Here is a 144,179-nt window from a genome sequence, read left to right as displayed (position 1 = left end):
TAGCTCTCTACTGTAGACCTGGCATAGAAATTGACTTTGCCACAGCGTACTTAGAGAACGTACAATCAATTTTAGCCGGACACAAGATAATTATTGGGGCAGACGTAAACTGCAGATCGCCACTGTGGCATAGCCGCACCCCTGACCACAGAGGAATGGCTAATGGACAGAAGTTGGAAGACTTTCTAACGAACTCGATATTCACTGTTATTAACCAACCCTTCTGTCTCCCAACATTCTGCAACACGCTTTGGGAAGCAACCATAGACGTCACTATGGTAACAAAAAATATAGAAAATTATATCACAGACTGGACAGTCCAAAGTGATTGGTCAACATCTGACCATGGGACAATTACATACTCCATAAAAAGAAACCTACAAAGAACACCGATAATAAGGCAGATGCAGAGCAGATTCAATGTTCACAAAGCTAACTGGGACATATTTAAAGAGAATCTCCGTAACCAGGAGCAACTCTACATGGAAATGCATGGAAATCTGGCTCCTGAGATGGAAAATCCCGAAACACTGCAAAGAAAAGTGACCGAAATGATTACCACGGCAGCTGAAGTAGCCATGAAAAGAAGAGTACCCAAAACCAGAGCAACACCATGGTGGACACCAGAGCTCCAAAGACTGAGAAAGATAGTACAAGTGAAACGAAAAGAATTCCAAAGGGCAAGAAGAACGTGGCCGGCAGCGGAAGTTGAGGAATTGAGAAATCGATATCGTCAACTCAGAAACCAGTATACAGACAAAATCAAAAAGAGCAAAAGGGAAAGTTGGCATAACTCTGTCCAAACAACAGGAAATACGTATCCCTGGGGGGTGGTATACAAAATCACAATCAGCAGGCTGCCCAGAGGTGAAGTGAAAACGGCAACCAAAACCCCGCAAGGCACTATGACCACAACCTGGAAAGACTCAGTAACAAATATTCTTGCAACAATCATACAGGAACCGCCAACAGAGATGACATTGGAGCAGACAGAAATATGCCAAACAAACGCGCAATATGCAAACACCCAAAGAGAACCACCATTCACTCTTGAAGAGATACAAGAGGCTACAAGCAGAACAAAAAACAAGCGATGTCCAGGTTCAGATCTAATCGAACCAGAAATGATTAAAAAGACAGCAGAATATGTTCCCCAACTCCTTCTGCGACTCTATAACTGCTGCTTGGCACAAGGTCACTTCCCAACTCAATGGAAAACAGCTATACTAAAATTGATATCAAAAAGTCCAACAAAACCACTGGAGTTACCAACATCGTATAGACCGATAGACCTGTTATCCGCAGTTAGCAAGATTTACGAAAGGCTATTGTACAAGAGAATCGAACACTACTACACAGAAGCAAACCTCAGCAGTCCAAAACAATATGGCTTTAAACAGGGTTCTTCAACCACAGATGCAATTCTGGATCTTCTCAACAAAGCCACACAATGCACCAAGTATTTTTTAGTGATTGCAGTGGACTTTGCTGGGGCGTTCGACACCCTCTGGTGGCCGAGCGTCCTGGCAAGGCTCCGTGCTGCATCTTTGCCACAAAATCTTTATGACAGCCTAAAATCCTATCTCACGAACAGGGAAGTGCAGATCCTCACACCTTATGCTAGCCTCACCCGTCTTGTCCGCAGGGGCTGCCCCCCAGGGATCGGTCCTGGGGCCACTCCTGTGGAACATTGTTCTAGATGACTTTCTCTGCAAGGACCTGGGCGATGTGGTGGCACAGGCCTTTGCTGATGATTTGGTCTTATCCACAGCAGCGGACTCACGAGCAAATCTGGAAAAGCAAGCAAACAAAGCACTGCAAACCCTACAGGAGTGGGCCAAAATAAACAATCTAAAAATAGCACCGGAAAAGACGAGCTCCGTTCTTCTTAGAGGAAAGCTTAAATTAAACCGGCCGCCACAAATCAAAATAGAAGGTACCACTGTCAGACTAACCAACCAGATAAAGTATCTAGGGATAATTATAGATAGCAATCTCTCATTTAAACCCCATCTAAATTACCTCAGGAAGAAAATACGCAAATATACAGGACTCATAATAAAAATAACGCGAAAGGACTGGGGACTAAACAAGAGGACCCTCTCCTTATATTATAAAGCCTTATTTATACCAGCAATTATCTACGGCTCACCTATATGGATGACGAAGACTAACACAGTAACAAATAGGAAAATATTAGAAACAATACAAAGGAACATACTACTCACCATCACTAGGGCAAGCAATACAACTAGTACGACAGCGCTTCAGGTCATTGCTGGTGCACTGCCCTTTGACTTAGAGGTAGTACGAACTGGATTAATGTATTATTACAAAAAGGCAATACCAATCACAACTAACGGCTTAACCCTCAATGTTACCAATGATTGGAAGCAGGAGCAAAAAAGAATTGATACACACTCACATTTGGCAGACAAGGTGGAATGAAACCACCAAAGGAGCAATAACCCACAAATTTCTTCCCCTTGTAACAAAAATATACCCAAAAGCACCAGCATGGATATACCCGGGCCTCAACACTACCTACTTATTAACAGGCCACGGCCCGTTCAGAGATAAACTAAACACAATGGGCATAATAGAAGACAGGAACTGTCCATGTGGAGAATCAGAGACTTGGAGTCACGTCATGCATGACTGCGACCACTATGAAGATATAAGAGCAAGACTTATTGTAAGAATTCAGTATAACCCAATTCACCAAGAGTCTCGACTATTGGACACTCAGGAAGAGTACACAGCACTAACTAACTTTGCAATACAATTATTCACAAGAAGGAAAACAATTATTTCAATGCAACCTGATCCTCGGGAGGACAATAACACCCAATAGATATATCAAAAACCAAATGTCATGGACGAAGTAAAAATAAAGGAGAGACACAGAAGAGTCAAAGCAAGAGCAAAAGAATAAAATCTCAGCATGAAGAAATAGACACGCCATTTGAAACTCAAGAGACCTGCGCAGGGCTACTCCTCCTGGGAGAGACCAAAGCAAGAATCCTGCGGCCAACAATCTCTGACTTGATACAAGCGCGCCACAACGAAGTTCCTGAAAATGATGAAAAATGGAATGACATCAGAACTAGAGTGCCATCTGGCTATCAAATCTCGCACCTGCGAGATTTCTTTAAAACCCTAATCCCTGGTGGGGGGAGAGACACACGCTCCCTTCCCCCTCGCCAACCCTATTTCCCTCTGGTGAGGCATGGGCATGCCCACTGAAAAACGGGGGGTCACCTTCCCTATCGACCCCTCTGCTTCCTATTTAACCCCCCAGCCTTTGGTCTCCCCACCCACATCTGTCATCTCACACAGCGATTAGCCCTACATCAAAATTCTAAGCACACCAAAATTCTTGGCCGACCCAATTAGGCTTTATCAAGACCTTCAGCGTAAAACCCCAAACAGTGCTCCTAAAGCAAAACCCCAAATACGCAATAAAACATCCTCGCGACTATTTATTTTTCTAATTTATATTTTATTTATTTTGGTCCTAGCCACTGAAATCCCAGGAAAGTAGGTGGCAGGACCTGCCAGAGTACTGTTTCAATCACTGGTAACACCCGGCTGGCCTCCTCGTGGCTGGTATTGGTAACGTCGGGCCCCACTAGGGGCCCGGCGGCTAACAGGCCGGATGAACAGTGGGCACAACATACTACATAGTACATATCCCACACACTTTTAAATCTCTGGCTTGACCGATACAGAGAACATACGCGGAGATGGGAGAAATCCCAGGAACCGTTAGACCGTCAACATACCTAATACCTAATGGGTTCCTATGCGATTCACATTCCTTTAAATGTTACCTACCTCCCCTAAACATTTGTACCAATATTTTTGAAACACCCTGTATATATATGATCAAACGAATCCAAAATTTAAATAGAATTATAAAAATTATATATTAAAATAAATAAGAAAAATAATAGGAAAACCTTTTAGTTTATTTGGTCATGTACAAATTTGTAATGTTGAATTATGTGAAATTTCACATAATTCGGAAACGGGTGCCATCGAGGGGGAGCCGCTAAATTTCTTTTAATTGGCTTAATTTCTAAATTATTTTAGGAACGTTGCTTCAACACTACCCTTTCCTTATTTACCCCCATATTTTTCTGTTATTGTTATTTTATTTGATTCAGTTCATTTTCACTCTACTGGTCAGCCATGCTACTGGCAAATCATATTTTAATTAAGCTTATTATACGCAGCATGTAGTGGACTGTGCTTTTCTGCTGCCTCTGATGTTAGCTTTTCCTATTATTTTTCTTATTTATTTTAATATATAATTTTTATTTCTGTATTTCATTTTTGGATTAATTTGATCATATTTAAATGGGGGTAGCGTGACGAAGTGCTAACGCTGCGTTCGTACCGTCATCTATAGCCTAATTTGTCTCTATTATAATTTTAGTTCAACTATTGTTTTGTTAGTGGTGTGGTTTTGCCATGCGAGTACTAGGCTTTCTGTTTTATTGTTTTCTGCTGCATAAGCACCACCGCTATGCAAATCTATTGCATTGGCAGTTTGATCTTAGTATCATTCAGTCTTTGCATGATTTGTTTAGCGTTCGAAATGCAGTGATTCTCTGACTATTATTGGGCTCGGACGCTACATATCTCTACAAAGCCATTTTGATACACATCATCACATATGCCTCTGGCGTATGGTATCACAAGGCTACTACCACAATCAACCGACGTATCATCGACTCCAGCCAAAGATCGATTCTACTATTTATTTCTGGCACCTGCAACACGGTGAGCACCCACGCTTTACAGGTCCTAACCGGAGTTCTCCTTGACCTGGAGATTGTGGGCAAAGGATTACTTTACAACCTGGCAAAGGGAACCTCAAGGACTTTTCTCAGATATACAATTGACCCAGCAAATAACCGCACCGCTGAAAAGAAGAGGCTCTACGCTCACTTGCTGCAGGTGTGGCAAGAGAGATGGACAAACTCCCATACAGGGGTTATAACCAGAAAGTTTATACCTGACGTCGGCAGGGTCTACCCTAAGTTCCCAACGTGGTTCTCACCCAACTCCATGCGGCATACCTTCTCACCGGACATGGCCCCATCAATGCTAAACTTTTCCTTTAGGGAACTGAAGAGAACCCTATCTGTGTTTGCGGCGGTCTGGAGAGCTGGCAACATGTAATGTATGATTTCCAGCTTTATAACGACCCAGCAATATCCTAGTAACAAAGATCCCATATTTTTCTAGAGGACGGGAGCACAACATACTGGACACAAAACAAGAGTACCTGGCTTTCTCCTGCTACGCCCAAGAGCTCTTCGCAAGAAGACGAGTGCTCGCTGCAATGGAGCACAACTGAACCCTACACATGACAACCGGGAATAACAACTGAACCTACTTAATAAATGACAAGAACTGACTTGACTAAACTGAACGGGACCTGGGCCCATGAGTGATGTCCCAAATGGGAACACCACTGAAGACCAACTGCAATTTTGCTGCTGGCCATCGTGGTCATATATTTTTCCATTCCCCCCCGCAGGGGAAGGGGACGGTATTTCCTGTTCACCTCACCTCCTTGCCACTCCTCTCTTCGTCTGGTGGGGCCTGGGCCTGCCCCACTGATTATCTGGGGGTCGCCTTCTCTATCGTCCCATATTTCTATCTTTTCCCCCAGCCTTCTGTCTCCCCCACTCTACCTAATACACTAGTGTATACCCCACATAACTTAAAGTTTAATAACGACTAAATTTAATTGCGTTCACACTAAACTCATTTGGCCTTTCTACTCAATTTTCTTAACCCCCACCGAGCGAGAATTTTTATTTTATTTTATATATATATATATATATATATATATGTATATTTATTATTATAATTGTTTAGGTCCTTGCCACTGAAATCTCTCGAAATTAGGTGGCAGGACCTGCCAAAGCAAATATCTAAATATTAGTGTACCTGGTCTGCCTCCACGAGGCATAATGTGGACAACGATGGGCCCCAGCAGGGATCTAGTGGCTAAATAGCCAGAATAACAACGATTCACAACATTACACATCTCAAGATCCATACACTTTTAAATCTCTGGCCTTTACAGTGAACTATTACACCCACAGTGAAAGCAACGCGAAGATGGAGGAAACCCCTGGTGCCGTTAGACACGAACACACTATACACTATCATAGTGAAGGGCTGTTCCGTAGCCTCTGGCTGATAAGCTTGATTACTGTCGATGATCTGCTGTTGCTCCAGCGACATCGATGAAACTTCAGTAGAGTAAATGGAAACAAGAATATTGTTTATTGAATCAGACCAGGTAAAGTTTGAAGAGCCATTCGGTTTGGGCGGTACTAAGATCCTCACCTCTAGGCAGCCTAGAGGTGACGATCTTATGGTGACGATGCGGAACACGATGCCCCATGGGTCTTCATTGCCAATAGTGGAGATCAGGGTATGCCATGACCCCTTCTTACACTTACGAATTTCCTTGGTGTACATGTTTCTAACCATCCGATATGCCTCCCGGGCAGCTTCAACCTCATGTGAGGGAAGATGGGCACTCACACGTTGGTAACTTTTCCTGGCTTGTTGTGCTCTCTTTCTTAAGTCCTGAAGGTTTGTATTCCACCAGGGACCAGCTAAGTGGTATGGCCTCCTACACGGAATGGACAGATCACAGGCGCTTTTGATGATTACAGTAATATTGCGTACACAGTGATCTGGCGAGTGTGAAGCTGGTAGAGGAACCTGTAGGCTTCTGGGCAGTTCCACAAGGAAGTGTTGCCAATCAGCTTTTTCGTGTTATAAGGCACAATATCCTATGGAATCGATCCGGCACGTTCCACAAAGCGAACAAGGGAGAATGTGATCGCTCTGTGGTCTGAAGTTGTCGAGGAATCCTGGACCGTCCAGCTGGAAAGTTTGTTGGCTAAGTCAGGCATAGCCATTGTGATATCAATTTCGCTCTCCCAGAGTGGGCCGCTGTAGGAGGGCAGATGTCCTCTCCTGCAAAGGTCACTATTATGTTTAGGCCACCCGAATAATGAAATTCTTCTGCCGTGCTGTGTATCTTATGTATGTTAATTGCGTGTGTTGTATTGTCGATTTGTCTGTTTTGCTGGACGAAAAAACCCAGTTTCTGGAGGAAAAACCTTGCCATCTACGCCTGAGCCCGACTAACTCAGCCACAGAGTGAAAAAACCCCATTAAAGTTCCTCGCGTCATCGACGGGATTCGAACCCGCGCCTTTCCACTTGGTGTGGGTATGACAGTGACGATACCACTGTGCTACCGCCCAGACTTCTGAAAAGGTCAGCGAAAGGTTGACGTTAGAGGTGAGCGCCGGTCTGACGACTCTTACATACAGGATAACAGGCGCAGCACTGTTGAAGGTTTGACTACACTATACAATATGGGCCAACCCGGAATAACATCTGGTATGACTATGCGTCGCACGCTCGAACCTATGGACTATACCAGCAGACGGACGACCCCTACGGCATCCTTTCCTAACCAAGGTTCATCGGCGTAAAAGACTCGCATGGTGCAAAAAGCATGTAAATTGGACGTTAGACTGAAAGAAAGTGTGCTGGTCAGATGAGTCAAGTTATTTACTCCAGACAGCGGAAACACAACTGGAAACTAAGTAAAAAAGTAAAGTGCAGCCATTATCAACCCACTGCAGGATGGAAGCCTCCTCAACAATTCATGCTGAGGGAAATGGACCATAATCTGCCGCGCTGGTCCAGTGCGGGTTGGCATATCGACCGTATTCAGCAGTCAGAGCTTGAACCCCGGTCTACTCAAAGAGCGTGTGCTACTGCACTCCCGCTCCTGCCCACTCAGCTACAAAAGGGCCCGCAGACCAAAACGGTAGAAGAGGAACAAGTAACAAAAGGCAACTAAGAATCGAACAAGCAACATAACGACAATATAAAATGGGACAAGCTACTATTCCCACCCACAACAAATTCCATACCTCCAACGAGAATAAAAGGACATGGTCTGCAACTTTGTGACTGACTGAACATTGAATCTGCAAAAGGGCAACACGGACCTAAACCATGCAACTTCGCTGCCATCAATCCTCGTTGGGAATCAGAATCGAGCAAGTGACTCGATTTCTTTCCAACCCTACCACCGCGGGGAGGAGACACCTTGTCTTCCCCGCCGAACCCCCACCCTTTTCCTTTCTGGTGAATCATGGGCATGCCTCACTGACCAACTGGGGGTGCCTCCTCTATCGCTCCCATACTTCTATCTTTACTCCGAGTCTTCTGTCTCTCCTCCTACTCTATCTATATACAACGCGAACGCCCCACACACTAAATTTAAGGACACTCAAAATAATCTTCGCCTAGTCTCGTCCTATCCATCTACGCAATATCAAACCCCACAGCGATGTGTACTGGCATGCAACGTATGCTGTATGCAGACAAGCGAAATGAGTATATACACATACATATTATATTTTTTTTTTAGGTCCTAGCCGCCGAAATCTCAAGAAACTAAGCGGCAGGACCTTCCAGAGTAACTAAGTCTACTGGGTTCCTGGTCTGCCTCCACGGGGCGAAGGTGAGGCAACGTTAGGCTCCAGCAGCTAAATGAACAGATGAACAACGGTACACGACATTACACGTGTACAATACCCACACACTTTTAAATATCTCGCATTCCCAGCAAACTGGTACACCCACAATGAAAGCAACGCGGAGATGGGGGGAACCCCTGTGCCGCATGACATCAATACACCTTACACCTTACTTACTCCACACCGTGGATGGTCGTGTACGGATTTGGTGTCAAAAACACGAGGCTCTTGATCCATCTTGGATGGTATCAGGGCGGTGGAGGCAGTTGTATGGTGTGGGGCATGTTTCACTAGCTTGAACGTGAACTCCTTGTGCATGTGGAACAACGTATCATTGGTCTCCGCTCTGGTTAACTGCTTGCTGACTGTGCACCCCCCCCCCCATGTCACACCTTTTCCCTAATGGCGATGGTATCTTCCAAGATGACAATGCGCCGAGCCATCGGGCACTTGTGCAGGAATGGCTTCAGGAACACAGTTCTGACTTCCAGCATGTCTATTGGCCTCCGAACTCCCATGATATCAATCCCATAGAGCACTTGTTGGACTCTATGGAAAGGCCTATCAGGCGTCTAGATACACCAATCACCTCCATACCTGGATTGCTGACCGCATTACACACAGCTTGGTTGGCCATACTTCCCGAAAGCTTCCGACATCGTGTTGAATCAATGCCACGTCGGACAGCTGCTATACTGAGGGCAAAAGTAGGACCTACGAAGAATTAGGTAGGTGGCCATAATTCAGGGATCACTCAGTGTTAAATAACACCAAAAAATATTCGAATGGAATCAATTAGTTTTCTGCTTTTTTTTTCAAAATGGTGCTATTTACCGATATTTTAATACTCAAGTGTACAACGTTCAAGTATTTTATTTCACAATTAATATTCAAATATGTTGAAAAGTGGACTTTACTTTTAATATATAATCACTTTTCTCTGCTTACCTGCATCCATACCGATCGAGAAAGGTGTTCCCAAAGTAAGAACACAATCGCTTAAGCTATTACAGCCAGCAGCTTCAACACAGGCTCCATCAATAAATGAATGAGGTGTTTCCAGTTCCTCTAAATTGCCTAAATTAAAATTTTCATTAAACGTGTTTGTAAAAAAACAATGCAAATGTAATCATTGATAATAATGGAAAATAAAGTTCGTTTACAAACTCACATTCGCTGTTACAGCTGACGACAAAGCACATCGTCAGTTGAACCACACGTACAATTGTGTTCATCTTTGTAGTTGCTGGTCGTTGAGAATCTTCACTGTGGAGTGTTCTAATAGTACGATTTTTAAGACCCTTCTCCTATTTATACGCCTGAGAGAAGGCGAGATCCATAAAATGAATCACGCTTCATTGCATATATTTAATCATTATCAGAGAACAGTAGCAAGGAAGTTGCACAATATTTTTATGTATAATTCATTTGAGGGTGGACTTGCCCGTTGGCTTGTGTATATGTACTAATATAGTGCTCCTTATATTGTGCTTAATACGGTGGATACTCTTGGATTAATTATGCAAATAGGATACCATCGCATCTATGAAGGGTTGGTGAGCACATAGAGATAGGTTTCGCTGTGATTCTTGCAGGGATTAGTAAGACATTTGTGGCTTTCTGAATGTTATTGAAAACAAACATTGTGCCGTACACTACAATGGAAAACATCTTCCATATGTTTACGTAGAGTAGCCATTATTAGACTAACAGTTTTTGAATAATTTTATTATTTCAAACATAGGGTTGTTACAAACCCCTGACTGTACAGTAGAAAAAAAAATATAGAAGACTACTGAGAGAATAATTTTCTCTTTCTTGTCGTATACTGGGTTCCAAAATTGGTTTACCCATTGAGTAGCTATCAGCGAACGCTGGAAGTATTATTTTTAATTATGTTTATTGGGTTGAGTATTATGGCTGGCATAGCGTCTTCACTCCAAAAGAGCTAGAGGGAAAATCGAATGTCGCCAGTTTGGAACACAGCGCCTCCTAGGATTTAGGTAATTGTTTTTCAGCTTAGAAATAAAAATCCAAAAAAAAAAAAAAAATTAACAATCTTAAAATTTAGATGAATAATAAGAATAAAATTGATTCCGATGATTTAGTCAACTTATTGAATAATTTTCAACCATTACCTTCACAAGTTGTTGAAGGTAGAGTTGCGGACACAGATTGTTATTCAGAATTTTGGGTTAGGGTGGAGTTGCCTAGATTGGAACCCAGTGATATTCCGGTGGTCGCGAACATGATTTCAACTAGGTCTCAGGATTCCCTGGATTCTACAACAGCCAGAGACTCTGTAGTACTCTAGACCAATCTCAATCATCGCAATATCTTGGATCATATACAGACCAGGTTTTTACATTGCATTCACTTTTGTTTGAGGTTATTTCTGATGGTGGTACATTGCCCAAGTCGGTTACCACGGAAATTTAAACAACTTGGACAACAATGGAGCAATTATTGACCAAAGTTATCATGGAGAATGAGCAGCTAAAGGCCAAACTTGAGGAAAGAGAATACCAACTTAGCAAGGTACAAGGAAATCTAGGTGGATCTTCAGTGTCTTTTCCAACTACCTTGGCTGCTTGTAATTTCTCATACGCACAAGCGGCAAAAATCTACACTTCATCACATGTTGCTACGCCAAGGACTGGATCAGGGAACCCTGTGCCAGAGCAACACATTATATTTATTAAGGCTCAGGAAGGTGGTGCCTTTTCTAGCAGCGAACAGGTTAGGCAGGAGGTTAAAACCAAATTGGCGTGGGACATCCATGATGTAAAAATCAAATACATAAGAAAGATTCGGTCTAATGGGATACTTATTGAGACTGTTACTTTGCGGGATCTTGATAAGATAAGAAAGTGTTCAAAATTGCAAGAGTGTGGTCTCAAATCTGAGACACCCAAGAAACTAGGTCCAACAATTGTTATGTATGACATACAGAAGGAGGTTAAAATTGAACATATATTAGATGATTTATTTCACAAAAATCTAAAGGATTATCGATTTACCTCAGAGGAGGTACAGGTGCAAGTAAACCTAGGTTTTCAACACGTCCTAAACGAAATCGGTCAACTGTAAATTGGATATTCGAGGTTTCCAATGATATTAGAAAAGCTTTGCTTTAAACTCATAGAGTTTACATAAGGTGCACATCGAACACGGTTAAGGACTTTCTATATTTGAAAAATAATATTATACTATTGTACCACATTGCTGAGTGGTCAGGAACGGGAGTAAAGTAGCACACGCTCTTTGAGTAGACCGGGGTTCAAGCCCCTGACTGCTGAATACAGTCGATCTGCCAACCCGCACTGGACCAGCGTGGCAGGTGAGGCCTAGGTTTGTGTGGACCTAGGCCTCGTCCTTTCACCGCTATAGAAGATTTTAACTTAATTTTCGACTCTTTTTTTTTTTTTTTTGTTTGGTTATTGGTAGTTGTGCAGATTTGGAAAGGTTCAGATGTAGCCCAATTGTGGCAAGATAGTTTTCCAGTTTCGTTATCTGTGTACAGGCATGTTGGTTAATATCAAAAATCTGATGAGAATGATTTGAACTCAGGAAGAATTTCAAATCGTCGGCGTAATTAACAAAGTTAGAGTTACATGCTAGAAAAGGATCCAAAACAACTGCGAAGAGGATATTTCAAAGCAAACTCCCTGCGGGATGCCTCTTGTGACGTCGTAAGTTACCTGAATGTCCTTGGCGGTAAGAGACAGATGTCGGGGAATTAGAACTGAATTCAGATTTGCCAGACCGAAGTAGTGCTTAAGTATGCTAAACAGAGCTAGAATATATATTCTGTAATACGCCGATTTAATGTCCAGGAAGATGACGTCGATCTAGGATTTGCTGTTGAGGGCTTGTTGGATTCTGAAGAGAGTATCTTGAAGATTAGTTGTTTTAATCTCTTGTGCTAAACGGTATGAAGGTACTCGGGCCTGTGGCCAAATCAGTGCTCCGCAACTGCCGGCTGAATCGCTTTTTCAAAGATTTTATGTAAAGAGCAACTGATGGAAATAAAAGAATATATAAGGCGTATCTACGGTATCCAAGACGCGACACAAATATAGTAACAACAGCAGTCGTCATGAAAGAAATGTAAATCCCTCTATTGAGAGTTAATGGCCTTTGTGGTGACCCCTATGTGGTGGAAGTAGTAAAATCCCTGTATATAACCATTTTGTTAAAATCAAGTTAATGCAAGGAGGAACTTGCGGATAGTAAGATGAATAAAAACTAATAGAGTCGGAATAATAGTACATGAACTCCATGAAGGCGGAAATATAGTAGTACAAATAAGTAGTTTCTCCTACATCCTCAGATTACCATAATCATTTCGGATAAAATAAGAACAAAAAGTGTAGAACAGCTTAAAGACCATGCAAGATATAAGTTGTAACAAGGGTAAGCACAGGATCTCAAACCCTTCATATAGTAGGACCCTGAATTGAATTTGCATGATGTGTTATGTTGCTATGTTATCGGCCGGTGCCTGGCTCTTAGCAGGTGAGAAGCAGTAACACCTGGTCACTACGTCCCACCTCCTATCCCCGCCACGTCGAGGCGGCCAGGATCAATTATCTCTTGCTGGGCAAGCCCAGGGCTTAACACCTGAGAGTCCCCGAAAAAACAATGAAGTGGAAAAGGAGGAATACAGAGGGAGAAGTTTGGAATCTGGGGAGGTAAATGGATAGAATAGAGGAGAATCAACAGAGGGACTCTCCAATAGTTAGAAGAGAGAAGAAGTGAAGCAAGAATAAAGTAGGAAGAAGTGAAGAAGTGGACTAACTTCTCTAACCATGGGAACCTATCCCATGGATAATCCCATCGTAGGAACTAGGATCAGCAAAACATCTTAATTTACAGTTTGCCTATCCCTTGTAGGCAGAAAATCTTCAGTTGTTGAAGAAATAATTGATCTTCAAACAAAGAACACAGTGAAAGCAAATTCCACGAATTCTGAAAAGCTCAACCGAAAGACACTATGTGCAATATGTTCAATATCCTCTTCAGGAACATAGCAGAATATACACTATGTACAAATACGTCCAATGTAATGCCAGAGTAATGCCATAACTTGGCCCAATAAATAAAAGGTTTCAGGGTTAACGCAAAAGTAATATAAATGTCCAAATCCTAGATGAGATCACATTAGGCAGGGTTCAAAATTATGATGTTTAAAAGGTTCTTGCCTAAATACGAGCTCTAAGAGAGCCCAAAAAGTCAAAGATAATCATCCAAGACAGTTAATAACAGAGATATCTAAGAGAGCCCAAAAAGTCAAAGATAATCATCCAAGACAGTTAATAACAGAGATACTAGAAAATGTCTCTAATATGAAATGTCACAGTGGTATTCACTCACAAGGAAATATTAATTCCAAAAACTATGAAACGTTAAAGGCCAAATAGTATCTCGATGAGTAGAGCAAAATTCCTTATACAGTAAATACCTATTCTGCTGAAAACAGTTCCACATCAAGAACAAGTCTATTATAAAATCCAGGAAAGTATAGTGTAGCACGTAATGATACTAATCAGTTGCAAATATAGAATCCAATCAAAAATGCGAGATATTTCTTTCCTAATCCAATAAAGGATCCAAGAAATCACAGGAACAGTAAAACGTGGACCTAATTTCGGTTCTTCTTTTAAATGCACGAGAAGCAAACACATTCAAATCATTAAAAACTGTCTGAGATTCAACCAGAATTTTATTTTTGTTGGAGTCTAAGTTAGGAACTACACTAAGTAGGTCGCGTCGAAGATCGTTATAATAATGACCTTGATGAAGAATATGGTTAACAGTTTCTTCCTAGCCAAACAAACAAGTTGTTGTTAGTGTAAATCCCAGTTTGTGAAGTTTAGTATTTACACTTCCGTGGCCAGTTAATATATACATACCATATAAGCCCAGTGAAAACCACTTTGAACTCCTCCTTTTTAATTTCCCTTCCTACAGGCAGAAAGTCCCTTCTGACTGCACCAATATCAAATGAAGACCACTCCTGCTGCCATTTTGCAATAAAAATTTGCCTTAATCTTGTCTTCTCAGTCTTAATGGGAGCACTTAGATCTAATTGGATGGCATCATAGTTCAATGGCATTTTCTTCATAAGGTGATACTTAAGGTAGCGGTACTGAACTTCAAAATGGACAGGTAGTTTCCCAAGCAAAAACTGAAGAGACATGGTCGAGGTAGTTCGACAAGCTCTTGACATGGTCAGGAGGGCAGCCTGACCATGTCAAGTAACACTTAATTCGGCTCAGGAACAATTTAGTCTTTTCTTTAACATACTGAACATGTGGTAGAACTCTGAGAGCATCATCAATATAAATTCCTAAGTATTTGGTCTTCGATAAGTACTTAATGGCTTGTTGCCTATATTTAATAACCGGATGCCTTCCATAGTCAAGCTTTCCTTTAAGCAATCTGAGACGTTTTTGCAATAGAAACGTGCAATTTATGTGTTGAAGAACAGTTGGAGAGTTCCAACAGCATAGCATTTACTGATTCTTCAAGGCTTTTCCTAGAATTACCCTGGATTAATATTGTAAGATCGTCAGTGTATGAGATCATATGAATAGCTGGAAAACTCTTAACCAACCAGGAATCAAAAACCAGATTCCAGCACAAGGGACCAAGAATTTACCCCTGTGGACATCCTCTTGTAACTCTGCAAGAGACCTCCTCCAGTCCAGATTTCACAGAAATGGCACGATCAGAAAAATAGCTCTTTAAAAGCTCTATATATTTATGGACACTTCGGCCTCCAGGAACCTCGCCAGGGCACTTTGCCACCAAAGAGTGTCAAAGGCCCCTTTGAAGTCCACAAAGAGGCCGATCATATACTTGGAATCTGTATCAGCCTGAAAAGCTAGAAGTCTAACTAATGCATCTTCTGTCCCTCGTCCTTTGGTGAACCCATACTGGTCTCCAGAAGCAAGTCTTTTGTTGGCATACGCTGAAATTAATCTACTGGCAACAAACTTCTCTAGCGCCGTTCCCCGAACTGGGAGAAGGGCTATTGGCCTATACGATGATCGATCCTCAGCCGGTTTTTTAGGACTCTTAAGCAAGATTTTGAGCAAAGCTCTTTTCCACACTCTAGGGAATTCATCACTTCGTAGGCATGAATTAAACAAAATTGATGTTGAAGCTGGTACAATTTTCTAGACTCTTTTAATAACATCTACTTCAATTTTATCATACAAAGGGGATTTACCCGAGCGCATGGATTTTATTGCGCATTCGACCTCTTCCAGAGAGAATGGAGGTTCTTCAGTCAATCGCGTGTAATTATAATTTAAATGTACGATGTCAATTTGTTCCGGTGACATATTAGTATCAGAGTCTTGATGTATAATTACATCTAATGTTCTATCTATAGTAGAAGACCAAGATAGGGTACTTTGACCTTCTGCAGTTGTGACGGACGTGAAAATCTTCCCTAGTGGAATCCTTTTGGTCACAAGTTTGTAAATAAGTCCCCAGGGATCACTATTTCCCTGGGTGCTAATTAAACTCTCCCAAGCAGTTATTTTTAGTTTGCGAATCTCATTATGATAATTTCGTCCTGCTTGTTTGTATCCACTTTTCCAAACCGTCAATTCAAGTACCGTACGCGATGGATCTCTCTTCGCCCTCTGGAATACACGTCTAGTCCTTCTAGTAAGCTGTTTGAAATCAGTTAATGTAGAAGACCACCAAGGAACGTGATATGGTTTGCGCTTTCTAAATTTCATTGAGGCCTCACAAGCCTGTATAATAGTGTTCTCTATAACTCCAACTTGATTATCCAAAGGAAGAGATTCCATAATACCTATCTGCTCATGAGTAAACATTTCTTTTATTACCTTGACAAAGACCTGCCACATAGCAAACCTAGTGTAAAAACGAGGCACACCAAAAGGATCCGATCTAGAACGAGAAACGACATCTGTCATTGTAAACTAGATAACGTTATGGTCACTTGTTTCCCAATCAGTTTTAACCTGCCAATCCGAGATCCTTTGGGCCAAAGATAGTGTTGCCAAGGAGACATCTATAAATGATTGTCCACGTGTGGTAACAAAATTCGGTGGATGTCCATGTGTGTTAAGAATTTTTAGACGAAGGAACGTAATTACTTCCTCTAAAAGTTCCCCTTTTTCATTTTTTTGTTGAGCATTCCACAATGTCGTATGGGCATTAGCATCCATTAACAGGAATATTGGTTCATTCTGTAAAGCTCTCACGGCGGAATCAATATAGTTCACAAATTGTTGAATAGAATCATTATGTTGGGCACATTGACAATAAATCGAGATAAGATAAAACTTTCCGAACCAGCCTTCAATGCAGGCACAGACTGCGTGTGCAGAGCAAAGACTTGAAATCCTAGTAACAGTTAAATTAGGGTCAGCAATGACAATAGCTGCCCAAATTCTCCTTCTTGTATTTCCGCCAGTACAGTAATGTCTGGGTCAGATTGTAAGACTCTAAATCGCATAGGTAAACCTTTTACTAATCCCTTATAGGAGTAAGGTTCCTGTAGGGCCATGATATGAATAGAGTGATCAAGAACAGTTGTGGTGAGGTAATGCATAACTGCAATCGCACGTTGACAGTTAAGTTGGAGAAATTTTAATTGTTTTAAATTCGTACTGCTTGTGTTGGAACTGATTGGAGGTGTATTATTCATAACTAGTTTTACAATTGATAATTTCCAGCGCCTTTAAATATTCTTGGCATTTAGCATCTTTATATGAATGAGCATAGTTCTTTTTTCTCTTTACAGCAAGCGGAGAAAAAAAGGAATGCGAGAGCATTAAACGATTGGGCGTGATTCACTCCACTTCAAAAGAGCCGGGGCGAAAAATAATATTGTGTAATGTGAAAAAAAACAACAAGGAAGACTTGTTAGAAGATTTATACAACAAAAATTTACTAAATATGAACATCTCTAGGGAGTAAGTGAAGACGGAGATATTTGCCCGTTTTTGTAGTATTAATAAAGTAAAAACAGGAAATAATTGGGTACTCCAGGTGTCATGGCGTATTAGAAGTCATTTGTTACTGCATGGTAGGATTTTCATTGGCTCCATGTGGTATAAGTTCAATGACTTTCATTTAGTTACTTTGTGCTGCAATTGTCAGGGATTTTGTCATACAGCCAGAACATGTTATCGTACAGTCCCTGTCTGCAGTCACTGTGCAGGTATAGGACACTCCTACACATTCTGTACTCATCAGCGAGAACAACCGATCTATTCCAATTGTAAGGCAAAAAATCGAGCTGCAAATCATTCTGTAAGGAGTAAACAGTGTCAACAATACTTGAATTCACTTAAGTTGGTCAAAGAAAGAGCACGGCAATTTGATAACGTTAATGGCAGATATTGATAATCACTTAATTCTTAATCAGTACAATGCAAAGTCGAATGGTAATCTACGTATACTACAGATTAATGCTCAGAGATCAAAATCGGAGGCTGATGAAGTTAGCCTAGTGTGCAGCAGAGAGAATATTGATATAGCCTGCGTACAGGAACCATACTAGTGAAAGGTTGGCCTACAGGATATCCACTTTCAGCACGTGTACTCTGTTCATATGAACCAGACTTAAGAGCTGCAATTGTAGTGTTTAATAAGAACATAGTTATTACTGTTATAAATCCGTTGTGCTCTTCACAGATAGTGTGCATGGGGATAGAGTCAGATCTTACATCATTCTATCTATGTTGTATCACTCAATAGACATTAATTTCTACATCAGGTACATGGAACTGGTTCAAAATCGCTTGGGTAGTAATTCAATAATATTTCCGGTGGATTCTAACGCAACATCAGCATCGTGGTTTGATAGAATTACAAATGATTGTGGTCGTCAACTAGATGAACTCGTGGCTTGTTCTGGACTGTTTATACAAAATCGACCAAGCTGAGATAGTACTTTCTTTACTGTTAATGGAGAATCAAATATTGACTTGACAATCTGTAACGTAAGGGCAGCTGGTATCGTGGACGATTGACGACTAAGAGCAGACTGGGTCTGCTCTGATCATGGGGCCATTGTATTTTCTGTCAGGGACAAAACAAACTAGCTCCGTCTCAGGAACAGTTACGATGATTTTCTATCGAAAATGCAAAGTGGAATAGGTTTGATGAATATATTCATGTCCGACTTGGGAATCTGGGTATTTGGGCAATCAGTCAGATGTCTGGAGAGAATGCAATGGGCCTTAGCATTAGCATTAGCATTAGTAGAGGTATTTGATGCAAGAAAGCAAACTTATGCAGCATCAGCCAAAAAAAAAAAAAAAAATAAATAAATAACTAAAAAAAATAAATAAATAAAAAATAACCACTTCCACTTCACCCCTTTCTTCGTTCGAAATACCTGTCCAGCTGAGTCTTAAACTTATTTAGGCTGTCAACTTCCACGACAAGGGATGGAAGTCTGTTCCACCAACCAACCACCCGCTGGCTAAAGGCAAATTTCCTCACGTCTATCCTACATCCGTCCTTCCTCAATTTGAATTTATGCCCTCTCAGGTGATTATTCTGAGCAAGAGGAAGAATCCCATCAGCATTGAGCATGCTCAAAACATTCAAGGCTTTATACACCTCTATCAGATCACCTCGCCGGTGCCTATTCTCCAGACACTGTAATTTGCAAAACTTAAGCCTTTCTTCGTAAGAGCACCCCTTTGTTCCATTCACTAATATTGTTGCCGTTCTCTGTACTCGTTCCAGCATCTCTACATCCTTCTTGAAATGAGGCCTCCAGACCTGTATACAGTACTCTAGGTGTGGTCTGACCATTGCCTTATAGAATGCTAGAAAAATTCCTATATATCATCGACAATACACCATGAGCTACACTTGCAGCCCGTCTGCACTGCTCAGAAAATTTCATATCTGCCTGCACAACCACCCCCAGGTCCCTTTCATTTTCTACCACTGTCAGTGTAGTACCACAGAGTTAGTCTGGGGTTGCTGTTTCCCATATGTAGTACTTTACATTTGTCAATGTTAAACTTCATTTTCCACTTCTCAGCCCACCTGCTCAACCTTTCCAGATCCTTTTGCAGTAGCATAGTGTCAGTAGTGTCCTTGACAACCCTGCCAACCTTCGTATCGTCTGCAAACTTGTACATTAAGCTTGATATACCATCATCAATATCATTTATAAATATAGAAAACAATAATGGACCCAATACTGAACCCTCAGGGACTCTACTAATAACATTAGTCCACGATGACCAGTGTCCATTGATTATCACACTCTGTCTTCTCCCTCTCAACCACCCCTTTATCCGTAGCAGCAATTTGCCTCCAATGCCAAACTGCTCCAATTTGTACAGAAGTCTTCCATGTGCAACAGTATCAAAAGCCTTTCTAAGATCCAAGTATATAATATCAAAGTTATTCCCTGCATCCAGTTATTTTGTGACTGCATCATAGTATCCAATCAAATTGGTCAGGCAAGATTTCCCCTTAACAAAACCATGCTGTGTCTGAGCTATGACTGAAGTCTTCTCTAGATGATCCTGCAGTGCTTCTTTAACCAGTGCCTCCATTAATTTTCCAGGAACAGAAGTTAAACTAACAGGTCTATAATTATTTGTGTCAGCCTTTGATCCTCCCTTTTGAATTGGGGTCACATTTGCACATCTCCAGTCCATGGGTACTTCCCCTGAGTCCAAGGAAGCTCTCATAATTATGGCTAAGGGATTGCTTACTTCCTTTGCTGCCTCCTTTAATATAACTGGATAAATCCCATCCACCCCAGATGCCTTTCTTGTATTTATCTTCAACAATTTCTCCTCCACATTACTCTCAGTTATTACAAGATTCTCTAGCTTACTGCCAGAGCTGAATACACCTCTGGCATTCCCCTCGCTGAATAACTCCTCATGTGTGAATGTCGATGCAAAATATTCATTTAGTTTGTTAGCTACCTGAGCAGGATCATCAACAGTTGACCCATCGATATCAAGTGGACCAATCTGATTCATCCCCTTCCTTCTAGAGTTTACATAAGTAAAGAACTCTTTGCTGTTTTTCTTTGCATCCCTTGCCAAAGATTTCTCGTAATCTGCCTTCGCTTGCCTAATCTGCTTTGTAACTTGGTTACAGATCAACTTGTATCTATCATAGGCTTTTGTGTCACGTGTTAATTTGTATATATCCTATGCATTTTTCTTCTCTGCCATATGTCTCATTAGTTTATCTGACATCCACTTAGGCGTAAACCCTGAACAATATTTCTTAGTTGGTATGTAAAGCCTAGTAGCTTCCAAGATAAGTTCTTTGAATGCTTCCCATTTTGAATTTGCTGTTGGTAACATCATCAGTTGGTCCCACTGTATAGAATTTAAATACTGTCTCAGTCCATCGTAGTCGCCTTTACGAAAGCAATAACCCTTCCCTTTACCCCTAATGGTAGTTACCTCTTTTAATAAATTCCACTTCAGCGCACTGTGATCACTGCCACCTAGTGGTTCATTTACCTGCTTCAGCGCTCTCTCTTTGAGGCTTCCAGCGCATCTATGAAGCAAAAGAACTGTAATAGGATTCCAGTTAAATGGTGGTCTTGTGAGTTAAGTCAATTTCGGAAGCAGGTTTATAAAGCGCTTGTTGGCGAGAGAGGTCAGAGGAGGATGGCTAGAATTGTGCATGCAAACGGACGGGCCACAATGTCCCACATCACGTCAGAATACAACCTTGGTGCGCAAACAAAATATTGTACCGGACCACGAAACGCACTTTGTCACGAATGGGCTTCAACAGCCTACGGCCACCTCGCGTACCTTTGTTATCAATGAAGAACAAAAGATCAGGCCTCCTGTGGGCACAGCAACATCAGCACTGGACTATCGAGGATTGGAAAACAGTTGCTTGGTCTGACGAGTCGAAGTTCCTGTTGCATCATGTTGGTGGAAGGCTCGGAATTTGGCAAAAACAATATGAATTCATGGACCCGTCATGTCTGACGACTACTGTGCAAGATATTGGGGGCAGTGTTATGGTGTGGAGAATGTTTTCTTGGCACATGTTGGGTCCATTGATACCCATAGATTCACGTCTGAAGGCCACATCGTACCTATACATCGTTGCTGACAAAGTGCATCCGTTCATGTTGACAGTTTATCCTCAGTCAGATGGTTATTTCCCACAGGATAATATACCGGTGCACAAAGCCCGAATCACTACGGAATGGTTCCAGGAACATGACAATGACTTTTTTTTGCTGCAGTGGCCCGCTGAGTGCACAGATCTTAATCCTATTGAACATCTTTGGGATGAGCTGGAAAGGGCTGTTCGCTGCTGGCCCACACCTCTGCCGAATTTCAGGGAACCATGACACACTCATGTCTTCATGGTACTCCTTTCCTGCCCAATGTTTTCAGCATCTTGTTCAATCCATGCCTAGACGAATTCAGGTTGTTTTGAAGGCTAAAGGAGGCTCAACACGCTACTAGATAGGTGTACCTAATAAAGTGGCACCACAGTGTATCTTGCTGTTTATTACAAACTATGCTTTTTTTATTTCGAGCTCTTGTAAGTAAATATGTCAGGTCGAGCATGGATGTTCCACAACGTGGCTGAGTTGGTCAATCAGAGGCAAGGGTGCGTCATTCGTTTTCCCCAGAAACTCGGGTTTTTGATCCAGAAAACCGAGAAATACACACAATTTACAGAAAAATGTATACTGAAGCCTCAAGGTGTGAGTTTCTTTGATGCTTATTAGGCATCCACACGACGTTCGAAAGTTCGGGTAATTTATTGCGCAGAATGGTCAATTCCTATCACGAAACGACCCAATACAGACATAATAACTGGATGCCTCATAGCCTAATTAACTTTGTTAGAAGATCCAAACAATGTAACACTGAAAATTAAACAAATGCCTTAAATCTCTTGATTATTAGGAGATGCATTCTCTTCCTTCCTCCCCTCTGATGTAAACTGTACAAACAAATAGTGAAGGTAACTTTAAGGAGGAATATATTTAGCTGCGCGTTCTTCTAGTTCTACTAGCAGAATTAATAACACTACTTTAATATTTTACGTATCGTTAATTCAACTGATAACTTACATTACCCATTTCGATAGCGCTTAAGTATATGAAAATCTAAAATATGTGATATAAAGACTGAGTAATATAATGCTAGTGCAAAAAAAAGAAATATATATATATATATATTTGTTTTGTTTTTTTTATTATTATTATTTTTTTGTTTATTGCCATACAGCTTCTTGATTTAGCTACAAAAAAGGAAGCGTTCCAGTAATGCTAAAGTTAAAAAAAAAAGAAAAAAAGGGAGAGAGACAGAGTTTAATTTAATACCTAAACAAAGTACACAGCTACCTAGCTGGCGACAATTTTGCAAGAACGTTGCAAATCCCAGCCCATATTCTACTATTACGTCGTTGTACAGGTAACTATCGTTTGAAGTCAAAGGCGTGCAAATGGTTACTTTACACATATTCAAAATGTTTCCCAATTCTCCCTCATTCGGCGTACCATATATTGCTATTTTGTGTACGTCTCAAATTACCATACGTCCTTGAGGAAAGAGCCGTTCAATCTGCCTTGTAAACATCTGTACGTTTATTGAGCACGATTTATGCTACTAGCCTAGTGTTCTGATACATTTATTTTAGCCAGCAGTAAATGCCCACTTTGTGTCATTCAGTTAATCTGCCTGCCCAGTTTAAGATAAAATCAGTTCTGAGTCTTAAATTTAGGGGGAAAAAAAAGTTGAGAAAAATTTTACAGAAGTGTATGCGCAGAATCGAAAGATACGTAATGAAATAGGTTTTGGCCATTGAAATTTCATTAAAATGAGTCAAATGTAATTTTAATATTAATGAATGGGCCATTAATATTAATTATGAATAGTAATACATGAATGATAAAGTAACATATCTTGAAGCACCTAGAATGTTTCTTTTATTACTATGGCCGAATCTGCAACGATACTCGTGTCCCATCTGAATGTGGCTCGAGCCCACGTTTCAGGTAAATAAAATGACTGAATGCATTCTTGTCAAACAATTCAATGTAAATTTTTGACTTTTCTATCGCTCCGGAGTATAGACAGAAAATGCTATAAATGGCATTTCCTGAGAGCTCTCATGTACTGTAAAAAAACGGTAGTGGCCGCATTAATGTCTAGCTCTTCAGTAACGGTCTCTGCCTCTGCCTGTTGACAGAGAATTAATTATTGCATTCCTGTTTGCTTTCATAGTTGAAAAAATTGAATTAGGGAAGCTTGTTTTAATCAAAACCTCGGAAGGGATGTGTGTAGACACAAGTGTAGAGTGTATTTAGTATCAGGCGGCAGCAGGAGTTTCCCCATCTCCGCGTGGCTTTCGTTGTGGGTGTTCGCTGGAAATGCCAGAGATTTAAACGTGTATGGATATTGTGCATGTGTAGTGTCATGTACATTTGTTCTTCTGGTTATTTAGCAGCTGGACCGCTGCTGAGTCCCAACGTTGCCACACTTTCGCCCAGTGGAGGAAGACCAGGAACCCCGTCGACTTAGATTTATTCTGCAGGTACTGCCGCTTAATTTCCTGAGATTTCGGCGGCTAAGAACTAACAAAAATAAATATATATTCGGCATTGGACGTACGGGTGATGTCGTTTGAATTTGAAAGACCTAAATATGGGCGAAAGGTAATTTTAGCATGTTTAAATTTTTGTGCGTGGGTTTTCTCTAGCGTAAAGATAGAGGTAGAGGAAGAGACTGAAGACTGGGGCAAGAAAGATAGAAATATGGTGTCGAAGGGTAGGTAGCCTCAGATATCAGTGGGGCATGCCCATGCCCCCACCAGAGAGAAAATGTGGGGTCGGCGGGGAGGGAGGGAACGGGAGATAGTCCTCCCCAAGAAAATAGGATTTAAAGATGAAGGGGGCTAGGGTGCCCTCTTCATGTAACCACAGGCGATTTGAGCCAGCTCCCTTGTCGGCCACTGTTCCTCCCCTTCCCTGGGCTGGGGGGGAGGAGAGTAGACAGCCTCGCTGTCCCCTCTCCCTTCAGCAGTCCCCACGTTTCCCTCTGGTGGGGCATGGGCATGCAACACTCTTAACTGGAGTTGTCTTCCCTATCGGCTCCATATTTCTGTCTATCTCCCACAGTCTTCAGCCTCCCCCCCCATACTCTACCTATTCGCAAGTGAATGACAAACTAAATTCAGCCATCTAAAATCAATTTTGTCCATCATTTATGGCTTTGTTTTAGCGCTTACCCGATACACTACGCGATCACATTTTTTTTTTTTTTTATAGGTCCTAGCCACTGAAATCTCAGGAAATTAGGTGGCAGAACCTGCCAGAGTGACTATCTTAAACTGCTAGTGTACCTGGTCTGCCTCCATGGGGTGAAGTGCGGGCAACGTCAGGCCTCAGTAGGGATCTGGCGACTAAATGGTCAGAGCAACAACGGTACACAACACTACACATAAACAATACTCATATACTTTTAAATCTCTGGCCTTTACATTGTTCTGTATCACAAGACAATGAATACAACGCGGACATGGGGAAACCCCTGGTGCTGTTTGACCCTAAACACACTTTACACTATAGGAGGGAGTATATGATGAGAGCCCTGTCAATCAATTCGGCCCTGGAAAGATTGTGCAGGGCTCAAGGGGTAGAATTTTTTTCAGCCTGGTCTGTACTTGTTAACAGGAGAGACTGCTTCTACAGGGATGGGATACACTTAAATAGAAAGGGTGCAAGAATGTTTGCTGATGCTATCGAGGCAATGTTAGGTGGGTCGGAAAACTGCTAGATTGGGGGGATACAAGGACTAATAGATTAACAGTAGCCACTGGCAGAGGTGAAAGTGATTCTTGCACTGCTTCTATTGGAATGAGCCGCAGCCTGGAAAATAAGATGCAGGATATTTCAGAGACTGCTGGGAATCATTGGGGTACAAGTAAACACATGGGTTGTGTTAGGGTAGCTAAGAAAAAGAACAGGTGCATGTATACTTGTGTGTACACCAATGCTAGGAGTTTAGTAAATACATTTGATGAATTTGAGGTGTTGCTCAAAACATCAAAGGCAGATATTGTGGGGATTTCAGAGACGTGGTGTCACACAGATATAAGAAATGCAGAACTGGAATTTGGGGAGTACAATGTCTACAGAAAGGATAGACAGGATAGGAAGGGAGGAGGGGTTATGCTATTAGTTAAAAAACACATAAAATCCAAGGAAGTGAAGCCAGTCGACATCGCTGGACAGTGCAGTGTCGAGTCAGTTTGGTGTGACATAAGCATTGGGAGATCAAAATTGAGAGTAGGAGTGTGCTATAGGCCTAATGACTCTGATGAGTATAATAAGAAACTGTTCGGAGAAATAGAGTGGGCCAGTAAATCAGAGAGTCTTATAATGGGGGATTTTAATTTCCCAGATATTGACTGGAATTTGGGGGCTGGTCACTCACACAGTAGCAAGGCTTTTGTGGATTTATTGGATGATTGTTTTCTACATCAGCATGTTCGGGAGGCAACTAGAGGGAGTAATACTCTTGATTTGATTATCAGTAGTGATTCTTCATGCATTAAGAATCTGCAGATAAATGAACCACTTGGTGGCAGTGATCACAGTGTGCTGAAGAGGGAGTTACTCAAAGAGGTAACTACCATTAGGGGTAAAGGGAAGGGGTATTGCTTTCGTAAAGGCGACTACAATGGACTGAGACAGTATTTAAATTCTATACAGTGGGATCAATTGATGATATTGCCAACAGCAAATTCAAAATGGGAAGCATTCAAAGAACTTATCGTGGAAGCTACTAGGCTTTACATACCAACTAAGAAATATTGTTCAAGGTTTAGGCCTAAATGGTTGTCAGATGAACTAATGAGGCATATGGCAGAGAAGAAAAATGCATGGGATACATACAAATTAACACGTGACACGGACGCCTATGATAGATACAAGTTGATCTGTAACCAAGTTACAAAGGAGGTTAGGCAGGCGAAGGCAGATTACGAGAGATCCTTGGCAAGGGATGCGAAGAAAAACAGCAAAGAGTTCTTTACTTATGTAAACTCTAGAAGGAAGGGGATGAATCAGATTGGTCCACTTGAGATCGATGGGTCAACTGTTGATGACCCTGCTCGGGTAGCTAACAAACTAAATGAATATTTTGCATCGACATTCACACATGAGGAGTTATTCAGCGAGGGGAATGCCAGAGGTGTATTCAACTCTAGCAGTAAGCTAGAGAATCTTGTAATAACTGAGAGCAAAGTGGAGGAGAAATTGTTGAAGATAAACACAAGAAAGGCACCTGGGGTGGATGGGATCTATCCAGTTATATTAAAGGAGGCAGCAAAGGAGGTAAGCAAACCCTTAGCCATAATTATGAGAGCTTCCTTGGACTCAGGGGAGGTACCCATTGACTGGAGATGTGCAAATGTGACCCCAATTCACAAAGGAGGATCAAAGGCTGACACAAGTAATTATAGACCTGTGAGTTTAACTTCTGTTCCCGGAAAATTAATGGAGGCACTGGTGAAAGAAGCACTGCAGGATCATCTAGACAAGACTTCAGTTATAGCTAGGACACAGCATGGTTTTGTTAAGGGGAAGTCTTGCCTGACCAATTTGATTGGATACTATGATGCAGTCACAAAAGAACTGGATGCAGGGAATAACTTTGATATTATATACTTGGATCTTAGAAAGGCTTTTGATACTGTTGCACATGGAAGACTGCTGCACAAATTGGAGCAGTGTGGCATTGGAGGCAAGTTGCTGCTATGGATAAAGGGGTGGTTGAGGGGGAGAAGACAGAGAGTGGTAATCAATGGACACTGCTCATCGTGGACTAATGTTATTAGTGGAGTCCCTCAGGGTTCAGTATTGGGGCCTTTATTGTTTTCTGTATTTATAAATGATATTGATGATGGTATATCAGGCTTAATGTCCAAGTTTGCAGACGATACGAAGGTTGGCAGGGTTGTCAAGGACACTACTGACACTATGCTGCTGCAACAGGATTTGGAAAGGTTGAGCAGATGGGCTTCGAGGTGGCAAATGAAGTTTAACATTGACAAATGTAAAGTACTACATATGGGAAACAGCAACCCCAGAGCAACGTATCAACTCTGTGGTACTACACTGACAGTGGTAGAGAATGAAAGGGACCTGGGGGTGGTGGTGCAGGCAGATATGAAGTTCTCTGAGCGGTGCAGACGAGCTGCAAGAGTAGCTCATGGTGTATTGTCAATGATATATAGGAATTTTTCTAGCAGGGATAAGGAGGTGATTATTCCCTTGTATAAGGCAATGGTCAGGCCACACCTAGAGTACTGTATACAGGCCTGGAGGCCTCATTTCAGGAAGGATGTAGAGCTGCTGGAACGAGTACAGAGAAGGGCAACTAGATTGGTGAATGGGACAAAGGGGTTCTCTTACGAAGAAAGGCTTAAGTTTTGCAAATTACAGTGTCTGGAAACTAGGCACCAGCGGGGTGATCTGATAGAGGTGTACAAAGCCTTGAATGGTTTGAGCATGCTCAATGCTGATGGGATTCTTCCTCTATCTCAGAAAAATCACCTGAGAGGGCATAAATTCAAATTGAGGAAAGACAGATGTAGGATATGTAGGATAGATGTGCGGAAATTTGCCTTTAGCCAGCGGGTGGTTGGTGGGTGGAACAGACTTCCATCCCTTGTCGTGGAAGTTGATAGCCTAAATAAGTTTAAGGCTCAGCTGGACAGGTATTTCGAACGAACAGAGGGGTGAAGTGGAAGTGGTTATTTTTATTTATTTATGTTACTTTTTTTTTTTTTTTTTTTTGGCTGATGCTGCATAAGCTTGCTTTCTTGCATCAAATGCCTCTACTAATGCTAATGCTAATGCTAATGGCTGTCGGCAAGGTGGATTGGCCGCAGTTCAAGGACACACTACGCGATTATGCCGGAGCCCTCCAAACTGTCACTCTAATAAATTCCAACTTGGACTCCCACTAGCGTAAAATCCCTGATACTACAGTTAATGCAGCCAATGTCGCCATTAAGCGGAAAAAACCCGTACCATGGTGGTCCCGGAACTGCAGATCCTTAGAAAAGAAGTCAACCAAAAGAGGCGTATCTTCCAGAGAGCCAGGAGGTCCCGGTCTCTGGCAGAAGTAGAATACCTCAGGAACCAACAGGAAGGCAAGCAATTACTATAGGGAAATGATCAGGCAGAGAAAAAACTGTCCTGGGAGCCTTGTCTCCACAGTGGGCAACTCTGACCATTGAGGGATTGTTTATAGGATAGCCACTAGAAAACACCCTAGGGGAGTGGTCATTCCCTACACGAAGATACCTTGCGGTAATCCATGTAGGCCGTGTATAGGTTTAGGTGCTTCTTTTAGGCTTGCTTCATAACTGCGGCATCTATGGTTAATTGCTCCTCCGCTTTCATCCTTTCTCCTTGTTCAGCCATTATGTTCATGTTTCAGGTTCGCGTATTTCCGAATTTTTTCCTCATCAGTTTTCTGGACATGCTAATGTAGGGCACCTCTAGGACAATCAGGTAGGTAGCCTTTTCCATCGTGTCCACAAGGTTTATGTCTGGTCTGTTGTGCGGGATAGTCTTATCAGTTATTATAGCGCGGTCCCAGTACAAATTCAAATTATTATTTAGGGTTGCCCGTAATTGATTACATTAACTCGTATTTGTGTCTGTAAATTGCGTAATGTAGTAAAATACGTACACATTTTATGTGTACTTTTTTTACTACATTAAGAAAAAATTAAATCTAAGAACAAAAGTATCCTTATATTATGCTTTAGTGGACTCACAACTCAATTATTTAGTAAATGCATGGGCGCGAGCAAATATAACGGAAATAACAGTAATAAACAACTTAATTAACAGGATTTTGAAACCTTTAATGGGGACAAACTCTTGGAATGACCTGAATAAGAGAAGTCGATTCTTGTTGAAATATAAAATACTTTATCCAGTTCAAAAACTGAAGTTAAATCTATTCTTGAAAAATCTTAACACTATTTCTGAAGAATCGAATCTACAAAGGAATGTCTCACTCAATTTAAGGAACCCAAAAGCAATTGCTTTGCCACACCCTAGGGTACTAAATAGATTTGAAAATAGGCACACAGTGAACATAATAAACAACTTGTTGGCTAGTGTTGATTTCAGGCTCAGGAGAAGTTTTCCTATCTCTAAATTAAAATTCCTAATAAGAAATGTTTGATACACAATGATACAGTAGACTAGAATAGATATGCAGAAAATTACTATCTCTGTTTGCAGTGTGGAATGTACTATGAATAGTGACATCATTGGCTTTTCTGTAAGATAAAAAAATTGTATGCAAAAAAATGTAAATGAAGAATTACAACTTGTTGTCAAGAAATTTACTTTTCTTAATAAGTTCATTTATTGTAAACAAATTCTCTTGATAAATTAAAATTGTATTGTATTGTATTATTATTATTATTATTATTATTATTATTATTATTATTATTTCTCCTTGACTGTTAGATTCGACTCCGTGACGGGTATTTCTACCAAGTACACAGGGTGATTGTTATGTCTGGTGTTACTATTGGTCGAGGAACTCTCTTGCTATTCTACAGGTGTTAAGGATTGCGACTTTCTGGAGTTCCCTATAGGTGTTCTCTGGGAGACGTCTTGCTGCTAAGCTGCTATTTAGTGTTTTTGGCATCATACTAGTGGTCCACACGATGGTCGGAATGGTCGTTACTCCTTGTATATGCCACATATCCTTGACCTCATGTCTCAGGTTCGTTTACTTCCTAATTTTTTTCCTCATGGGTTTCCCTCATGAGTTTCATGTGCTTTAACTGTTCAGCCTGTCTCATCCCAAGGTATCTGTACGCCTCTCCTTCTGTCATAGCTTCGATCTCTTTACCAGTTAGAGTCAGCAACTCGTAGTTTCGGCCGAGAATTTTCCCTGGTGCAGCGTGTGGGTCTTGCATTTGTCTAGACGAAATTCCATCTTGATGTCCTTGCTGAACTCTTCGGTGATTCTTCTATGTGTGTGTGTGTGTGTGAGAGAGAGAGAGAGAGAGAGAGAGAGAGAGAGAGAGAGAGAGAGAGAGAGAGAGATCACGAAAAAAGAGATGAATGAAGAAATCCAGCTCAGTACCCTGGGTGTGCCAAGCCCATTCTCACCAGATGTGAACCCCTTGAGGTTATTCTATGTAAATTCTATTTGTGAGTTAAATTAAACTCCAAATGTGGAATATTGGCTTGTTATAAGAATAACTGACCGATCTACAATTGCCAGTTATCTGGACAGAATGTCTGTAGCACCTTCATGATTGTTTCCGTGACTGTCGTCAAACTGTTCTTTTATACACTGTATCACCACTCTAAGTGACTAATGAAATTTAAAAGGACAATTGGATCAGTATCTTATTGGTTTTATATTATATTTCTTCCTGATATCCTTTAGCCTTTACTATCACTGTTTTAAATAAGGTTACAAGTTAAAATGATGATTTGGCAAACTTGGCAAACAATGGAGGACACCTCCATCGGGCACGTTCGATCCCCTAGCAAAGTTATAATTTTCGAAAAATGAAAAATTTACTGCGGATTTCTCTTATTTTGCACAGAAATAGATGAACTATCTGGAATTTCATTGCCTCATAAATATTCTAAGAGTACACGGCATATCCTCTTCAGCTTTTAATGATTTGCTTTTGTATATAGTAGGCGTGAGTGAAATGGAAATATTTAAGGATGTTTTCGAATGGGAGCGGATGGTGACGCATATGAGGAGATGCAGAACGAAGTTACAGCGATGTGCGACAGCTGCACATGATACAATACCTTCACTGAGAAAGCCAAACTTGAATTTCCAATTTTGTTTCATTGCGACATTTGTTTTTAAATTTGCGTAGAATGAAAATTATTATTATTATTATTATTGCTCTTATTTTTCTTATATTATTTCTCCCTGATTGGGGGTTACACCTCGTGACGGGTACTGCTACCAAGTACACAGGATGGTTGTAATTCCTGTTGTTACTATTGGTCGAGTAACTCTCTAACTATCGTACAGGTGTTCAGGACTGCCACTTCCTGGAGTTCCTCTTAGGTGTTTTCTGGGAGAACTATTCCTGCTAGTCTGCTATGTACAGTCTTTTGAACCATATCCGTGATTGACACGATGATCGGGATGGCCGTTAATTCTTGCATATGCCACATTTCCTTGACCTCAAGTCCGTGTACTTCCTAATTTTTTCCTCAGGAGTTTTCTGGACATTGCTAGTGTTTGTTGGACACCGCTATGTCAATCAGTTAGGTAGACTTTTCCATCTTGCCCACAAAGGCTATGTCCGATCCGTTGTGCAGGATGGTCTTACCCCTTATTATTATTATTATTATTATTATATAATAAAATTCTTTACTCATAGAAATGTAGGACACGATTCCCGCTACAGGCAACCAGAGGAATATTACAATTAACTGGACACATTACATTCAATACATAAAAAAACTACGTGGGTACACAGCAAATACATAGAATACATAGACAGTGCAACATACACAGATAATATTGCAATCAATGTATTTTATAGTTATTATAATAGATTGATTATACAGAGCTTATATTCCATTATAATACATAGATTTTATAGTTATTATATCCCAGCTGCAACACATTGAGACAGTCTGAAAAATTTCACTGGGAGTTATTCGGCTGAAAATTGCAGGAATGCTGATTGCACTTGACTATGGATTTGCGCTTTTCTTCTCTATAGACAGAATCTCTGGACCACACACCCAAATCAATGTTTGCGGATATCAGCGCGCCGATGATACTGTTCAGAAAGTGCCGCTTGAAGGTCGAGAGCTACTGTAGGTTAGAATACAGCACTGGACGGTTTCTGAGGGCTCTAATAGGGATTTTCCAGGCTACGATTTCCCAGATATTAACGAAGTCGAGAGCAGCGGAGCACAGATTAAGCGCCATTGTGAGGTGCCTGGCCTGGCATATGCCAGGTGCTGGGCCGGGGTGTATCTCAGATATATGCAGAGCTGTGAGTTTGATGTTGTAAAGGGTAGGTGAACCCAATTGTTTGCCCACTTTAGGACCAGAATTCCAGACCCCAGAGTATCTTCAGACTGGACATAGGAGCAGCCGACCAAACTTCTATACCATAACTGATGATAGAACTAAAGTAGTAGAGGAGAAATTTTCTGACTGTTTCCTTGTTGTGCGCTCTAGTACCCCAGAAAGCCTGTAATGTTCTTGAACGCAGTTGCTGGATTTGTTCCTTATACGTTAGGTTTTCGTCCATTACCACTCCTAGGAATTTTACTGAATGAGTGACGACGAGAACATGTCCCGCAATGGAGGGCTGCAGAGAGGCTGCTGGATTGAGGTATGCTTGTGCTCTAGGTGAGAAGATGACATAGTTGTACTTTTCAGGGTTTACTGTAAGCCCAAAATAAGTATCGTATTCACAGAAAGAGGACAGATATTTGTTCAGGATGATAGAATTCGATAAATCTCCGCCTGGTCCAGTAAGCCGGGCTTGAAAGGTAACATACAATGTCGGCGTAGGCCATAAACGCAGATATTTCATTCATTAATGGAATAAATATTCCATTAATGAATGAAATCTCTGTGTGTGTGCCGTGTATTTACCTCCACCAGTTTCTGAGGATTCTGTCCTTAATCTGACAGCATGGCTGTCATCCACAACCAATCATCGGCAAAAGCTCATCATCCTCGGAGACTTTAATCTTCCACTGCCAGCCACAAAGAAGCTCCTAGATACTCTGTCATCGAACATGTCGGATATGGGCGTTGGTCTTATTCATGTTCCTCCCTCACACGGCGATGCCACCCTGCAGCGCATCTTCTCAAACTGTTTAGTAAAGGAAACCCTGACCATAACTGAGAACTTTCTCCCGTCCGATCATGTTCCGATTGCTGCGATGATATCTATGCAGGCACCTAAGGATGAACGTAGAAAAGTACAAACTACAAACACTGTCAGGAGAATATACAATCCCAAATACATCAACATTGGAAAAGTTACTACCCTTTTCCAACTTTACCCATGGAACATACTGGCTGAGCTTAACATAAATGAGGCTGCCTACTGGCTTTCGAGATGGATGGAATTCATTACAAGGTCTGCAATGTCCAAAACTTGCATCCTAAGTCCTCACTCAAAGCCATGGTGGAATGACTTCCTGACCAAGGCCTTTAGGGAAAAACAGGCAGCCCATGCCTCTTACAAGAAGTCTCCTTCACAAGAGTCATACACCAAATTTTCCAAAGCAAGGATGGATTTCCAGAAGAGGAAACAATTTTCTATTGACAATTTCATGAATGGCCGGCTATCCAGGGGAAAACGTGTGTGGTCCACTAGTCATACTTGCACCCCTCTATCTTTTGATGTCCAGGAATGGTGTGAGCATGTGCTCCGTATTAAGCGAGATCACCGTGAGTCCGAAGCATATCCTTGGAACGAAGCGTTTAACATTTCTTCACCTACTAGCAATACAGAAATTTCCGAAGAACAACTAATAAAAATAATAAATTCTTTACCTGACAAGTCTACCATAGGAATTGACGCAATACCTCTTTTTAGTCTAAAAATTGCATCTTATTTCATCAGCAAAGAGCTCACTTAACTCTACAACAAACTTCTCAAATTTGCACAGGTACCTTCAAGCTGGTTATCATAGAGTCGTGGCAGTTCCGAAAAAGCCTCATGCGAAAAGACCGGCTGACTTCAGGCCAATATCAATTGCCTCTCCCTTCCTGAAATGCCTCGAGAAGTGCATCTATAATGATGTAGCACTCGCAATCTTTGCGCATAGGCCAGAACATACCCATTATGCCATGCCTAATAGATCTACCGTAACCTGCCTACAGTTATTATCACAGAAAATACTTCACGGCTGGAATGACAACGAAGATCTTCACACCATTTTTCTGGACATGAAAGCTGCTTTCGACTCAGTCCAGATAAAACCCCTTCTTGCCTTACTTGAAAGATTCTACGGGATATCCGGAAATATGCTCGAGATCCTGAATAATTTGCTATCTAGGAGAATGCTTCACTTCAAAGGTGATGGCATTACAGTCACTAAAAGCGTCGAAGTCGGGATCCCACAAGGTGGTTGTCTCTCAGCCTTGTTATTTGCAGCAATATTCGTTCCACTAATGGATCAAATTCCAGCCTTCGTATCGTATGCTGATGATATTGTTTGCTACTTGCCATGCAAACGCCATGTTGGTGATGCACAAGAAAGACAAACCGCCTCTGAATCTGTAAACAGCTACCTAAATACATTCTATAAGTATGCTAAATTTTTTGGCCTGTCAGTCAATCCAGAGAAGTCAAACTATCTCATCTTTACGCCAAGTCGAATGACTTCTACTGATACTGCATCTTCTCTACTTCCGGAATTGGCAGGAAAGGTCCTGACTCCCACAGACAGCGTCAAATTCCTAGGAGTAATCCTTGATGCCAACCTCACCTATAAAAAACAAATCCAAGCTCAGTATTCCAAAGCCCTGAGAGCATTCTGGGGAATGAAAATTGATCTGTGCAAAACGCACAATAAGCAAATAATCAAGAAATACCTTGCAACTTACTTCTGTACTGTACTCTCCTATGCCGTGGAAATTTGGTCGGCGGCACCACTCACCAGCCTCAGGAAACTATGGGGCCTCGAATTTTGGGTGCTGAAGTGGGCCAACTTGTGGTCGCACCAGATCTACACAACGTCTAAATCTACTCTCTGCTGCAACCTGCAATATACGCCAATAGTCCACAGAGCCCATGTGCTAAAAATAAAGTCATTCCTTCATCTGTGCTCAGCTAAGCAGGATCACATCAACATCTGGAACACGGTTGGTTGGCGTTTGCCAGGCAGACATCTCCGTAGTACTCCCTCCTTATGCTCAAGGCTCCAGCGGTTACAGAATTTCAGGAGACACTTCCCTAATGTGACTCTGGACACTCTCAACTCGCTGAACATCGACATCGACCTGTGGACTATAGACAAGGCATATCGCGATGGCATCTTGGCCCATCTTGCTGTTTGTAAAGGACATTTGTGTAAGTGCCGATCTTAGCTAGCCGATGTCATTTCATGTTCTTCTCAACTTGTAGTCCGTTTTCGCTGTAATTACTACTTCATTCATTTTACATTCTGATTATCATCTTTGCTTTGATCTATTAATTATTATATTATTATTATTATTATTATTATTATTATTATTATTATTATATATACATATACATATATATATATATATATATATATATATATAAATATATATATATTTTTTTTTTTATATAAAACAAAATCACTTGTATAAACAACAAATTGTAAGATTCCTCTGGATTTCTGTGTACGGAATCATTATTGTATAAAATTTATGTTAATAAAGAATCTTATTATTATTAATGAATGAAATATCCGACGAGATTCGAACCGGGCCTTTTCCACCCGGTGTGGGGAGGATGGTGACGATAACACTGTGCTGCCCACGCAGACAGAATCCCAAGATAAAGTGTAAAGTGTGCTTGGTGTCAAGCGGCACCAGGGGTTTCCCCCATCTCCGCTTTGCTTGCTTTTTGTTGGGTGTGCCAGTTTGCTGGAAATGCCAGAGATTTAAAAGTGTATAGATGTTGTACATGTGTAGTGTTGTGTGCCGTTGTTAGTCTGGTCATTTAGCCGCTGTATGTAGCCCTGCTGAAGCCCATCGTTGCCCCACTTTCGCCCCACGGAGGCAGACCAGGTACACTAGTTTTATAATTATTTACTCTGGCAGGTCCTGCCACCTAATTTCCTGAGATTTCAGTGGCTAGGACCTAAAAAAATTAACAATTTAATTAGTTATATTTCAATTGCAAAGGATAATGTCGCTTGAATAGGAAAGGCTTAGAATATGGGAGGAAGTTAATTTGAATATATTTAAATTTTGTTGTGTGGGGCATTCGCTTGCATTAAGATAGAGGGAGAAGAAGTTTTGTTGTTTTTTGGACCATTAGCAACTAAGGCCATATTTCTCCAGGATATGCAGTGGTCATTCCCTGACCTTTCCGCATCCTCCGTATTTGGTGGTGACGGGCTTGAACCCGGGTCTAATCAAGAAGCGTGTACTACACACTGCTGCTCCTTCCTACCTGGCTACTGAGGCACCGGGGGAAAGAAGACTGGAGGGAAGAGACAAAAATATGGGCGCAATAGAGAAGGCACCCCCCAAGGAAGTCGGTGGGGCAGACTCATGCCCACCAGGAGGGAGAAGGGGGGTTGGCAAGGAGGAGAGGAGACGGAAAAGACTCCCCGTCCCCTCCCCAACCACGCCGTAGAGAGGAAATGAAAGTGGCCAGCAAGGTGCCTGGTCCAGATTGCCGAAAGTCGCCCTTGGGTGTTCGTGAGTGAAGGCTGCCTTATCTTGTGCTCCCCAAGTTTACAGTATTTTCATGTGTTTATTATGCGAGTTAGACCAAATTTTTTGTATAGTGACCCGACTGATTATACTGTGCACCTCCTGTGGAAGTTTGTGTCCCTAAACATTTAGGTAATTATGATTTTTTTCATGATCTGTGTAGTACATATATCATATTTACCGTCTTTGCTTGTTTAAAGGCCCGAATCTATACATTTGCTGACCTTCACTGCTCACCAACTCCCCATCTGCCTTCGGGCTATATGACAAGGTCAAGCAGTCCCACCGCGTTGTGTGTTTGCCATCAGTTAATCACTTCAAATGTGCAAATTTTACAATTCTGACCTATTTCTCGCACCAATATGGCTTACGAGACTGGCCTGCGCATCATGCTGCTAACCTGACTAATTGCTTCAAGACTTTTATTCCTTTCTTCTTCTCTTCACCGGATACTGCCTTCTCGATGTAAAAAAGAGGAAAATAATATAACTCTTGTGTGTCATTAACTGAGTGTTTACAGAAAATAAGCAGAGGATTTTCCAGAATATGTGTGGAGTTCTTTTTTTAGACAAGGTGCAGCCCAGAACTAGACTTATAGAATTATTATTGATTCAGTTTGATTTCTATTGATTGTGCAAATAATGACGTCTAATGACAGCTGCTCTTCATCCGGTGATGATGAATCTGAAAATTTTCCTTCTCTTCTGCCTAAGGCGCCACGGAGGACACCCTACCCTTCACATAAGAAAAAAAAAGAATAAGAGCAAGAAGAAACTGAAGCTCCTTTTGTCCCGGTGTGAGACTGCTGCTTCTGCAGATGAACAAGTTAAGCTAAAGTCTTTAGAGGCAGTGGAAAGTCCTCCTGGACGCCCTGATGCTGACTCTCCTGGTATCAACCTTGTTGTTTCCAAGGATACCTCTCCAGCTACTCCTGTTGCGGCATCTGTTTTGGCCCGCACATTTGCTTCTGGCCTCAGTTCTTCCTCCAGGCTAGGGATTCCTTCCTATTCTGGAATTGCAGAAAATAAGAGTCTTGAGAATGCTCCAATGCTCCACAGCGTCACCAAATCATCTCTAAGCTGTATAAAGAACTGATATATTTTATTAATTGCAATTCAAACGGATTCACAGAAACAGCAGCGAACTACATCCATGACCTGTGGTCAAGTCTGGAGATAACTGCCACGGAGCTGCTAATCGACAACGAGAAGCTATCCGCCGTCAACGATGAGCTACGATCCAGAGCGATCATCCTCGAAAAAGTCTTTGACACTTTCACTGTAAACCCACCTACATCTTCATATATCCTAGATCCCACTCCATCATTTGCAGAAGCTCTGAGGAAGGGCATCTCCCCACTTTCTTGTGGTTCCAACAAACCTTCCACATCCTCGGCTCCAAACAGTCTTCAACTTGGTCCCAAAACCCAACCACCACAGAATGTCCTTCTCCTGAGAGCCAATGACACCAGCGAACTGAAAACTAGCCATGAGGTGAAGGAATTTGTATCCAAAACGCTCAAAAGCGATTTCAAGATGGTTAAAGTAAAATCCCTCAGAGCGATAAGAAATCGCGGAGTCATCGTGGAAACCGCGTCCAAGCAAGATTCCAATGCTATCTCCTCCTCTGAGTCACTCTCTGCTGCTGGCGTCGCCACTTTTGCTCCAAAAAGATCAGATCCTGCCATTATATTCTATGGCGGTCCCAAAAACTTCGCAAATGAGGACTTCTTAGAGGAACTTTACTTTAAGAATCTCATTGATATAGGGTTCTCATACGAGGAAATAAAGGAGGGCACTAGGTTCTGGTTCAACACCAAATCAACCTCATCCTCGATTAATCATATGGTGATCAGTTTTGCACCAAAGATTTATAAAGAAGTATTATCCCGTGAACGGGTGTTCCTTAGCTGTGGCTCCCATAAGTTTAAAGCATTTACGATAGTAACCAAGTGCTTTCTTTGCCTAGGCTACGGGCACACCATAGAACATTGCACTCACAGCTCTCCAACCTGTAGTCACTGTGCCCGTAGTGAGCACGTCATTGCAGAGTGTCCACACAAAGAGGAACAGCATGTCTGCATTAACTGTAAGAGGCGCAAGAGGGCTTCACAGCTGTTATTCTTGTTGTTATTTGGTTTTTAGGAGCATTAGCAACTAAGGCAATATTGCTCCGGGATATGCGGTGGTCATTCCCTGACCTTTCCGCATCCTCCGTATTTGGTGGTGACGGGCTCGAACCCCGGTCTAATCAAGAAGCGTGTGCTACGCACTGCTGCTCCTTCCCACCTGGCTACGGAGGCGCCTGGCTTCACAGCACTCGGTGAGAGATACAACCTGCTCTGAATACCAACGTGCCCTGGAAATGATACGCCTCAGAACTGCTGATGGAGCGTAAACCGAACAACTCTGCATTTCAGATGAATCAGAATAAAACATCTCCTGATGATGTTCACTCTCATTCTTTCCCCAGCACTCCACAAAACCTTAAACTTAAAATTCTTCAAATCAATGGACATAGGTCGCGAATCGTCGTGGATGAGATTCGGCTGGCTGCAGAGCAAAACGCCGTGGATGTGATCTCTATCCAGGAGCCATACTTCTCGAAGGGACAGTTTGGGCATATCTCCAAGATTATGGGCTATTCCATTTATGCTCGAGTGGTACAAACTGTGCCCCAACACCCTAAAACATGCATCATCATTTTAAACAGAGATTTAGATGTTGCTGTTCATGGTCTCTGTAACAAACTGGCAACTTGTGTGCAAATCACATTCTCATCGCTCTCCTTCTATCTTCTGTCAATCTACTGTCCCCCTTCTGCAGACTTCAACAACTCATTAAACTTCTTGGAGTTTGCGCTCAACTTCTTTGGCTCTAGGAACATCCCGATTACTTCGGATGTCAATGCAAAATCCCATTTCTGGTTCAGTGCTGTTTCTGACGCCCGAGGTCTTCTTCTTGAGGACTTTATTATAAGTCACAACCTAGCAGTCCATGGACGGTCGGTAATTTCCCGTTAAACTCCTAGAACCGCCTTTATGTTCCAATTCACACCAATCCAACGGAATATCTCCTGAATCCAGTGATGCTCTCATAACTAGCCTTAATGGTTCAATGTACTCACTTGCCTAGTCCTTTAAGATTATATAGGGTATATGCCATCAACCACAGGAGCCTTACTCGCCTGTGGGCGCGAAAGTTTTCTCATTAAATCAACATGTGAAATTTCAACATCATTAATTACATTTTTTTCAACTTCACTCCCATAATTTCTCATTGACATGAAGAGTTTTTCTTCTGTAAATATCGAAGCAAAGTAACTGTCGAGTTCATCTGCAACATCAGTTGGGGTATCTAATACTCTCCCACGCAATTACATATGCGTCCGATCTGATTTGTCCTTCTCATCTTTGCATTTATATATGTGAAGAATTCCTTAACTGCGCTCTTTGCTCTCTTTATTCCTTATCCCCACGCTGAATAAAACGTCTTTCTTCTTCAGAAAATGATGAACGTAATTCAACCATGGGAGACCAACATGGAACAGAACATCAGTGTACCGCACGTTCTTTCCAAAATAAGACATTGGCTGACTCCAATGAGATTTTAAAAGATGAACTTGAGTCCGAAATTAATGAAATACTTTTAACTATTTTTGCGAAAAACTTTCAAAGCCTAGAAAATATGGACTGAGATCGTTTACAATTACCTCAGTACCAGAATAGAATCCGAAAGGGCGTTTCTGCTGCTAATCAAATATGTACCCAAATTAGATCCTTTTTAAACGATCATACTATTGGCTGCTTATGTTTCTTAAGAGCTCACTTTATTCGGACAGGATGCTTAAACATAACTAAACTTTGCAGTAACAATATGTATTTTTTTTGTTTTTAGAATAAATGTTATTTTTAATGATTTTTTTTCACAATATTTATTATTGCAATAAATATTTATTTAAAACTTGAATTCAAGTAATTACAGTACTTGTATTTTCCTTACTTTATTGCACCTGTCATCAAAATTTGAGAGAAAGGTTTGTTTTTGGAATACCGGTATTAATATCGGTGTCCCGGTTTCATAAATTAAAAATAACGAAATACCGGTATTAAGATTTTGACGGGTATTGTAAGCCGAGCTACAACAGCCGGCGGCCACATTGAGTACCTTTGTTATCAATGAACAATAAGAGAGCACGTCTCCTGTGGTAACAGCAACACCAGCACTGGGCTATCGAGGATTGGAAAACAGTTGCTTGGTCTGACGAGTCGAAGTTCCTGGTACATCATGTTGATGGAAGGCAAAGAATTTGGAGAAAACAACAGGAATCCATGGACCCGTCAGGTCTGACGACTACTGTGCAAGTTAATGGGAGCAGTGTTGTGGTATGGGGAATGTTTCCTTGGCACACGTTGGGTCCATTGATACCCATAGATTCACGTCTGAAGGCCACATCGTACCTAAACATCGTTGCTGACCAAGTGCATCCGTTCATGTTGACAGTTTATTCTCAGTTAGACGGTTACTTCCAACAGAAAAATGCGCCGGCGCACAAAGCCCGAATCACTATGGAATGGTTCCAGAAGCATGTCAATGACTTTTCTTAGCTGCAGTGGCCCGCTAAGTCCGCGGATCTCATTCCTATTGAACATCTTTGGGATGAGCTTTAAAGGGCTGTTCACTGCAGGCCTACACCTCCGTCGAATCTCAAGGAACTGCGTAACACTCATGTGTTCTTGAGTGTGTTACGCATCTTGTTTAAATCCATGCCTAGACGAATTCAGGCTATTTTGAAGGCTAAAGGAGGCGCAACACGCTACTAGGTAGGTCTACCTAATAAAATGGCAGGACAGTGTATAACGTATATGTGAATTGCACATGTTACATGGTCTATTTGTTGTTTTCTGGACGAAAACCCGAGTTCCCGGAAGAAAATAGTATATTACCCCCTCCCAAAATGGACTAACTCGGCCACATTTTGGCTGAGTAATATTCGGTTATTTAATGATGTTCGAATCCAGTTCTTTTCCACCAGGTCTGAGGTGGACGGTGATTATGGAACTGTGCGTGCTGCCCACGAGGGTCTGACATTTGGTTATCTTCTTGTCTTACTCCGGTGAAGACAGTGGCACAGTTCAGTTAAATAATTGAGATTTCTGTCGATGATGAAGGTGAGTTATCAACAAAGAAACTGGCGAGTTGCATTAATATTAAAACAATTATTTTATTTGAATGCGAAAATTAAGTTCCAGAATAAAATAAATGATTTCTGTGAAAATGAAAATAAAGTTATTTAAAAACTTTGGCATACACGTGTTGTTGTTGTTGCTGTAGGTTAGTCAAGGTATTTAAGTAACATCCACGATTCTATAGTGGAGACGTATTCAAATTAATTATTTCTATTTCAGGTTGGAATAAAACAATCATCGAATTAATTTAATTATTTCTTCGGCAGAGAAAATAAAGCTAGGTTTTCATAGTTATAAAGCTGAATGTCAGTGATTGGTGGATGATTTTTTTTTTCGTTTAAAAGAAAATATTATAACGAGACCTCTTTTTAAACTTTTATATTAATTTTATTTTTGCGAGTTTAATATTCATTAATTTTGTGGGTTTAATATTCATTAATTTTGTGGATTTAATATACATTAAATTTCTAGTACGTCAATATGTTCACATTGTTTAATGATTTATAATTTTTTATGTATCTTTGAGAATAAAATAAAGAAGTATCAATATTTAAAACGTATTCAATCACGATTATCATATTTCTTTCGATCGTTGGCATTCGAGGTGAGCGGACGCGCTTCGACAGGGTTAAGTGGTTTACTTTTGGATTATGCTTTTAAATATTTGATTTAGTATTAGTATTAGTATTAGTAACGGCCGCATGGTGCAAGAAAGCCTATAGCTTATGTTGCACCAGCCGAAAAAAAAAAAAAAAAAAAAAATCCGAACAAAACAATGATAAAAACAAAAACAAAAAATAAATAAAATAAATAACTAAATAACAATAATTAATAAATAAAAAAAAATAAAATAAAATATAAATAAAAAGGAAATTAAACCTATCATCCTATCCGCTTCCCTTACCCGAAAGTACTATCCAGATGACCTTTGAATTTCCCCAAACTGTCAGCCTCTACCACCCATGAAGGCAACTTATTCCAGTAATTTATAACTCGCTGGATAAAATAAAACTTCCTGCAGTCCAATCTAAACATTTCTCCCCGCAACCTGACTTTATGTCCCCTAGTTCTAGCATCATTTATAATCTTGAATATTTTGTCCTCATTCATTTTACTGATGCCTCTCAGAGCCTTAAACACCTCAATCAAATCTCCTCTAAGGTGTCTAGTTTCCAAACTCTGCAACCCACATATATTCGAAGTCTTTCTTCATAAGGACGCCCTTTTGCCGATCTCACCAGGCGACTTACCCTTCTTTGCACCCTTTCAAGAAGCTCGATGTCTTTCTTTAGGTGCGGTTTCCATACTTGAACACAGTATTCCAAGTGTGGCCTAACATAAGCCTTATATAATGGGATTATCACATCGCTATCTCTACTTGCAAACGTTCGATAGATCTTCGATAGGACACCATGGGCCTTCCTTGCAACCTGTTTACAATGCTCAGAGAATTTCATGTCTGGCCGTATCGTAACACCCAAGTCCTTTTCCTCCAGGACTGGGTTTAGTTGAACTCCACCAATGAATACGTTTTTTTTCGGATTACTGTTTCCTAGGTGTAAGACCTTACACTTTGTTGGATTAAAGCACAGCTGCCATTTTTCTGACCATTCTTGAAGTCTATCTAGGTCTCTCTGAAGAAGCTCAGCTTGACAGTGATCATTAACTACTCTACCAATTTTAACGTCATCTGCAAATTTATCATTAACTACTCTACCAATTTTAACGTCATCTGCAAATTTAGACATCACGCCCTCTATCCCTTCATCGATGTCGTTTCTGAAAATTAAAAACAACAGTGGTCCTAATACTGATCCTTGGGGAACCGCACTTCTTACATCAACCCAATCTGAGGAATAGCCATTTATCACAACCCTCTGTCTCCTGCCCTGAAGCCATCCTTCTATCCATCTAAGGATTTTTCCCAGTGATTCCAACCTGTTCCAGCTTATAAAGCAACCGCTCATGTGGGACTGAGTCAAAAGCTTTGCTGAAATCTAAATAAACAATGTCGAAATTATTCCCTAAATCCAGCTCGTCAGTGATACTTTCGAAATAGCGAACCAGATTTGTTAAACATGATTTTCCCTTTACGAAACCATGCTGAGTATCCTTGAGAATTTCAATTCAATCCAAATGATCCTGAATTCCACCCTTGATCATTACCTCCATGATTTTCCCTACTACTGAAGTCAGACTGACAGGTCGATAATTTCCAACTTCACTTTTAGAGCCACCGTTATGTATGGGAGATACATTTGCACTTTTCCAATCCAAGGGAATCTCCCCCAGAGTCTAGTGATGCTCGCATAATTAGCCTCAATGGTTCAATGCACTGGCTTGCCGCCTCTCTTAAGATTATAGGGTATATTCCATGAACTCCAGGGACCCTTACTGGTCTGTAGGCTCGAAAGTTTTTTCATTAAATAATCTTGCGAAATTTCAATATCATTAATTACATATCATTTGTAATTTATAAGTTCATCTGCAACGGCAGCTGGTGTATTTATTACTATCCCCTTTCCCTTACGTAAAGGTCCGATCTGGTTTGTCCTGCTCTTCTTGGCATTTATGTATGTGAAGAATTCCTTATCCCCCCTCTTTTCTCTGTTTGCTAGTGATTTCTCATAAACTGCCTTTGCCCGTCGAACCTTTTCTGTGGCTCTATTAAACATCACCTTGTAGCTGTTATAGGCTTCAGTACTTTTTATTGCTCTGTAACCTTTCCATGCCACCTTTTCCTGCTCAAGTAATGTGGCAACTTCACTATTGATCCAACTTGGAACCCTTCTCGTCGAGTATTTTTTAATGGTATATACGCAATCAAGGCATCTGTGATTAACGTTTTAAAAGCGTACCACAGTTCAATTGTATTCATTCTCAGCGCGATATCTACCCAGTTAATAGAGGCCATGTAGTACCTTAAGGCATCGTAATTTCCTTTTCTGAAATTAAAACCCATTCCTTTGCCTTTTACTTCTGCTACCTCTCTCGTCATCATCCACCGTAGAACTCCGTGATCACTTCCTGCTACTGGTTCCTCTACTGCCAGCCCTGTTATGTCATCTGATTCATGTGTGATGATGAGGTCTAGGATATTCTTTTCTCTAGTACTTTCCCTGACATGTTGATACAAATAACAATCATCTAGTTGATTTAAAAATTTTAAATGGAGTAGAACCAGGGTATGTCTGCCGGGAGTAACTATTGATGATGTCACCAACGGAATGTCAGATTTTAAAGGGGGTAAAGAAAATATTATTGTTCATGTGGGGACAAATAATATTAAACGTACACGATCTGACGATTTGTTGGAAAAATACAGGACCATGCTGAGGAAATGTAGCGAGCTAGGCCATAATGTCTATGTGTCTGCAATTCTGCCCAGACACGATAGGAGGGATTATATGTTAAGAGCCTTGTGGATTAACTCAAAACTTGAAGGAATCTGCAAGGCTTTAGGGGGTAAATTTCTATCAGCATGGCCCACACTTGTAGGTAGAAGGAATTTGTTTTGTACAGACGGGATACACTTAAACAAAGATGGTGCAAACGTTTTTGCCAGTATTATTGAGGATACCTTAAAGGTTCAGAGAAACTGCTAATTAGGGGGGATGCGTGTAATACCGACAAGCGTTTATCTGACAATATTGGTCAATGTAACTCTTGCACATACCTTAAGAGTTCTTATCTGTTACCCCAACTGGACGCATTATCTAGATATTCTGGGGGCAAAGACGTTTCACGTGAGCGGGTAGCTAATATCAGGGAAGAGAGCCTAGAAAACTTCAAGGGTTGTGTTAGGGTTGTTAAATATACAAGAACAGTAAATCTTAATTGTTTATACAGTAACGTTAGAAGTGTCGTCAATAAAATGAGCGAATTCGAACTGCTGGTTAAAACAAGTAACGCGGACATAATAGGGCTTACAGAGACGTGGTGCCACCCGGAAATTGGGGATGATGTGTTTCAATACGGCTTGTATAATGTATTTAGGTAGGATAGGTTAGATAGAAGGGGTGGTGGGGTAATGCTTCTTATCAGAAGCAGCCTGAGTGCGACGATAGCCTTCCCGGATTCAGACATTTCACATGCTAGTATAGAGTCCATATGGTGTGAGATAGTTGGAAACAAAGGTATAATGCGAGTAGGAGTAATCTACAGACCAAGTGATTGTGAAGATTATGACAAAAGCCTCTACATGCAAATGGAATGGGGCAAGTAAGCGTCAATGCCTTGTTATGGGTGATTTCAATTTGCCTCTAATTGATTGGAGTAAATTGGAAGGAAACTCGACATGGGGAACAAAATTTTTAAATCAACTAGATGAGTGTTATTTGTAACAACATGTCAGGGAAAATACTAGAGAAAAGAATATCCTAGACCTCATCATCCCACATGAATCAGATGACATAACAGGGCTGACAGTAGAAGAACCAGTAGCAGGAAGTGATCACGGAGTTCTTCGGTGCATGATGAAGAAAGAGAGAGAGAAGTAGCAGAAGTAAAGGGCAAAGGAATGGATTTTAATTTCAGAAAAGAAAATTACGATGCCTTAAGGTACTATATGGCCTCTATTAACTGTGTAGATATCGCGCAGAGAATGAATACAATTGAACAGTGGTACGCTTTTTAAACATTAATCACAAATGCCTTAAATGCGTATATACCATTAAAAAAATACTCCACGAGAAGGGTTCCAAGTTGGATCAATGGTGAAGTTGCCACATTACTTGAGCAGAAAAAGGTGGCATGGAAAGGTTACAGAGCAATAAAAAGTACTGAAGCCTATAACAGCTACAAGGTGATGTGTAATTGAGCCACAGAAAAGGTTCGACAGGCAAAGGCAGTTTATGAGAAATCACTAGCAAACAGAGCAAAGAGGGGGGATAAAGAATTCTTCACATATATAAATGCCAAGAAGAGCAGGACAAACCAGATCGGACCTTTACGTATGGGAAAGGGGACAGTAATAAATACACCAGCTGCCGTTGCAGATGAACTCAGCAGTTATTTTGCATCGATATTTACAAATGAAAAGCCTTTTGTGGCAATGGGAAATTATGGGAACGAAGTTGAAAAATATGTAATGAATGATATTGAAATTTCGCAAGATTATTTAATGAAAAAAACTTTCGAGCCTACAGACCAGTAAGGCTCGTGGAATTGATGGAATATACCCTATAATCTTAAGGGAGGTGGCAAGCGAGTGCATTGAACCATTGAGGCTAATTATGCGAGCATCACCAGACTCTGGGGAGATTCCCTTGGATTGTTAAAGTGCAAATGTATCTCCCATACATAAGGGTGGCTCTAAAAGTGAAATTGGAAATTATCGACCTGTCATTCTGACTTCAGTAGTAGGGAAAATCATAGAAGGGTGGAATTCAGGATCATTTGAATCGAATTGAATTCCTCAAGGGTACTCAGCATGGTTTTGTAAAGGGAAAATCATGTTTAACAAATCTGGTTCGCTATTTCGAAAGGGTCACTCACGAGCTCGATTTAGGGAATAATTTCGTCATTGTTTACAGCAAAGCTTTTGAATCAGTCCCACATGAGTGGTTGCTTTATAAGCTGGAACAGGTTGGAATCACTGGGAAAATCGTTAGATGGATAGAAGGATGGCTTCAGGGGAAGAGGCAGAGGGTTGTGATAAATGGCTACTCCTCAGATTGGGTTGATGTAAGAAGTGGGCTTCCCCAAGGCTCAGTATTAGGACCACTGTTTTTAATTTTCATAAACGACATTGATGAAGGGATAGAGGGCGTGATGTCTAAATTTGCAGATGATGTTAAAATTGGTAGAGTAGTTAATGATCACTGTCAAGCTGAGCTTCTTCACAGAGACCTAGATAGACTTTAGGAATGGTCATAAAAATGGCAGCTGTGCGTTAATCCAACAAAGTGTAAGGTATTACACCTGGGAAACAGTAATCCCAAAAAAAACTTATTCACTTGATGGAGTTCAACTAAACCCAGTACTGGAAGAAAGGGACTTGGGTGTTACGATACGGTCAGACATGAAATTCTTTGAGCATTGTAAACAGATTGCAAGGAAGGCCCATGGTGTCCTATCGATCATCTATCGAACTTTTGCAAGTGGAGATAGGGACGTAATAATCCCATTATATAAGGCTTATGTTAGGCCACACTTGGAATAGTGTTGAAGTATGGAGACCGCCCCTAAAGAAAGACATTGAGCTTCTTGAAAGGGTGCAAAGAAGGGTAACTCGCCTGGTGAGATCGGCAAAAGGGCGTCCTTATGAAGAAAGACTTCGAATATGTGGGTTGCAGAGTTTGGAAACTAGACACCTTAGAGGAGATTTGATTGAGGTGTTTAAGGCTCTGAGAGGCATCAGTAAAATGAATGAGGACGAAATTTTCAAGATTATAAATGATGCTAGAACTAGGGGACATAAATTCAAGTTACGGGGGGAAATGTTTAGATTGGACTGCAGGAAGTTTTATTTTAGCCAGCGAGTTATAAATTACTGGAATAAGTTGCCTTCATGGGTGGTAGAGGCTGACAGTTTGGGGAAATTCAAGGTTTAATTTCCTTTTTTTTTATTAATTATTATTATTTAGTTTATTATTGTATTATTTTTTTTTTATCATTGCTTTGTTTGGATTTTTTTTTTTTTTTTTGGCTGGTGCAGCATAAGCCATAGGCTTTCTTGCACCATGCGGCCGTTACTGATACTAATAATAATACTTTCAGATGTAATTAAAATGATGTGTATCTTGTGGTTTAGACTTATTTAATTTTAAATATTATCGTAACTTAATTGAAAATTTAATTTCACGTTTTCAACGAGTCAAATTTGTCGTTCTGAGAAAGCTTTCTTTAAAAATTCATCTTTTGTTTAAGTCATTTTCAAGTAATAATAATAATTATTATTATTTTAAATGTAAATACGTCAATATTTAAAAGTTATTTAAATTAATAATTTCTTGGAGAGTTTACGTAACTTCGATTAATTAAAACATGTGAGGCATTCACGTTTACCTCAAATTGTGGTTTTGTAATAGGGCAGCATTTCATGCCTTCATAGGTGATTTTATCGATAGGTGCCTTGTGGCTGCACAAGGGGTAATTTCTTATCTCTCTCTCTCTCTCTCTCTCTGCTTTAAGAGCATATTTATGGATTCGGGGTCCTTCAGGACTCTGAGGTTATCTTTAATTTAAAACAACGTTATTTAAAAGTAATCTGGTGAATATAATAATGGAGCCTGTAATTAATAGATTGTCATGCATGCATCCCATTATGTTTTCAGAGAGTTTATGCTTTCACAGTTTCAAACTGTTCTAATGGCTATGGTTTCTTCTGTTCTCAATGTTTTTATTATTCATTTTCAGTCTATGTATTTCTTGCTTGTCTGAATTCATACGAAGAAATTGGTGCTCTTTTCTTGGGTTTCTTAAGAACCTATTTATTCAATTTGAATGTTCAGTCACTGCACTGTCCATAAAATTAGAAACCTTCATTGTATATCTAGAAGGAAAAACTTTTGTCCTAAGCAGAGCGCATACGAATTGTGGTATGGGTTTTGGGTTGTTGTTGTTTGGTTTTTAGGAGCATTAGCAACTAAGGCCATATTGCTCCAGGATATGCGGTGGTCATTCCTTAACCTTTCCGCATCCTCCGTATTTGGTGGTGACGGGCTCGAACCCCGGTCTAATCAAGAAGCGTGTGCTACGCACTGCTGCTCCTTCCCACCTGGCTATGGAGGCGCCTTTGTGGTATGGATTCCATTAGGTGTTTCGGGGAGTCTTCCTGCAGATTTGCTATTCTTCTTTCAGGATGTTTGTCAGCTGCTGTATTATGGTCGATAGGAATAGCGAAGCCGAATCTGCCTTTTTCAACATGTCCTAAAGACTCTCATCTGGAGGCCTGACGTAGCCGAGTGGTCAGGAGCGCGGTGTATAGTACGAGTTCCTTGAGTGGACCTGGGTTTATCGTATTTAGTAATATTTATCGTATTACTAAATACGATAAATATTTGTACTGATGGTTTATTGTAAACTCTACTGACTTCGTTGTCGTGTCGGAGTGTAGACAGATTTTTTTTTTAGAATTAGGCGACTTGGGTAGATTTTGAATATTGTCGGAATGTTTCTATAACCATTTAGATAGAGTGGATAATTGAGTTGTCATCTTGTAAGAATTGATTGAAATCCGGTTAAAAATGAGGTGTTGACAGTTGATCCAATAGTAATGAAAGATATTCATTGCGGGAACAGGGCCTTCTAACGGCATGATCTGACCCACTTCGGCCCACCAGAAAATATCCCATATTATGAAGCCACCTCACCAACTTGAGTGGTGGAAATGAGACAGTTTCCATACAGAGCTTTATAAGTTTCAGGCCAATCTTTCACCTTATCATTGGGGCAAAAAATATAATTAAAGACTAAAGCGAACTGCAAATTTTGCACAACTCTGCCCACATAGCTCGGTTAGAAATGGAACTTTCTTTTCCTGAACTGAACTTTTCAGTCATTTGCTGCACACTGTACCTTCTATTCTGACGCATAATATTCGATTTAAATTCCTACGACATTGTTCTATGAATACATACTTTCTTCCACATTTCTTCGTTTTAGAGCTCCATTCATTTTGTCTTCCACTCTTTATTTTCTGTTGGCACGATTGCTTTCGGCGGACGATTGCCACAATTAAGCAAACGAAGCAAATCACATATCAGTAAATTTCTTTTGATTTCTTAATTGTGACTCCTGCCGAATGTGCTCCAACAGAAACACCTTTTTGAAGGAAAAATTTAGCTGCCTTTTCCATGATCGAATCGGAAAAGACGTCCCAGGAGTGCGTACACTATTTAACGGATACGAAGGGACTTGTGATCATACCATTTAACAAATTACATTTGCACACTGTATATCGAAATATTTGCTGGCGCCAATTACAAATGATTTTTAAACTGCTCCACAAAATTGACAGAACACGTAGAAAACGTGGTGTAATTCGTGCAGTTTGCAATGAAGCGGCACAAAATTCGGTATGGTGATGATGATGTTCCAAAGAACAACGATGAAATGATGACATTGAGAAGAGATATGCAAAGAGGTACAATTAACATTTATAGAGGTTGTATAAGAATTAACAAAAAAGGTCATATTACAGAAGTCGATACAAGATGCTCGGTCACATGACATCAGTACGACGTATGATCTTCTTCAACGACTAAAAAGACCTGACAGTGATGAAACATGCTTGATGTAAGCGTGTATATAAGATTCTTTGGCAAAAATTTCTATTTTTCCACCAGCGCAGACCTTAGCTCACCAAGTGATCATGGAGTGTAAAGTGTGTTTGGTGTCAAGCGGCACCAGGGATTTTCCTCATCTCCGCGTTGCTTACTTTGTGATGGATGTGCCATGTGCACGTGTAGTGTCGTACCGTTGTTCATCTGGTCGTTTAGCCGCTGGACCACTACTGAGGCCCATGGTCTCACATAATGTATAACTGTGAAACCTATGAGGATCTCCGCTGCCTCCTGATGACAAAGCTGACTTGCTTCCCTTGCGACAGGGAATCAAACCTGTTGGACTCGCAAGAGGAGTATAAGGAGTTGACAAAATTCGCCCAGGGACTGTTCACCCGAAGGAGGACACCTATTGCTATCTACAGGGATCAAGAACAGGCACCACGACTAAACTAACCATTCTTGGACTCAACGAAACTGGCTCTCACCCAGATACAAGACCTTCCTTTGGGACTCTATAGAATTTTTTTAAGCCACGCTCCCTTGCGTGGCCCTTTGTCTACACTCCCCGGGCGGGAGGGGGAGGTGACTTCTGGTCTCCTCCTCCCCTCGTCGCCCCTCTCTCCCTCTGGTGGGGCATGGGCCTGCTCCACTGATTTGGGGATCATCTTCTCTATGGACCCCTTATTTCTGTCTTTTCCCCCAGCCTTCAGTCTCCCCACCCCTCTCTCTCTCTCTTTTAATTATAATTACTAGCGTCTGAACCATTAAATTGCTTGAGCCCTACACCCAAAAACTTAATAACATTTATTTGCATAAATAGTACTTCTTTTTGGATGACCCATAACTATAGCGGTTTTTTTATAAGGTCTTAGCCACTGAAATCTAAGGAAATTAGGCGATTCCGTAGCCAGGTGGGTAGGAGCAGCAGTGCTTAGCACACGCTTCTTGATTAGACTGGAGTTCGAGCCCGTGACCACCAAATACGGAACATGCGGAAAGGTCAAGGAATGACCACCGCATAATCCCGGAGCAATATGGCCTTAGTTGCTAATGCTCAAAAAAAAAAAAAAAAAAAAAAAAAAAAAAAACCAAAAAAAAAAAAAAAAACTAAGGAAATTAGGTGGCAGGACCTGCCAGAGTAAATAACTATAATAGTGGTGTACCTGGTCTGCCTCCACGAGGCAGAGTGTGGACAACGTTGGGTCCCATTAGGGGGCCCAGCGGCTAAATGACCAGAGGAACAACGGTAAACGACACCACGCATGTACAAAATCCATACACTTTTAAACCTCTGGCATAGACAGTGTTCTGTTTCACACACACAATGTATAGCACGCGGAGATGGGGGGAACCCCCGGTGCCGTTTGACACTAAACACACTCTACACTCTACTGAGGCCCAACGTTGCCCAACTTTCACCCCGTGGAGCAGACAACGAAACCCAATAGTTTTAGTTGTACTATAGCCAGTCCTGCCACCTAATTTCCTGAGATTTCAGTGGCTAGGACCGAAAAAAAATATATTATGGGCTCGCCTGGTGGGGAGCCGCTAGGAATGGGAGGCAAAAGTAGTGGGCGAAGTTGATTTAGACAGTTTAATTTAGATTGTGTGGGGCATTTACTTGCGTGCAGAGTAGAGTGGGGGAGACTGAATACTGGGGGGAAGACAGAGACATGGAGCCGATGGTGAAGACAGCTCCAGTTTACAGTTGGACATGCTCATGCCCCACCAGAGAGTAAGAATGGCGTGGCGGGGGGGAGACGGCGGAACTGTAACCTCCCCCACCCACCAGAGACGGGTGGAAAAGGTGAACCGGGCAAGGGAGCTGGCTCAAGTCGCCAATAGGGTGTTGTGGCAGACAGTGCGATTTGTCCATGTGGCGTTTGGTATAGACCAGTAGGACTGATTCTCTTCCAGGATTTAAGTCCTCTTCTGTGATCTCCATGTGAGCCAAGTTTGGCCGCCTATTTGGAGGTTGTTCAGTGGAACCGGGTACCGTCCAGTTAAATCAGATTTTAGTGTCTGTAGGATATTGTGGAAAGGGCTGCTCGTCGCTTTTGGTGTATACTCCCTCTGTAGGTCAGGATTGATGTATTCAAGAATCAAATCCAGGTCCATTTGATGCTGGAAATGTAGGATCAATAAGTCCAGGTCCATACAGTGCAGTCAATGCAAAGTCATTTGTTGAGTAGTCGCTCGTGGGACCCATGTCCCGTCCATGGATATTTGGAAGAGTAGAATTAATTCACCATTGGGGCGAATTCCGTTGATGGTGAGAGAATGGAGCTGTCATCCAGGATGCAAAGCAGAGTCGTATATTGTGCACGGAGGCTATGCTTGGTCTTTTGTTTCGAGGTTACACTTGGGAGCCATATACCGTCCGTGAGTCCATTTGCAGTGGAAAGGAATTGAGTGTGGGTGAGGTGAGTTCCAGTTCTGCCATGATGTCCAGCGTTATCCACTGGGGTAGAATTGAAAGGTTCTCCCCCATACTCTTCCTGTGACACGTGTTCCTTTGGTTATAATTGATGATGAGTTGGAATATTTTATGGCTTCCTTGAGTAGAGTCAACTTGAATTGAGCCTTCTTAACACCTGTGGCTGCAACAATCTCAAGAGACCATTGTTGATGTAGAGTCCCATCTTGCTGTTTGAGTCAGATAGCGGTGTGTTCTAGTTGACGAAGTCCTCGGATGACCTTGGCCAGCTCTTCTTGTAATGGTTCCTCTACAAAACTTGTATCTATGTTGCTAAGACGACACTGCATGCACATTAAGCTAACGTGGCACCTCAGCCTGCGAATGCTCGGCTTAAAAATATGTCAGTTATATCGTATACTGCAGGTAAATAGACATAATGATTTAATTTCACGTGGATAGACTGGTCACTGTGACTATCCAGTAGTCAGTCATACTTTACAGGAGCGCTGGCAAGAAAGTTAGCGCATTCTTTTGTTTCATAATATTAGGATACCTGATTATTGTTAATGGTTTTTTGAAAATTATAAATACTGTTTTTTTCTCTGCATGTTTAATGGTACCTATGTCAATTAGCCATATCATAGGCGAAAAATCAAACATCGCAGAATTCTTCTCCTTCCTAAAACGAATAGGACTATATAGCCGTTTCTAATTGCTTCTACATGAACCAAACAGACAGTATGAATCACTTTTCTAAGTGCAATATGGCCTAAGTAGCCATTGCACATAAAATCCCATAAACAACAACAACAGCATGTTTAATTTAAAAAAAAAAAAAAAAAACTGCCATTTTCCCCCCACTCATGACCATCAAAAAATGCCACGTACCTTTTCCTGTTTATTATCGATATTTAGCTGTGACGTAAGATCGAACTACTATCAGCTCAAATACACTACATATACTGATGCCTCCCGACAATAAACACTCGCCTGTTCAGGCCTTTTTATTGTAATGAAAGAACGATTGTAGGTGTTTCAGATTTTAATTTATCATTAATACGGATTTGTATTTATTATTAATATATACAGTATATGCATATTAATTATACATTGAGTTGGCAGAAATCTTGAGATACTTACATAGTAACAGGTACGCCCAGCTTCGCCCGGATAAGGGCATTCACACGTGAGGCATTGAGTCCACTAGTTTCCAAAAGCGATCCACAGGTATTTCCATTCATGTTTGCTGCACCGCTGTCCATAATTCCGTCACAGTCCTGCTTGGTGAATCCAAAGTTCGAACGGAACTCTCCACAGCATCTCAAAGATCAAAGTGTTCATGTCCAGTGAACGGGTAGGCCACCCCATGGTGGTAAAATCTACGGAATGCTGTTCAAAACATGCGGTAGTCACCAGGGCTCTGTGAGTTTGAGCATTGTCCTGCTGGAAGAGTCCGTTGCCCTGTGGGTGCACGATGACTATGAAGCGATGCAGATGGTCTGTGCGCATTACAGCATTAGTAGCCCTTGCACCAATAAATCCAACAAACAACAACAAATGGTCTGCAAGGATGGACCGTATAAACAGGTTCAGCAGGCATGTATGGAGACGTGCCAGTTGAAAACGCAGTACACCATTACCGACAGTCCACCTGCCGGAACAGTTCCTTGATGACATGACATGATGGTTCCTAGGTTCGTACGGCTTCCGACAGACAAGCACCCTACGGTCAGCTCGAAATAACTGGAAACGGGATTCATCGTACCACGAAACCCGTCTCCAATCATCCAAGGTCTAGTTGCCGATATTCTTTCGCCAAGTTAACGTGTAGTGTCCTATGTCGTGGTGTTAGCAATTGGACTCTGGTGGTGCGGCCGTTCAGAGGGGAACAGGTATCCTGTGTGTTATCAGACACTCAGCCTAAAACATTGATGGATCCAATATCTCTCTATTACAGAAGATTAGGAGAAGTCCGGTTGGCCTGCCTCCCTAAAATCCACTCATGCACACCTTCTCGATGGTAAGCCCTGTTACGTCACTTAGGTGGCAACGAACGTGTAGAGTGGTTCTCTTCAAGACGCCTGGTCAGCGTGAGGAGGAAAAGACCACACCCTCCAGCATATGACAGAACAACAAAACAAATGGCCCTCAGCAGCTTTCACTCTCCCTCTTACGGCAGGGAGAGGAACAGAGTGGAAGCAGAGGGTGTTAAGAATCTCTGGGAACAACCAGGCTGCCATGTACGGAAACTGAACTTGACCTGTTATAACGTAAGATCACTCATCCGTGAAGACAGGATATTAGAGCTGGAAAAGGAATTAGAAAACGTGAATTGGAATATCATCGGTTTGGCTGAAACAGCAAGAAGAAATGAATGACTTATAAGTTTATCAAGTGGAAATCTGCTGTACACCAATGGAAACAGTGAAAGGAGTGAAGGTGGAGTTGGGTTTCTGATCCATAAAGATTTTAAAAACAACATTTTGGAATTCAAAAGTACCGTTGAATTCCAAACAAATACTCAAGATTTCTAAGAGGGACAAGCTAAAGATTACAACGATTTATGCAACAACATCGAGCCATTATGATAAAGAGGTTGAAGAAATGTACACTCAAATTGAAAATCTTCTAGATGAGCAGAAACCCCACTACACTATTATTATGGGGGACTTCAATGCTAAGGTTGGAAAAGGGCAAAACAGTGCTGAAAGGCGAACTATAGGATATTTTGGAATTGGTGAAAGAAATGAAAGAGGCGAAAGGCTTGTGGAATTTGCAGAATCTCAAGGAATGTCAGTAATTAACACTTTTTTCAAGAAAAGGGTGAAGAGAAAGTGGACATGGAAGAGTCCAAATGGATTAACAGAAGATATATTGTGAATGATGTTACTGTCCTGATTTAAGGTAAATGTTGGAAGTGATCACAGAATGGTAAGATGTACACTTGATATAGATGTAGGAAAGGAAAGGAACAACCTGACTCGAGTAAATAATACAAAGGTCTTTGAGATAACAGAAGAGGAGAAAAAGCAGTATGTACTGGAACTTAAGAACAAGTTTGAGCTTCTGCAGACTGCTCAGGACCAAGATATCGACGTGGAATATTACAACTTCCTGAAAGTGATAAAGCCCAAGAAACTTATAGGGAAAAAGAAATCCAAAGAATAAAAAATTAGTCAAGAAACTCTTGTCATGATGAACCAAAGACGACAAATGAAAAGCAAGAAAAACACTGACAGGGAGAAAATTGAGTATACTGAGTTAAGCAAAGCCATTAGAAAGAGACTCAGAGAGGACATAAGAAGACTTAACACAAGACAAGTAGAACAAGAATTAAGGGAAAAAAAAGATTTAAATCAGCAGCCATGAGCACTAATACATAAAGACAAATGATGCTGAAACTGAAGAATAGCGATGGTGTACTTATAAACAGCAGAGAAGGCATAATTCAAATAGCAGAAAACTACTATAGAGAATTATACAAGGAGCGAGGGAATGATGCCAGCAGTGGGGAAGATGGATTGCAAAGTAGCAACACTAACGACATACCCGATATTCTTCCTGATTAGGTAGAATATGCATTGAAGAAAATGAAGAATCAGAAAGCCCCTGGGGAAGATGAAGTTACTGTAGAGTTGTTAAAATTGGGAGGAAGAGATATAACACAAAAATTGACAAGGCTCTTCACAAAGTGCATTAGAAAAGGTGTAACGCAGTGAAATAATGCAATCATAGTTTTGCTGCATAAGAAAGGAGATAAATCAGAAATTGGAAATTATAGACCAATTAGCTTGTTATCCCACATCTACAAGTTGTTCACAAGGGTCATTACTAACAGATTAGAAAGAATACTTGATGAGAATCAACCGAAAGAGCAAGCTAGCTTTAGGACAGGATTCTCAACGACGGATCACCTTCACGTAATATCACAGCTAATGGAGAAAGCAAATGAATATAAAACACCATTATGCCTGGCTTTTGTGGATTATGAAAAGGCATTTGACTCCTTACAGCATAAGGCAATGTTTCGGGCATTGCAAAGACAAGGCACAGATACCCCTCATATTATGATTTTGAAGAAAATATATGAGAGTGATACCTCCTTTATTAGACTAGACAAAGACAGTAGCAAATTTAAAATCGAGAGAGGAGTTCGACAAGGAGACGCAATATCTCCGAAGCTGTTTACTGCGGCCCTTGAGGAAGGTTTCAGAAGATTAGACTGGTCGCAAAAAGGAATAATTTGAACGGAGAGTACCTAAACCATTTACGATTTGCAATGACATTATGGTCATAAGCCACGATCCCAAAGAATTAGAGGAAAATCCTAATCAGTTATGCTCAGTTAGTAAGGACTTTGGACTAAAGATGAATATGGCTAAAACAAAAGTAATGATGAACAAGTGTGCCACGGAAAGGGAAATAATTATTGAAGGAGCAGTAATTGAAAAGGTGGAGTCATATACTTATCTGGGACAAGTTATTAGCTATAATAATAATAAATGGCTGGAAGTCAAGAGAAGAATACATTTTGGATGGATAGCATTCAGGAAATGTAGTGACATACTGAAGAGTAATATCCCAGTTTGTCTGAACCGTAAAATAATGAAACAATGTAGACTCCCCACCATGACTTATGGAAGTGAAACTTGGGCACTCACCAAAAGAATGGAAGAGAAGCTGAGAACTACACAGCGAAGAATGGAACGAATTATATTGGGAATCAGACTGTTAGACAAGAAGAGAAACACATGGATTAGGCAGCAAACTCAAGTGAAGGACATTCTTATCAAACCTAAAGAACTAAAATGGTCTTGAGTAGGACACACAGCTCGAAGACATGATGACAGGTGGACTAAGAAAATAGCAGAATGGTATCCAAGAGGAGCTAGAAGAAAATCTGAAAGACAAAGGCGGAGATGGATAGATGAAATTCATGAGTTTGTGGGTAATAAATGGATATCCAGTGCTCAAAACAGACTGAACTGGAAAGTTGCTGGAGAGGCCTTCATCCTGCAGTGGATTGAAAATGGCTGATGATGATGATGGTGCGGCGTCTCCCATGACCTATTGCGGCTAATGATCGCCTGATGGTTTTGGTGGAGACTTCAACGTCTTGGAAACGTTGAAGTTGTCGGTGATTTGTGCCAGTCGCTCTCCAGTTGCCTGAAATAATGCGAGACAGACGTAGTAGTGGTAGCAGTAGTAGTAGTGGCATGAGGTGCAAGAAAGAATGTGTATGCACTTATGCAGCATCCAAAAAAAAAAATCACACCGTTCCCTCCAAATGCCTGTCCAGTTCCTCCTTAAATTTATTCAGCCTATCAACATCCACAACGACAGATCGAAGTTTGTTCCAGCAATTAACCACCCGCTGTCTAAAGGCGAATTTCCGCACATCTATTCTACATCTGTCTTTTCTTAATTTGAATTTATGCCCCCTTAGTTTCGTAATCTGAACAAGTGGAAGGATCCCATCAGAATTCAGCGTGCTCAACCCATTCAAGGCCTTGTACACCTCAGTCAGATCACAGCGCAGGTGTCTAGTCTCCAGCCACTGCAATTTGCAGAAGTTGAGCCTCTCTTGGTAAGAAGATCCCTTCATTCCCCTCACCTTGCCCTTCTCTGTACACGCTCAAGTAAATCTACATCCTTCCTAAAATGAGGCATCCACACCTGTACGCAGTAATCAAGGCGTAGCCTGACCATTGCCTTATACAGAGGGATAATCACCTACTTTTCCCTGCTAGCAAAATTCCTATATATCATTGACAAAACCCCATGACTTGCCCTGTCTGCATTGCTCAGAAAACTTCATATCTGCCTGTACAATTACTCCCAGGTCTTTTTCATTTTCTACCACCTTAAGTGTAGTACCACCCAGTTGGTACGTTTCTCTGGGGTTACTTCTACCCATATGCAATACTTTGCATTTTTCAAGGTTAAACTTCAGTTGCCACTTCTTAGTCCATCTGCCCAAGTTATCTAGATCCTGTTGCAGTAGCACACTGCCATTACTGTCATTAACAACCCTGCCAACTTTTGTATCATCTGCAAACTTCGACATTAAGCCTAATATACCTTCATCAATATCATTGATAAATATACAAAACAACAGTGGACCCACCACCGAACCCTGTTGGACTCCACTAACAACATTAGTCCACGAAGAGCAGCACCCATTGATTACCACCCTCTGTCTTCTCCCACTTAACCATCCTTTTATCCATTGTAGCAACTTACCCTTAATACCCTTCTGCTCCAATTCGTACAATAGTCTTACATGAACAACAGTGTCAAAAGCTTTCTTGAAATCCAAATATATGATATTAAAATTATTTTTTACCTCCAGTTCCTTTGTAACCACTTCGACTGCCACTTTCATCCATTACCTTTCTCTGCCCTCAGTACTTGAGGTGTTATTCCCGAAATGGTGTATTCCCATGGTGTATAATCTTGATACTGTCGAATGTGTACAGTGCAATTTCTCTACGACGTCCTCAATAGAGTGACCCAAGAGTTGGACACCCACTATCATACCTCTTTCGAAGTCGGTTAACTCACGACTTTTATCCATACGGACATCAAATGCCCATGTACGTGATGCACTGTATCTATATACCTGCCACGCGGTGGGTTTGTCCACTAGAGAATCGTGACAGCGTCGCCTTGCCCAGGGTATTACTGTGATCTTGAAAATACCAGGGTATTTGGTATTTTCAAGATCACAGTAATTCTACCGATTCAGCCATTTGGATGTTTCCAGGAGATAAAAGAACTACAGCAGTGCCACCTGCTTGTTCAGTGGTGACTAGAAATTCGGCATAAATTGCCTAAAATTATTAAATTGTGACATCACCAGGAAGCTTTATCACTGAATAAGAGCTACTCCATTTATATGGCTGCGGCAGGTTTAGTAGATTGGCAACTTAAATCCCAAGCCCGGATAAATGGTGAGGGTTGACGTCAGGAAGAGCATCCGGTAGTAAAATCTATGCCAAAACCAATAGAAGTGTTCCGGTTAAGAAGTTAATCCAACTGGAGGAGAAGAAGATGATGTAAAGTGTGATTTGGGAACAATGAATGCCGCCCCCATATAACGTGGGAAAAGGCGAAGACAAAGAAGAAGAAGAAGAAGGTTATTCATAATTAATATTAGTGGCATATCAATATTAATTATGAATAATAATTAATATTAATCTGCCATTAATGTATCAGCGTATGCCGATGATATTTCCATTCTGATCACTGATAAAGACCCTAATCAGTTTCAAAATCTCTGCCTTACTCTCTGTGATGCATAGTTGACTTCAAAAGAATCAGCTTATACTGAATCCAGAAAAATCAAAATACATGGTGTTTAGAACGAAAAACAAACCACTAAATAGTGATTTAGACGTAACATACAAATAAAAAAAAAAAAACTTGAAAGGGTGAATGAAACCAACTTTCTCGGAATCTGGCTAGATGATAAGCTAAATTGGGCAAAACAAATGATAACCCTACGAAAGAAAATTTCGTCACTAGCGGGAATACTCGCCAGGGCCTCTGTCTGGGTGTCGCCTTCCCTTTTCAGACTAGTATTCCTTTTTTTAATTCAGCCACACCTCACCTATGGAATCATCTCATGGGGTACCACCAGACAAGAAAACCTTGCGATAATCAACTCCATTCTCAATCGATGCGTTCGTTCAATTTTGGGCTTTCCCTGGAACGCATCGATTAGTTCGAGATACAAGGAAGTGAGACTCCAAAGCATCTATTGCAGAAAGCTGAGGCGATTCTTGTTTACAACGCTTTGCAGACACCAGACAATCCCCCTCTCTTCAGATCCTTTTTCAGACTTTCCCCCTCTCTTCAGAAGAAATATCATACAATCTAAGAAATGAAGCCTACCTGAAGATTCCGCTTTTCAGAAAAGCCATAGGTCAGAAAAGTATAAAATACAGAGGTGCTAAAACCTGGAAAAACTTCCTGCAAAAATCAAAAATGTCACTTCACTAAATCAATTCGAGAAACTACTAATGGGACACATCACCAGGGATATCTGATTCAAATTACCTTCCACTAAACTCCTGGATTTTAAAAACATTAATATGGAAATAAAGTACAAATGTTAAAGGAAGCAGTTTGTAAATTTCTGTGCACACATCTCATCATGTTTCTTATCTCTCATCATTTAATTGTGAAAATGTTCACAATGATATTATAACTAGTGATGCTTTTCGAAGTATTCTATAAAGAAATGTACAAAGAAACTCCAATTTATTTCTGTCTTTTCTGTTAAACCTTACCTGTACAATTCCAGAACTGTATATTTTTCAATGGTATATTTGTATATTCATTGTTTTTTTAGGGGAACACCCCCTAAAAAGCCGTTGGCTTGTGTGTTCTCCCTCCCTTTTTGCAGTTATCTTCCAAAAAAGTGTAATATAAAATAGGAATAAATAAATTATTATTATTATTATTAATAAGACTTACACGATAGAGTCTTGCCCATATTATGACAAGAAATATCAGTGCGTTGTGGGCCGCTGCGCAGAAACATTTTTCGCACCCCATAAACTAAAAAATCGGTTGTTTATTGAGAATAAACAGAACCACATGACAAAACGTAGACGTTTATTGGCTATTAGAAAAGGGAAATATTTCAATCCGAATGCTAGTAATATAACCTGTGTTCATTAAACGTATTGATTATAAGGCACTAGAACTGTACTTTCCTGAGGATAGTACAAATATCAAAAACATCGAAGAAATGCAAAGTCCTTCAATATTTTTGAGTGTCGGCTTTGGTCATAGACATCTACTTTAAAAGCGGGGTCAATGAAATATGAAAAGATAATCTTTATTTCTTATTGCCTTAATTTACATGGGCTACAGTGGTCGCCATCACCTGAAAGGGGTTGCAGTTTTAAGCTTTTATTAATATTATGCGATTCCACTACTGTACTTAAAATTACGATTAATATTGCTTTTTCTCACTCGTCTAATTAAGTAATTGTTAGTGCTCATACTAAAATATGAACGTGATCTTCAACAGTAGTGATTATGAATTATCCAAGCCTGATAAATGAAAAAAATATAAATGTGTCAGACATATCAAATGGTTTAAGTTGATTTCTGCCTTCTTTCCTAGAATAAGTTTGTTTTGTTTGTTTTTTTAATCAGAAATTTGTTTTTCCAACACACATAGCGACTATAAGCAATTAATTGTTTTGTGTCTGGAATCCATACTGAAGAGTTTTCACGAACTTCGGGTGCCACTGTTCTAACCTGCTGGACAAAGAGAGTCCTTTCATTGGACCGAGATTTCCCCCATATTCTGACGGAAGAAGGTCTGGGGAGATATATTTCTGCAGGGACTCGACATTATCGTGGAACACAATCTGAAAAGAAAAACGGAGGAAAGTTAATTAAGTGTATGTTTTAAAATGTTCTTCTCAATACTACCATTATCCTACCTTTTGATGATGATCGCTGATCACCTGGATTTTCATCTCTTTCAGCTGGAGTCGCAGAGAGGAAGAACAACCCAGGCATTGCGGTAAGGCAAAGGTCAAAAGAAGAGAAGGAAAGTGTGAATAACTGAGTTCCCTTTATGTTGCTTATTGATTTACTTTTTTTTTGGTTAATTTAGATTTTGCTGGAGCACCTAAGGTAAGGAAGCTGTAATGTCTGAACTGAAAAATGCCAAATACCATGACAAAAACGTTAATTCATATATAAATAAATATATATCCAAACACAAAGCTACTAAATGCTTCAGCTCTGAAAAAGAGACAAAAGGGACGATGAATAGTCATTCTCCAGTAACGAATGGTAACATCCCAAATCCAATTCTTAACAGCCCATATGCATTGTTATTTGGCGCCTCCGTAGCCAGGTGGGCAGGAGCAGTAGTGCGTAGCACACTCTTCTTGATCAGACCGGGATTCGAGCCCGTGACCACCAAATACGGAGGATGTAGAAAGGTCAAGAAATGACCACCGCATATACCCGGAGAAATATGGCCTTAGTTGCTAATGTTCCGAAAAACCAAATAACAACAACAACCATCTCCATTAAGTGAAGTTTCTGTCCCAGCGTTTTAGTCATAATGAAAATAATTTCTACTCCACTACATCCTTAATGTAACAAGAAAATTACTGTACTTCCTACATTTTAGGTTGTAATAATGGCACTCAAAATTCATCATTTCTTTAAAAAGCAATGTTTAGAATAATCAGCAGTAAAGTATCTGAAGTCATCCAGTTGTTATACCCTTTGGGAAAAAAAAGGAGACAATTGGTGTGTCCGTAATCGAATTAAGGAATGGTTTCTAGTCAGGCGACAGAGAGTATACAGAGGTTAGCTATAAACGTCTAGAAGAAAACCATTCAGAATGAACCAAAATTGTTAGCAGGATCGTCCAGGGTTTAGTTCAACGGCTGCTCTTTTGCTGCAAAATATTCTTATAGATGTTCTTAAATGACATTGATGAAGGTACTCTATTCGGGGGCGAGAGGAAGATCTGTCACAAAGATCTGATTCAAAGTAATATAAAGGTAGGAAGAGTGATGAACAATATCCACACCAAACTGCTTCTAAACGAGCTGGACTTTTTCTACATGAAATTTCAAGTAAATGGCAATTCGTTTAATGCTGTCAAATGTAGATTCTTGCTAAGAGCGTCCAGACATTTTGAAGTTTGCAAGTGAATATTAACTAGAATGACCAGAAAATAATAATCAAAGCGTGACCCATATCATATATGAGGCTGCACTGAGAATTCCTACGTGTTTTGACAGAAGTAGGCAAGTGTTCTATTAAAAACGGTCTGCTGACCAGGAGGACACAATATTAAAAAGGTGGTTAAAATCCTTTATGTACGGCCCTTCAACATGTTCTGGACAGCAAATGACAAAATCTTGTTTATAAAAGGATTTTTTTTTATTATTATTTATTATTATTATTATTAATAATATTAATTATTATTAATTTTATTATTATTATTATTTAGTAACTTTCTCAGGTACACTTTATTCAAGCTATTTGTATATGGAGACTGAAATCATGCTTCCTCCTGTGAAGGTGTAGTTAGATCACTGCTCGAACTAAGAAGTCGTTTTTTTTTTTTTTTTTTTCTTGTATGGCTCTCAACTGTTGTTATAAAATAGCCCAGAGATACTCATCAGAATTCAGATTTGGTCCTTGACCTGGAAATACCAGGTTCACAGTATTAATCCCCTTAAGTGTTTCACTGTTGTTCCGACTGTGTTTTATAATACGGATTGTTTTGATACCAAAATAAATATGTCTTTTCATGTGCTTTATCTGCCTTACCATAATCCAGATAAGGCAGAACAATTCGGCATATCATAACAGACAGCTATATCATAGAGCTGCCTGTGTGACTGTACCCAGACTGATATGGAGCTCTCTGTCAACCTTATTTTTGGCCTAGGGTTGTGATTATTGAACCTTCTTTCGAACAGTCTTGATGCCCTCTGCTACTCTATCTAACAAAAAATATCCTTGTTAATAGCCCGGCACTACCACCAGATGAGTTTCAAATGAATAAATAAGTTTATAATAAATTCAGAGAAGTTTATAATAAATCAGAAATACAATGATTAATTGCATTTAGCAGTCACAGGTTTGAGCGTCCATCCAAAGAGGATGTGAGACTGCACGTTCGCTCCTGACCACTTTCGCGTCGGGCTGAAGAAGATGCCACGAGCTGACTTCCTCTGCACAAACCTTAAGGAGACTTTAGCCTCTACAATTTCAGTTAGGATTACTCGCTGCCCAAGCCCACTCTCCAAAGATTATCATACTCTGAGGTGCTCAGCAAGAACAAACATCCCATGTAATTTGCAGCTTCATATATTCTATCAGAATTCAAGATGCATTAGAAATATGATTGACCCTCTGGAATTAATTCCCCTGTCTAGATAAGATAATATCCTAACGGAAACGTAGATAGAAGTTCAACACAGTGGCTAAACATTGCAAATGCAACCCGCTAGGAAGTATCTTTCATATCAAGAAAGAATCACAGGGGAGGTGCGTTGCAATGCAGGTAACTTTCTCTTGTTAATCAGCTACCCAGCTAAAGTGAAACGTTTCAAGCGTTCTGCACGTCCTTGAAAGTTAATAAACAACTATTTAGTATGATCATCAAGGAAAAATCGCTAACAATTCGTGGTGTTTCATCGATGACAAGTAGTGGTCAAGTCCAAAAATCTTGAGAAAGGTTCATGTCGTTACAGCTCCATCTCCGATTATACCCTACACCAGGGCTGTAGTGGAGAGTATAAGTTTTCTTTGAAATTAACCATTACTTCCTAGGGTTGTTGTAGTTGCTGTTGTTGTTCTTGTTGTCGTTATAGGACTTTAGGCGCATCAGCAATTTTGGCCATATTGCGCCGTATATAATATGCCGGTGAATTTCTTGTATTCCGTGGTCGATTTTCTGTTTGCTTGAAGAAAACCAAAGTTTCTGGTAGAAAAAACAATGCTACCCTCGTCCGAGAGCTAATAACTGAGGTACCTAAATCGATAAAATTTCCTCCCTCGTTGGTGAGATTCGAATTCAGGTCTTTTCCACCCGATCTGGGGAGGAAGGGGATAATACCAACTGTGCTATCCACGCGGGCACTTCCCAGAAATAGGAGTCACAATACACGTTAGAGGACAGTGTAGAGGTTAATGGCGAGATCATTCTCAGAGTATTGTTAACGGGTCTGTAGGTCACATCCCAAAAGTCATTGAATTTTGCTAAATAATTAAATATTTATTGTGAAGTACAAACGTGCGGGCATTGTGCCCAAGGTGGCCACATCCTTGTTGTTTGTCCTAGTAAAGGTCAAGATACCAAATGGGTGAATTGCAAACGGCAAGGGAGGAAATGTGACCATCGGTTAGAGACAGCAACTCTCCGGAATACGTTAGAGCTTTTGATCTAGCTAGTAGTAGGATATATCAAGAATAATACAGCTAATGTAAATACGTCTGGTGGAAATAGTAGTACTGAAATACAAGGCTGTAGTAATGCAAAAGACAGTTCTTTAGGTAGAAACGTTGAAAACAGTATAAATCGGAAATATGTTAAGATTATGCAGATAAACTTCCAAAGAGCCAAAGCTGTAAATGAAGTAGTCAGGTTAGCTGGGGTAGGTACATGATAACTATGATACAGAGAGTATTCAAGAACCTTACCTTCGGTGAAAATTATAAAGTGATAGGATTTCCGGTGACAGCGCAGATTATACAGGTGTTAGATGCCAAACCTAAGGCAGGCATTGTGGTATTGAATAGGGATTTAAATGTCACAGTTATACCTAGTCTGTGTAATCAATGGGGTGTATGTATGTCTATGTCAATCCGACAGATTTCTTTTTGTAGTGTCATTATATCGTCCTCCGTCATTACAGATAGAGTTATCAATCCAATATATTGAATATGTAATGAGTTTTGTACAAGGTAAGAGTGTTGTTTTTACTATGGATGCAAATGCCAAATCAGATCTATGGTACATTGGTACTACTGATAGAAGGGGTTTATTCTTAGACGAGTTTGGGAACAGTTATGGTTTACAGGTGCAGAATGAGGGGAGGAAGCCAAGTACATTTTATAATGTACATGATTTCTCTAATATAGATGTGACGATGACGTCAGTTAACCTAAGCAGAAAAATAGCTGATTGGGATGTTAAAATGTATCTAACAAACAGTGATCACAGAGTCATTGATTTTAAGTTATTGTACACCTGTGATGGAAATTCTTCCTTGGCTTTTAATGATTGCAAAAGGTATAATTATAAAAAATAGATTATGAGAAATGTAGAGGTTCATTGTCTGTTAGCTTTGATTATACCATGGGGAAATTAAATAGTATGTCAGCGTTAGAGTTGGTATTTATTTTATGTGCAGAGTTAATTAGCTAATGCTCTTAGTTTCTCTGCCAGGAAGAAAAGGGAGAGGGGTAAAGCTGTTCCACGGTGGTCAGCTGAATTGACCTTGATCAGAAGGGAGGTTTTTAATCTACGGAAAGTATATCAAAGATCTAGAGCAAGGGGTGGGGGAAAAGAAGAGAGGAATAGGGATCTTTAAGCTGAAAAGGAAGTATTATCATCAGCAGATTTTAAAATGTAAGGTTAAAGCGTGGCAAGATCTGGTGCATGATGTGAGGAATAGCGATCCTTGGGGCCTCATTTTCAAGCTTACTAGGAATAAGTACAATATAAGTAACTTGATGTATACTGTGGTGGTGAATGGAGCGGAATCCTCTGATTGGGTAACATTGGTAAAGGCAATTGCAGAAGCTCTTTAGGAGGGATTGCCCGAAGGATGATAATGAATGGCAAAAAGAGATTAGAAGGCTGAATGAAGAGTATATTGGGGGGGGGGGGGAATTATGTTGTTTAATACTGATGAATTTGTGCAAGGCTTCTCGAAATTAAAGTTTAATAAGAATTCAGGAATGGACTTGATTGAAAACAATTGTATTGTGAAAGCTGTAGAGAATTTTCCTGTCGTATTTTTTATTTTTAAATATGTTTAACAAATGTCTTTTGGAAGATGTGTTGCCGGATCCTTGGAAGATAGCTTTATTGAAATTATTGCTAACGCCTGGAAAAAAAAAAACAAGAATGATCCAAAAGCCTTCGCCCAATCTCGTTATTAGCGAATTTGGGAAATGTATTTGAGCGCCTGTTACTAATTAGACTGTTATCCTTATTTGAAAACAACAATTTATTGTTTCCTCACCAATATGGTTTTAAAAAGAAATTTTCAAATGAGGATGTCTATTATAATCGAATGATCTGTTTGATTATAATATACGGGAAGATGAAAAATATGTGCTTTCGATACTGTTTGCTTTGAGAGCATCCTCGGGGCTTTAAGGAGCTGGCATGTCCTGATGGGCTATATTGGACAATTCAAAATTATTTACGCAGAAGGCAGGTAGTTGTCAGATCGCAACATTTAAAATATGAAGACAGCTTGAGTAGGGGCTGTCCCCAGGGATCGGTATTAGGCCCAATATTTTGGAATTTGGTAATTAATTCTTGGTTGTCAATGGATCACAAGGATTGCCACAAAGTAGCTTTTGCGGACGATGTGGTCTTGGCAGTGCAGGGTAATTCCAAAAATGAGTTGAAACTAAAAATTAAGGATATAATTGATAGTCTGGTGTATTGGTCTACGAATAATAATTTGGTGGTTCCTCGAGCAGGACTGTAATAATGTTGCTCAAAGAGAAACTTGATTATAGATGACCCCCTAGGTTGCGTATAAATGGGAAGTAGGGTACAATTAGTAGCTCAAAATAGATATTTAGGAGTTCTGTTAGATGATAAATTATCTTTTTTCCCACACTTGGATTATTTAAGAAGCAAAGTTAAGAATTATACTGCAACTATTGTAAGGTTGACAAAAACTGAGTGGGGATTAAATAAGAGGGTTCTAAGGCTATATTATAAAGTTATTTTTATTCCAATTGTAACCTATGCGGCTTCGATATTGTATGAGAGAATATACAATGTCAAATTTAGAAGTAAGTTGATGTCAATTCAAAGATCAATGTTGTTGTTAACGGTAAGAACTTGCAGGACATTGTCAACAAATGCTCTGCAAGTCAATGCAGGAGCATTAGCGTTAGACTGTCAGTTGTTGCAATTAGCCTTTTGATACTATTTAAGGAAAAGAATACAGGTATCATGTCTTGGAATAATGAATGATGCGACAGTGGGAGTTAAAGAGGAAAAAAAGGAGATAATTGGTAAACTCCTGGAAATATGACAGGATAGATGGGATGTAAGTGTAACAGGGGAAGTTAGCAGATTATTTATTCCAAAAGTTCATTTAACTACCAGAATAAGCAGAATAGTTGGTTTTTTCCTAATATGTTGAAATCTTATATATTTACTGGACATGGATCCTTAAGGAGCAAATTATACGATCTTGGGCTGGAAACCCAGCAAAATGGTAATTGTGGTCATAATAAGGAAAGTTGGGACCATGTATTGTACGACTGTTCATTGTATGAGGAATATAGCCAATTGTTCAGGAATCGATTATATTTTGGAAGAGGATTTGAGCCTCATTACATAGAGAATAAGTCTAATTTTAATAAGTTTAGTAACTTTTGTGAATTATCATTTCGGAAGAGAAGAAGGTTACACGTGTTGGTGAATGTTTTTTTCGGAATTCTGTATACTGGTTGATGTTGCTGATTGTTACCACTTCATGTGGTGTGACGGTTTAAGTTTTATTTTATTTTTTCAAGTTTATGTGTGTTGCCTGCATGGAGTGGTGATGTTTGATCGTTGTTCTACTTTTATTATTGTTAATATTTCTGTTGATTTTTTAGGACCTCCTGGGTTGGGCCCCTAGGAGGTGGTGGAAGATAACGCCCATTAGAATTGCACTACATCCAATGGGCGTGGAGAAGGTACTTATACCGATAGTGCTGATCCAGGTTTGGCTACATGTTCCAAAGACGAGCACCAGGGGCAGTCACGCTTCTGTGTATGCCTTCTGGTGGTGATGTAGCTCTAGTTTTAACATTATTTTACACACACTACCACACACATGGCACTATTGGCCTATTAAAATTAGTGGTGTTTCTTTTTTGACGCATGATATTGGGTGGGGATGGGCGCTTACCCGGGTGCCACTATATATACATTAACGTATGATGATGAATTGAAGTACAAATATGTCTTTAATCTTTGTTCTTCTATAAATTCCGTTTCTTTGGCGAATCCCTCTGTTTTATCCACCTGCTTTTCTATTCTTTCCTTCCTCTACCCATGCTATCCCACTACATTCAATTTTCCTTTCATTCGCTAATTTGATCTATCCTGGGATTTTACCCTAGTATGGATCAGCAAGATGATAGTAGATCCTGGCCGCCTCCACGTGGCGAGGATGGTGGGATGGGACGTGGTGACCAGGTGTTGCCGCCTCCCACCTGCTATGAGTCAGGTACCGGCTGCCAACATAACACATAACATTTACGCACCCAACACACTACACACAAAAGACCGGTTTTGGCTTTGAATTTTTCTTCTTAACAGATATCATGATGAAGATTAAATTATTGCTGCTGATCCAATCTTATGAATGGAGAATCAAATTCCACTTCTCCATATTTCTTCTTTACTCTTGCTTTGACTTCTTATACCTTGTAACATCTAAGGCGAATCCCTCAGCCTGATTCCCCTCTTTGCTATCCTTTCCTCTCATAATTCCAGTTCCCAAACTTCTCCCTCTGTAACCCTCTCCATCTTATTGCCCAAGGTTTGTCTAGCAAGTGATGTGCGTATGTGTGTATATTCCGTGTTTATGGCGGCCCCCAGGCATGTGCCTATCTCCACCTAATGTCTTGTGAAGGAAAAATCTCTGTACAATGGGCCTGACATAGTATTAACACACACATAAAATACTGTAGTATGTGTTATCCATGTGAGGCCATTTTGCCACCAGGGAGTAGCTGCCTCCTGGACAGCCAATTCCTGGAGCACGATCGACTGCATGTGGAGCCGGGCCTGTTCCAATAGTCTGTGCTATAGCACAGAGTCCCGCATCTACCGGAGGGTGTGCCATACCAGTGCATGCCAGCAAATCCCGTTTTTTCAGGGTGCCCAATCCTGAGTACCAGCAAAAAAAAAATAAATAAAAAAATAAAAAAATAATAATATATATATATATACAGTATATATATAATTAATTAAAAAATATATATCTATATAAAAAATGGTAATATTAAAAATAAGTAAAATTAAAATAAGACTACAAATTATTAAAAACAACAACTATGAGTGAGAAGAGGGGAAAAAATTAACCTAAACTATGGGTAGAAGAAAAAAAAAAAACATTAGATATTACTGAGTGGCTTTCAGCAATTTTCTTCTTTTTCTAAAGACACTAAGACAAAAATGGTGAAAAGCATTAAATCTATCTCTATCTGAGACAAACAAGTGTAATTCACTAGCATTACTGGTTAAAACTGTCCGAAATAACAGAGATCTTTCTTGAGTATACAAATTACAATCTAATAATACATGTTTACAACCTTCTTCAATCTCACAAATACAAAAACTGTCGCTATACTCAACTGAAAAAGTTTTGCCTTTAATGATCCATGCCCTGTCAGTATAAAAGAAGCCGTCATAACTGAAAAAAAAAACAATCTAATTTTTTGTTTAATGACAAATAGCGAACATCTGGCAGAAAGTAATTGGTGACTAGACCAGTCGTGCTGTCGTTCCACCTACATTGCCATATAATTCATTTAAAATTCTTTGTCTCAATTTTCATATTAACAAATGTACTAGAAGTTATTCCCATAAAGCTAACTTCCCTACCCTTCTTTAAATGATACACCATCCATCTACATATCACATGCAAATCCCTGAGTAACACCCCAGCTAACACCTGAGGGGAATTCTTCGAAACCGTCCTACATACTTGAATAATTGCTAATAACATCACCCTCTGTATGGAATTTAATTTATTTTTTATTCTAACAATATTTGCCCTCCTGTACCAAATACCAGCAGCATATGAAATAATTGGCAGGAAAACAGCCTTATAATACAATCTAAGGTTTTTTTTTTTTATTTAACCCCCATTCTGTTCTGGTTATCCTAATTATAGCAGCACTAAAAGTTCTTACTTTATTCGCTAAATGTTCTACATGTTCTGTAAAACTTAACTTATCATTTATAGTTATTCCTAAATACTTATTGGTTTTAACATACGCTATTTGTTTATTATATATACGTGCAGTAGGTGGACGATCATAATTGAAAGCCCCTTTAAAAACCATCAGCTTAGTTTTTGTTATAGAGATATTCAACTTATGTAATGTAACCCATTGGGTCAGATCCTCCAATATTTTCTTAATCCTTGTCTCCAAGACCAATCTTGAAAGCCCCAAACACAAATTACCAAATCATCTGCGTACGCTATAAAATGACAGTGTTCAAGACTCCGAGAGAGTCACTGATCTAATAGAAGATTCCAACACACAGGCTTGGGGACATCCGCGGTATACCAGTGTGTCGTAAACTAAATGACGTGCCCTTACTGATATTTTCCTATTTGTAAAATAATTTCTTATTACTTTGTATAACTGATACGAACAACTCATCTTTACTAACACATTTAATACACTTTCCCACCACAGTAAACCAAACGGCCCTTTAAGTCTATGAACACTGCCATAACATATTTATCAGTAGCAGTATCACAATACTGAACTAAGTCATATACAGCGTCTTCAGCAGATTTTCCCCTGTTTAAATCCATATTGATTTGTTCCTACTGTACAATTAACTTTTAATAATTCCTTTAATCTTATGGCTAAAAGTTTGTCATATATCTTCCCTAGGTTGGCCAATAAAGATATCGGCCAGTATGCTCTGGGCTCCGAAGGATTCTTCCCTGGTTTCAGGATCATTTTTAAAATCGCGAACTTCCATATTTCAAGAAAAACTGATTCTAAAAGTCATTTGTTAAACATATTTAACAATATTTCAGGATAAATTTCAATCATCTTAACTATTACTGTATTTTCTACTAAATCCCAACCAGGACATTCATTAAACCTAACCTGTTTCATAGCTGATTGTAACTCAATCATATTAAATAGCTCAGTTTCAATAGACATATTATATAAACTGTTTTCCATTCTCATTCTAAGCTAATCAGCAGTCTCTTGTCCGATATCATCGCACTTATAAAAGCTCTAGCAAGTGATAGCAGATCTTGACACACCTCAACGTGGCGAGGCTGGGACGTAGTGAACAGGTGTTTTTTTTTTTTTTTTTTTTTTTTATGAAAACCCCAAACACGAAAGGTATCAAAACCTACAGTACTTAGTACCGTGCATGGGTTGAAGAAGTATGGGGGGGGGGGATACCGGAAACTTTGCTCTAGAGACTAAACATGGGTTTCACCACTTCAAGCCTCCAATAAGCAAAGTTTGGTATTGCAACGGTTGATGAGAGTCATCTACCACCTGTTGCTGCTTTCCACCTGCTAAGATGGCAGGCGCTGGTCATACAACAAAACAGTACACAAAACTTAAACACATTACACTACATACACATGACCCAATATGGCGAAAGCCTCTTCGCAAGATGTACAAAAGCGGCTAATAGGGAAAACCCTGGAGTCTACAGCAACACCAGAATCCCCTTGTGAAGTACAAAATTACATACAACGTAATATTCCATTACGGCGACAAGCGCCAGGAGTTCACATGTAGAAGCTTGAGGAAAACAGAATACTGCATACAAATGCAAAGTACAGCATACAGCAAAAAGAGAAAACAGTTTTGAAACAGTTCAGAGAAGGCCGTTAGACTGACAAGATCCATGGAAAGCACTTACGAAGATACAGCTTGAAGATGCGATCCACAGAAACTTGAAACTGGTATCTATGATTGAGTATTGTACTCTGATTTCAGAGTTAATTTGATGCAGGTAATTGATAGTTTTGCAAGAGGTAATGAGAGCACATATTAACAAAGACAAGTATCTCATTTAGCCTTCCAAGAGTATGCTGTTAATGTTTCTAAGGGAAGAAAATCCAATTTAGCTATGATTTCTGTATCTAGATTGTAAATTGTTTTGATAGATTGGTATTTTAACTATCCATTTTTTTTTTGTTTTTTTGTTTTTTGCTGGCACTCCATGCTGCTTGTTGTTGTGGCCTGCTGCTGGATGATTATTTATTTATTATTATTATTTTTTTAAATTTTATTTTATTTAAAATGGATGCCAGCAATACAGCTGGCACCCACCTGTATTGCACTACATCAGGTGGGTGTGGGATTAGTGTTTTTACATACACAGTTAGTTGAATTTAGATGCAATCTTTGTGAACAGTTCGACTTGAGAATCAACAACACATTTTTCCAACACAAGGATATCCATAAATATACTTGGTCACAGGAGACAAGACAAATTAGATCAGTTATAGATTACATTATTTCAAAACATTCAGGGACATATGTATTGAAAGATGTCAGAGTTTATAGAAGAGCTGAATGTGAATCTGACCATTTTCTTGTTAAAACAACACTGAGGTGGAACTGGATTAAGAAAATATGTGTGGACAACCAACAATGCAGGGAAGGAGAAATGCTACAAGTGGATCAATTTAACATTGACCTATTCCAGGACGACAGCATTAGAAATAACGTCACCCAAAGACTGGATGCTGCAATTAACATAGAGATGAAAGGTAATACTGAAGAAATCTACGAATATTTAAAAAATACTGTTAAAAAATAGCTCATGAAATCCTAGGCAAAAAGAAGAGCCAAGGACCGAAAAAGATCTGGATTACAGAGAAAGCAAGAGTTGCTGTAGAGGAAAAGAAACTTGCATATCAGAAATGGCTGGGTGATAGAAATGATGCATATAGGAACATTTATGTTGAAAAAAAAGAAAATTGCCAATCGATTGGTAGTAGAAGCGAAAAATGAAGAATGGGAAAGGATATGTGCAACTATTAATAGAAAATTGGGCTTCAAGCAATCAGCGGAATCGTGGAAGGTCCTTAAAGACTTGAGAAAACAGAATAAATACAATGCTGGTTTGCAATTAATACCTTTGAAAGACTGGACAGAGTACTATGAAGGACTTTTAAAAGAAGACCGGGAAGAATTCAAGACGATGGAGGATTTTGGTGTAGAAGACTCGGGCTTAAAAGTTTCTGTTAGGAAGTGGAACTCCTGCTAAAGGAAGGAAGGAATGGCAAATCACCTGGACCTGGAGGAGTTTACATGGAACTTCTGAAATATGGAGGAAGAGGAGTGGCTGTTTTGATACAAAAACTGTTAAATAGTATACTGAGAGGAGAAGAAATACCGAAAGAAATGATAACATTTATGTTATCAATTCTTCAATTTATAAGAAGGGCAATCGGAAAAGCTGTTCAAATTACAGAGGAATATGCATCCTGAACCCGCTGTTAAAGATCCTTGGAAAATGGATCAGGAACCATTTAGAAGCCCGAATCAAGGTATCAGAAGAACAAAGTGGTTTTTCAGCTGGGAGGTCATGTATAGATCATATCCCAACAGTACGACAGATCCTTGAACAATCAAAAGGGAAAAAAATCTTTATGATTTTCATTGACCTTGAAAAGGCATATGACAGTGTTCCAAGAAAACCCTTATGGGAAGCACTGAAAGAGGCAAATATTGATGGACAACTGATTAACATTATTAAGGCAATTTACAGGAATAATAGATGCAGAATTAAAGTGGGATCAGTTTTTTCACCTGAATTCCACACTTCAAAAGGCTTATTACAAGGTTGTTGCATGTCGCCAACATTTTTCAAAATTTATATCGACATCTGCCTAAGATCCTGGTCAAAAAAATGTAATAAAATGGGATTGCCGATTAATAAGAACACCTATATTCACAATTTACTTTTTTCAGATGATCAGGTGGTGATAGCACAAAACTTAGAAGATGCAAAGTATGCATGTCGTCAATTGTTTGAGGAATATAAACAATGGGGTCTAAAAATAAATTTTAGCAAGACTGAAATGTTGTGTTCAAGGCCAGGGCACGTTCTAAATATTGCAGGTTTTAAAATCAAACAAGTCGATAAATTCAAATATCTGGGATCAATTTTACAAAGTGATGGATCATCCCAAGCAGAGATCAATAAGAGAATTACAGACGGCAGAAAGGCTATTGGCATGTTAAACTCTGTTCTGTGGAGCAAAAATATCCTAAATAAAACAAAGAAACTTATATTTCAAACGATTGTACAAAGTCTTCTATTGCATGGAGCGGAAACCTGGACATTGAATAGGCGAGCGGAAAACAAATTGTTCTCCACAGAAATGGATTTTGGAAGACGCTCAGCAGGAACTTCTAGAAGAGACAGAAAACGGAATGAAGACATAAGGGGAAAAAACACCATCAAAGAAAAGCGTCTAACATGGTATGGACATGTAAAACGGATGCAAGAAAACAGATATCCAAAGGCTATCCTGGAATGGATACCTCCTGGAAGAAGGAGAAGAGGAAGACCTAGGAGGACATGGATGGATGGAGTACGGGAGTGCATGACAGCCCGAGGCTTAACCGACCAAGACACCTTGAACCGCACTTTATGGCAGAAAAAAATTCCTGACAAGAAATAACTTGTAAGCTGAGGAAACCCATTGTAAATGGAAACACTCCTCTTGAAGAAGAAGAAGAAGAAGAAGAAGAAGTTAGTTGAATTAAGGCCTGCCTCCTTGTGGCTAGGGGTGGGTACCAGACAGCAGTAGTTGTCCAGGTGTTTACTGCTCCCTGGTGGCTGTGGGGTCTGAACCAACACACACACACACACTTGCTACACAAACATAACACAACGTATATTCAGGTCCTTTTAAACACTTTGTAAATAAGACCGTGTCACAGGTGGAGATGGACGTTAGTCTAGGAGCCACCCGACCAGAATAATATTATAATTCTTTTAAGAGTTTAAATATGTGGTTCGTGGTAATTTTTTTTCTTTCTTTAAAGAATGTGGCAAATAGAAGTAGAATGATGAACTTGCTGTAATTAATGGAATCATGAGGTTCAATAAATCGATAGAATGAAAATAGAACAACCTTAACGATTGTAAAATGATAAAGGTTACATAACTGGCATTCAGAGTTATGCAAACAAAAGTAAAAGAGAGATTTTATTATTGTTATTAATTTTTGAGTGATAACAAGTAACTTACCCGTTTCTGCAGTTTTTCACTAATGAACTTGCTTGCTACGAACCAGATTACTTTGATGTAATACTCTGCATTTAATATGTGTATTTGTTTCACTCGAATTGGGAAACCTTCCTGCAAGGCAAATGTAGATATTTCAATAATGTGGTCTTCGGTTATGAATATGTCCTCCAAAGAAACAAAATTTGATCACAAATTCGATTTACAAACAAAAATATTGATATTATAAATGTTTTATCATCCATAAACACAGCAGTGAAAAGAAGCTCATTCGTATACTTTTCAAGAAATGACTAAAGCTTCTTTCTTGAAAATATTACGAATGATAATGCAGTACTTTTGATATTTATGTAATTAGCTTATGATATACGCAAAATAGATCATAACGTTTGTAAAATTAAATTATTGGATGAAAGTCCGTTGGTAAATATGTCGTGCGAAAAGCAAAAAATGATACATGGGGGGATCTTTGCTGGTACTCTCTCAGGTAAATTTTAAAATTTACATTATTCATAAATGGATGGTTGTATGATACTTTTTTGTCGAAAATGAAATATTCATTTTCACAATGCTTCTTTAACCAGTGCCTCCAGGTAAATTAATGGAGGCACTGGTTAAAGAAGCACTGCAGGATCATCTAGACAAGACTTCAGTTTTAGCTCAGACACAGCATGGTTTTGTTAAGGGAAAGTCTTGCCTGACCAATTTCATTGGATACTATGATGCAGTCACAAAACAACTGGATGCAGGGAATAACTTTCATATTATGTATTTTGGTTCTTAGAAAGGCTTTTGATACTGTTGCACATGGAAGACTGCTGCACAAATTGGAGCAGTGTGGCATTGGAGGCAAATTGCTGCTATGGATAAAGGGGTGGTTGAGGGGGAGAAGACAGAGAGTGGTAATCAATGGACTAATGTTATTAGTGGAGTCCCTCAGGGCTCAGTGTAGGGTCCATTATTGTTTTCTGTATTTATAAATGATATTGATGATGGTATATCAAGCTTAATGTCCAAGTTTGCAGACGATACAAAGGTTGGCAGAGTTGTTAAGGACGCTACTGACGCTATGCTACTGCAACAGTATCTGGAAAGGTTGAGAAGATGGGCTTAGAGGTGGAAAATGAAGTTTAACATTGACAAATGCAAAGTACTACATATGGATGGGTTTTCCGTAGCCGAGTGGTCAGGAGCGGGAGTGCAGTAGCACACGCTCTTTGAGTAGACCGGGGTTCAAACCCCTGACTGCTGAATACGATCGATCTGCCAACCCACACTGGACCAGCGTGGCAGATTATGGTCCATTTCCCTCAGCATGAATTGTTGAGGAGGCTTCCATCCTGCAGTGGGTTGATAATGGCTGCAATTTACTTTTTACTTTTTTATGGGAAGCAGTAATCCCAGAGTAACGTATCAACTCTGTGGTACCACTTGGGAGTAATTGGGCAGGCAGATGTGAAGTTTTTTGAGCAGTGCAGGCCGTCTGCAAGAGTAGCTCTTGGTGTCTTGTCAATGATTTACAGGAATTTTTCTAGCAGGGGTAAGGAGGTGATTATCCCCTTGTATAAGGCAATGGTTAGGCCATGCCTTGAGTACTGTATACAGGTCTGGAGGCCTCATTTTAAGAAGGATGTAGAGCTGTTGGAACGAGTACAGAGAAGGGCAACAAGATTAATGAATGGAACAAAACTTTGTTCTTATGAGGAAAGGCTTGCATTTTTCAGATTACTGTCTGGAGACAAGGCACCTACGAGGGGATCTGATTGAGGTGTATAAAGACATGAATGGATTGAGCATGCGCAATGCTGATGGGATTCTTTCTATTGATCAGAATAATCGGCTGGAAGGGCATACATTCAAATTGAGGAAAGACGGTTGTAGAATAGATGTGCGGAAGTTTGCCTTTAGCCAGCGGGTGGTTGATTGCTCGAACAAACTTCCATCCGTCATTGTAGAAGTTGATAGCTTCAAGAGATTCAAGGCAGAACTTGACAAACATTTGGAGCGAGGGGATGGGTGAAATAGGTTTTTTTTTTTTTGGCTGATGCTATATTAGCTTGCTGTCTTGCATCATGTGTCCTTTGTAATGCTATTGTCTTATTCTGAGAGACTTTTGTTTTAAAAGTGAATCTTTATTTTAATCTTGTGCCTTTAATATTAAAATTAATATACTCCTATGAGATGTAAATAGAAGTGTATAAAACTAGTGTGTTTTATATTTACTCATCCGTTTATAAATATCGTTTCGTTCTAGCCGATTAACTAATTTTAATCCAGTTTTTATGTGGCGCAAAATTAGTATTACCCACGTGTTCAATAAAGCCAAGGGATTTTTCTGTACAGCCAAATAAATAAGATAAATTTCCTCTTTGACCTCGTCCTCACGTAGGTGCCTAAAGCTAATCTGTGAATGTCCCCAATCATCCACAACCAACCATTTGCTTGATGTTTGCAGAGCAGTCAAGTATGGGACATGATACTGCCATGGGGGATGTCTTTGTGTGTGTGCGATGCAAGGAGTGTAAGGAGATAAGGCGACAACTCAGCGTTGTTATGGGCCTATATGAGAGCTTGAAGGATAGGGTGGATGCCCTCGAAGGATTACAAGTGAGGGGCCCATCAAGCTCTCAGCTGCCCACACCAATGCCAGAGCTTGCACTTGGTCATCGCGGAACACAGCGGCAACCCCCAAGGCAGAATGCGCTGGTCCCAAAGGAACTAGTAGTTGTTGGTGACTCTATTGTCAGGGAAACGGGAAACATGCTTTGTAAAAAGGATAGGTGGAATAGGACCAGGGTATGTCTGCCAGGGGCAAAAGTTGATGACGTTGTAGAGCGGATATCATCTTTTAAGGGCACAAAAGGTGATATAGTTGTACACGTTGGCACTAATGACATTAAGAGTAGGAGACCGGCGGAATTACTTGACAAGTACAGGTCACTGATGAAAAAAAGCCGTGAATTAGGGTTGAAATTGAAAGTGTCTGCAATTCTGCCCAGACACGATAGGAGGGAGTATATGATGAGAGCCCTGTCAATCAATTCGGCCCTGGAAAGATTGTGCAGGGCTCAAGGGGTAGAATTTTTTTCAGCCTGGTCTGTACTTGTTAACAGGAGAGACTGCTTCTACAGGGATGGGATACACTTAAATAGAAAGGGTGCAAGAATGTTTGCTGATGCTATCGAGGCAATGTTAGGTGGGTCGGAAAACTGCTAGATTGGGGGGATACAAGGACTAATAGATTAACAGTAGCCACTGGCAGAGGTGAAAGTGATTCTTGCACTGCTTCTATTGGAATGAGCCGCAGCCTGGAAAATAAGATGCAGGATATTTCAGAGACTGCTGGGAATCATTGGGGTACAAGTAAACACATGGATTGTGTTAGGGTAGCTAAGAAAAAGAACAGGTGCATGCATACTTGTGTGTACACCAATGCTAGGAGTTTAGTAAATAAATTTGATGAATTTGAGGTATTGCTCAAAACATCAAAGGCAGATATTGTGGGGATTTCAGAGACGTGGTGTCACACAGATATAAGAAATGCAGAACTGGAATTTGGGGAGTACAATGTCTACAGAAAGGATAGACAGGATAGGAAGGGAGGAGGGGTTATGCTATTAGTTAAAAAACACATAAAATCCAAGGAAGTGAAGCCAGTCGACATCGCTGGACAGTGCAGTGTCGAGTCAGTTTGGTGTGACATAAGCATTGGGAGATCAAAATTGAGAGTAGGAGTGTGCTATAGGCCTAATGACTCTGATGAGTATAATAAGAAACTGTTCGGAGAAATAGAGTGGGCCAGTAAATCAGAGAGTCTTATAATGGGGGATTTTAATTTCCCAGATATTGACTGGAATTTGGGGGCTGGTCACTCACACAGTAGCAAGGCTTTTGTGGATTTATTGGATGATTGTTTTCTACATCAGCATGTTCGGGAGGCAACTAGAGGGAGTAATACTCTTGATTTGATTATCAGTAGTGATTCTTCATGCATTAAGAATCTGCAGATAAATGAACCACTTGGTGGCAGTGATCACAGTGTGCTGAAGAGGGAGTTACTCAAAGAGGTAACTACCATTAGGGGTAAAGGGAAGGGGTATTGCTTTCGTAAAGGCGACTACAATGGACTGAGACAGTATTTAAATTCTATACAGTGGGATCAATTGATGATATTGCCAACAGCAAATTCAAAATGGGAAGCATTCAAAGAACTTATCGTGGAAGCTACTAGGCTTTACATACCAACTAAGAAATATTGTTCAAGGTTTAGGCCTAAATGGTTGTCAGATGAACTAATGAGGCATATGGCAGAGAAGAAAAATGCATGGGATACATACAAATTAACACGTGACACGGACGCCTATGATAGATACAAGTTGATCTGTAACCAAGTTACAAAGGAGGTTAGGCAGGCGAAGGCAGATTACGAGAGATCCTTGGCAAGGGATGCGAAGAAAAACAGCAAAGAGTTCTTTACTTATGTAAACTCTAGAAGGAAGGGGATGAATCAGATTGGTCCACTTGAGATCGATGGGTCAACTGTTGATGACCCTGCTCGGGTAGCTAACAAACTAAATGAATATTTTGCATCGACATTCACACATGAGGAGTTATTCAGCGAGGGGAATGCCAGAGGTGTATTCAACTCTAGCAGTAAGCTAGAGAATCTTGTAATAACTGAGAGCAAAGTGGAGGAGAAATTGTTGAAGATAAACACAAGAAAGGCACCTGGGGTGGATGGGATCTATCCAGTTATATTAAAGGAGGCAGCAAAGGAGGTAAGCAAACCCTTAGCCATAATTATGAGAGCTTCCTTGGACTCAGGGGAGGTACCCATTGACTGGAGATGTGCAAATGTGACCCCAATTCACAAAGGGGGATCAAAGGCTGACACAAGTAATTATAGACCTGTGAGTTTAACTTCTGTTCCTGGAAAATTAATGGAGGCACTGGTGAAAGAAGCACTGCAGGATCATCTAGACAAGACTTCAGTTATAGCTAGGACAGAGCATGGTTTTGTTAAGGGGAAGTCTTGCCTGACCAATTTGATTGGATACTATGATGCAGTCACAAAAGAACTGGATGCAGGGAATAACTTTGATATTATATACTTGGATCTTAGAAAGGCTTTTGATACTGTTGCACATGGAAGACTGCTGCACAAATTGGAGCAGTGTGGCATTGGAGGCAAGTTGCTGCTATGGATAAAGGGGTGGTTGAGGGGGAGAAGACAGAGAGTGGTAATCAATGGACACTGCTCATCGTGGACTAATGTTATTAGTGGAGTCCCTCAGGGTTCAGTATTGAGGCCTTTATTGTTTTCTGTATTTATAAATGATATTGATGATGGTATATCAGGCTTAATGTCCAAGTTTGCAGACGATACGAAGGTTGGCAGGGTTGTCAAGGACACTACTGACACTATGCTGCTGCAACAGGATCTGGAAAGGTTGAGCAGATGGGCTGAGAGGTGGCAAATGAAGTTTAACATTGACAAATGTAAAGTACTACATATGGGAAACAGCAACCCCAGAGCAACGTATCAACTCTGTGGTACTACACTGACAGTGGTAGAGAATGAAAGGGACCTGGGGGTGGTGGTGCAGGCAGATATGAAGTTCTCTGAGCAGTGCAGACGAGCTGCAAGAGTAGCTCATGGTGTATTGTCAATGATATATAGGAATTTTTCTAGCAGGGATAAGGAAGTGATTATTCCCTTGTATAAGGCAATGGTCAGGCCACACCTAGAGTACTGTATACAGGCCTGGAGGCCTCATTTCAGGAAGGATGTAGAGCTGCTGGAACGAGTACAGAGAAGGGCAACTAGATTGGTGAATGGGACAAAGGGGTTCTCTTACGAAGAAAGGCTTAAGTTTTGCAAATTACAGTGTCTGGAAACTAGGCACCAGCGGGGTGATCTGATAGAGGTGTACAAAGCCTTGAATGGTTTGAGCATGCTCAATGCTGATGGGATTCTTCCTCTAGCTCAGAAAAATCACCTGAGAGGGCATAAATTCAAATTGAGGAAAGACAGATGTAGGATAGATGTGCGGAAATTTGCCTTTAGCCAGCGGGTGGTTGGTGGGTTGAACAGACTTCCATCCCTTGTCGTGGAAGTTGATAGCCTAAATAAGTTTAAGGCTCAGCTGGACAGGTATTTCGAACGAACAGAGGGGTGAAGTGGAAGTGGTTATTTTTATTTATTTATGTTACTTTTTTTTTTTTTTTTTTTTTTTTTTTTTGGCTGATGCTGCATAAGCTTGCTTTCTTGCATCAAATACCTCTACTAATGCTAATGCTAATGCTAACCGCGCAGTAACAATTATTCCAAAAATCAACAGCCCGCTGTAGAAAAGAGAACTTCATATAATTCACTTTAAATCAGTTTCCCTTTAATTTGATTTTATGGTATCTAATTGTGGAATCATTAATAACAGTGAAAATTTCGACTTCATTCATTTTACTTTTTTCCTCTCAGAGCCATATAAGACCTTGATGAGGTTCCCTGTAATACGTCTAGTTCCAAAGCCCTGTAGCACATATCGAACCCTCTTTACGATCTGACTGCTGACCATCTTTAAACTCTTCCAAGAAGCTTTCTTTAGGCGTGATCTCCATACCTGAACACTGTATTCCAAGTGAGATTTTCCAATTCCAAATTGAAAGTGAAAGTGTCATATTAGTATCCACGTTCAATATTTTCAAAAAGTATACGTGTTCTTTGTCGATCTGCCTATTTTGCTGGATGAAAATCCGATTTTTTGGGAGGGAAAGCCTTGCAGAGTTAACAATGCAAATCAGGATTCATTGATGGTCAGAAAAATGGCAACTACGTTTAATGCCACCAGATGCGAGGTCCTACGTTTGAGAAATAATAACCAGAGAATAACTTATACGTTGTTGTTAGTAAAGCTACGTTGTATAAATTGAACGCTCTCATACATCTGGGAAGTCTTCAGCGATTTTTTCCTTCTAGCACTATTAAAATGTACAACGATCTCCAAGTAGACCCAGAAAGGCTTTACGCAGAGAAGATGTACAGGACTGAAGTGTTTCAGTCCTGTACTTCTTCTCCATTTATAAATGCGGTAAGGAAGTAAAGATCAGAGATGAGAACAGAATGCTGCAAATGAAGAGTGAACTGAAGTTGAGACTGTTTTTTTCCGCACTGGCACTCCAGTTATGTTTACGTTATATGTCTTGTCTTTTTGGTATCTCGCTGTAAATAGTGGTGCAGATGTGAAGGTCCTCTAATTTCTTGTAAAATAGTAAATTCTGCTCTTTGTCATGTAAAAATAAACCAATGATATGTATGTCATTAGACAATGAATAATTTGCACAATTTATTAAGACAATGATATGCATAATAGTATTATGGTATGTATAAATTATAAGTGGATAATTATATACATAACTTATATTTGTATATCTGAATGTGTAATTTGTATATCTCAATAGCTGTAAGCGGGTGTCTCTTATGAGAAAATAAAGATAATACTAAAATAAATGAGGAGAGAGATTTAGATTTTATAATTAGACAGAAAAGTTAGTATGCAATGTAATTACGTAGGTGGCCCGGAAAGCGTATAATGTCTGATTAATAATTTATCGAACTTTTTTCAACTAAAAAGAAGGGGAATGTCCTCGTAATTGCCATTATAAAATCAGTAGTTTACTCAATACTGCTTTCCGGTATTTGGAAACCGCACTTAAGAAAAGCCATTACGTTCTTGTAAAGTCCAAAGTCAGATCACTCATCTCGTGACAATAAAAAATTTTCTGTTTATACTCTGGCACGACAACCAAGTCAGTAGAGTTTACAATAAATCGTCAATACAAATATTTATCGTATTTAGTAGCCACGGGCTTGAACCCCGGTCCACTCAACAAACGCGTGCTATGCACTCTCGCTCCTGACCACTGGGCTACGTCAAATGGACGTCCAGAAGAGATTACAAAATTGTGAGTCATAGAGCTGGGCACATTAGCTTTTTCTAATTAAGCTCTTTTTCACTTTTCAGCTCATTCGTCTCGTTTATCCATTCTTCTTGGAGCTGGTTAGTATGGATTCCATGATTTCTCTCCTGAATATTCCTCTTCTCTGCTGCGCTGAAAAGAGGAATATTCGGGATATAAATCAGCAAAGGCCTCATAGCTTTAGAGCTTAATTCACCACCCCCAACCTAACCAGGAAGAATTAACATGACCCAATACATGTTTGATAGCCAGTATTTTAAACATAATTTTAAATTTGTGTGGAAATTCTGTATTATTGCTCCTTCATTCCAGAGAGCAATTCGCACGCTACATGCTACGGCTTCGTAATGCCCTCACAATACATGGCTGTTACGCAAGAATTCCTCGACGACCATGATGGAAACTGCTGGCTTCTTTGGAAAGACAAAATCCTAAATGATAGATAGTAAGCGCAATATATTTAGACAAATGAGTTGTTGCTGCAGGGTTTTAGGAGCATCAACGAACAAGGTCATCTTGCTCCATATATACTGTCGCTTAATCTATAACCCAATATAATCTCGACCACTCGATCTTAATCTTCTTAATCGTCTAACCGACTAAGAAAATCTTAATCAGCTGGATATGCCGTTTGCTAGACAAAAAACCCGAGTTTCCGGGAGAAAAAATCATGCTACCCTTTATTGAGACCAAATAAACAAAGTAGTTAAGTTGGTAATTCACTCATATTGGAGTTATTTATTTGTACATTCATTTTGTTATTTAAGTTATATTGACAGGTCATACCCATACATCAGCCTACAGCTCTACAAACTCGTTCATTTTAAAACTAGCATATCAGAGGACAGTGGAAGGTTAATGTATTAAATGTTTATAAGAACTAAAGGAAAGTTACTTAATATCTACTTACCTCGAGTTTTCTCAGATATTTTATGAAAGTGACTATTCCAACACGATTGGAGAAATCTTTCCAGGTTGCATCATAGCGATCCACAATCAAAATACTGCCATGAATTTGAGTGAGTTCATGATCAAGGTCCCACTCAGTCACTGCATTTATGGCTTGCGTCACTAGATCAATCGGAAGTTCTTCGCGAGCATAGAAACCTTTAAAATAATCCCAGTAAGAATTAAGTAGAAGGACAGCAGAATTATGCAGTAAATATTAAATAAAAACAAGAGTTTGTTGAAAAATGAAATTTTATTCACTTTTATTTAAAATAACTAAATGCACAAGGCATAATACATTAAGAGTTTAATATCTATATAATATTGGTGTGTAGATACACCATAGACAACTCTTAAGAAACTACAAAGTAGTTGTTGTGGGCATCATTTGCTCTTTCTCATATTGTGCTCTGCCTTCACGACGAGTTGCCATGATATTGCACTACTTCGAATAAGTAACGCTTCACAAATAGAGAAGACTATTGTTACTTATTCTCAGTGAGTACTGTGACTATTGTTATTTATTCTCAGTATTGTTATTTATTCTCAGTATTGTTACTTATTCTCAGTGAGTACCACTGAGAATAAGTAACAATAGTCTTCTCTATTAGTGAAGCGTTACTTATTCGAGGTAGTGCAATATCATGGCAACTCGTCGTGAAGGCAGAGCACAATATGAGAAAGAGCAAATGATGCCTACAACAACTACTTTGTAGTTTCTTAAGAATTGTCTATGGTGTATCTACACACCAATATTATATTTATTTAAAATGTACCAGCAATGAACTCGTGGTATTGGTGTGCACGCCGCCCAATACCGGATGTTCAGAAGGATCACTGCTCATCTTCATCTACTCAGTTTCAAAATGGCAAAAACATGTCACATAGCTCTCAGAAGCAGAACATATCAAAGAAAAATCCGGCATTTGGACGTTTCTTTGCTACCATATATAACTGTATGCTGCTCGACAAAATTAACAGAGAAAAATGTTTTTCCTGAATATTTTATTGAGAACTGTCGCCGAAGCGAATATTTGATGCTAGGATGCTATAGGCATCCTAGCATGAAAATTCCGAGTATCCAATAGAAATCGATCTAACACCTTACAGGATCGCACATAATGCAATTTTTCCATGCTTATAAAAATACAAGTTCCCGTTATTTGGTTGGGTTAGTGGGACAGCCACATCTCCAGGACTCAGGATGGCAAGTTATCGTCGTTTAGATGATTCTCTGAGATGATGGCCATTGGACGACTTGAAGCCAGGCACTTGCAGGCAGAGGTAGCACGTTGGTTTAATGTGTCACGCAATGTCGTCTCGGCATTATGGAAGCGGTTTCAGGAGACAAGAAGAGATGGCCAAAGTCGCTAGAGGGCACATGCAGTCTGGAAGGATGACATCCCAGATTTAACCCCCTATTAGTGTCCCACCTAGATAAGACTCAACGGCCAGCTTTTCAGGGCCTGCAAACTGATGGAGACGACATACGGTGGCACTCTTCCGCCGGGACAGCCTATTGGCGACCCAAATCCGAACTCTCTTGAGCGGATCGTTCTTTCCAAACTCCTGGGGAAGGGGGGGGGGGGGAAGAGAGCCTTTCCTCTCCTCGCCACCCCAATTTTATCGCTCTGGTGGGGCACGGGCATGCCTCACTACCTGCAGGGGCCAACTACTCTGTTGCCCCTTATTTCCAAGTTCTCCCCCCCGTCTTCATTCCCCCCAAACTTTTGTCTTGCACAGCTTTTAGCCCTACATTTCAAAATTAAAAGAGAACATCAAAATTCTTGCCCGAACCTATCTCGTTTTAAAAACTCACGTTCACCTCACAGCCCCACGTCGCATACTATTAATACTAACTTGTTAAGTATCACTAATATCACCCTTGATTTTTTTTTTTTTTTTTTTTATTGGTCCTAGCCACTGAAATCCCAGGAAAGTAAGTGGCAAGACCTGCCAGAGTACAAATATTGGTAACACCCGGCCGGCCTCCCCGTGGCGGGTATTGGTAACGTCGGGTCTTACTAGGGGCCCGGCGGCTAACAGACCGGACGAACAATGGGCACAACAACTACATAGTATATATCCCACACACTTTTAAATCTCTGGCTTGTCCGGCGATGGGAGAAATCCCAGGTGCCGTCGGACCCCGAACATACCTAATACCTAATAAAGTCGCTATAGGGCTACGTTAAGCAGAATAAACAGCAATATTGCTCAAACAGCAACACAGAACCCTACGATGTCTTTCATCAACTGTCTCTTAAGGTTGATGCAGCCGCAGATTAAAACATTTCCAACCGAACTTTGTTAAGAAAGTTAAATTCAAGTGGAAAGAAGCCAGTGGTTCCCAACATGTAAACGGGGGATTCTCTATCACAATTATTCTGATGATGATTTTCCTCTTTCACTCGACACATCTTCATCTCTGCAAAAGGGCAGTACTCTGGATAGACGAAAAAAAAAAAGGCCGAAAGCTACATATAAGGCCTGACGACCGTGTATCTCTCTGTGCCAAACGTCAAAGTTCAATTTAGAAGGATCCCTTCATGGTTTCTCCCCATCACATGGCATGTTCTTCAGGGAAGATCCGTGCGAAAGATCGTTCAGATTTATCTTCTGCATACTACATTAACTCTCAATTAAAACACGAGAATTATTCATGTATCTCAAGCAGAATTCCAACAAAGTAACGAAGGCTATAATGAGTTTTTTGCTAGAGAAGTGGCTTGAAATGGAATTACGGCCCTTCTCATTGAAAACGAAAAGCTTCAGCTTAAGCCAGATGAGCTGCGAGAGGATTGAAGCTTCTAATCGTTACGTCAATATTCTTTCAGATCACATCTCAAAACCTGCAAAGCCTTCCTAAGCACCAGCTATTAAGGCTCACCAACACCCAGAAATTCTTCGCGCCTCTGTTAAAGGATCCTTGCATTCTGGGATAGCTAATAGTTTTGAAAATTCAAATCAAGTTTTCGACAAAAATACCAAACGAAAACATGTTTTTAGTCAACACGCCCTTATTTTAAGAACAGTTGTGGACAGTACAATGGAAACAAGTACAGTACTGCAATTAAAAATACTGTTGCGCAGACCTTGAAACAGAACTTTCAGTTTTGTCAAAATTAAATCGCCATGGAATTAGAAACAAGTGCGTTATGGTGGAAACAACCGCTAAACAAAACTGATAAATTGCTATTCTCTGATGTACTGACTAAGCAAGGTATTTCAATAGATCAGCGAACGGTGAATAATCCAACAATACTAATTTATGATGTCTCTAAAGAACTCACTAAATGGTATTGTTAACGATATATTTTACAAGAATTTCCGGGACTATGGGTACGCGCTTGATGAAGTCAAGAATGCTTTTAACTTTCGGTTTAGCACTAAATCGAAAAGCAGCAATACTAACTGGTTTGTTGGGTTCCTGGTTAAAATGATAAACAACATATTTCGCATTGATAGAATTTATTTTGAATGTTCTTCCCATAAATTCCTCTGATTCACATTAGTTTAAGTGGTTTCGTTGCTTAGGATATTGGCACTGGTCAGAGCACTTTTCTCACAAAGCGTATCAAGCGGTCTTTGTGCCCTTGGTGGTCAGGTATTTTCTGAATGTCCAAGTAAAAGCAATGATCAGCTTTTACAGCTGATCATTGGAACAAAGATTCACACCCCTTTTACGTTGTTGTTATTTGGTTTTTAGGAGCATTAGCAACTAAGGCCATATTGCTGCGGGGATATGCGGTGGTCAGTCCCTAACCTTTCCGCATCCTCCGTATTTGGTGGTCACGGGCTCGAACCCCGGTCTAATCAAGAAGCGTGTGCTACGCACTACTACTCCTGCCCACCTGGCTACGGAGGCGCCCACCCCTTTTACGTGACGTCTCCTGTCCCGAATTCCAGAGGGTACTAGATACAAAAAGATCAATAACGCTTGATGGGTAGTCCTTCAAACTCTTGTCAAGTATTTTGGTGATACCATTTCACATGGTGATATTTCAATTCTATTGATCTCTCAGGAATCTCGATCAGCAGCGGACGAGATAAGATCAGTTATTTCTGAAAATTCTTACGATATCGTGTGTTTACAGGAACCTTATTTTGTACAGGACCATGAGGGGCAGGATTCCAAATTTATGGGTTTTCCTACGGTGTTAAGAGAAATCTCCTCTATGGTGGAGCCTCCAAAAACGACAATCATAATTTTAAATCAGAATCTTGATATCACAGTTATAAACTCCCTCTTCTCACAGAATGATATTTGTGTATGTGTCTGCACTGTCACGTTTTTTATATCATTTCCTTGTATTATCCCCTTCTCAGGGCATCCAACTGGCTCTGAATTAGCTAGCAATAGCTCACTGCATCAATTATCATAACAACAGCCACCAACGCCAATTCCCCCTCTTTGGAGCAGCAATATGATGAACCCGTGTGGGCGACTCTTCGAGGGCTTGATCCTCTCTCATGATCTGTGTATTTCACCAGACTAAACCAACACTTCCTTCTCGGTTTTGGGTGAATTGAACATCGATTTGTCTTTATAAGTATCAGGAATTATTAGACACATACGTGATTGGACAGTCCACGAAGAGCACACAAGTATCGACCATAGAGCCACCTCCTTTAACATATCTAGAAACCAAAATGTTGTTTATCCACCATATATATATATCTATCAAATTTATAAAATGCCGACTCTTCCATGCTTCTTTACGATTAGCCTCCAATGAGGAAAATCTTGCCCCTCAGAATCAAGTGAATCCAGACGAGTACGCTTTTTATAAGCAGCCTTTCTCCGTAGTACTGTTGCATCAACCAGACGGATCATAATTCGAGCATTTGCTGTGCCCTGGTGGAATGCTCACCTATCTGACCTGAGAAAACGGGTACATTGTGCCAAAAGTCTGTTTCAATGCCATTGGCTGGCGCCACACTAAAAAGGAATTATCGTGCACTGAAACAGGAATATTATAAATAAATCTGCAAACGAAAGATTGACTTGGCAAGCTTTTTTAGTACAACGGGAACTGCTGACCCGTAGGGTCTTTTATATAATATCTTTAGAGACAAATTAGCTACAAATGAGGTGTGCAGCTCTATATGTAATAACTCGGAAAGTTTTACTTGGACTGACACTGTTAACAGTATCCTTGCTGTCTTGTTTCCTGTCGATACCTGTTCGTTTGAAACCCACTTTCAATCATCTGTACACAAAATTAACTCTGAATATTTTACCAGCCTGGAAACGGATCTCTTTATATTATCTGAGTGCAGGCATCACTAAACAACGCAGCTTACGTAATTGTCCCGGACCAGATTTGATCGATTTTTTTTTTTTATTAAAGAAGTTTGTCGAACTGTTCCCTTTTGTTCTGTTACATTTATTTAACAAATGTCTGCTGAATAGTGTTTCCGCTTTTGTAGAAGACAACCCTGTTAAAGCTCCTCACAAAGCCGAACAAGCCTCTTGAAAATCCGAAATATATTTATTCTTACTTCCTTCTTCCACGCTTAGGGAAACTATTCTACGGTATGTGTTATCATAAATTGCAAATCTATTTCAAGATCAGGGATCATTCTCGAGTCACTAATTCGGATTTATCAAGGGAAAATCTTTTGAGGACGCTTTATTTCGATGGAGGAACCATGTTATTGAATCTGCGAGGATCACCTGCACTTAGACTAATAGAAACATAGTGCTACTTGGTAATTGGGCATAGTGATTTCCACTATGGTACAATTTATTTATGAAAGAAAGGGAAGATATAAGGAGTGGTGGTGTGATGCTTCTTATGAGAAGGAGCGTGAGCGCGAAGATTTTCATAAACGATATGAACGATGGAACAGAAGAGAAGACTTCATGTCAAAATTTTCAGACGATATAAAGGTTGGTAGGGTAGTTAATGATCAGTACTCCTTCAGGATAACTTGAACCTGGTGCAAGAATGGTAAAACAGAGGCGACTATGATTCAATATATAAAAATTTAAAGTCTAAACCTGGAGAATAGCAACCACAAAATAAATTATACACTTGGTGGGACAGAATTAAAAACAGTAGAGTTGGAAGGGGATCTGAGAGTTATAATACGGGCAGATATGAAGTTTTCTGAGCAGTGTAAACAGGCATCCAGGAAAGCCCATAGTGTCCTATCGATGATTTATAGAACATTATCTTGTACATATTAAGTTCATAGTCCATCTGTAAGAACACGGACGGTATTCCACATTTGGAATACTGTGTTCAGTATTTATACCTTCTGTGAAAAAATACATTGAGCTTCTTTGAAAGCGTACAAATATGGGCAACTCGCATGATGAGAACGGCAAAAGGGTGACCATATGAGGAAAGACTCCGATTGTGGAAGATACAGAGCTTGGCAACCAAGCACCTTAGTGGTGACCTGGATTGAGGTTTATAAGGCTCTGAGAGGAATTTGTAAAATGATTGAAGGAGGAGTTTACCTGTTATAGGGAATTTCAGAACTCGGGGGCATAAATTCAAATTACATGGAAAGCAGCTTAGACTAGACTGCAGAAAGTTTCTTTTACCAAAGCGAGTCATTGATTGCTTGAACAAGCTGCTTTCGCAGGTAGCTGAGGCAGATAGTTTGAATAAATTCAAAGGTCACCTGGATAGTTCCATCTGTTAGGAGGGAAGCAAATAATTCATATCTTTAAAATTGCATTTTCATTTTTGAATCGTTTTTGCTAAGTATGGAATGAGATCTAATGAAATACAAAATAAGTATTTTCGAAATTTACACTAAAAGAAAAGACATTCATCCTTTAATAATTATACGTATGCATTGCTAATTATAAAAAAAGTATAATTATATTACACAAGAGCCATATAGTTTTAGGGATTATCATGGTTATATTTTTTAAGTAGTTCAGTTCCCTCTTTATGCCAGAGTTATTTTAATCTCAGATCAATTACCCAAAAGTTTTATAGGGCTGCATGAGTTTTCTGCGCTACGTGTTCTGTTATTTTATTTCCAGCAGCGTAGTTCCTGTTTTAAATTTAAACTATGTATAAAAGCTGATGTACGTAATTTTGAACTTGTGTGTTTCGTGCAAAGGAACAACAAAACGCAGCATGTCTACTAAAAGCATTTGCTGAATTACTGAGGTCCAATGTTCCGTAGAATTGCTAAACTCTAATATATATGTGGGACTGGTTTCACACGTCTGGACTCCTTCAGGCGCAGAGAAATACTATTGAATATAGGCTTCCATACTGAACTACAAGTTCTCTACAACAAACTTCACTAACAATGCAAGACTGCAAAATTACATTATTTGTACACCAAGTAGGCATATTGTACAGAATACATACCGATTTCATTTTGTTGGAAAATAATCAAAGTAGTGGTTACTTTTATTATTTTTGGGTAATTAGTAGTAACTCAAAACGTTAATTCCATACTTACCACATTTTAATAAAAAGATAGATTCCCCTGCTGTAGTCCGGTATGGTATAACGGTGCAATATTCGTTCCAAACTGTATGAAAAACTGGATTGGGTTCACCTATTACAAAATATTCCTCGTTTTCCACACGATTCTTGAAATATCTGATGATTCCTTTGAAAGCAGACTGAACGTTGAATTTCTTAGGGCGAAGGAATTTCTGTAGGACCTTTGGATCGGACGGTGGAAGAAAATCTTTCTCCTCTGAAAGAGAAATTGAACCGCCTCTGGCATACAGTTAAAACAACTTTTAATCAAAAAAAAAACAAAATCTCATTAGCTTATATATTAACCACGTATTAATTTATTCTATGTAAATGTGCGATTTCTATACGTTCCTAATAAATATATAGCATGTAGGAGGAGAGATACATTGAGAATACACATATTAAAAAGTGTTGTTTCGTTGGGTACACGATAGAGTTCCGACTACCACATAGCAAACTAAAATTGGACAACCAAACAACACTAACCATCAACTTTGAAGGTTTCTAGGGAAAAAAAAAAAAAAAAAAAAAAAAAAAAACGTGGCAGGTTATTCTCGTTAGACCTGGCTGATATGAGCATTAATAATGGGAAATGATTAAAGGAAGCAGGTTTTTAAAAGATGATGTGAGTAATGTTTTCTGCCCATCCGCAAAATAAACTACTCACATCATCTTTCCACCCCTCTAAAAATTTTCTAGATGACGATTGAGCTACCTTTTTCTATAATACCAGATGATAGTTTCTTCTAACAACGGATCTTTCACATCTACCCAGCAACCTTCTTTTTTAGCATTAGCATTAATAGAGGCATTTGATGCAAGAAAGCAAGCTTATGCAGCATCAGCCAAAAAAAAAAAAAAAAAAAAAACCCACTTCCACTTCACCCCTCTGTTCGTTCGAAATACCTGTCCAGCAGCTCAGCCTTAAATTTATTTAGACTATCAACTTCCACAACAACGGATGGAAGTCTGTTCCACCAACCAACCACCCGCTAGCTAAAGGCAAATTTCCGCAGGTCTATCCTACATCTGTCTTTCCTCAATTTGAATTTATGCCCTCTCAAGTGATTATTCTGAGCTAGAGGAAGAATCCCATCAGCATTGAGCATGCTCAAACCATTCAAGGCTTTATACACCTCTATCAGATCAACTCGCTGGTGCCTAGTCTCCAGACACTGTAATTTGCAAAACTTAAGCCTTTCTTCGTAAGAGCACCCCTTTGTTCCATTCACAAATCTTGTTGCCCTTCTCTGTACTCGTTCCAGCAGCTCTACATCCTTCTTGAAATGAGGCCTCCAGACCTGTATACAGTACTCTAGGTGTGGCCTGACCATTGCCTTATACAATGGAATAATCACCTCCTTATCCCTGCTGGAAAAATTCCTGTATATCATTGACAATACTCCATGAGCTACTCTTGCGCCCGTCTGCACTGCTCAGAGATCTTCATATCTGCCTGCACAACCACCCCCAGGTCCCTTTCATTCTCTACCACTGTCAGTGTAGTACCACAGAGTTGATACGTTGCTCTGGGGTTGCTGTTTCCCATGTGTAGTACTTTACATTTGTCAATGTTAAACTTCATTTGCCACCTCTCAGCCCATCTGCTCAACCTTTCCAGATCCTGTTGCAGCAGCATAGTGTCAGTAGTGTCCTTGACAACCCTGCCAACCTTTGTATCGTCTGCAAACTTGGACATTAAGCCTGATATACCATCATCAATATCATTTATAAATACAGAAAACAATAAAGGCCCCAATACTGAACCCTGAGGGACTCCACTAATAACATTAGTCCACGATGAGCAGTGTCCATTGATTACCACTCTCTGTCTTCACCCCCTCAACCACCCCTTTATCCATAGCAGCAATTTGCCTCCAATGTCACACTGCTCCAATTTGTGTAGCAGTCTTCCATGTGCAACAGTATCAAAGGCCTTTCTAAGATCCAAGTATATAATATCAAATTTATTCCCTGCATCCAGTTCATTTGTGACTGCATCATAGTATCCAATCAAATTGGTCAGGCAAGACTTCCCCTTAACAAAACCATGCTGTGTCCGAGCTATAACTGAAGTCTTGTCTAAATGATCCTGCAGTGCTTCTTTAACCAGTGCCTCCATTAATTTTCCTGGAACAGAAGTTAAGCTCACAGGTCTATAATTACTTGTGTCAGCCTTTGATCCTCCTTTGTGAATTGGGGTCACATATGCACATTTCCAGTCTATGGGTACCTCCCCTGAGTCCAAGGCAGCTCTCATAATTATGGCTAAGGGTTTGCTTACTTCCTTTGCTGCCTCCTTTAATATAACTGGATAGATCCCATCCACCCCGGGTGCCTTTCTTGTTTTTATCTTCAACAATTTCTCCTCCACTTTACTCCCAGTTATTTCAAGATTCTGTATCTTACTGCTAGAGTTGAATACACCTCTGGCATTCTCCTTGCTGAATAACTCCTCATGTGTGAATGTCGATGCAAAATATTCATTTAGTTTGTTAGCTACCTGAGCAGGATCATCAACAGTTGACCCATCAATATCAAGTGGACCAATCTGATTCATCCCCTTCCTTCTAGAGTTTACATAAGTAAAGAACTCTTTGCTGTTTTTCTTTGCATCCCTTGCCAAGGATTTCTCGTAATCTGCCTTTGCCTGCCTAACCTCCTTTGTAACTTGGTTGCATATCAACTTGTATCTATCATAGGCTTCTGTGTCATGTGTTAATTTGTAAGTATCCCATGCATTTTTCTTCTCTGCCATATGCCTCATTAGTTCATCTGACATCCATTTAGGCCTAAACATTGAACAATATTTCTTAGTTGGTATGTAAAGCCTAGTAGCTTCCAAGATAAGTTCTTTGAATGCTTCCCATTTTGAATTTGCCGTTGGTAACATCATCAGTTGGTCCCACTGTATAGAATTTAAATACTGTCTCATTCCATCGTAGTCGCCTTTACGGAAGCAATAACCCTTCCCTTTACCCCTAATGGTAGTTACCTCTTTGAGTAAATCCCACTTCAGCACACTGTGATCACTGCCACCTAGTGGTTCAGTTATCTGCAGATTCTTAATGCATGAAGAATCACTGCTGATAATCAAATCAAGAGTATTACTCCCTCTAGTTGCCTCCCGAACATGCTGATGTAGAAAAAAATCATCCAATAAATCCACAAAAGCCCTGCTAGTGTGTGAATGACCAGCCCCCAAATTCCAGTCAATATCTGGGAAATTAAAATCTCCCATTATAAGACTCTCTGATTTACTGGCCCACTCAATTTCCCTGTACAGTTTGTTATTATACTCATCAGAGTCATTAGGCCTATAGCACACTCCTACTCTCAATTTTGAACTCCCAATGCTTATGTCACACCAAACTGACTCAACACTGCAGTGTCCAGCGATGTCGACTGGCTTCACTTCCTTGGTTTTTATGTATTTCTTAACTAATGGCATAACCCCTCCTCCCTTCCTATCCAGTCTATCCTTTCTATAGACGTTGTACTCCCCAAATTCCAGTTCTGCATTCCTTATATCTGTCCGACACCACGTCTCTGATGTCCCAACAATATCTGCCTTTGATGTTTTGAGCAATACCTCAAATTCATCAAATTTATTTACTAAACTCCTAGCACTGGTGTACACGCAAGTATACATGCACCTGTTTCTATTCTTAGCTACCCTAACACAACCCATGTGTTTACTTGTACCGCAATGACTCCCAGCAGTCTCTGAAATACCATGCATCTTGTTTTTCAGGCTTCTGCTCATTCTAATAGAAGCAGTGCAAGAATCTCTTTCACCTCTGCCAGTGGCTACTGTCAATCTATTGGTCTTTGTCTCCCCCCCAAGCTAGCAGTTTTCCGACCAACCTAACACTGCCTCGATAGCGTCAGCAAATATTCTTTCACCCTTTCTATTTAAGTGTATCCCATCCCTGTAGAAGCAATCTCTGCTGTACAAGTACCGTCCAGGCTGAAACAAAATTCTACCCCTTGAGCCTTGCACAATCTTTCCAGGCCGAATTGATCAACAAGGCTCTCATCATATACTCATCATATACTTTTCAATTTAAATGTGTGTCCCTTATGCATTTCCGAGAAAGTGTAATGATGCTATCAGCATTTAATTTAATCAATCCATTTATAGCATTGAACACTTCAAAGAGGTCTCTCCATGAGTACCTGGTTCCAGATGCTACAATTTACAGAATTGAAGTCTTTCGTAGTAAGAGTATTCTTTTGTGCTCTTGATTACCCTTGTTGTTTTTTGCATCCACTCATTCTTAAAACGAGGCTTGCTGAGCTGCATGGCGTACTGAAGATACGACCTAATCCTTATACAACATAACAATCGCCTCGTCATCCCCCTGCTGGAAAAATTCCTGTATGTGTATATATATATACAAAATTATCCCTAGGTTTTTGTCACTCTCCACTACGCTAACTGTGCGTTATTCTGGGATTACTGCTACACAGTAATCCCGGAATAACGCACTAATAACATTCTAACATGTAATTACCCTTTTGACAAATGCAGTATTTTGCACTTTTAAATGTTGAACCTCAGTCGTCATTTCTCAGCCCATCCATCTAACTTTTCTTGGTCGTATTGCGGTATTACGTCTTGATTGCTGTCATTAACCACTGTGCCAAACTTTGTTCATCTGTAAACTTAGTCAATATACTTCATATCCCATCATCAATATTGTAAATCAATACTGAAAACAGTTAGTGGCCGAGCCCTGGCAGCTAACCTTGGTCCAAGAAGTACACACCCATTTATAATTATCACTTTATCCACTGCAGTAAATTTTCCTTTTGCTTAAATTTTTTCAGCAGATTTTCAAGGGAAATGGTTCAAGCGCTTGTATGCAATGCAAGTATATGATCTCAAAATTATTTCCTGAAAATATTTCCTTTGTTACTGCATCATAGTCGTTAATCAGATCAGCCAGACAACGTTTCTTCAACCACTAATTCCATTATTATCCCTGTAACTGAAATAACGCTCGCAGTTTTTTAATTACTCACTTTGTCCTTTGATCCCCTTTGCAAACGAAACGGATATTTGTACATTTCCACACAAAAGGGATCTCGCCTGAATTCATATATGTTGATATGTTTCATATCAAAGGTTTGCGTACCTCTTGTGCTACTACTTTTAATATAACAGAATAGATCCCATCAGCACCAGGTGCCTCATTTTCTTTATCTTCAGCAATTTATCTTCATTTTCTTCTCAGTGATAATAAAATAACTTGATCTACCTCTGTTGTTCCCACCGCTAAAATTTTCTTCTCCACAAAATGTAGATACAGAATATTTATTTAGTTTAGCAGTAACCAAAACAGAATCATCGATTGTTATGCCATTCATATCTTGTGGCCAAATGTGGTTCGTCCCTTTCCTTTAGCGTTAACATTAGCAAAGAATTCTCTGCTACCTTTCTTTGTATTCTTAGTGCAAGTCTTCTTATAAAGTGCCTTAGCTTGGCTAACTTGGCTTGCATTATTCAGTTCTATTTTCAAAACATGAGACCATGTTACAGAAGACTATTCTGCGAAAAACATTTATGCAGTTTTAACCAGCAGCGATACAAAGTCGCTTTTACACCAAATAGAGTACGCGTGCGCGTCGGTGTGACGGCTGCCTAATCTTGAGCTCCTCAAGTTTTCAGTGTTTAATGTATTTTTTTTAGCGAGTCTGAGTAATATGTTCGTATAGTGACTTCCTAAGTTATCCTGCATCCTTGGTGAAGATGAATACCATGAATCTTTAGGTAATTATTGTTTGTTACGTGATTTTTTTTCTTGCCTGTACTGTATTCATATTTGCCGCCTTTGCTTGTCTCAATGTCCGGATGTTAACTCCTTGGTTACTAGCCTTCACTGCTCGCTAACTCTTGCCCACTACTGTATCACAAGGTCAAGCAGTTGCATTGTGTTGGGAGTTATTCGCCAGTCGACCCCCCCGTATTGCAGGACGTTTACAACTCCGACCTATTTACGCTCGCGCTCTACTTGTGAGACTGCCTTCGACAACAAGCTGGAAGAAACTTGGCAATCAAGCGTTTGGTTATTTGTCTGCTATTTGCCTGGCAACGAAGTTTTGGAAATTGTCAGCTTTTGCCTGGACAACGCTCTCAACAGACCACTTTTACTTTGACTACTAAACACAATTGTAAACTCTTTTTCAACCCACTCGTAATCCTTTTATCTGCGCCTAAAATCTGAAAATGCCTTTAAATGCAAGATCACCCAAATAATGAAAGCTGCGTAATTTGTGGCATTGTTCCGGACGTAGCTATAGAATGTACTTCCCGTCTCAAGACATACGGAAGCGAATGTCTCGCGTTAAAGAGGCTCGGGAAGCAGCGACAGAAAGTATGGCAGTGTCCCCCCCCTGTAAGGGAGAAAATTATATGCAGTCACTAGGAACAACTGGTGAAACTTCTAACAACGACGTTAACCAAATTTCGGATTCACTTGAGCACAGGACCCAACCCGCACCTGAAGTAGACACGGAAAAACTGAGATCGTCAGATTCACATGTGGAATTGACCCCTGACTCATTACTGTCAGAACAAAATCTCATCATGCAAAAATCAAGTAGTTCCCAACAGGATAACATCCTATCAACAGAGATCTCAGCAATAGTTAATCAAGCATCGCTCGAACACAGTCCACTCTTTGTCTCGCTCCTCAAAAATATCGAGACCACTCTATGTAAGAAGCTATCCCCAATTAATAATATCCTCGCAGACCTACTGCTTGAAAACAAGCGACTAGGAGAACAAAATGAATGCATGCACAAAACATTGGAGGTTTTGGGAAAAAAACTTTGATGACCTGAAGCACTCTGTTTGTGATCTTGCTGGTCAAACTAACCATCATGAGCAGCATCCTCCGGACGGACACGTTCATGCGAAACCGAGAGCTCCTACCCAAACCACCCCATCTTTATTATCACATGACTCCTCCCCATCCCCCATTCTTACAAGATGTGAGTCTGAAGTTGTGTGCCCTGAAATCACAGCAGATGCCAGCGAATACTCTGGAAATATTGCCTCCCAGAAGATCCAAAGAAGTCATCAGGAGCAAAACCTGCCAAATTGCACCTTTTCGCGATCACAAAACTCACATATGGGGTCCTCGCGCTCGAGACCGGATAATGCTCTGGCTGCGGAAGTACATCGCAATTGTAGCTCCACCTCAAACAACGTGAGGGGTAACCATTATACAGGGACTACGATTGTATCTAATGTACAGACCCACAGAGACACTACAACGTATGCAATGATTGCAAGCCAACGAACAAAATAACAAACACTGACCCGTAATCCAACTCTTAAGGAACTGAGCCCCAATTTTAAAGTTATTGGAACCAATTTGCACTTCAGCAAGATGCAAATTGCGAACACTCGAATGATGGACAAGCGGATGCGTAATGTCTTCATTAGTAGGCTCTCCCCTGCTACCTCAGCTGATGATGTGGAAAACCTTCTTGCTGCATTCAAAATGAATGGTAGAGTCACTAAGCTGTCCAAAAAATATCCCACGTACGCCTCCTTTAAGATCGATGTAGCTGATGCAGATTTTGAGGCACTCTGCAATCCTGAAATCTGGCCTGCTGGAGCTCTTGTTATGCCATATCTCGGGCAGCGATATAGAAGTAATGGAAAGGACTCCCACCAATGGCATCCTGATTCATAGCAATCCCAGATCTTGTTACCGCAACCAAAATCACAGACACAGAACACCAATATGCCGATCCCTGTGCTCATCAATCCTAGACACACCGTGCTGAATCGAGTAGTGCCATGTCAGAGACCACCCGTCCGTATCAAAGTACCCAGGGTACCTGCCTGCACCATCTTTTATCAGAATGTGCGTAGTCTTAGGAACAAGCTTGATACTATGGAGCAAATTCTGCTCGCCGGACATTTTGACCTGCTCGCCATTACCGAAACCTGGCTGAATGATGATGAAGAATTCCTAGCGGCAGCTGCCCCAGCTGATTATGGGGTCGTATTCACATCTCGGATTGCACGCAAGGGTGGAGGCGTCGCAATATTCTACAAGAAATCCGCTTTCAAGCTATTGGATAATAAATCCAGTAACTCTCCTAACTATGAAGCAATCCTCGTTATGTTAGGATACAACTTCGTGACGTTTGACGTCTGTGTGCTGTATATACCCCCAAAGCCGTCCCAGCAAATCATCCTTGAAGTTTCCAACTGGTTAATCAATCAGCTGCATCCCACAGCTTCTCACTTAGTTTGTGGTGATTTCAATTTACCTCCTCAGCTATCTAATCTGAAAAAGGATCTTCTGGCACACTTGAGATGTGCTGACCTACAACTTATTAATGAAACTCCAACCAGGAGGAATAACCTCTTAGATCTAGTTCTAGCCTCTTTCCCTTGCATCCTTGATTACATTACAGAAACGTCATTTGACTCTGATCATGTCCCGATACATGTGACCGCATATCTGCCAGCCCCCAAATCAGAAGCCAGAAGGACAACAACAAAGGTTGGCATCACTAGCCCCAACTTACTTGACGTAGATTAGTGCATCAGAACCGCCTCTCTCATTCCCTGGGTGGCCTTAGAGACTTGTGACCCAGAACTAGCTGCGAATATTGTCACAAACGGGATCAACACGGTTGCCAAATATGCTGCCTCTAAAAAGATCACAATCAGTCCATATACAAGACTTTGGTGGAATTCTGAACTCAAAATGAGATTCCAGCTGAAGCAACAGCTCCATCGCACATGGAAACAGTCTCAAAATGTCAATGATCGTATCGTTTATTCAAGGGCACGGGCTCAATTTAATCGCCTGAAATCTGAGGCAATCAAATTATACGTTAACCGTGAGCTGGCTAAAGGAAAAATTCCATACAGGAAAGTGAACCCACATTTTCCTTTACAACTTGATCCTGAATTGTGGCTCGATTTCGTCACAAGATTTAACCGTAATCCTATGTCAAACTCAGATCTAGCTCTACTAACAGAACCCATCCAGCAAGAAGTGCTGAACAACATTCAGATTACAAAACAACAGCTGATCGTAGCCATCAATTCTCTACCTGCCTCGTCAACCACCGGTGATGACGGAGTTCCCCAATTCATGCTCAAATGTCTAAGTCCGTACATTATTCAGCCACTTTTAATTATCTTCAGTCATTTACCCTCGAACAAAATTTTCCCACAGCAGTGGAAAAACTATCTCATCAAACCTTTAGCCAAATTTCAGTCGCCATCGAAACCTAAACACTTCCGACCCATCTCCAACTCCTCCAGACTGCTGAAGCTCCTGGAGCAGGCCTTACTCCCCATCCTCACCAAGCAGATCTTGCCCAGTAATCCAGTCCAAATTCACTACCCCCTGCCAAACGGATCAACGATCACCAATCTGCTAGCCACCACGAATACTATCTTGTCAGCGTTGGAGAATAGGCAGGAATTAGCTGTGACTTACTTAGACATTGAGGCTGCATTTGATGCCTTCCAAGTAAACCAACTTCTCACTCTCCTGGAATGCCACTTCCAGATCACAGGGAACATATCATGCTTTCTCTCCTCTCTTCTGAATAACAGAGTTATAAAGCTTCATACAGGAGATCGCACTCTTACTAGATCCGTCACCGTAGGAGTCCCACAAGGAGAGGTCCTTTCGGGCCTTCTGTTTTCGTCCATTGTCTTCCCACTGGTTGCACATTCTCGATGTCTACTGAGCTATGCGGACGATATCAAGATACTCACTCCCATCATCCCCGGTCAAGACCTAGATCTGGTAAAGGTGGAAATTAACAACACTCTCACCACAGTCACATCTTACCTCTGCCAGTTTGGGCTCAAGGTCAATCCTGCTAAGTCCGAATTCATGGTGTATTCATTGAAGCAAACTCCTTCTTCTCTCCAGCCTTCGGCCGGCAACACCCTCATCCCAATTGTGTCCAGCCATCGTAATCTGGGCGTTGTATTCGACCCAAAACTTCGATTCAACGCTCACATGGACATGCTCCTCACACGTGCTTCAAGACTCCGGTGGACAGCAAAACAACATCTCCTTCATATCACAGATAAAAAGATAACCGTGAGGTACATAAGAACAGTTATCTTTCCACCTTTACTCTATGCTGCTGAAATCTGGGCGTCAGCGGCACGGTCAATAAAGAAACCACTCTTTGCCACAGAATTCTGGCTCCTAAAGTGGGCCAACAGGAAGCACAACCTTCCAACTCTGATTCGTACCACGCAGCTTGCCAACTCTCTCGGGATTCCACGGCTTCCCACCTTAGTTGACGACCAACGCCTCCTAGCAACAGTCAAGATGATAACAGGCTTAATGTCAACACCTTCATTCTAGGATATCTGTGGCTGGAGGATCCCCCCCCCTGGTGCCCTTAGGGCCAATCCCGAGCTCTACTCGCATTCAGCACGACTCCATCTCTCGGACAGGTTCCTCCCTCAGCAGATGCTCAAGCAAACCCAGGCACTGGACGCCGACCTGAACAAATTCGCTGCTGACCGGACTTACCGGAAAAAATTATGTCTAGTGGGACTAATCAGCAATGACTGATGTATACCTTGCATCTGTTCCTGTCTGATTGAGCTGGTGCTCTTATCTCGATGTTAAGCCAGCTCAATCAGATTTAACTCTCGTAAGGAGTTCTCTCCTTTATATTATAATATGTTTTCTTTGTAAAATTACCTTTTTGTAAATAATTGTTCAATTTTCCCGGAAGTTTGGGAAAATGTAAGCCCCTGGCTTTATGGCTGTGAAGGGTAATAAAGATTATCTCTCTCTCTCTCTAAATAGGTTTCGCAAAAAATATTATTACGTTTAAAAGACACAGACTTGATTTGTGTACAATCTACATTCCCCCCACAGTTAAGACTACTTTGCATGAGGTCTCCAGCTAGATCGTTAATCGATGCCATCCCGGAGCAACGTTACTTGTGTGTGGAGACTTTAATATTAGCTTAGGCCAACACAGTCTTCGCAGATTGTTATCTTCTAATCTGGCTGCAGTAGGTCTGACCCTCCAGAAGTTTTCCTTGGGAAACCCTAAACTAATGCCATCCACAGCTCGGGCTGTGCTTTCTTACCTGCTGGCAACAGTCTATTTCTTGAACTGCATCGTCAAAAACAGGTTCTTGTCGGAGCAAAGCGTGGTGGACCCAACAGCTCAGCCTTGAATTTAATTTCAGAATAAACAAAAGCTACATGCAAAATGGAAAGCAACATCAGATCCACTAGACAGGATTGCGCACTCAAGAGCCCGTGCCCAGTTCAACAGAAGCAAATCTAAAGCCATGAAAGCCTACATCGACAAAAAAATCAAAATCGTGAAGGCACCGTTTAAGGCAAGGCATGAAGTATTCCCTCAAAAACTTAATCTGATAGAAAGAATTCCCTCAAAACTTAATCTGATAGAAAGAAGAATTCCCTCAAAAACTTAATCTGATAAAAAGAATTCCCTCAAAAACGTAATCTGATAGAAAGAAGAATTCCCTCAAAAACTTAATCTGATAGAAAGAAGAATTCCCTCAAAAACTTAATCTGATAGAATGGCTAGACTACATCACAAGATTTTAGCCAAAGTCATCATCAGACCTTAAGAGCATTCACAACAGTTGTCAGCGAGATGTCCTCGCGTTCATCACCATTACAAATGGATAGCTTAACCAGGCCATCAATGATATCATCTCACCAACGTCTTGCACCGGATATGATAGGGTCCCACAATTCATCCTTAAGAGCGTTAGTGTTTTCATCATTGATGCGTGGATGCGGAAAGGTCAGGAAATGACCACCGCATATCCCCGGAGCAATATGGCCTTAGTTGCTAATGCTCCTAAAAAAAACAAAAAAGCAAACCAACCATTGATGCGCTCCTAGGAATCCTTAATGAAATCTTCCCAACGCAAAGTTTCCCAACACAGCCTGAACCAATATATTGTTATTGTCCGACCAATTCCCAAAACACAAGGAGTGGCCTCAGTTTTAAATTTCAGGCCAATAATGAAAGCCTCGTGTTTCCTAAAAGTCATGGAGAAGTGCCTTCTTCCCATCCTAACCAACCAGGTTCTGCCACGTGAATCATCATTCATTCACCATGCCTTGAAACACAGGTCCACCATTACTAACCTGCTGGCAACTAGCAACACCAAATCTGGGGGCTACAAGTTAGGGATGAGCCGGCAATTGTTTATCTGGATATCCAGTCTGCATTCGACAACATAGACATCCAGCGCCTCCTGCAACTTTGCGAGGAAGGATACCAGATCAAAGGTAATATACAGGAATTCTTGAAGTCGCTACTTACAACCACGGTCCTTCACCTGACTGTGAATAAAAAATCATTCAAAAGGAGAGTGTGTGTAAGTGTGTAGGAATTTAAGAATTCTGCAATCAGCGAAATAATTTGAATACAGACCATTCTCTAAACAATCCCTTCCTAAAACAAACTAAAAATAGCTAAAAGTACATCCTAAAATATTTCTTAATGATTTCATTCGTTCTTAATTCGTTCTTAATTAATTCTCACTTACCCAATAACTTATTCAAAAGTTCCTGTATACGTGAGTCTCTTGTATTGGGATCCTCATTTAGCTCCACTACTGCTTTCTGGATGTCTGCCTCAGTGAGAACTTGATCCCCATGTGGCCTATATGTAACCGTCGTGTCATCTGGTGTACAAAGATTCCGTTCAGGAATATCTGAAGGAGACAGGATATACAATCATTATCACAGCAAACGTCATGTTATGATGTAATAAAATGAAACAGTATTATTGTTGCAATCGAATAATATATGAAATATATACTGAAGACAATCGGGGACGATTGCATTTTCTGTCTCCGATTGTCTTCTGATTGTACTTGACTTTCAGCGCTCAATGATAATAGAATAATAGGTAAGCAAACGGTCGCACGTGACCTTTCAATGGCAATGAATATTAGGTCGGCGATTGGTTAAGTACGCTTCCATCTGAAAATGGAAGCGGACTTGTGCTTAAACCGTCATGGAAAGACTCAGCATACTTCCGAAGCTTATGCAAACTCAATGTCCTTCTACTTAATATCCCTCTACTGTCCGCCCTCTGGACAGTTCGAGGAATCTCTTAACTATCTTGACCATACATTAGACTTTTTAGGCTCAAAGAACATCCTGATCACAGCTGACGTTAATGCGAAGTCTCACTTCTGGCACAGCCCAGTTCCTGATCCCCGAGGACTGCTGCTGGAAGATCTTATCCTCACCAGGAATCTAACCATCCAGAATCTACCAAATCAACTACCTACATATTGCAGTTCAATAGGACAGTCAAATATTGATGTAACCATTACTACCAATGATCTCAGAACACACATACAGAACTGGAGAACCATCCCAGACTGGACGCTTATTGACCGCATTGTTATATATTTCCACATTACTAGTAACCAACCGCCAGTCTCTCTCCATGAACAACAGCCTGGCTTTGTCCGATTCTCTATGAAAAAGGTAGATTGGGCAACATTTGAAGAATCCATTAAACACGACTTTCCAGATTCAGATTCCTCCCATCTCACAGCGCTTGCGCCTGAAGAACTGGCAGAAACCATCCAAATCGCCATAACCAAGGCATCTTACAGGTCGGCAAATAAGAAGAAAAATTTGCACCAGACCCTGTAATTGGTGGACAACAGAACTGACCAATCTAATGAGAGATGTCCACAGAGCGCGAAAACAATATCAGACCCACAGAGACTGGCCAGCTCCTGATGTCACCCGGCTCTATAGAGACTACATAAATAAGAAGAATACATATACCATGGAAATAGCAAAAAGAAAGAAAGAGACCTGGTCCAACTTTGTAAATGAATCAGGTAAAACGCATCCATGGGGATTACTATACAAGTTAGCATGAGATAAGACTCTCGCAACTGACGTCTTTGGAACAATCAAATCTGGTCAGCAGGAATCCTCAAACTGGGCTGACTCAATCAACGCGATTCTCAACAAACTCTTTCCTGATGATAACACCCTGGAAGACCTTCCAGAACACAGTACAATCAGAAGAGACAATGAAAAATACCGAACGTCAGTGCCAACTGACCCATTCACAAAACTGGAACTTGAAGCAGTTCTAAAGAAGATTAACATCAAAAAATGCCCAGGACTGGACATGGTGGAATATGCTTTTACCATCACACTACATAAAATTAAACCTGAGCTCCTGCTACTGTTATACAACAAATGTCTCTCTCACTCTTGTTTCCCACAAATCTGGAAGACTGCACTACTCTGTCTCATCGCCAAGCCCAATAAACCAATTACAGAGCCGAGATCCTTCAGACCCATAGCACTTCTGGCCAACATGGGAAAAATCCTAGAACGGTTAATAGCTCTGCGCATTACAAATCTGTTTCTTTCTAGGAATCTGATGTCACCTGCACAATATGGATTTACCCCAGGTAGGTCCTGTGAGGAGGCCCTCTCAGACCTGGTCCTGCATCTGGAGATGTCTAATTACAAATACGAAATGGCCTTGTTCATTGATTTTGACGGGGCCTTCGACAACGTGTGGTGGGAAAGCGCCCTGGAACGTCTAAGATCGGTAGAATGCCCTCACAATCTCTATTGGCTAATCCGAAACTACTTTTCAGAGCGATCAATCATCGTAAAATCTAAATACCAACAGATCCATAGGCCTATTTACCGGCGGTGTCCACAGGGGGCAGTACTGGGACCCCTAGTCTGGAATATGGTGCTTCAAAACTGGCTACACAAATCATTTGAACATACTAAAGTCATTGCATTTGCCGATGATTTGACTGTCATCATCTCAGGTCATGCAAGATCGGTCCTTGAACTGAGAACGCAGAAAGTTCTTGATAGTCTCACCTCCTGGGTGGCAACCAACAAACTTCAGATTAATCCCACCAAAACAAAGATGATGATTTTCAAAACCAAACTTGACATAAGAATGCCCCCCCCCCAGGTCAAAATTAATGGTATCCAGCTACCCCTGGTCGTGCAGGCCAGGGTTTTGGGCGTGATCATAGACCACAGGCTTTCATTCCTACCTCACCTACAACACCTTCTTGAAAAAAACCAGGAAGTTTACAGCCTCCATCATTAGCATTTCAAGAAATGTGTGGGGCCTGTCTAGGAGGACCCTGCTACTTTACTATAAAGTGGTATTCCTTCCCACAATCTCATTCGCGGCTGGAGCTTGGTTCCACAGAGTGGTAATTGTCAAAATGAAGCTAAAACTCAACTCAATCCAGAGGGCTATGCTACTAGCAACACATCGCATCTGCCGAACAGTGTCCACTGAGGCAATCCAGGTTATTGCTGGGACTCTGCCTTTAGACCTATATGTAATATTTAGAGGATAATGCTTCAGGCTCAAAAAAGGAATACCTACCTCCATCATGGATATAGACCTATCGCTGAATGATGACAATAAAAGGGAAAAAGCTCGATGCTTTAAAGAGCTAATAAATGTCTGGCAAACAAGATGGGACAATTCAACTGTTGACACTGTAACCAGAAATTTCCTACCGGATGTCTCCTTTGTGATGTCGAAGAAGGTTAGCTCATGGTCTACAATTAGTCTGGAAACATCGTATCTTATTACTGGGCATGGATCCCTTAACGAAAAACTCCACCAGCTAGGCCTGTTAAACACTTACCTCTGTTTCTGTGGAGCAAAAGAAAATTGGCAACATATTATCCACGAATGCGCCTGCTATGAAGACATTAGGAATGAGCTGCGAAATGAAGTCCCATCCTTCAGCATAAATCAAGATGACCAACTTGTTCTGACCCCACATCACTTGTCTGCACTCCAGGCTTTTGCAGCTGCTGTCTTTGCCAGAAGGAAAGATATGTTACAACTAATGCTGTAGCAACATAACCTCAAGCACCGATCACAGATCAACCTATTGACCTTTTCAGGCATATTATTATTCTATTTTATTTTTAATTTATAATTTTTCCTTTCCTCATCTCTTTTTTTTTTTTTTTATCTTCGCTCTTTTCTTTTCTTTTTTTTTTTTATCTTCGCTCTTTTCTTTTCTTTTTTTTTTTTTTTTCTCTCCTCCTTTTTCTTTTCCCTCTTTTCTTTTTTTTCTTTCTTTCTTCTTAATATATATATTTTTTCTCTTTATTTTATTTTATTTTATTATTATTTTTTTATTCATTATTTATTTTCTTTTATTATTATTATTATTTTATTTATGTTTTTATTTATTTATTTTTTTCCCTTTCAAAACCTGCACCACGGGTGAATGTGTTTTTTTTTTTTTTTTTTTTTGCTGAAGTCCCTCTAGAATGGGCCCCCAGAGGATCCTGGCCCACCTGCTGGCAACACCAGGTGGGTCAGAGTCTCTTTTGAGACGTTACGTGATATATTGGGACTGGGACTGGCCCACCTTCCCGTGGTGTGGACGAGTATCCAGAATCATCTGTCCAGGTGACTAATGCTTCTGGGTAGCCAAGCGGCCAGAACAGAACAACAGAACACACACATAATACACACAAACTGACGTCACACACATATCTGGCCCATTTGTAGTGATTCTGTTCTTCACAGGGATACGACGCGGAGTTGAACGAATGTTCCAGGTACCGCCCTTTACATATACACATGTCCACACACGTATGCAAATTAACATAAGTATCGTATTGGTTTTATGTGTTACTGGTAAAAACAGGGCTGTGCTTGAAATAAGAGTGGCCCAGGTATTACGAAGTCTAGTGTCGTGGGCTGATCTGCACAAACTATTGATATCTACAACTAAAACTGTTATGGTGCTTCTTAAGGGGAAACTAAATTATGCGCGACCGCCAAAAGCTTTAATTAAGGGGAGGCAGATTCCCCTGGTATCTGAGGTGAAATATTTAGGTATAAAAATTGATGATAGATTATCTTTTTTCCCACATTTAAATTACTTACACGAAAAAATTAAAAAATTTAGTGCAGCAATAATTCGATTAACACGGTCAGATTGGGGGTTGAAAAGGAAAGTTTTAAATTTATACTACAAGGCAGTCTTCTTACCCATAGTTGCGTATGGAGCATCAGCGTGGTACTTCAGCGTTACTAACGTTAAATTTAAACAGAAATTGTTATCGATTCAGCGCTCAATGCTTTATGTTACTTCTAGTTTGTGCAGAACAGTCTCAACGAATGCTATGCAGGTTTTGGCCGAGCATTTGCCTCTAGACTTGTACATTGTGTATCGGGCCCTTTGTTTTTACTTAAAAAAAGGCATAGCGGTTTCTTTTATGAATATTACATCTGATGTCACTATCATCATCATCATCAGCCATTTTCAATCCACTGCAGGATGAAGGCCTCTCCAGCAACTTTCCAGTTCCTTCTGTTTTGAGCACTGGCCATCCATTTACTACTCAAAAACTCATGAATTTCATCTATCCATCTCCGCTTTTGTCTTCCAGGTTTTCTTCTAGCTCCTCTTGGGTACCATTCTGTTATTTTCTTAGTCCATCTGTCATCATGTCTTCGAGCTATGTGTCCTGCCCAAGACCATTTTAGTTCTTTAGTTTTGATAAGAATGTCCTTTACTTGAGTTTGCTGCCTAATCCATGTGTTTCTCTTCTTATCTAACAGTCTGATTCCCAATATAATTCGTTCCATTCTTCGCTGTGTAGTTCTTAGCTTCTCTTCCATTCTTTTGGTGAGTGCCCAAGTTTCACTTCCATAAGTCATGGTGGGGAGTATACATTGATTCATTATTTTACGTTTCAGACAAACTGGGATATTGCTCTTCAGTATGTGACTATATTTCCTGAATGCTATCCATCCAAAATTTATTCTTCTCTTGACTTCCAGCCATTTATCATTATTACAGCTAATAACTTATCCCAGATAAGTATATGACTCCACCTTTTCAATTACTGCTCCTTCAATCATTATTTCCCTTTCCGTGGCATACTTGTTCATCATTACTTTTGTTTTAGCCATATTCATCTTTAGTCCAAAATCCTTACTAACTGTGCATAACTGATTAAGATTTTCCTCTAATTCTTTGGGATCGTGGCTTATGACCACAATATCATCTGCAAATCGTAAATGGTTTAGGTACTCTCCGTTCACATTGACTCCTTTCTGCGACCAGTCTAATCTTCTGAAAGCTTCCTCAAGGGCAGCAGTAAACAGCTTCGGAGATATTGTGTCTCCTTGTCGAACTCCTTTCTCGATTTTAAATTTGCTACTGTCTTTGTCTAGTCTAATAAAGGATGTAGCACTCTCATATATTTTCTTCAAAATCATAATATATGGAGTATCTATGCCTTGTCTTTCCAGTGCCCGAAACATTGCCTTATGCTGTATGGAGTCAAATGCCTTTTCATAATCCACAAATGCCAGGCATAATTGTGTTTTATATTCATTTGCTTTCTCCATTAGCTGTGATATTACGTGAAGGTGATCCATAGTTGAGAATCCTGTCCTAAAGCCAGCTTGCTCTTTCGGTTGATTCTCATCAAGTATTCTTTCTAATCTGTTAGTAATGACCCTTGTGAACAACTTGTAGATATGGGATAACAAGCTAATTGGTCTATAATTTCCAATTTCTGATTTATCTCCTTTCTTATGCAGCAAAACTATGATTGCATTATTCCACTGCTTAGGCATCACACCTTTTCTAATGCACTTTGTGAAGAGCCTTGCCAGTTTTTGTGTTATGTCTCTTCCTCCCAATTTTAACAACTCTACAGTACCTTCATCTTCCCCCGGGGCTTTCCGATTCTTCATTTTCTTCAATGTATGTTCTATCTCATCAGGAAGAATATCGGGTATGTCGTATGTGTTGCTACTTTGCAATCCATCTTCCCCACTGCTGGTATCATTCCCTCGCTCCTTGTACAATTCTCTATAGTAGTCTTCTGCTATTTGAATTATGCCTTCTCTGCTGTTTATAAGTACACCATCGCTATTCTTCAGTTTCAGTATCATTTGTCTTTCTGTATTACTGCTCATGGCTGCTGATTTAAATCCTTTGTTTTCCCTTAATGCTTGTTCTACTTTTTTTGTGTTAAATTTTCTTACGTCCTCTCTGAGTCTCTTTCTAATGGCTTTGCATAACTCAGTATACTCAATTTTCTCCCTGTCAGTGTTTTTCTTGCTTTTCATTTGTCGTCTTCGGTTCATCATGACAACACTTTCTTGACTAATTTTTTCTTCTTTGGATTTCTTTTTCCCTATAGGTTTCTTGGGCTTTATCACTTTCAGAAAGTTGTAATATTCCTTGTCGATATCTTGGTCCTGAGCAGTCTGCAGAAGCTCAAACTTGTTCTTAAGTTCCAGTACATACTGCTTTTTCTCCTCCTCTGTTATTTCAAAGACCTTTGTATTATTTACTCGAGTCAGTTTTTTTCCTTTCCTTTCCTACATCTATATCAAGTGTACATCTTACCATTCTGTGATCACTTCCAACATTTACCTTATTCAGGACGGTGACATCATTCACAATATATCTTCTGTTAGTAAGGATGAAGTCGATTTCATTAGTTGTTAATCCATTTGGACTCTTCCATGTCCACTTTCTGTTCACCCTTTTCTTGAAAAAAGTGTTCATTACTGACATTCCTTGAGATTCTGCAAATTCCACAAATCTTTCACCTCTTTTATATCTTTCACCAATTCCAAAATTTCCTATAGTTCCTCTTTCTGCGCTGTTTTGCCTTTTTCCAACCTTAGCATTGAAGTCACCCATAATAATAGTGTCGTGGGTTTTCTGCTCATCTAGAAGACTCTCAATTTCAGTGTACATTTCTTCAACCTCTTCATCATCACTATAGATGTCACTATAGAGATAGCTAAAGCTAAGAAAAATGTTCTAACACAGTTGATTGGTATGTGGCAACAGAGATGGGATCTTAGTGTCACTGGGGAGGTGACTAGATTGGTCATTCCAACAGTTACATTTACTTATGATAGTAACAGCAAATGTTTTTTTCCTTCTATGGTAACATCGTTTATTTTAACTGGCCATGGCTCATTAAATTTTAAACTACATTACTTTTGTCTAGTCAGCTCTCCTTTATGCACTTGCGGTCAACCTGAGATTTGGAGTCATTTATTATATGATTGTAGTTTGTATGTTCAACTTAGAGAAAGGCTAAAAGTGAAGATTGGTAATTTAGTTAGAGGCTGTGAAAGTGATCTTATTGCTAATCAGGATAAATTTCAAGCATTGCAAGAGTTCAATGTCTTCTCCGTTTTTTCAACGGAGAAGACATTGGAATAATCTAATGATTACTAATTAAGGTTTGGTTATATACATTTTGATTATTTGTGTTTTTTTTTTTTCTTTTAGTTTGTTTATATTATATGTTTGTATATATGTATTTTATTTATTTTCTTTTTTTTTTGCTGGCTCTCAGGTGTGGGCAGCCTGGGAGCGGGATTGCTGGCACCCACCGGTATAGCACTACTTCCGGTGAGTGCGGGATTTTTGTGCATGAGGCACTTAAAATAGAAGACCAGGCCCAGCACCAAGTGAATATGGGCGGCCATTAGGGTCTATTCGCCAACGGGGAGCGGCTGTGTAGGTGACAGCGTCTCCCTGATAGCGAAGAGACCTTCCATACAGGTCTATTTTGCAGAGGTTCTGCACAAAGTCAACTTTATCAGGTGGAGATAGACGGAAGTCTAGGTGCCACCTTAGACATAATAATAATAATAATAATAATAATAATAATAATAATAATAATAATAATAATATGCAAATTAACAGAAGATCTACAAAGAATTTTCTATTCGGATTGCAGGTCGACTTTGTCTCAGGAGACACAGATCTTTGGTAAGTGTGCATGACGCTGCATGATGATATCAGTTACCACGGTTGTGCAGCTCTCTACCAGTCAGTAATCATCTAGACTGATGGGAGAAGTTGGTAGTCTAGGTGATTAGTGACTTGGTGTAAGGATTAGCACAGTAAAGGCCAGCCTTTCTTGGACCGCAGAGCAATGCGATACAAAATTTGAAGTGATGAGTTACGGTAAATGGTCTGCTAATCTGCCGGTCATGCTTGGGTGTGTCGGATTCCAGCAGAAAGCTGAGTGCAGGACAGTACTGTTCCGAAAATGAAGTTTAGCGACGCAGAGTGATAATTTTTGAATGGTGTTCACTGTTTGCTCTAGGACCATCAGATGTCTTAAATGTTCTAGTTGATTTGATGTAGACGTCTTGAAGTATAATTCGTTACCTACGATTGGGCAGCACGTCGAGGGTGGCCCATACCTGTACCGGACAGGACAAGGCTCCATGTCATACTGCTTGCATTGTGACAGACTAGTTTGAGGATATGAGTAGCCACCCGGATCTCTGACTCAGACCCATAGAGAACCTCTTGATGAATTGGATCGCAGGGTACGTGTAAGAAGAGAGTGAAGTGTGAAGTTGCTACAGAATTATGTGGACATGTCACTTTACAATAAATCATTTTATTTTTTGAAAGTAATTAATGGCCAAAAAACTCAAACAGGCAAATAATGAATTTTGTGAACTCGGTTAAAACGTAGCGGTAACTTTGTCATAAGTTTTAGCAAACTTAAATTAATTAAACTTACTGGGTACTGTTTCAGGCAATTCTTTGATGAAAAGATCTGTTGAGTTGGGGTTTTCACATATTTCTTTCACTGTTTTTTCAATGTCTATTTCGGAGAGAAAATGATCCTCGCCGAGTGAGCGGAACGAAATCCCTGTACAGGACATTGGGCCGTATCTAATGTAGAAGAAAAAGGAAAAAAAAAAAATCAAAAACTGGTAGTCATTATCCGTAGATTAATTTTAAACATTGGAACATTATGGCATGGACAAAAATGCAATTAAAAGTTTAATAACAAGATCTGCTTCTTATTGAAATATCAACAAAGTAAACTATTCTTCTTGTCGTATTATTTTTCGTGCTGCATTTAAAAATTGCGGTACGTTAGTGCAACAAGGTCTAAAAAAATAGCAAGATTGGATGAGAAGTGGTAATTAAGGTTTAAAATTGGCAAAAACAAAATACTGCATGAAGGTAGCAGTAATCCTAGACTAACATACCAACTGTGGTACCACACTCAGGGTACTGGGGGAAAGGGGTTAATTGAGCAATCAGATATGAAGTCCTGTGAGTACTGCGACAGGCTGCCTGTACAACCCATGGAGCTTTGTAATTGATATACAGGAACTTTGCTAGCAGGCATAAGGAGGTGGTTGACCCATTGTATAAAGCCATGGTTAGGCGTCATCGAGAGTACTGCATACATGTCTGGGAGCCTTCATTTTACAAAGGACGAAGAGCCTGGAGCGAGCACAGAGATGGACAACGAGATTGGTGAGGGAAACAAAGGAGTGATATAATATGAGTGCTGAAACTGAACCCTCTTACCACGAAAGGGTTCAGTTTTTCAAATTTCAGCGTCTAGGCTCTAGAGCAGTGGTTTTCAACCGGAGTGCCGCGTAATTTGAGTTTAAATTACTTAAGGCTTTGAATGGTTGAGCAAGTTCAATGCTGATAAAATCCTTCTTTTTGCTCAGACTATACACATGAGGGGGCATAAATTCAAATTAAGGAAGGTTGGTTTGGGGATAAATGTACAAAAGTTTGCCTTCAGCCATTGGGTGGTTGATCCTTGTAACAAACTTCCATCTATTGTTGTACAAGGGAATAGTTTGAATAACTTTAAGCAAGAACTAAACAAACTATTGGTAGCAATGGGAAAGTGACATAGGAAGTGTTTTTTTTTTTTTCTTTTTTTTGTAGATGCTGTAATAACTTGTTTCCTTGCATCACAATACATTACTAATACTAAAACTAGCCAATGTTCCGGTTAATGTGTTGTGGGCATGTGAACATATGTCCTAATATTCTCATCGAGGGCCTGTGCCTACTGCGATAATATCCACCTGCATTCTGAGCGAGCGAATTTTTGCAAGATTATTCTGTCACGCTCCTCGAGCTTTTTTCAGGCCGTTTCATGATGTTTTCAGCATTAGTCTGGTATATTTGCAGATGAAATCAACAATCATTGACTTAGGAATGACGAACACGGTTGAAATATGACAATTAGACAGATTTGGCACCCTTGTATCAATCCGCTGCTCGATCGCGGGACTTCGTCGATCGCGGCATCTTGCATTTACAATCACACTACTATCTCCTCGAAGACCTATGAGCATATTTCTAGTGGCCTTTGACACATGGTGCCTCAATAGGATGTGACCAACTCCAAAAGGAAGGGTATCCGTATATTAAGGGCATATCTTAAACGCCTTAGTGTTTGAAAATTATATTTCTTAAACGGCCACACCACCATTTAAGGATTGCTCTGTGCAATGTTTCTGTTTTGGTATTATTTCAATTTCATCGCTAATGTTCGATTTAATTTGCTCAACTATCCCTGACTGGTTTACATAAACTTTGGAATTTCAGAAATCCTATAAAAAGAAATCGCAAACAAATAAGTCTGGCGATCATTGTGGCCAATGTATGGTACTAAAACGAGAAAATGAGATTTGGAAACATTTCCTTAAAGTCTCCGTGGAAAGTTTGGCGGTATGTGTTATGTCCCAGACAACCAAGAACCCAGACTGTTAGACACTCAGGAGGACTACAAGGCACTCAGTCAATATGCCCAGGATCTATTTTCTAGAAGGAAAACAATGATAGAAATTTACCAAAGGCAACCCCACTAGAAAGAATACAGGAGGTCAAACAAGTAAAAAAAAAAAAAAAAAAAACCTCAGCTTACAACAGAAAGTCGACTTTAGGATGATTTGGTTGGCCTACTGTCGACCCAAAATTGCACTCCCTTGTGCATTTTTTTTTTTTCCCGGGGAGGGGGGGGGGTTTGCTCTTCTCCTCTCCTCCCTATATTTTTTTATTTTTTTTTTATTTTATTATTTTTTTTATTATTTTTTTTTATTTATTTATTTATTTTTTTATATTTATTTATATATATATTTTTTATTTTTATTATTATTATTTTTTCTCTCTCTCCTCGACTCCCCATGTCGTGGGGCATGGGCATGCCCCACTTAAAATGGGGGATCACCTTCCTATCCGACCCCCTCTTGTTCCTATTTCATCCTCCCGTCTACACCCTCCCTTCCATTACTTTCTCTTGTACAGCGATTGCCCCACATGTCCAAATTTAAATCACATCAAATTTTGCCCGACCTTTTAGGCTCTCTAGAAATAGTTCTTTCAGCGTAAAACCCCACGCAGCGCTTTCTAAATGCAATTTTACTTAAATCAACAGCGATAACTCCAACCTTTATTTTAGGTCCTAGTCACCGAAATCCCAGGAAAGTAAGTGGCAGGACCTGCCAGAGTATAGTTAGTCTCTTGGTATACCCGGTTGGTGTCCCCGTCGCTAGGTATCGTAACGCCGGGTCCCACTGGGGGTCCGGCGGCCAACAGTCTGGATGAACAATGGGCACAACAAACTACATACCACATGACCCATACATTATTTTTAAACCTCTGGCATCGACAGGGTACTGTCACTCGATACATAGAACTTACACGGAGATGGGAGAAATCCCGGAGCCGTCAGACCCTCAACATACCTATACCTATACCTATACCTATGTGTTGTAGCGCCGTTTTGTTGAAACCAGACATTCTTGGTAAGTGGACACCTTTTGGTGAAGGATCGTCTCTTACAAATTCTCCCACAATATCTACATATAGGGTTCAAGTTACTGCAGACATCAGGCCTATTTTCCTTCAAACGAAAGTGGGCCTTACCATTCACGATTTAACGACTGATTAAGCATGGATCATCGTTTCCTTTCTATTGCAAAAATACTGCCAAAATTCAACCGTGTATCTAAATCACGAACGAGTAATTTTTGAACCATTTGTATTGTATACGGATGGAAACTTAAATCGATATGTAATGTTCGGAGTACACTTTGCTCCGATTTGTTCAATTTTCTTGATTGACGAATCACTGATCTTCGAAGGCGACATTCTAAAGTTCCTCTGAATCTTTAATATTTTTTGCACTATTCATTGTACTAATCCAACTCAGGTTCCATTCATTAATTAATTAATTAAATTAAATTAAATTAAATTAATTAAATTTAATTAAATTAATTAAATTCATTAATTTAATCTTACTGTTTACTTTAACATTTACGATAAAGTAAAAAAAAATATATATATATATTTTTTTTTTTTTGTTTTTCTTTATAAAGAGGTACAGAGACGTAGAGACCACATCGGTTAGAGACGTAGTTTTTTTTTTTTTAAATTTGTAAATCCAATGTATCAGGGTCTTTAGACTTTGAACGCCACCTTTTCTTCTTGGGATGTTGACGTGGCTAATTCATGTTCGTTACTCACAACAGTCGCTTGATTGAAAAAAAAAAAAAACCACCTAACAACAAAAAAAAAAATTCTATAGCAATTCCTGATGTTTGTTCGCTTTATTTTTATTGAATGTTTCGGTGTACACTACTCAATTACAGAAACCGCAGCGTCCCCGCTGCAACCGATGCGAAATGGTGGCACTTTTAAACACAAAATATCTTCTGACATAAAATTTTACTTTAGAATAGGTGTTCCTAATTAAAAAATCAATACTGTACTTCAAAGCAAGCTCACTGTATAAAGTTTAAATTAGTCTTTCTGAGATACAAGATTCACTGATTTGCTTCATCGTACAATTTCTGAATTTGGAAAATATTATTGAGTAAGAAGAGGACATTGTGATGTTGTGCCTTGGAGGGGCACAGGGAAAGCCTTGTTCCTCGAAGCTATCTACATCCTGTGGTAAAGAAGAAAATGTACATGGATTTTACAAATTCTAATATTAATTTAATCTTACTGTTTACTTTAACATTTACGATAAAGTAAAAAAAAAATATATATTTTTTTTTTTTTTTGTTTTGTTTTTCTTTATAAAGAGGTACAGATAATTTAAATCTAAGTTTAGGAACATTCCACAATAAATATATGAGACGTTTTCCTCTGAAAAGGAATGCTTTTCAATAATTCTTCAGAAAAGGCGCTTCACTGTTTTTTATTTCAGATGACGTCTGGAAAAATGCAGATTTATTATAGTTCAACGTACTTAGAAAAGTAATTTAATTCTTAATGAAACTTTGGGGGGAAAGATATTTGTGTGAAGTATATATGGTTTGGGATTGCACACTGTGGGGGGGGGGGAAGGAAATAATAGGTCTTTACTTTTTATTTTGTTGTTGTTTGTTTTTGTTTCCTCTTTTTTATATAGACCTTTTTTCTTATACTCCCATTTACACATCTGACTATGGATTCACAGGAAAATTCAGGTTCAAGGGAACTTCTCAATTACGTATAATTCCCTTCAGAAAGGCTGAGTGTTCAAGAATGACAAAAACCACACATTAATTTATAACATAACATAGTTTATTCACATATATATATATATATATATATACATATATATATATATATATATACATATATATATATATATATATATTATTCTTTTGTATTATCATTCTATTGTTTCTTAATCTGTCTTTTGTGCATCGTTAATGCCATTGTTATTGCCATGTTGGCCAATTGAACATTATACGTGCCAGTGTATATACGTTTACAATAGTTCGATTTTCTTAAGTACTGGTGTTTTATACATATAAGTATTGGCGTTAATACAATACTGGTCTTTAAGTTAGCCTTGTCTCGGTTATCTTAAATTCACATGGCCTATACATTTAGGATTTAGAAACTTATTGCGTATTGCTAAAGAAATTTTCATGATAATTACTGATGAAAATTTTTTATGTATCTGTAGAAATAGGTAATCATCAATACTATTTTATAACTATATAATAATATTTATACAATTTATACATTTTTTTTGCTTTACATCACGTGGCCGTCAATCCCCTACTTCATCGGGGGCTTTGAGTGGATTAACAGCCCATTCGATGTAATGCATTTTTTACTTACCCGTTTCTGTTTGTATCTATCACAGCTTTGCTATTTTATTTAATTCTGGATACTAAGGCCTTATGTTTATATTAAATTTCTTAATTATTGTTAGCTAAACTAGTATTAATTATGAATTAGTTAATTTTTTACAATCTCTTCAGCAACTGTGATAGAATACACAAAGCCCAACGGGTAAGCATTTTATATTGTTATACTACAACTACTTACTTAAATGTGGTCCAGTGGAGGTCGTGGAGTCGAAAAGGGAATTTCCCGCTTTTAATTTGGTTTTATGTATGGTAATTTTTATGGCGCAGTCGCATTAGCATTTCACTGTGTGCTGATGTCGCATTGGCCGAAGTCCCCGATTTTCAAGCCAATGCCTATTATGGTGGTTTGTTGTTGGTTCGATGAAATCCTGTTAAATTTCTGTAGTTTTGTGTTAACTTGTGGTTAAAATTCCTGTATTTACATGTGTATTTACATTAATTTTTACATTTGTTTTATGCCTTACCTCGGACTGTGCCGGTACCACTTTTCCAAGGCGTAACAGCACGTGTATGTCCAGAGGCAAAGCTATATACATATTTACAGCCTCTTACTATGGGTTTTTTTTTTTTTTTGTTGGGGGGGGGGAAAGCTATAAAGAAATTAAATAAAACTACTATATTAGAAAATTAAAAATAAAATACGAAATGAAACAGCATAAAAAATTCCTACATATAGGTATTACGGAACATACATAAAGGGCCTTAAATTAATTACAAAATGCACAATAGATAACAACATGGACGCTAAAACAAATAAGAATAACATGCTGTACGGGTATCACAGCATAAAAGGTACCCCGGGACCGAAAATGACCACGCGGGACCCGTCTCTTCATAACAATGGTCACTTAGCATACAATGCCGCCACACCACTAGGGAGAAAAGAAGCAAATAACCTAAAACGTCTAAACAATGAAAATATCGGGCTACACACACACAACAAATAAAACAACTCAAATTCAAAAAATGCAACAGCAAACTCTGTAAAACCTGTTCCTACATGCACAACATACACCATCAAAATTCTAAAGAAGTGCCAACATTCTGTCACACCAAAAATGTAATCTACCTAATTACATGCAGGTTATGTGGGATGCAATACATTGGACAAACAAGTACAGAACTCCACCTTCGGATGAACCTTCACAGATCACAAATAAACAGATATGATGAAAACGCTGCAACAGACGTCCAACAAAACAGGACAGACAAATACAATAACGAAATCGAATACAGACATTTCAAAATGCATGACTTCGCCAACATATCCATTGCCATTCTAAACATTATTGATAACAACACACAAAGAGGAATCATGGAAGATATGTACATTCTATTATATAAATCCCTATATCCTTATGGATTAAACAATCGATTCAACGGAAGGAACTTCGCATTCACCAGCCCAGAAATATGTACTTACAACATTTTCCAGATCAGCAAAAACTGGCAATATAATGGGATTAAAAACGGAAAATTACAGGAATACAATAAAAGCAACAGCAAAATACCAATAAATATCAATGATTTCGAAAAACTCTTAACAGAATGGGATACAGACCCCATAAACACCAAAAATATACACAACACACTATTCTCTATTAAAATAAGCAAACTTAGAGCACTTAGCAAAATAAACCAAAGGCAAAAAACTCAGAACATACACCTCAACAATATACTTGAAGATATATTTAAATTCAGAATAGGCATAAATTTCAACGTACACACTAAAAAAGAGTACTGCATAATAAAATACCAAAACCGTTTATACGACACAGTTAATATCGGTAATATCATTAATAATAACAAAAGTTACCTACCTATCAAAAACACACAAATAAAAATTACATACAGATACACCAAACCCATAGGACTAACCATCTGCAATTACAAAAACACCATTAATAAAATGAATGAAGAAGAACAACCATGTCACTGCCAGGAAAGTAGATATAAAAATTTCATCAATACACATTACAATCATATAGTAACAGGAGACCTCAATATCATCGAAGACAAAACACTAAGAGAAACAATGAAAAAGGGTACAAAATTCAGACCCAACACCCCAATTAGGTTGGATTATATAAAAAAGTCAATATACACAGATCTGTTACAATTTGCATTCAAAGCAGCACACAAAAACAATGAACCCATAGAATCATTCCAATGTTGGATAAACGCCAATACGGAAAACATATTAGAATGCTTCAGGGAAAACATAACGCTACAAAAACATAATAAAAATAACAAACACTTAAATTTAAAAACCATCAACAATAAAATTAAAGAAATACAAAACAAATTCGTTATCACTAGAACCGACAAAGCAAACAATAATTTCAGTATCATTTGCAAAAAATTCTACATAGAAGCCATTAAAGAAGAATTGCATGACAATGAAACATACAAGTACATAGACGCCAATCCAAACAGCATCAGCAAAAAAATTTTGGCCATGCATAAAAAACTAAAAATTAAAATAGACAGGATGCAATACCCCTACATTTACTGGATTCCAAAATATCACAAGATACCTACGGGAAAAAGATTCATCACTTCAGGCAAAAATAGCTACATCAAGTATACTAGTAAGATTATGGAAGACAAATTAAAAAGCATCACCAAAGAAATCGAAAACACCAGAATTATCACCAACAACAAAGAATATTTGGACGACCTAAAAAAACAAAACAATCATATAAAAAGTGTAAACACATATGACTTCAAAACCCTCTTCACAAGTATAGCACACGACAACCTAATAGAAGTACTACAGATATATTACCAAAAATATCAAAACATACTGCAATGCAAAAAACAATATTGGAATGACCTCACAAAAATCAGTGTTAAAGGCAATTACATTCTAATGCGGGGGCAGAACATATATACAAAGCAGGGGGATAGCTATGGGCTCCAGCAGTTCATGTGCCATGGCTAACCTCTACCTGTACTATTATGAAAGTAACATTACCAACAAAATAAAATTCTACAGATACATAGATGACGTACTCGTGATCAACCATGACAACTTTATAAACGTAGCAAAAAACACTTAACCAACAGACCTAAAAATTGAATGCACAAATCCAGATAATAACCAAAAAGCTGTCTACCTAGACAGCGAAATTGCCATCAACACAGACAAAATATGTACACAACACTATGACAAAAGAGACCATTTTAATTTCGAAACAATAAAACTTACACACTGGGATAGTAACATAGCTAAACATATACACGGGAATACCATAAGAAACCAAACAAACAGACTATTAAAAATATGCAGCAATATAAATAGCGGAAAGATAGCAATACAAAAACTCATCAGAACACTGGATATAAATAAAATTCCCAAACAATACAGTAGATATCATATAAAAACTGCCATATACGCTAATATCAGAAAACACCACCCCAATGTAGACCCGCATACTTTCATCAAAAACCATCTAAAAATAAAATAGTAATTACTCAAAAGAGTATCCCCAAGATTATAAGGTTTATTGCACTCAGACGAGGCTCGTCGCCTGACTGCACTACAACCTTTGCCAAAATTGAACCCCCCCCCCCCCAACAAAAAAAAAAAAAAAAAAACCCATGGTAAGAGGCTGTATATATGTATATAGCTTTGCCTCTGGACATACACGTGCTGTTACGCCTTGGAAAGTGGTACCGGCACAGTCCGAGGTAAGGCATAAAACAAATGTAAAAATTAATGTAAATACACATGTAAATACAGGAATTTTAACCACAAGTTAACACAAAACTACAGAAATTTAACAGGATTTCATCGAACCAACAACAAACCACCATAATAGGCATTGGCTTGAAAATCGGGGACTTCGGCCAATGCGACATCAGCACACAGTGAAATGCTAATGCGACTGCGCCATAAAAATTACCATACATAAAACCAAATTAAAAGCGGGAAATTCCCTTTTCGACTCCACGACCTCCACTGGACCACATTTAAGTAAGTAGTTGTAGTATAACAATATAAAATGCTTACCCGTTGGGCTTTGTGTATTCTATCACAGTTGCTGAAGAGATTGTAAAAAATTAACTAATTCATAATTAATACTAGATCAGCTAACAATAATTAAGAAATTTAATATAAACATAAGTCCTTAGTATCCAGAATTAAATAAAATAGCAAAGCTGTGATAGATACAAACAGAAACGGGTAAGTAAAAAATGCATTACATCGAATGGGCTGTTAATCCACTCAAAGCCCCCGATGAAGTAGGGGATTGACGGCCACGTGATGTAAAGCAAAAAAAATGTATAAATTGTATAAATATTATTATATAGTTATAAAATAGTATTGATGATTACCTATTTCTACAGATACATAAAAAATTTTCATCAGTAATTATCATGAAAATTTCTTTAGCAATACGCAATAAGTTTCTAAATCCTAAATGTATAGGCCATGTGAATTTAAGATAACCGAGACAAGGCTAACTTAAAGACCAGTATTGTATTAACGCCAATACCTATATGTATAAAACACCAGTACTTAAGAAAATCGAACTATTGTAAACGTATATATATATATATATATATACAACATGATAACGTGATCAAAACTCAAGCACATACTAATATTATTCAAATTTGCCTATGTAGCATCAGATATACAGGGTGTTTCAGTTAAACGTTTCAGAACTTCTAAGAGGGGTAGGGTACATCCTGACAACTCGAAATCATATAGCAATGTGGGGTCGGAAATGCTTTCCTGAAGCGGTGTTGTACACAGAAGCACCATAAAGAAAAGAGACCGTAAGTGAGAAATCGTTTTAATAATACATGAAAAGAAGCAAAAGGTACATGGATTAAAGTAAGTGTTCCAAGTTTCTTCCACGGGCTACAATGCACGCCTCACATCTCCGACGCATGGACATCCGAACATTCTGGAATACTCCAGGCAGCGTGTCCAGACACAGCAACCGGAGGATTATGCACCTCGTATTGCTTTCGCGCAGTGGTACCTTGGAAAATGTGCTACAAATCCCCTTTTTCCTGCTGAAGTGTTGTTTTCCGATGAGGCATCCTTCACAAGGGAAGGAATTTTCAACACGCATAACGACCATATCTGGGCGGTCGAGAACCCGCATGCAATACGACGTCGTGCAGCACAGATTCGATTTTCGGTCAATGTATTTGCCGGTATTATGGGAGATCACCTCATCGGACATTACCTGTTACCGTGTCGTCTAACCGGACCTATCTACTTGACCTTTCTCCAGCAAGTATTGCCACAACTTTTGAGAGATGAACAGATTTCTGCATCGACGCAACAGACAATGTGGTTCCAACACGATGGAGCCCCTGCCCATTATAGCGGAGATGTTCGTAACTACCTGGATGTCACATTTGGTCAACAGTGGATCGGACGTGGTGGTCCCGTGCGTTGGCCTGCTCGGTCATCCGACCTATCATGTCTTGATTTTTATTTCTGGGGTCATATGAAATCGCTAGTTTATGACACCCCTGTTGACAATGCTGAGGAGCTGGTTGCAAGAATCGCAGTAGCTGCCGAAGAAATTCGAAATTCGCCTGGAGTATTCCAGAATGTTCGGATGTCCATGCGTCGGAGATGTGAGGCGTGCATTGTAGCCCGTGGAAGAAACTTCGAACACTTACTTTAATCCATGTACCTTTTGCTTCTTTTCATGTATTATTAAAACGATTTCTCACTTACGGTCTCTTTTCTTTATGGTGCTTCTGTGTACAACACCGCTTCAGGAAAGCATTTCCGACCCCACATTGCTATATGATTTCGAGTTGTCAGGATGTACCCTACCCCTCTTAGAAGTTCTGAAACGTTTAACTGAAACACCCTGTATATGCAATTTAATACATTGGGTTTACATTAGAAGGGTTATTTCTTTCTAAACAACAAACTTAATATCCTTACAGAAAACTGCTATAGTTTGTTCTTTCTTTACAAATGAATAATGAATACTTAAGAGGATTAGTTAACACCCTTTCTCCTATGTAAATCAAATTCTTACCTTATAAATTGATTTAGGAATTTCACTCTTAACTTCCGTTTTAATTAGTGCCCCATTTTGTCTTGGAGAATATGATATCACAAACTTTCCCTAATCAAGACAGATAGTACATTTCACATCAATTTCTGGACTAGTGCTGGTCCAAAGAGTTAGCTACATTCAGAAGGCTATTTCTTTCTCTGTATTTCTCTACCCTTCCCTTCCAAAATATATCACACATATATGTTATACAATAACTAATAACAAATATCAAATTTCACTCATTTACCTTTCTGCATATGTCTAATTATACATTAATCAAAACCTATATCTGATTTTTCTCTATATTTATGTATATATATTTATATTTTTGTACATCCTTCCCTTAACATCTTTCTGAACTTCTACTAATCTGATATTAGAGTTCCTAAAAGTCCTTTATACCTAAGTGAGAATACTTTATAACTAGTCACTTAATTTTTCGAATCGGACTTCTCCGTTTTGGGGCCTTCAGCTCCTTGTTTGGGAATGGCATCATCGTTTGCCAAGGGCATTCATCTCAGGACTTCTAGAAGGTTTTCGTGCGGATCACGGTTCTGCTACTTTGCTTAAACTCCCTGTGCCATCTGGTCTGGGCTGGCACTTTGTTGTACGATCATACGCCTTCGTTACGGTGACTTCTATCTTTCCTTCTGCTTTGCTCCGTCCGCTCTAGGCTGGCACTTTGCCTTCACGCCTGTTAGTTTCTATACTGGAGCTGCTTCATACCGTCTCCGACATCGGAACTCGATGTCTTAATCGAAACGGGCTTCTTCCCTTTCCAGGCACTTTTCCTTCGCTGATTTCTATCATTCCATTCCTTTACTTTCTCCGTTACTTTTCTCTTTCTCTCCCACTACCCTGCTCTACCTTTTCATTAAAAACTCATTCACAAAAATATTTCACAGCGCCCCTCTCACTCCGGTTCTCTCTTTTTGTTCATCTCAATCCCGTACGGCCTCCATATGCCAGGCCGCCTTAGTTCCGGGTCTTAACCAATCTTCTCAATTTATCCAATTTTCACTCTGTCCTATTCGCCCATTTTATCCTTTCTCAAGCTGTCTCTTCAGTGCTCTATCCAACTCCTCACTTTAAGAAATTTGTAAATTTTTCCATGCAGTCCGTCGCTTTGAAGTCAGCCGCTTATGGTTATACTTTAGCAGATTTATTTCACAAGATGTACAAAACTTCCCGTCACCGACAGCCAGACGCCAGTCTTAACTCTAATTCCAGCCTTTGTCCCGTATTTTCTACCCGTCTCGTCTGCAGATGTCACCGATCATAGGAATGTCCCGACAAACTCAGTCCTTTGCTGTATTGTTCTTTCGGAGCCATAATTATTCACACGTACTCGCCAATAGCCGCTGCTACCTGTTTCCATTGTTTTCGTGCGACCTGTGTGCTGGGAGCTGAAGCTCGCCCCTTCTGCTACTAGTCTCTAATGCTTATCCCCCTACCTTGTAACCTTGTCTAAATTTAATCTCTTGCGAGTGACCCCATTATCTTAGTAATATTTGTGACTGGTAATGTTTCGCTGCCCCATATTGCTATATCAGAAGTTTACTTTTAATAAATCTCACTCTTCTATAAAATATTTTACTTGTAAGATTTTACATCTTACAACACATTGTCCTACCACAATGATGATGGAATCCCCATTGAGGTTTAGTTCAATAAAATCTAATAAGTATTTCAAGCGATTTGCGTTCATAACGCTGAACTCGAAATATTCTACTTGTTTAAAATCTGAAATAATAATGTTGATATTTGTGTATCCAATGCGGTCATCGCAATTATTAATAGGCCTTATTTCATCTAATTATTGCTCACTTACTTTTAAACTTAACTAGTTTACATTTATAGTAAATTTGACAAATATCCTTACTTTTTGCTGCTTGCAGATAATACTTGTCTCTGTCAAAATCCTAAATGAAAATGAGTAAAACGTTTTCTGCCCTACTCATGAATTTACTTCTGTGAAGCACAAACAGGTTTCTCGTTAGCCTTGTGAGAATACATCCCGGATTATATTAGCTCTAAGTGTCCGTTATATACGCTGTCATAGCTTAGATACGGCGGATGCATGCATGACCTTCAGAGAGTTTGAACTCGAGGCACTTACGCAATTTGTAAAACAAAGTTGGGAAATTACAGTTTGACTTATTATTTTATTTTGGTTATTATTGAACTTTTCCTTCATTTCTCCATTGTAGCAAACAACTTTTGCTTTGATGGCGTCATTGTTTTTTTGACAAGAAGAATAAACCAACTGTCTAGTTAATAATAGTGTTTATTTACTGTGATTTTCGTTAATGAATACAAAATCACAGTAAATAAACACTGTTATTTACTCTGAAAGTTGGATTGGTGTACTTACAAAATTTGGAAGCGTATATAATAATCGGTGTCAATAGCAGCAATTTTTCAAACTTTTGGTTCTCGTAAAGTCAACCGAAACAAATGAAGGTGAAAGCTGATAACACCAGAAAGGTATACATTGAAAAAACAGTCAGATAGGTCAAAAAATAAATTATAGATACCTCTCAATGTTCCTTGAAGATAGTTATGAAAGCTAAGTGAGCACTGTCTTTTGGAAATGTTAGATATCCGCAGTAGATAGCCCCGTAAGTGCTCCCATGTATCGGGAAATGAGTGAAGATGAGGTAGACCAGTAGAGCACAATGTGCAAATACAGGTTCAAAGTAGTCAGAGTAATACTAAAATACATATACGCTTTGTATACAGGGTGGTCCATAAGTAAAGAAACATGCTAGCACAATTAGTGACAAACAACAGAATTGCAAAACTGTTGTCTTTTGGACACAGGTCGCTACTCAATGCAAAATTTCTCAGAAATAATATCAGATTCTCTAGCTGTTGATTGCTGAAATTCCAGCAGAGACCCCGGCTACTATTAAATATTTTGTCCTGTACGAATACCCAGAAAAGTAATCACAGGCTATTAAGCCAGATAGCGGTACGTGCCGCACACAAAGCTGCCAGAAGCACGGTGATGTTATCACTCCAGTCATCATATTGATTGTGGTTATCAGTCATTTCCAGACAATAATGTCTGGTAAACGCTGTATTTTCAGCTGTTCAGCAAGCTGCGTGGTCCTTAACTGATGGGGAGATGGTGTTTACTGTTGGCCCACTTCAGCAGCCAGAATTCAGTCGCATATGGGTAGGGGTGGCTGACGCCCACAATTCAGCACCATACAATATGGCCGAATACACCGTTGTTCTTATGTATCTTGCGGTTGTCAAAGTTTTTTAACGTGCAAGAGGTGTTGTTTGGTTATCCAACGTAAAGAGTTTAATCTCTTTACAATCCCGTCAACATGGGCCGGGAATGGAAGTTTGGTGTCAATTATTACTTCCAGATCTCTATGAGTCGTGACAGTTGGGACAGGTGTCCCATTTATTCTGGATATACGAGTGTAGGTGGTTTTTTGTAGGGTATATCATTATTACAGTCTTCTGTGGATTTAGGCTATGCCAAATTTTTCTAAGTACTATATATTAATAGCTCCATAATCTTATGATTGATCTGGTCACACACTGCACTGTTAAACAAGTCTGGTTGGATGGCCATCAATATCTTAATATCATCTGCATATACATCCCTTCCCTCGTAGAAAAGAATCATAATTGCGGTAAAGAGGAGTCCAGATTAGACGCCGCCCTGTAGAACACCTGCATGGACTAGTCGTTGGAGGATCTGACTGTCTGTATGAAAATAAATAGATCGACACGTTAGTAGGGACTGCTGGAACTTGAGCAGGTTTCCTTTTATTTGGAAGGCGTGCTGCAGCAGATGTAGTAGGGCATGTACATTGAGACTATCGAAGGCGGCCTTTCTATCAGCATATATTATTGCAACTTGACTTTAGACTTGAAAAGCGTTCAGTATCGCGGTCTGCACTGTAAGGAGGTTCGTTGTACTTGGCCTGTTAGATCAACTATAGCATAACACAATGAATTTGTTGAGGATGCTGGCCAGGATCTGAAGCGTCAACTTTGGGAGTAGAACTTCCTCCAGTATTTTCAAGAGTGTAGATGCAATAGATATAGGCCTGTAGTACTTCATGTGGTTAGGGTTTGAAATTTTTGGCATAGAATTGATAGCATACTTATTCCAGTTTTCAGGGAAATTTTTATTTATTTATTTTTTTTTTATGTGAACCCCAAACACGAGAGGTATTAGGACCTATACTACTTGGTACCGTGCTTGGGTTTGAGGTTAAGAAGGCGAAAGAAGATATTTGTTGACATTGGACTTGAACTTCTGTAGATTGTAATTTTCAGGAAATACGTATGAAGGAAGGTTGTTCCAGAAAACGGCAGTTGAATGAATAAATGAGGAAGATGAAAAGTTGGTTCTGTGGGTTTGAAGTTGGACAGTAAATGGTTGTTGGCTGGTGGCGGCACGTGTTCGGACTGTTTTGAAAGAGAGAGCAGGAATTATAGAAGCCAATTCAGAAGAACAGTGCCCATGGAAGTATCTGTAGAAGAGGCATGCAGCAGAAACAGTGCGTCTATGACAAAGCGAGTGGAGAGACTCTGTTAGAGATCAATCATTAATTAACCTAACTGCCCTCTCCTGAATGGAATCAAGAAGCCGGAGAGAGGTTTTGGGGGCACCACCCCAGATATGGGAACAATATTCCATGGCAGGGCGAATTTGCGATTTATACAGAGTGAGCAGCTGTTTGGAAGAAAAGTAACGCCGAGAGCGAAAAAGAAAACCAAGTTTTTTAGATGCAGAGGAAGCAATATTTGTAATGTGCTTGTGCCAAGAGAGATTAGAAGTCAGGGTTATCCCCAAAAGAGATATATCATTTTGCCTAGAAATCGGAGTGTCACTAAAGATAAGCATAGGAGTAGAAGAATCCTTTTTGCGACATATAAGACAAGACTGAGTTTTAGAAGGGTTGAAATCAACTAAGTTGTCTTTGCCCCACTGGAGAATTACCTGAAGATCGGCATTTAAGGAATTGGTAGCAGATTTTCGAGAAGTTGAAGCTGATTGAGCAGGACAAGGTTTCTCAAAGTGGAAAGTTGAATGCAATGTGCTATCATCGGCAAAACTATCGATAGGATTTCCAGTCAATGGAAGAAGGACACTGATATACAAGAGGAAAAGAGTGGGGGAAAGAACTGAACCTTGGGGGACACCGGCATTAGTGGAGAAGTTAGAAGACAGAGAGCCATCTACCATCACCCTCAGTGAGCGATCAGAAAGAAAACTGGATAACCAATTACTAAAAACAGTTGGAAAACCATAAGATGGAAGCTTGTTTAGAAGACCTTTATGCCAAACACGATCAAAAGCCTTTGAGATGTCAAGAGCAACTACTTGTATTTCACCGAACCTTTCCATTGAATTAGTCCATAAATGGGTAACATAAGCCAGAATATCTCCAGTGGATCGACACTGACGGAATCCATACTGGTGATCGTTGATCAGACTGAAGGTTTCTAGGTAGTTTAAGAGTTGGCGGTTAATTGATTTCTCCATTACTTTAGAAAGAGTAGAAGTAATTGCAATGGGACGATAATTGGATGGGAGGGATTTGTCACCCTTTTTAGGAACTGGCTGGATATGAGCAAATTTCCAAGCAGAAGGAAAAACACCTTTGGAATAAGAAAGTGAAAAAAGGCGGCAAAGAATAGGAGTAAGTTCAGGAGCACAGGTTTTGAGAACAAGTGGAGAAATACCATCAGGACCTGGAGCTTTCTTAGCATCAAGATTCATCAAAATCCTTCTGATATCCTTTTGACGGAAGACAACAGAAGGCATTGAATGGAGCGTGTTGGGAATGGTGGGAGGTGTTTTACCAAGATCATTAATACATGAGCTGGAAGAAAAATGGGATGCTAGCAGGTCAGCTTTATCCTTGTCTGAAGTGGCAACCGAACCATCTGGTTTGGACAGAGGTGGGAGTAAAGATGGGCAAAAGTAGCGGCCAATAGCTTTGGCAAGAGACCAGAATGCTCGGCTACCATTAGGGCAAGAAGCAAGTTTTCTACTCTTAGCCTGTTCAAACTCTAGTTTGGACTGGTTAATAACTGCTTTACAACTGTTGCGAGCTTTGGTGTAGGCAGAAAATGAAACTGAAGAATTAGAAACAAGCCAATTACGATATGCAACATTCTTCTCATGGACAGCCTTAGCACATTTATTGGAAAACCAAGGTTTAGATAAAGGACGAGATTTTAAAGTGGAGTGTGGGATAAAGGATTCCATTCCTGCAAGAATAATTTCACTGACACGATCTGAGCAAACGTTGACATCAGAAGTTTTGAAACAGTAATCCGACCAAGGAAAAGAAGAAAAGAAGTCTCGCAGGTCATCCCATTTTGCATTCTTGTAATGCCAAACAACACGGGGTTGGGAATAGCCATGAGATAAAGGCTCCAATGGAGAAGAGACAATCACCAAGTTGTGATCTGAAGTGCCTAAAGGACCTGTCACTTCGACCGTGTACTTAGAAGGGTTGTTTGTTAGAAAAAGATCAAGCGTATTGGCTGTATGATTAGGATTGTCCGGTATTCTTGTAGGTAAATGAACAATCTGTGCTAGGTCATTAGTAATTGCAAAAGCCTCAGCATCTCGACCTGCTAGGTCGGTGTGACTAGAAAACGGAAGCCAGCTGGAGTTGTGAACATTAAAATCACCAAGGAAAATTACTTCACTGTTAGGAAAGTTGGACTGGAGAAAGTCAAGTTGCAAAGAGAGGAAGTCAAAGAGCTCCAAGTGATTAGTGGAGTTGGGAGAACGGTAGAGACAACAGATGAATTTGACACAATGAGGTAGAGAGATTTTAAGCCAGAGAAGATCAAAGAGAGGAGATTCCAAATTGCCAAGTCTCTGACAGGGAATATCAAATATTATTAACAAATATAGAGTTATAATGAATAAACTGGAAAACGTCACAGGTCATATGGTATTTGTTATAAACTGTCTCCAAGTTTAATGGCTGTGCTATTTTTAAAATAATTCAAATTAAATTCATTAAATTCTTACGCTTTTCAAATTGCCTTGCCTTTCACGTCGAAACTACGGAGCTCTCGTGGTCGCTTCAGAATTTTCGTGTTCACTCCAGTCGACAACTCCGTGGATCGCATTTTGTCTACAATATCTTAAACTCAATTATCGATTCTCCATCTCCTCTTGAAAAAATACCTTTATGTATAGCTGGCTTGAATTCTGGTTATAAAACTAATATATCTCTGCCTGTCCCTCATTCTCAACACTTACTTGAAAGTCCTCTGTTTCATTTCCTTCAGGTATTCAATAATCACAACATTGATTTTACACTTAAACCTTCTATGTATAAGAAATTGCTCTTTGCCCTGTTTCGTTAATTCAAATTTTGTATACATTTAATACTAGTGACCGCTTTGCATTGGTTCTCTGTAATTCTCATCGTTCTCACCATTATCTAGGGGTTGTCTGCGTGTACTGTGGGTTTGTAAATATATTTATGTTGCTTTAGATCAGCAGCAGTTCCTTTCTTTAAAACCGAGGCAGACATCACCCGAAATGGTATTTTTAGATGGATACCTCCTCTCGTTACATCTTTTCATTTTATTTACTTCTTCAATCATTACAAATCAGATGAAAACCGTCTGCATAGAAGCAAAAAATTATGATGGATTTGTAAAGATCAAAACTTTGTTTTCGATTTTCTCCTTTCTCTGTATTTTCTCTTATTTTGTCAAGAAACACGCTCGACAGCAACGCTGGTGATATCAAACAAAGTCTTTACAAACTCACCTTGGACAATATATCATTCATTATCAATAATGTGAAGTGAGCAAGCTCGTTGCTAAAAACTTATTAAATCTTATTGCTCAAAAATAATGAAAATAATTAATAAAAAAATATTACAAATGTCTTATTGCTTAAAAATAATGTAAATACTTCTAAATATGGTTTAAATGTTCAAGTAAGTATAATGCTATTCTTTTTTTTGTCTTTTATATACAATATCAGTGGACAAGTGATACATCAGCACAACTCAAAACAGAAGTAAATTCATGGATGCAATTACTGACAGATAAAATCATTAAAAAAAAAAGAAAGTTCTCGACTTTAACCCCGTAATCTTTTACTAACAAAGGTAATGATGAAATAAATGATACTTAATACAATGAGCTCTTTTTTTTCTAAAATTTCTCAGGGGAAATCCTAAAACTAGTTTCTTGCTACACAATAAGTTGAGAAACCTGACAGTTTGCAAATCACAAGAAGTGAAAACAGGCTTCACACGCAGATAATAAAAACTCATTCGAAAACAAACCGGAGAAATACCAAAGAAAACAGTTCAGAAATTCCAGCACGTTAAACAACCTATATATACCCTTGATGTGATTTTTCGATAATTCACCTTTCCGTGGTATTTGGAACTAAATAAAATATCGCCTCCTTAAAAACATCAGATTTCCCTGATGCAGCAGTCAAAAATTGTAAAAATGCTTCTTCCCCTGCGAACGATAGTTCTTCCCTAATAAATTATTTTTTCGAGACTGTTTTTGGAACACCCTGCCCCGCTCTATCAAATTTCTTATAGTTTTCGTCCACTACTACGTGCAGAGTGTTAATTCATTGCGCGCATATTAATAAAATAATCAAACACCACGTACCTCACCTGTGCCTACCCTTTAATAATTTGTTGTCCGTCCTTAATTAACCTTGTTCAAACTATCCACTTCCATGACGCCATAAGGAAATTTGTTCTTCGTTCGAACTGAAGTTGTGAAATGCTCTGGCAATGCGATGCGAAACAAGACCCAAATAATAAAACATAATCACGTACAAAAGAGAGGGAATTTTAATGAGGAAACATTCGAGGAAATCACGGATTGTGAATTGCTTACCACATGACAAACTTTTGTAAAATAATCACGAGTTTTAACACTCATTTTGGCTACTGAATTATAGAGGCTGTTATTTTTAGTTTATTATGCTTTAAAACTTCATGTTCGCTTGTGATTACTGCTAGGTTGGAGAGATGTTTTAAATGGCGAAGGACACTTTTTGTACTCTTTTGTTTTAAATTAATAGAGCAGCTATTATTTGTGTTTCCCTAATAAAGTAAGTTCAACCGGTTTCCTCTGTGCCCAGAATTTCTTAATTTTTCAAAACGAGATTGAAAACGGAAGAATTCTGCTGCCATTTTTCATTGCATGGATTTTTCATTCATTCATTCGTTATTTATTTAAACACAATTTTATACATTCACAAGATATAAGAAATATCAAAGATATTAAATATGTTGAGACATACATAGGAACTGACATACATACTGGGGGTAAACAAGATCACATTTTCAATATTGGAATTTGCATTATGGTATTCAGATACATAAAAATTTATATAGATAGAAATTTAGTATATTTTTTAGTGTATATTTACATTATTGATTTGCTTATTTGGCATCACATATTAGTTCCCCCCCCCACAATACTGTGCGATAAAACTGTCTCAAAATGCAGAACAAATATTTAAATAAAACTATGTATGTACGTATGTATATATTTCTTGTTTTGGGTGGCCCCGAAGGCATAAGTCATGCTCCCTCTACCTTGCAAATCTATGGCGAAAACAATATTTTGTCAAAAGGCCTGATTATATTTGACAAAACAATACTTTGTCAAAAGTCGCTTCTTAGAGCCTGTCCCTAATCCGTAGAGCCGGATCTGATTTTACTATCAAATGCAAGTGCACAAGTGTATGCATCCATTGGAGTAAAAGTGTAAAGTGTAAAGTGTGTTTGGTGTTAAGCGGCACCGGGGGTTTCCCCCATCTCCGCATTGCTTGCATTGTGATGGGTGTGCCAGTTTACTGGAAATGCCAGAGATTTAAAAGTGTATGGATTTTGTACATGTGTAGTGTCGTGTACCGTTGTTCATCTGGTCATTTAGCCGCTGGACCCCTACTGAGGCCCAACGTTGCCCCACTTTAGCCCAGTGGAGGCAGACCAGGAAACACCAGTCGACTAAGATTTACTCTGGCAGGTCCTGCCACCTAATTTCCTGAGATTTCAGTGGCTAGGACCTTAAAAAAAAATATATATATATATATAAATATATATATATATACACCCATGTGTGGCATGTATAAATACATATACACGCCACACACAAATACACACACACACACACACACCCTCTATGCGCTTGCGTGGCAGGGAGGCGCTACGAATGAGAGGCCGAAAGTAGTGGGCGAAGGTGATTTTAGATTGTGTGGGGCATTGCGTGCAGGTAGAGTGGGGGAGTAGATTGAAGACTGGGGGTGGAAAGGCAGAGACATGGAGCCGATAGAGAAGACAGCTCCAGTTTACAGTGGGGCAAGCCCATGCCCCACCAGAGAGTAAGAATGGGGGTGGCGCGTGGGGGGGATACGGTGGAACCGTCACCTCCCCTACCCGCCGGGGAGAGGTGGAATAGTTGAGCCAGGCAAGGGAGCTGGCTCAGGTCACCAATACGGCGTGCATGCAGAGACTGCGATTTGTTCATGTGGCATTTGATATAGACTAGTAGGATTGAGCCGCTTGTAGGATTTAACTCCTCTTCTCTGATGTCCGTGTGAGTCAAGTTTGGTCGCCTATTTGGAGGTCGCTCTTTGGAAATGGGACCCGTCCAGTTAAATCAGATTTTAGCATCCATAGGATAATGCGTAGAGGGCTGCTCGCCGCTTTTGGTGTATACTCCGTCTGTAGATCAAGATTGAGTATTCAAGAAGCAAATCCTGGTCCCTTTGATGCTGGAGATGTAGGTTCAATAAGGCTGTCAATTCAGTGCAATTAATGCAGCATTTGTTGAGTAGTCGCTCAAGGGACCCATGTCCCGTCCATGGATATTTGGAAGAGTAGGATTTATTGTCCATTAGGCCAGATTCCGTTGTTGTTTGGGAGAATGGATCTGTCAACCAGAATGCAAGTCCGGGTCGTATATTGTGCACGGAGGCTGTGCTTGCTCTTTTGTTTGGAGGTTGCCCTTGGGAGCCATGTCCCGTCGGTGAGTCAATTTGCAGAGAAAAGGAAGTGAGTATGGTTGAGGTGAGTTTCAGTTCTGCCATGATGTCCAGCGTTATCCACTGGGGTAGAATTGGGAAGTTCTCCTCCCATACTCCTCCTGTGACACGTGTTACGTTTGGTTATAGTTGGTGATGAGTTGGGATATTTAATGGTCCTACCCCAGTAATCTGGTATGGATGGAATTATAAAAGTTTCCACTTGATCATGGAGCTTTCAGATTTGGAGTGCGTGGAGTACTACATTTGTCCTTGTTGTTCGTGATTTGGAGGCAGTGGAAGGGTTAGTCGTCTAGTGTATAGGCTCTGAGCATATTCAGTTAAGGCTTTGTAGGTTGTCCCATCCTCGAGCAGGTGGTGCTCCTGGTCTTTAGGGTTGCAGCGCACTTGTGTGATCAACTGGGCACGTAGATCATCATACAGTTCACACTCATGCATCTGGTGATCCCAGGTCTCGGGGGAGCCACAGGCACATGCAGGATTGTTTGCGATTCCAAGGAGATGAAGCTTGTGACGGATTGCTCCGTGTCCTGTAAGGAGGTAGGTGACATGCAGTCCGGGGCAAAACCATGTCGGAAATATAGGGTACACTTGCTCTAGATTTGGAAGGAACTTTCGCGTGACTTCTCCCTTATCAGAGTCTGTCCAGCGCTGTTGCCAGATTGATCGGAGGTAGATTTGAAGCTTGTCTTCTCGGCTTTCCAATTGCTTGTCGGATCTGTTGTATGGTCCAGATATGTTGTAACCTTTCCCCGTCAAAGCTGCTGCAGCATGCCTGTTCGGGTAGCCTCGATGTCGAGGGGCAGAGCCCCTGTAATCACTTGCAGTGCGTGGGTCGACACTGTTTTGCATGCACAGGTGAGGGTCAATAAGATCGGTCTATGTATAATTTCAAGCCGTCGGCGATTTACCACGGTTGAGGCTTTGTGGTACCATGCGCCAGAGGCATATGTGATTGCCGGGATGATTGCTGCTTTATAGAGGGTCGCCGGAATACTCCTTTTCAGCTCCCAGTCTCGGCTTGTAACTCTGGCGAGCATGGCTGCATAATTTTTTATCTTATTCTGCACATACTTTAGGTGTGTAGTGAACGACCGGTTCCTATCCAGGATAACTCCCAAGTATTTCAGTTCAGTAACTAGCTTGATAGTTCTGTGTTGTATTCTAATCTGTGGTGATCTGGTTGGGGTTAGGTAACCCTTCAGTAGGATGGATTGAGTTTTGGTGGGCGAGATTGTGAGACGGTGCCTTTCCGTCCATTCTCGGAGTTTGGTTAGCGCTGTGTTTGCAAGAATTTCCATTTGGGCTCTTGAGTCTGCGGCTAGCACCAGGGAAAGGTCATCGGCATACGCCAGTGTTTGTACGTCCCCTAGGTCGAGGTGGAGAAACTCGTCCAAGACAAAGTTCCACAGGAGGGGACCCAATACAGAGCCCTGCGGGCATCCCCGGTGTACTTGGCGCTCGACCCTGCAGTATGGCGCCTGAACCAAGACCCTGCTTCCGCTCAGGTAGCTTTTTATGCAGCTGTACAGATTTATCGGCAGATGAGCTGCCCTGAGTCTTGCGAGGACGCTCGGCCACCAAAGGGCATCGAACGCCTCCGCAAAGTCGATAGAGATGAGAAGTAGATATTTCTGTGAACAGTTTTCTGCCATGTTCAGGATGCGCTCCAGTGGGTCCAGGGTGGATTTTCCTGACTTGAAGCCATATTGTCCGTTTGCAGGAAGGTTTGCTGTAGAGTAGTGTATTTCGATTCTCTGTTTGAGCAGTTGTTCTAGCACTTTACTGAGCACAGAGAGGAGTGCAATTGGTCGGTAGGATTCTGGTAAATGTGGCTGTTTAGTTGGATTTTTGAGAATTAGTTTCATGCTAGCAACTTTCCAATCTGAGGGGAATGCGCCAGAGTGAAGACAGTGGTTGTACAGTTCCAAGAGCAGGTCCGGGGTAAATTCGGCCACCTTCTTGACCAGTTCTGGCTCAAGCATGTCGAGTCCAGGGGTTCTTTTGTTTCTAATTTTGTTTATGGCAATTTGGAGTTCTAGGTGAGTAAAGGGATCCTCTACCTGGGGCGACTGGTAGGCCTCATTGGCCTGGCATACCTGTTGTTGTTCAGGGGTGTTGTCTCCTGCTACAGGTTTGAAATTTGCATTTAATATATTATTGATGGTGTCCTGCCAGTTGTTGGTCATGGTGCCTTGGGAGGTGATGGTGGAGGGTATCACCTCTCCCCTGGGCAGCTTATTTGTAGTTATTCGGTAAATGATGCTCCATGGGCTCGAGTTGCCCACAGTGGAGACTAGATGCTCCCAGGACAGCTTTTTCCGTTGCCTGATCATTGCAGTGTATGTGTTTCTGGCCTCCCTGTACTGTTGCCTGAGGAACTCTACCTCATGGGGGGACCAAGTTCGTCTGGCTCTTTGGAAGGCGCGCCTCTTCTGATTCGTGGTTCTCCTGAGCATGTCGAGTTACCGCGACCACCATGGGACAGCGCTGGGCATCGGGATCCTCTTCTTGATTGTTTGATTAGCTGCACTCACAATGGCTTTGGTGACCGCACGTTGGTGTTGATCCAGGGATTGGTTCTGTAGTTGGTCGGTTGTCAAATTGTATACATTGTTGATGATGGGGACTTTGAACGCATCCCAGTTGGCTTTGTTAACTGCGTACCTGTTCTGTTTGAAGCTGTTTATTGGAGCTCGGTAGAATGATCTTTGCATGGTGAAGGTGATGGCCCTGTGGTCAGAGCTGGTCCAGTCCTCCTGCACCGTCCAGTCTGTCAAGTGGCCGGCAAGGGTTCTGGTAGTCATGGTGGCCTCCCATAGGGTTGAGCTGAATGTGGGAAGGTTGTTAGAACGATTAATGACAACAAAGCTGCTGTTTGCCAGGAACTCCTCCATATGCTGGTCGTTTCTAGAGCCTCTGCGCTCCGGAGTCTCGCTATGCCACAGGGGCGAGCGGCAGTTGAGGTCAGCAGAGACAAGAATTTTTGCTCCTGAGAGTTCAGTTTGGACTTGTTGTAAGTACTGAATTGCTGGAAGGATATCCTCCCCTGGATGGCAGTATAGTGAGATCGCATAGAGTTCCCCTAGGGAGGAGACGATGTGTGCACAGGAGGCCCACTCAGAGCACAGGTGCGAGATCTTAGTGACCGTTATATCCGGATTCCTGACCACCACCGCAGCCCAGGGGGTTGCGCCATCCACCTGGACGATCTTGTAGTTAGGTGGATATCCCCGGACAGCGCCCGCACAGGTGTAGGGTTCCTGTAGCAGGAGGATGTCGAGGTTTTCCTCCTCAGCCTTCTGTCTGATCTGTCCAGCTACAGCAATTGCTCGGTGTGCGTTAAGTAGGAGGAATTTCATGCAGCTGGTGTTATGTCTTTTAGGCAGAGTCCCCATAATGGATTCTTAGTTGTTGGGCACTTCTTGCTTTAATATAGACAGGGCATTTGTTATCTCTGGTTGAATGTGCGTGGGGAAGCTTTTGCCACTTGCAATTTGCACAGACTGGATCATATTCTCTGTTGGGGCAATTTCCAAAGTTGTGCCCTTTCTCAGCACAGTGTCCACGGGTTGCCTCCCGTTGAGCACATGTGTGAGTGGTGTGGCCGAATCGGCAACACCGGAAGCACTTTGGCACGGCAATGTGCTCCCTGAAGCGATGTGAGCTCCATTTGATGTATAGTCTCTCTTGTTTTGTTATGAGTTTCCATGCATCAGGGGCCAGCCCGACCACCCAGTTTGTCCGGTTGTCATTCCTACTCTTGGTTTGGTGCTTGGGCATTAGTAGGGTAGTATGGTCTCTATTGGAGTAAGGTGTAAGGTGTAAGGTGTAAGGTATATTGATGTCATGCGGCACCAGGGGTTTCCCCCATCTCCGCGTTGCTTTCACTGTGGGTGTACCAGCTTGCTGGGAATGCCAGAGATTTAAAAGTGTGTGGGTATTGTACATGTGTAATGTCGTGTACCGTTGTTCATCTGGTCATTTAGCCGCTGGGCCCCTGTTGGAGCCCAACGTTGCCCCACCTTCGCCCCGTGGAGGCAGACCAGGAACCCAGTAGACTTAGTTACTCTGGCAGGTCCTGCCGCTTAGTTTCCTGAGATTTCGGCGGCTAGGACCTTTAAAAAAAAAAAAAAAAAATCATAATATGTATTTATATGCACATGTATATACTCATTTCACTTGTCTGCATACACCATATGTTGTATGCCTATACACACCGCTGGGGGTTTGATATTACATAGATGGATAAGCCGAGACTGGGCGAAGATTATTTTGAGTGTTGCTAAATTTAGTGTGTGGGGCGTTCGCATTGTATATAGATAGAGTAGGAGGGGAGACAGAAGACTGGGGGGTAAAGATAGAAATATGGGAGCGATAGAGAAGATGCCCCCAGTTGGTCAGTGAGGCATGCCCATGCCTCACCAGAGAGGAAAGGGGGGGGGGTTCGGCGAGGGGACACAAGGAGTCTCCGCCCCGCCGTGGTAGGTTTGGAAAGGAATCGAGTCAGGTGCTCGATTCTGGTCCCCAACGAGTCTTGATGGCAGTGAAGCTGCATGGTTCAGGTCCATGTGGACTTTTGCAGATTCAGGGTTCAGTCAGTCGCAGAGTTGTAGGCCATGTCCTTTTATTCTCATTGGAGGTATTGAATTTGTTGTGGGAATGGCTTGTCCCATTTAGTTTCCAGTTGTGTTGTTATTTGCTTGTTGGGCTAGTGTGGCTCGGCGTCTGTTAAACAGTTTCTGTGCAAATTCGGTGAATGCCATGTATGATCCTTTATCGTCCAGAATGAATTGCTCCTGATCCTTGGGTGAATGTTGTAGTCTTGTCACCAGCTGGCAGCGGATGTCGTCGTATTGGTGGCAGTCATACATTAGATGCGACCAAGTTTCTGGAATGCCACAAGTGCAGTTTGGATTTTCAATTATTCCCAGAATTGTTAGTTTGGCGTTTAAGGCACCATGTCCTGTGAGTAGGTACGTCACAAACAGACCAGGTGCATACCAGGTTGGTAATTTAGGTTGGAATCTATGTATATTTGGAAAGAATTTATTTGTTATCCGACCTTTAATGGAGACATCCCATCGTGCCTGCCACGCCTGCAGCAAGTGGAGTCTTCTTTTTTCCGCAATGCGGTTATTTCATGGATCTCCGTTGAAGTCAAGGTGTGTACAAGCATTGCCTTTAGCGAGCTCATGGAGGATGCCTCTTCTCACCACCTCTAGGTCTAAGGGGAGGGTTCCTGCGATGACTTGCAGAGCGTGTGTGCTCACTGTGCTGCAGGCGCGAGTAGCAGTGAGTAGCATGATTCTATGTATGGAATCAAGTATTCTTAGGTTTGCAGCTGTGGTGGCCTTTTTGTACCAGGCACCAGCTGCGTATGTTGCGATTGGTAAGAATTGATAATTGATAATTTATTTATCCCTATTTTGTGTTACAATTGTTGGGAGTTAACAGCAAGAAGGGAGGGAGAACACATAAGCCAGAGGCTTTTTAGGGGGTGTTCCCTTTGAAAAAGATAACAATCAAACCAGATACACCATGAATCGGACATATTTCTACATTCCAGTACAGAGACTTCGTAAACCAACCACACATGTCGCGTGGTTAACAACAGTACTTATAATTACATTGTGAGTACTTTTACAATAACAAGTATGAAAGAAAAAAAATTATGAAATAATTGCGTATAGAGTTACAAGCTTTTTGACAGCTATTCCTTCAACTTGTTTACATAATTTCCAAACTGGTATGCATTGTGGAAAGTTCAGGAGTTCAGTGGAAGGTGATTTAGATCAGACATTCCTGGTGATGTGTTCAGTTAGGAGCTTCTTGAACTTGTTTAGTGAAATGGCATTTTTGATGTTTTCAGGAAGATTATTCCAGGTTTTTGCGCCTCTGTATTTTATATTTTTTTGACCTATGGCTTTTCTAAAAAGCGGAACCTTCAGGTTCGCTTCATTTCTTAAATTATATCTTATTCCTTCTTCTTCTATTGTTATAAAAAAGGATCTGAAGAGAGGAGGAAAGTTTGGTGTTTTCAAAGCATTGTAGACAAAGACCGCCTCAGCTTTTTGTATCAGTT

The 144,179-nt window shown here is 40.1% G+C and overlaps 1 protein-coding gene across 3 annotated transcripts; it reads right to left on the bottom strand.

Moving 5' to 3' along the window:
* Window positions 1-62,713: 62,713 nt before the first annotated feature.
* Window positions 62,714-135,827, bottom strand: LOC150077694 (clavesin-1-like). 3 transcript variants are annotated; one of them, XM_090384344.1, is made up of 7 exons: window positions 135,708-135,827; window positions 115,612-115,766; window positions 106,572-106,739; window positions 93,984-94,226; window positions 86,506-86,702; window positions 77,622-77,732; window positions 62,714-63,270 (listed from the first exon to the last, which is right to left on the bottom strand). In XM_090384344.1, exons 2-7 carry the CDS (start codon window positions 115,754-115,756, stop codon window positions 63,091-63,093), a joined length of 1,044 nt encoding a protein of 347 aa, XP_090240470.1. In that variant the 5' UTR covers window positions 115,757-115,766; window positions 135,708-135,827; the 3' UTR covers window positions 62,714-63,090. The 3 variants fall into 3 exon arrangements, with proteins under 3 accessions (XP_090240470.1, XP_090240469.1, XP_090240468.1); XM_090384343.1 differs by having other exon boundaries at window positions 135,703-135,808; XM_090384342.1 differs by lacking the exon at window positions 135,708-135,827 and adding an exon at window positions 128,936-129,063.
* Window positions 135,828-144,179: the final 8,352 nt, after the last annotated feature.

Source organism: Mastigoproctus giganteus, chromosome 11, assembly GCF_048544385.1.
Source record: "Mastigoproctus giganteus isolate SK-2022 chromosome 11, ASM4854438v1, whole genome shotgun sequence".
Classification (NCBI taxonomy): Eukaryota; Metazoa; Arthropoda; class Arachnida; order Uropygi; family Thelyphonidae; genus Mastigoproctus; species Mastigoproctus giganteus.
The sequence above is the reverse complement of the archived record's forward strand: the minus strand, read 5'-3'. Positions and strand labels throughout refer to the sequence as shown.

What these genes read in the sequence shown, in the direction of transcription:
- LOC150077694 (XM_090384344.1), bottom strand. Translation starts at nt 115,756, where the DNA reads ATGTCCTGTACAGGGATTTCGTTCCGCTCACTCGGCGAGGATCATTTT. An exon ending in TATCTTTTTATTAAAATGTG is followed by an intron (nt 86,703 to 93,983) that starts GTAAGTATGGAA and finishes ATTATTTTAAAG; the next exon opens with GTTTCTATGCTCGCGAAGAA. An exon ending in AATATCTGAGAAAACTCGAG is followed by an intron (nt 77,733 to 86,505) that starts GTAAGTAGATAT and finishes TTTGCCTTGCAG; the next exon opens with GAAGGTTTCCCAATTCGAGT.